The following is a 144,179-nucleotide window of genomic DNA, read 5'->3' as shown; positions in this document are numbered from 1 at the left end:
ACTGGGAGTCAGAGTGCAGGAGAATACAGAAGGCATCCTTGAGGATCAGAACAGTGAACCATTCTGCTGACTCTGGTATTTGAGAGAGCAGTGTATAGGGGTTGGCTACAGGTGGATATAGAGGAATTACTGCCTCATTGATGAGTCTAAGATCTTGCACTAGTCTCCACCGACCATTTTGTTTTTGTATTCCTAGAATTGGGGTGTTGCAGGGACTGCTGAATTTTCTTACTAAGACTTGAGCTTTTAAATGTCTAACAGTATCCTTTAATCCTTTACGAGCTTCAGGCCTTAAGGGATATTGCCTTTGATAAGGAAAAGTGATGGGGTCTTTTAGCTAGATTTGAACTGGGTGGGCATTTTTTGCCCTTCTGAATTGTCCTTCCAATGCCCAGACTTCAGGGTTGATTCCCTCCTCAAGTAGGGGACAACAAATGGGTAACTTGTCCCCCATATTCATGTAGATAATAGCAATGGCTAATATGTTCCTCCCTAATAAGGGTGTGGCACTTCCAGGCATAACAAGAAAGGCACGTGAAAAGGGCAAATTCTCCCAATTACAACTGAGAAGGTGGGAGAACTACCTGTTTACAGGCTGTCCCAGGATTCCTTGGATGGTAATGGACCTTGAAGAAAGCCGTCCAGGGCAGGAGATTAACACTGAGAAGGCCACGCTAGTGTCCAGGAGGAAGTGAATTTCCTGGCCTTCAGTGGTTAAACTTACCTGGGTCTCACTGAGGGTGATGACATGAGCTGGCACTTGCCCCAGGCACCCTCAGTCCTGTTGTTGGATCATCTGATTGGGGGCTTCTGGCCCAGAGAGCCTTTGTCCTCTGGGGCAGTGCACCTTCCAATGATTGCCTTGGCATAGTGGACATGGGCAAGGGGGTGGCTTGTTTCTCACTGGACAATCTTTTTTAAAGTGTCCTTGCAACCCACGCTGATAACAAGCCCTGCCAGGTGATTGGCCTGCTCCATTTCCTGTCCTCTCTGAACTACCAAGGTTTGTTTGTCTGAGGGCCATGACTAAGGCTGTGGCCTTTCTCTTATCTCACTTTTCCTTTTTGGCCTGCTCCTCTTGGTCCCTTTTATAGAACACTGAGATTTCTAGGTTTAATAATGCCTCTAAATTTTGTTCAGGACCCAGGGCTAGCTTTAGGAGCTTTCTCCTGATATCTGCAGCTGATTGGGTAATAAAGTTATCCTTTAGGATCAACTGACCCTTGAGGGAATCAAGTGACAGGAGGGTATATTGTCTTAAGGCCTCCTGTAGCCACTCAAGGAAGGTGGTAGGATTTTCTTCCTTTCCCTGAGTTATGGTGGACATCATTGAATAATTCATGGGCTTTTTCCTAAGTCTTCTTCATTGACACAGGTCAACAGATATTTGCAACCCTAGTCCCCATGACCTGAGTGGAGGTCCCAGTGGGGATCCATACTGGCTATGGCTTGCTGATCAGTAGAGAATTTGTCCCTTTCTTCAGCTGTCATTCTATCATTAACCTGACTAAGATACCATGTATCTCCAAACTCTTGGGCTGCAGCTAAAGCCACATTCTTTTCATTAAAAGCCAGGGTTTGTTCTAACAATAGCATGACAGCTCTCCAAGTGAGGTTGAAGGTTTGCCCTAGACCCCGTAGGACATATGTGTACCTATCAGGGTATCTGAAAACTTCCCCAGGTCTACCTTGATTTGCTTTAAATCAGAGAGGGAGGAGGGGTCATGTACCTGGGTTGGGCCAAATTCCCCTCCCCTTTCAGCTTGAAGGGGACATAACCAATAGCCTGGGGGTTTTATGGTCCCATGGATATTTCTTTGCTTGTTTCCATCTCAGTGGGGGAGATTAGAGGAGGCTCACCACTAATAGGAAGGGGAGCTGTAGGAAGGCTAGAATATGGGGATAAGCTGAGAGGTCTTCCTGTGGGATATAGATTGTAAGCTTTGCATAGTTGTGGATTATCCTTCAATAAAAAGAAAGCTTGGACATAAGGTATTTCACAACATTTGCCTTCCCTCTTACAGAAAAGGTCAAGATGCAGGATAGTATTATAATTTATACTTCCCTCAGGTGGCCATTTTTCCCCATCAGGGAGAGAATATTGGAGCCAGGCTATAGTGCAGAAAAAAATAAGCTGCTTCTTTTTCAGGGTTTGTGGGTCAAATTGGTCCCAATGGCTTAGGATGCATTTCAAGGGTGAGCTCGTTGATGCCTGAGTGTTTCCCATCTAAAACAGAACAAAAAACCGCCTGCAGTTTTGATCTGTTTTTTCCCACCCCAGAACCTGCAATGGTCCCTGGACCCTACTATTCAGAATAGTTGTGCTCACCAAAGCAGCAGTGGAAACACTTATTTTCCTCCTAGACAACAAAGAGGGCCAAGAAAGGTCAGATTTAGTGGCCCTTACTGATGCATTCTTGAAAACCTGTTAGAGTCCTAAGCATTTTCTCCTGTTGGTATTGGGAACTTAACCTTGTCCTATAAAGATGATATGCCTCAAAATGGAGTGGAGGGCCATACCTTGAGGGAGGAAAGGGATCTCCAGGATTGGAAAAGTGATGCCTTTTGTCCTCACTTCTCATCATATGAATAGGAAGGATATTCCCCCAATTTTGCAGTCTATAATTTCTGAGACTCCCCATATCCTAGCTTCAAGAATAGCCTTTGTTAGGCCTGCTAGCCTGAGGAGGGATCCTAAAATTCCAGATAGTTCCACCTGCAACAGGGCTCTGGGCAAAAATTATGTGCCCCAGGGCACCTATTTCCTGTTGAAGAATTCGGCTCTTTCTGATTTGTAAGCCTGGGTGCCTGAAGAAGGGAACAGAGTCCCAAAATCTATATTAGAAATCATCCTTATAGGAGAAACTAGAAAAGCACCAGGGATAGGGAGTGATTTTTAGAAGCAGGACTAGCCTTGGAGAAGAGAGGTGAGAGAAAGTTTGTCTGACAGGCATTAGGACCCAGGAGACAAGTGTCAGGATAGACAGGACAGATGGGTGAGTCTCGCTTGGGCAACATAAGTTTGAGAGCTCTGCTCATAGCTGCAGGGTCAACCAAGTTTTTGTTGGGACCCTGGAGCTGATTAGTTTTCCTCTCTGTTGACCCTCAGCTCAGCCCAGAAGTGCAGGGAAAGCAGAAGCTGGTTCCAGGCAAATGAACACTCCTGACTCCGAAGAGTTGGGGGTTGTTAGAGAGCCCTTTCCCAAAAAGTCTGACACCTGTGTCTGTAGTCCAGCAGCTGTGCCATTTGCTTTTGACTGGCTGACAGGTGCCTGGTGTTTAGCCCCCAAATTCTAAGGAAAAATAGGACAGAATAGCAAGTGAAAGGGGTCCAATGGTACTCACCACGTGGTGATATCCTGGATGAGCCCCCAAGATGTGTCTGGGGTTCGTTCCTGCAAGTGGGTTTGTGGTCTTGCTGATTTCAAGAATGAAGCTGCAGACCTTCATGGTGAGTGTTACAGCTCTTAAAGATGGCAAGGACCCAAAGAGTGAACAGTAGCAAGATTTATTGTGAAGAGCAAAAGAACGGTTTCCACAGTGTGGAAGGGGACACAAGTGGGTTGCTGCTGCTGGCTGGGGTGGCCAGTTTTTGTTCCCTTATTGTCCCCTTCCATGTTCTGTTTCTATCCTGTCAGAGTGCCCTTTTTTCAATCCTCCCTTTGACTGGCTGCTTTTAGAATCCTGCTGATTGGTATGTTTTACAGAGCACTGATTGGTGAGTTTACAAATCCTCTTGTAAGACAGGAAAGTTCCCCAAAGTCCCCGCTGGACCCAGGAAGTCCAGCCGGCCTCATCTCTCACTTGGAAAGCACTTACATTTTTAACAGAAAGGACCTATAATTAGGGCAGTATCTGATGCTCTGATCTGGGAGAAGGAGAAAAGGAAAACAGCCCTAGGATTCTTGCCCACAGTTCAGCACATAATGCCATGAGATTCTCAAAACCTGACATTCCCCAGGGAAGGGCTGACCCTCTTCAGTGAGGCTTACTTGAAAGATGCTTGAACTGCTGGGTAAGGTCTTGGTTTTTCCTCACTCTCAGAGAGACTCCAGGTGGACTCCCAGACCCCCAGACCAGCCCTCCACCCCTGACTTCAATCTCAGAACAGCTGAACTCTGGAAAGTCAAGATCACCTGATGACATGGAAGGCTCAGAGCAGATGGTTGGTGCAGGGCCTGCACGGTGCTAGTGATCCTGAGGTACAGGTATAGTATGATGGCCACAGTCCAGAAGAATGAGCTGGTGTTGGTGAGGGTGGACAGCACACCTTGCAGCATGCAGTTCCATGACAGCCTGCGAAGTCCTGCAGCATCCCATAGAAGTAGGAGGCAGCTGAGAGCAGGTTGGCCAGTGACAGGAAGAGCAGCAGGCACTGTGCCTGGCTTCACAGGTCGGGCCACAGGGTGCACATGGCCACCAGCAGGCCTGAGCTGAGCACAAAGAATGCACAGGACAGCAGCACCACAATGCACTCTGAAGGCACCAACTCGGTGGGCAGCACAGGCGGTGACATGGTGTGGGGGCTGGGAGCTGGAGGAACGTGAGGACAGAAGCTGGGCCGCATGTGTGGCCACCACTGCCACCATCTGGGCAGCAAGGCACCCAAGGCAGGTGTCCAGGTGCCCACCCTGCCTGCATCTGGCCACTTCTGGCCCATCTGGGCCCTGGGCCCTCAATTTCATATAAATTTTAAAATAGTTTTTTCTAGTTCTGTAAAGAATGTCATTTGTAGTTTAACATGAATAGCATTCAATCTGTAAATTGGTTTGGGCAGTATGGCCATTTCAACAATATTGATTTGTCCTATTCATGAACGTGGAATGTTTTTCCATTTCTTTTTGGCATTCTGACTTCTTTGAGCAGTGTTTTGTAATTCTCATTGTATAGGTTTTTCAGCTTCCTAGTTAGCTGTATTCTTAGGTATTTCATTCTTTTTGTGGCTATTGTGAATGGGATTGTGTTCTTGATTTGTCTCTCAGCTTGGATGCTGTTGGTGTATAGGAATGCTAGTAATTTTTGTACATTGATTTTGTATCCTGAAACTATACTGAAGTTGTGTATCAAATCAAGGAGCTTTTGGGCAGAGACTATTAGGTTTTCTAGGTATAGAATCATGTCATCTGCAAACAGAGATATTTTGACTTCCTCTCTTCCCATTTGGATGCCTTTTATTTCTTTCTCTTACCTGATTGCTCTGGTTAGGACTTCCAACACTATGTTTAATAGAAGTGGTGAGAGAGGGCATCCTTGTCTTGTTCTAGTTTTCAAGGAAAATGCTTACAGCTTTTGTTGATACAGTATGATGTTGGATGTGAGTTTTTCATAGATGCCTCTTTATTTTGAATTATGTTCCTTTAATGCCTAGTTTGTTTAGGGTTTGCAACATAAAGAGATGTTAAATTTTATTGAAAGCCTTTTCTACATTTGTTGTGTTAATTATGTGGTTTTTGTTTTTAGTACAGTTTATGTGGTGAATCACATTTCTTGATTTGCATATGTTGAATCAAACTTGCATCCCAGGGATAAAGCATACTTAATCATGGTGGATTAGATTTTTGATGTGCTGCTAGATTCACCTTGCAAATAATTTGTTGAGAATTTTTACACTGATGTTCATTAAGTATATTGACCTGAAGTTGACTTTTTTCATTGTGTCTCTGCCAGGTTTTGTTATCAGGATGATGCTCGCCTCATAGAATGAGTTAAGGAGGAGGTTCTCCTCCTCAATCTTTTGGAATCATTTTGGTAGAAATGGTACCAGCTCTTCCTTATCCATTTGGTAGATTTTGTCTATGGATTCATCTGTTCTTGATTGGTGGGCTTTTTATTACTGATTCAATTTCACAATTCATTGTTTGTCTGTTTAAGGATTCAATCTCTTCCTGGTTCAATCTTGGGAGGTTGTATGTTTACAGTAATCTATCCATTTCTTTTAGGCTTTCTAGCTTCTGTGTATAGAAGTGTCCATAATAGTCTCTGAGGGCATTTGTATTTATGTGGGGTAATGGTAACATTCCATTTATCATTTCTGATGGGTTTATTTGGATATTCTCTCTTTTTTTCTTTATTAGACTAGCTAGTGGTCTATCTATCTTATTTTTTTTCAAAGAACCAGTTCCTGGATTCTTTGTCTTTTGTGTGTGTGTGTGTGTTTGTGTGTGTGTGTGTGTGGTGTGTGTGTGTGTTTTACATCAATTTCCTTTAGCTCAGCTCTAATTTTCTAATTTCTTTTCTTCTGCTAGCTTCGGGGTGGATTTGCTCTTGCTTCCCTAGTTCTGATGTGTTGTGATATTAGGTTGGTAATTTGAGATCTTTCCAACTTTTTGATGTGGACATTTAGTGCTATAAAATTTCCTCTTAACACTGCATTGGCTGTATCCCACAGATTCTGGTATGTTGTATCTTTTTCCTCATTAGTTTCAAATAATTTCTTTATTTCTGCCTTAATTTTATTACTTACCCAGAAGTCATTTGGGATGAAGTCATTTAATTTCCATGCACTTCTATGGTTTTGAGTGACTTTCTTCTCATTTATTTCTATTTTTATTGTGCTGTGGTCTGAGTATGTGGTTGGTATAATTTCTGTTTTTTAAAATTTGGTGAAGATTTTTTATGGCTGATTGTGTTATTGATTTTAAAGTATGTGCCATGTGCAGATGAGAAGAATGTATATTCTGTTGTTTTTGGATGGAGAGTTCTGTAGATGTCTATAGGTCCCTTTGTTCAAGTGTTGAATTAAGGTCCCAAATACCTTTCTTAGTTTTCTGCTTTGATGATTTAAAACTGTCACTGGGGTCTTAAGTGTTTCCCACTATTATTATGTGGTTATTTAAATGTCTTCATTGGTTTTTAACAACTTGCTTTATAAATCCAGGTGCTCCTGTGTTAGGTGCATATATATTTAGGATAGTTAAGTTTTCTTGTTGAATTAAGTCCTTTACTATTATGTAATGCTCTTCCTTGTCTTTATTGATCTTTTTTAGTTTAAAATCTGTTTTGTCCAAAATTCAAATAGCAACCCCCTTTTTTTTTCTGGTTTCCATTTGCTTGGTAGATTTTTCTCCATCCCTTTGTTTTGGGCCTATGGGTTTCATTGCACATGAGTCCCTTGAAGACAGTTTTGCTTCTTTATCCAACTTGTCACTCTGTCTTTTGAGGGCATTTATCTTGTTTACATTCAAGGTTAGTACTTACATGTATGGATTTCATCCTGTCATCACGTTATTAGCTGTTTATTATTCAGACTTGGTTATGTGGTAGCTTTATAGCATTACAGGTCCATGTACTTAAGTATGTTTTTGTACTGGCTGGCAGCAGTCTTTCCTGCCTATATTTAGCACTCCCTTCAGGATCTTTTGTAACGCATTTGGTGTTAATGAATTCCCTTAGCACTTGCTTGTCTGAAAAGGCTCTTATTTGCTTATGAAGTTTACTTTGGCTAGATATAAAATTCTTGGCTGAAAATTCTTTTCTTTAAGAATACTGAATAGATGACACGTCGGGCAGCTGGGAGAAGGAGGCAGCAACATGCACAATTATGTATGAAGCATGCATCGCAGCTTTATGAAAATAAGGGTGAAGAGCCTGGCTCTAAGAGCCGGGGCTATACAAGAAACTTTTCCGGCTCTCCCTCTCCCTCTCCCTCTGTCTCCCTCTCCCCACGGTCTCCCTCTCATGCGGAGCCGAAGCTGGACTGTACTGCTGCCATCTCGGCTCACTGCAACCTCCCTGCCTGATTCTCCTGCCTCAGCCTGCCGAGTGCCTGCCATTGCAGGCACGCGCTGCCACGCCTGACTGGTTTTGGTGGAGACGGGGTTTCGCTGTGTTGGCCGGGCCGGTCTCCAGCCCCTAACCGCGAGTGATCCCGCCAACCTCAGCCTCCCGAGGTGCCGGGATTGCAGACGGGGTCTCGTTCACTCAGTGCTCAATGGTGCCCAGGCTGGAGTGCAGTGGCGTGATCTCGGCTCACTACAACCTACACCTCCCAGCCGCCTGCCTTGGCCTCCCAAAGTGCCGAGATTGCAGCCTCTGCCCGGCCGCCACCCCGTCTGGGAAGTGAGGAGCGTCTCTGCCTGGCCGCCCATCGTCTGGGATGTGAGGAGCCCCTCTGCCTGGCTGCCCAGTCTGGAAAGTGAGGAGCGTCTCCGCCCGGCCGCCATCCCATCTAGGAAGTGAGGAGCGCCTCTTCCCAGCCGCCATCACATCTAGGAAGTGAGGAGCGTCTCTGCCCGGCCGCCCATCGTCTGAGATGTGGGGAGCGCCTCTGCCCCGCCGCCCCATCTGGGATGTGAGGAGTGCCTCTGCCCGGCCGAGACCCCGTCTGGGAGGTGAGGAGCGTCTCTGCCCGGCCGCCCCGTCTGAGAAGTGAGGAGACCCTCTGCCTGGCAACCACCCCGTCTGAGAAGTGAGGAGCCCCTCCGCCCGGCAGCTGCCCCGTCTGAGAAGTGAGGAGCCTCTCCGCCCGGCAGCCACCCCATCTGGGAAGTGAGGAGCATCTCCGCCCGGCAGCCACCCCGTCCGGGAGGGAGGTGGGGGTGTCAGCCCCCCGCCCGGCCAGCCGCCCCGTCCGGGAGGGAGGTGGGGGGGGACAGCCCCCCCGCCCGGCCAGCCGCCCCGTCCGGGAGGTGAGGGGCGCCTCTGCCCGGCCGCCCCTACTGGGAAGTGAGGAGCCCCTCTGCCCGGCCACCACCCCGTCTGGGAGGTGTGCCCAACAGCTCATTGAGAACGGGCCAGGATGACAATGGCGGCTTTGTGGAATAGAAAGGCGGGAAAGGTGGGGAAAAGATTGAGAAATCGGATGGTTGCCGTGTCTGTGTAGAAAGAAGTAGACATGGGAGACTTTTCATTTTGTTCTGCACTAAGAAAAATTCCTCTGCCTTGGGATCCTGTTGATCTGTGACCTTACCCCCAACCCTGTGCTCTCTGAAACATGTGCTGTGTCCACTCAGGGTTAAATGGATTAAGGGCGGTGCAAGATGTGCTTTGTTAAACAGATGCTTGAAGGCAGCATGCTCGTGAAGAGTCATCACCAATCCCTAATCTCAAGTAATCAGGGACACAAACACTGCGGAGGGCCGCAGGGTCCTCTGCCTAGGAAAACCAGAGACCTTTGTTCACTTGTTTATCTGCTGACCTTCCCTCCACTATTGTCCCATGACCCTGCCAAATCCCCCTCTGTGAGAAACACCCAAGAATTATCAATAAAAAAATAAATTAAAAAAAAAAAAAAAAAGAATACTGAATATAGAACCCCCATCTCTTCTGGCTTGTAGGGTTTCTGCTAACGGGTCTGCTGTTAGCCTGGTAGGGTTCTATTTGTAGATGTATTAGTCCATTTTCATACTGTTATGAAGAAATGCCCAAGACTGGATAATTTATTAAAAAAATGGTTTAATGGACTCACAGTTCCACATGGCTGGGGAGACCTCACAATTATGGCAGAAGGTGAAGGAGGAGAAAAGACACATCTTACATGGCAGCAGGCAAGACAGCATGTGCCAGGGAACTGCCATTTATAAAACCATCAGATCTCGTGAGACTTATTCACTGTCTTGAGGACAGCATGGGAAAACCTGCCTTCGTGATTCAATTATCTCCCACCAGGTCCCTCCCACAACATATAGGGATTATAGGAGTACAATTCAAGATGAGATTTGGGTGGGAACACAGCCAAACCATATCAGTAGGCAGCCTGCACTTTCTCTCTAGCTTTCTTGTCAGGTTTTCTTTCATTTTGACCTTGGAGAATCTGATGACTATATGTCTTGGGGATGGTCTTCTTGTTTAGTATTTCACAGGGATTCTCTAAATTTTCTGAATTTGAATATTGGCTTCTCTAGTGTGGTTGGGGAAATTTTTATGGACAATATCCTGAAAAATGTTTTCCAAGCTGGTTAATTTCTCTTCCTTTCTTTCACAAACGCCAGTGAATCGTAGAATGTGTTTCTTTTCATAATGGCATATTTCTCAGAGCTTTTGTTCATTCTTTATTTTTTTTAAAATTTTTCTCTGACTGAGTTGTTTTAGAGAGAGTCTTCAAGCCCTGATATTCTTTCCTCAGTTTGGTCAATTCTGCTGTTAATACTTGTGATTGCATTATGAAATTCTTGTAGTGTGTTTTTCAGCTCTGTCAGATCAGTGTGGTTCTCTCTTTTAATGACCATTTTATCTATCACCTCCTATATTGTTTTATTGTAATCCTTAGATTCCTTGGATTGGGTTTTCACTTTCTCCTGTATGTCAATGATCTTTGTTTCTGTCCATATTCTGAATTCTATTTCTATCATTTCAGCCATCTCAGCCTGATTAAGAACCATTGTTAGGAAACTAGTGTTATCATTTGGAGGTAAGAAGACACTCTGGATTTTTGAGTTGCCAGAGTTCTTGTGCTGGTTCTTCCTCATCTTTGTGGGCTGATGTTCTTTGAAGCTTTGATGTAGCTATCCTTTGGATGGTTTTCTTCTCATTTTATTTTATTAGATGTCCTTGGGGGTTTGATTGTAGTGTGAGGTGGATTCAGTAAACTGGCTTCATTTCTGGAAGATTTTTGGGGGCCAAGACTCTGCTCAAGACTTCTGGACCATGTCCTCTAACTCTGGAGGACTGGTATTGGGTCCCTGGCTTTGTCCTCTGGCCCCTCAGGGTTAGGAACCTGCTGCACTGGAGGGGCAAGGTATTCCTGGACTGCTGGTCACAACACTCTGGTGGGTGTTGCCAGACAAAGAACAGTTTGTAGAGTGGTGACAGCAAAATCCATCCTCATTCACACATACCAGCATCAATGGCAGTACAGCAAAGCATGCGCTCACTGGCTGTGGTGGGGTGTTGGCAATTGCAAGGGTGCTGGCCTCTTTGCTAGCATTTGCAGTAAGGGGGTGTTAGGATGCAGGCAGTGCACAAAAGTGCAGTGGCACAATTATGGCTCACTGCAGCCTCCAACTCCTGAGTGCAAGCATTTTTCTAAACTCAGCTTCCTGAGTAGCTGGGGCTACAGGTACATTCCACTATGCCTGGCTAACTTTTAAAATTTTTTTGTAGAGATGGGGTGTCACTTTGTTGCTCCAGCAGATCTCAGACTTCTGACATCAAATGATCCTCCTCCCTCAGCCTCCTGCTAAAGTGCTGAGATTACAGGTGTGAGCCACAATGCCTGGCCCAGATTTTTTTTTTTTTTTTTTTTACTAGTATAGAAAATAGAGTAAAGTTTTGTATATTGTGTGTATTCTGCCACCTTCTGAACTTATTAGTTCTGGCAGTTTTTGTGTATTCCTCAGGAATTTTCACAAACAGGATTATGTCATCAGCAAATAAAGACAGGTTTACTTCTTTATTTTCATTATAGAAGGTTTAATTTTTTTCTTTTTCTTTTTTTCTTATTTTGCCTTATTGAATCGGCTGTAACTGCCAGTATATTATTGAATAGAGGAAGTAGTAGTGGAAATCATTTGTTTGTTCCCGCCATTAAGAAGAAAGCATTCAATGTTTTACTATTAAGTATAATATTAGCTGAAGGGCTTTTGTATATACCATTTATCATAATGAGTCTTTATATTCCTAGTTACTTTAATATATATAATATAGTCATTATTGACAAATAAAGATTGTGTATATTTAGCCTTGTATAATAATGTGACATTTTGATATATGTATACATTGTAATGTGATTACCACAATTAACATATTCATCACCTTATATAAATATTGTTTTTCATTGTGAGAACATGTAAGATCTATTTTTTAAGCAATTTCAAGTATACAATACATTAATATTAACTATAGTTACAATGATTTACTTTAGATCTCCAGAACTTATTCATCTTATAACCAAATTTTGTAACCTCTGTCCAAAATATCTTTATTTCTGCCATTGACCAGCTCCTTGCAATCAGTTTTTTACTCTATGTTTCTATGAGTTCAGCTTTGGATTTCAAATGTAAATGAGATTATGCAGTATTTTTCTTTTTGTGTCTGGCTTATTTCACTTCGCATAATGTCCTGTAGGCTCATCCATGTTGTTGCAAATGGCAAAATTTTTTTTGGGGGGTGCTGAATAATATTCTATTGTACATATAGTTGGCCCACTGAATCTGTGAGTTCCACATCCACGAATCAATTAACTGGATCAAGAATTTTTGGGAAAAAAGGACGTTTGTGTCTGTATTGAACATATACAGACATTTTTTGGTCACCATTCCCTAAACAATAGAGTTTAACAACTATTTACATAGCATTTAGATTGTATTAGGCATCCATGGATTTTTGTATCTATGGGGGATCTTGAAATTGATACCCGTAAGTACCGTGTGGCTGAAGATCTGTTTCTTCTTTTAGTTCTCCTCCCAAACTCTTTAAACTCAGATTAAATGATTTATATTGATCTACTTTTAATTTTACTTATTCCTTTTGCTATCATCTCAAATGTACTCTTGATTCATGCTAGTCAGTTTTTCATTTCAGTTATTGTACTTTTCAACTTCATAATTTGCATTTGTTTCTTTTTTATATTTTCAGTTTTCAACCTCAGATGCTATTTGATAATTTATTGTTATCACAATTTTATTCTTTGTTCTCCAGAAAAGATACCCCAGATGTGACTGTAATGATCTTTTTTTAAACAAATTTTATTTTTATTTTAAGTTCTGGGGGTACATGTGCAGAATATGCAGGTTTGTTACATAGGTAAATGTGTGCCATGGTGGCTTGCTGCATCTGTCAACCCATCACCTAGGTATTAAGCCCAGCATGCATTAACAATTTTTTCTAATGCTCTCCTTCCCCCCACCCCACCACATGACAGGCCCCCCAAGTGTGTGTTATTCCCCTCCCTGTGTCCATGTGTTCTCATCTTTCAGCTCCCACTTATGAGTGGGAATATGTGGCATTTGATTTTCTTTTCCTGTGTTACTTTGCTGAGGATAATGGCTTCCAGCTTCATCCATGCCCTTGCAGAGAACATGATCTCATTCCTTTTATGGCTGCATAATACTCCATGGTGTATATGTACCATATTTTTTAAATCCAGTCTAGCATTGTTGGGCATTTGGGTTATTCCATGTCCCTGCTATTGTGAATAGTGCTGCAATCAATATACGTGTGCATGTATCTTTGTAATAGAATGATTTATAATTTGGGGTTACATACCCAGTAATGGGATTGGTGGGTCAAATGGTATTTCTGGTTCTAGATCTTTGAGGAATCCCTGCACAGTCTTTCATAATGGTTGAACTAACTTACATTTCCACCAACAGTGTAAAAGCATTCCTATTATTTTCTAATTTTATTTCATTGTGGTTAGAGAAGATGTTTGATATTATTTCAAATGTTTTAAGATTTGTTTTGTGACTTAACCTATGGTCTATTCTGGAGATTGATTTATATGCTGAGGAAAAAATTATGTATTCTGTAGCTCTTAGATAAAATGTTTTGTAAATATCTATTGGATGCATTTGGTCTACAGTGCAGATTATGTCTGCACTATTTCTCTACAACCTTGCCAGTATCTGTGGTTTCTTGACTTTTTAATAATTGCCAATCTATTTGGTGTGAGATGGTATATTATTGTATTTTGACTTGCACTTCTCTAATGATCAGTGATGTTGAGCCTTTTTTCATATGTTTGTTGGCTGCAGGAATGTCTTATTTTGAGAAGCTTCTGTTCATGTCCTTTGCCCACTTTTTGATGGGGTTGTTTTTTTTGTTTTTTGTAAATTTGTTTAAGTTCCTTGTAGATTCTGGAATTAGACCTTTGCCAGATTGATAGATTTCAAAAATTTTCTCTCATTTTTTAGGTTGCTTGTTCACTCAGATGATAGTTTCATTTGCTGTGCAGAAGCTCTTTTAGTTTAATTAGATCCCATTTGTCAACTTTTGCTTTTGTCACAATTGCTTTTGGCGATTTTGTCATGAAATCTTTGCCTGTGCCTATGTCCTGAATGGTATTGCCTAGATTTTCTTGTAGTGCTTTTATAGCTTTGGGTTTTATATTTAAATATTTAACCCATCTTAAGTTAATTTTTGTATAAGGTGTAAGGAAGGGGTACAGTTTCAATTTTATTCATACGGCTAGCCAGTTCTCCCAGCACCATTTATTAAATAGGGAATCCTTTCCCCATTGCTTGTTTTTGTTGGGGTTGTTGAAGATCAGGTGGTTGTATATGTGTGGTCTTACTTCTGAGTTCTCTATTATTTCACATTGGTTTATATATCTGTTTTTGTACCAATATCATGCCGTTTTGGTTACTGTAGCCTTGTAGTATAGTTTGAAGTCTGGTAGCATGATGCCTCCAGCTTTGTTCCTTTTGCTTAGGATTTTCTTGGCTATATGAACTCTTTTCTGGTTCCATATGAATTTTAAAATAGCTTTTTCTAAGAATTTCTAAGAATTCTCTGAAGAATATCAATGGTAGTTTAATGGGAATAGCATTGAATCTATAAATTATTTTGGGTACTATGGCCATTTCCATGATATTGATTCTTCTATCCATGAGCATGGAATGCTTTTCCATCTGCTTGTGTCCTTTCTGATTTCCTTGAGCAGTCATTTGTAGTTCTTCTTGAGGAGGGCCTTCAATTCCCTTGTTAGCTTTATTCCTAGGTATTTTATTCTCTTTGTAGCAATTGTGAATGGAAGTTCATTCATGATTTGGCTCTCTGCTTGCCTGTTGTTGGTGTATAGAAATGCTTGTGCTTTTGCACATTGATTTTGTATCCTGAGACTTTGCTGGCATTGCTTATCAGCTTAAGAAGCTTTTGGCCTGAGATGATGGGGTTTTCTAGATATAGGATTATGTCATCTGCAAACAGAGACAGTTTGACTTCCTCTCTTCCTATTTGAATACTTTTATTTCTTTCTGTTGCCCGATTGCCCTGGTGAGAACTTCCAATATTGTGTTGAAAAGGAGTAGTGAGAGAGGGCATACTTGTCTTGTGCTGATTTCCAAGGGGAATGCTTCCAGGTTTTGCCCATTCAGTATGATATTGGCTGTGGGTTTGTAATAAATGACTCATTATTTTGAGGTATGTTCCTTTAATACCTAGTTTATTGAGAGTTTTTAACATGAAGGGATGTTGAATTTTACCAAAGGCTTTTTGTGCATCTATTGAGATAATCATGTGGTTTTTGTCTTTAGATCTGTTTATGTGATGAATTTTTTTTATTGATTTGCATATGCTGAACCAGTCTTGCATCCCAATGATGAAGCCAACTTGATGATGTTGGATAAGCTTTTTGATGTACTGCTTTATTTGCTTTACCAGTGTTTTATTGAGAATTTTTGCATCAGTGTTCATTAGGGATACTGGCCTGAAGTTTTCTATTTTTGTTTTGTCTCTGCCAGGTTTTGGTATCAGGATGATTCTGGCCTCATAGAACAGTTAGGGAGGAGTCTCTCCTTTTCAATTATTTGGAATAGTTTCAGAAGAAAGGGTGTCAGGTCCTCTTTGTACTTCTGGTAAAATTCGGCTGTAAATCCATCTGATCCTGGGCTTTTTTTGGTTCATAGGTTATTTATTACTGCCTCAATTTCAGAACATGTTATTGGTCTATTCAGGGATTCGACTTCTTCCTGGTTCAGTCTTGGGAGGTTGTATATGTCCAGGAATTTATAAATTTCTTCTAGATTTTCTAGCTTATTTGCATAGAGGTGTTTATAGTATTCTGTGAGGATTGTTTGTATTTCTGTGGATCAGTGGCAATGTTCCCTTTATCAGTTTTTATTGTGTTTATTTGATTCTTCTCTTTTCTTCTTTATTAGTCTAGCTAGCAGTCTATGTCTTTTTTTTTTTTTCAAAAAAACAGCTTCTGTATTCATTGATTTCTTTTGAAGGGTTTTTCATGTCTCTATCTGATTCAGTTATGCTCTGAGCTTGGTTATTTCTTGTCTTCTGCTAGCTTTGAGGTGTTTTTTTTTGCTCTTGGTTTTAGTTGTTATGTTAGAGTTTTGATTTGAGATCTTTCTAGCTTTTTGATATAGGCATTTAGTACTATAATATTTCCTCTTAACACTGCCTTAGTTGCATCCCAGAGATTCTGGTACATTGTCTCTTTGTTCTCATTGGTTTCAAAGAACTTCTTGATTTCTGCCTTAATTTCATTATTTACCCAGAAGTCATTCAAAAGCAGTTTGTTCAATTTCCATGTAGTTGTGTGGTTTTGAGTGAGTTTCTTAATCTTGAGTTCTAATTTGATTGCACTGTGGTCTGAGAGACTGTTATGATTTTAGTTCTTTTTCATTGGCTGAGGAATGATTTACTGTTAATTATGTAACCAATTTTAGAATAAGTGCCATGTGGCACCAAAAATAATGTATATTCTGTTGTTTTGGGGTGGAGAGTTCTGTAGATATCTATCAGGTCCACTGGTTCCAGAGCTGAGTTCAAGTCCTGAATATCATTGTTAATTTTCTGTATAATATTGTCAGTGGGGTGTTAAAGTCACCCACTATTATTGTGTGGGAGTCTAAATCTCTTTGTAGGTCTCTAAGAACTTGTTTTGTGAATCTGGGTGCTCCTGTATTGGAGGCATATATATTTATGATAGTTAGCTTTTCTTGTTAAATTGACACCTGTTTTATTATATAATTCTTTTCTTTGTCTTTTTTGATCTTTGTTGGTTTAATGTCTATTTTGTCATAAACTAGGATATCAACCCCTGCTTTTTTCTGTTTTCCATTTGCTTGGTAAATTTTCCTCCATTCTTTTATTTTGAGTCTATGTGTGTGTTTGCATTTGAGATGGGTCTCTTGAATACAGCACACCAATGGATCTTAACTCTTTATCCAGCTTGTCATTCTGTGTCTTTTAATTGGGGCATTTTGCCGATTTACATTTAAGGTAAATATTGTTATGTGTGAGTTGGAACCTGTCGTCATGATGCTAGCTGGTTATTTTGCAGACTTGTTTCTGTAGTTGCTTCATAGTATCATTAGTTTGTGTACCTCAGTGTGTTGTTGTAGTGGCTGGTAAAGATTTTTCTTTTCCATATTTAATGCTTCCTTCAGGAGCCAGGCAGTCCTGGTGTTAATAAATTTCCTCAGCATTTGCTTGTCTAAAAAAGATTTTATTTCTCCTTTGCTTATGAAACTTAGACCAGACATGAAATTCTAGGCTGGAAATTCTTTTCTTTAAGAATGTTGAATATTGGCCTCCAATCCCTTTTGGCTTGTGGGAATTTTGCTGTTAGTCTGATGGGGTTCCATTTATAAGTGACCTGGCCTTTCTCTCTGGCTGCACGTAACTGCTTTTTTTTTTTTTTTTTTCCCATTTTGACCTTAGAGAATCTGATGATTGTGTGTCTTGAGATTGATTTTCTCATGGTGTATCTTACTGAGGTTCTCTGGATTTCCTGAATTTGAATGTTGGCCTGTCTTGCTAGGTTGGGGAAGTTCTCCTGGATGACTCTAAAGTGTGTTTCCAACTTGGTTCTGTTTTCTCCATCTCTTTTAGGTACCCCTATTAGTTGTAGGTTCCATCCTGTAACATAATCTGATAGTTCTCAGCAGTTTTGTTTGCTCCTTTTCTTTCTTTTTCCTCTAATCTTCTCTGCCTGCCTTATCTCATCAAGGTAGTATTCAAGCTCTGATATCTTTTCTTCTGCTTGGTCTACCAAACTGTAGGTGGATCTACCATTCTGGGGTCTGAAGGATGTTGGACCTCTTCTCACAGCTCCACTAGGCAGTGCCCCAATGGGGACTCTGTGTGGGGGGCTTCATCCCCACATTTCCCTTCTGCTCTGCCCTAGCAGAGGTCCCCCATGAGCACCCCATCCCTGCAGCAAACTTTTGCCTGGGCATCCAGGCATTTCCATACATCTCCTGAAATATAGGTGGAGGTTTCCAAACCTTAATTCTCGACTCCTGTGCACCCACAGACTCAACACCATGTGCAAGCTGCCAATAGATGGGGCTTCAACCCTCTAAAGCCATGGCCTGAACTGTAGCTTGGCCCCTTTTAGTCACAGCTGGAGCAGCTGGGATGCAGGGCACCAAGTCCCTAGACTGCACCCAGCACTGGGACTCTTAGCCTGGTCCATGAAGTCATCTTTTCTTCCTTGGCTTCCAGGGCTGCTGTGAAGACCTCTGATATGCCCTGGAGACATTTTCCCCATTGTCTTGGGAATTAACGTTCAGATTCTCATTACTTATGCAAATATCTGCAGCTGGCTTGAATTTCGCCTCAGAAAATAGGACTTTTTTTTTCTATCACATTGTCAGGCTGTAAATTTTCTGAACTTATATGCTCTGCTTCCCTTACAAAGCTGAATGCCTTTAACAGCACCCAAGTCACCTCTTAAATGCTTTTCTGCTTAGACATTTCTTCTACCAGATACCCAAAATCATTTCTCTCAAGTTCAAAGTTTCTCAAATCTCTAGGGTAGGAGCAAAATGCCACCAGTCTCTTTGCTGTAACATGAGTCACTTTTGCTCCAGTTTCCAACAAATTCCTCTTGTTCATCTGGGACCACCTCAGCCTGGATTTTATTGTCCATATCACTATCAGCATTTTGGGCAAAGCCATTCAACAAGTCTGTAGGAAGTTCCAAACTTTCCCACATTTTCCAGTCTTCTTCTGAGCCATCCAAACTGTTCCAACCTCTTCCTGTTACCAAGTTCCAAATTTGCTTCTACATTTTTGGGTACCTTTTTAGCAATGCCCCACTCTACCAGCAGCAATTCACTGTATTAGTCCATTTTCATTCTGCTAATAAAAACATACTCAAGACTGGGCTATTTACAAAAGACAGAGTCTTAATATTGCTTTTGCTGTATCCCTGATCATAGGTTTAGGATGTTGTGTTTCCATTATCATCTGTTTCAAGACATTTTTTAGTTTCTTTCTTGATTTCTTTATTGATTCACTGGACATTCAGGAATGCATTGGTTTATATCCATGTATTTGTACAGTTTCCAAAATTCCTCTTGTTATCAATTTCTAATTTTATTTCATTGTGAGTTTTAAACCTTGTTTTGTGACCTAACATATGGCCTGTTTTTTGAGAATAATTCATGTGCTGAGAAAAAATGTGTATTCTGCAGCCACTGAATGAAATGTTCTGTAAATATCTATTAGACCCATTTGGTCTTTAGTGAAGACTGAGTATGACGTTTCTTTGTTGATTTTGTATCTGGAAGATCTGTTCAATGCTGAAAGTGGAGTGTTGAAATCTCCAGCTATTATTGTATTGGGGCCCATCTCTCTTTAGCTCTAATAATATTTTCTTTATACATATAGGTTCTCTAATGTTGGGTACATATATATTTAAAGTTGTTATATTCTCTTGTTGAATTTGCCACTTTATTATTGTATAGTGACATTTTTCTCTTATAGTTTTGTCTCAAAATCTATTTTATCTAAGATAATTATAGCTACTCATGTTCTTTTTTTTAGCTATGAAATATCTTTTTCCATCCCTTTATTTTTAGTCTATGTGTGTCTTGATGGGTGAAATGTATTTCTTGATGGCAACAGATCAATGGGTCTTGTTTTTTCATTCATTCAGTCTTTTTTTTCATTCAGTCTATGTCTTTTGATTAAAGGATTTAATCCACTTACATTCAATGTTATTATTGATAAGTAAGGACTTACTTCTGCCATTTTTTAAATGTGTTTTCTGGTTTTTTTGTGGTGTATTCTTCTTTCTTTCCTTCCTGTAGGTGTGCTTTATTGTTCATTCTTTTTTCCTTTTTTCTCCCCTGTGTGTTTTCAAATAAATTGTCTTCAGGCTCACTAATTCTTCTTTCTGCTTGATCAATTCTGCTACTAAAGGACTCTAGTACATTCTTCAGTGTGCCAATTGCATTTTTCAGCTCCAGAACTTCTGCTTGATTCTTTCAAATTATTTTAATCTCTGTTAAATTTTTCTGATAGAATTCTTAATTCCTTCTTTGTGTTATCTTGAATTTATTTGAGTGTCCTTAAAAAGGCCATTATGAATCCTGTGTCTAAAAGGTCACATATCTCTGTTTCTCCAGTATTCATTCCTGGTGACTTATTTAGTTCATTTGGTGATGTCATGCTTTCCTGGAATGCCTTGATACCTGCAGAGGTTTCTCTGTGTCTGAGTATTGAAGAGTTATGTATTCATTGTAGTCTTCTCAGTCTGGAATTGTTTGTACCCTTCCTTATTGGGCAGGTTTTCAAAATATTTGAAAGGACTTGGGTGTTATGATCTAAACTTTATCTGTTTTATGGGGGCATTCCAAGCCAGTAATGCTGTAGTTCTTGCAGACTCATAGAGATATTGCTTTAATGGTCTTATACAAGATTCAGCAGGATTCTCTGGATTACCAGGCAGAGACTCCTATTCTCTTCCCTTTCTTCCTAACAGAGTATGTCTCCCTGTTCTGAGCCGTCTAAAGCTGGAGATGGAATGACACAAGCCACCATCACTATGACTGCACTGAGTCAGACCTGAAGCCAGCACAACACTGGTTCTCCCCCAAGGCCACCTGTATCCATTTCCTGTGTACTGCCTTTGTTTGCTCAAGGTTCTGGGGTTATACAATCAGCAGGTGGCAGAGTCAGCCAGGCATCTGTTCTTCCATTAAAGGTGGTGACTTTCCCCAGGCCTAAGGTGGGTCCAGAGATGCCACCTTGGAGTTGGGGTCTAGAGGCAAAAAGCTTAGAAGTCTACCTGGTGTTCTATTGTACTGCACCTAAGGTGGCACTCAAACCACAAGACACAGTGCTTCCCACTCTTCCCTTTTTTTCCCAAAGGCAGAGAAGCCTCTCCCACCACAGTCCCATCAAGCATTCTGCCAGACACCACTGATATTTCCTTAAAGCTCAAGGGTTAAGTCAGCTTATTGTGAATTTTCCCTGGCCTGGGACTCAACCTTTAGGGCAGGAAGCTCCCCTCCAGCCCAGGGCAGGTCCAGAGATGCTGTCCGAGAATCCAGTGCTGAAATCGGGGACCCCCCCCCCCCCACACCCCCAGGAGCCTGCTTGGTGCTCTACCCTGCCGTGGTTGAGTTAGTACCTGAGGTGCAAGACAAAGTCTCCTTTACTTTTTCCTCTGCTTTTCTCAAGTAGAAGGAATTTCATCCCTTCACCACCACTGCTGGTAATATGTTGAATCTCACCTAAAGCCAGTAAGCCTCAGAGGCTCACCCAAGGCCCTTGACAGTATCTGGGTGTAGATCTGGTTGTTCAGGGCCCAACGGTTCTTCAGTTAGGTGATAAATGTTGTCAGGACTTGTTTCTTGACTTCAAGGCAGAGGATTTATTTTCTGGCTCAGGCCGTGTCTAGAAATGTGGTCTGGGAGCTAAGGCCTGTATCAAAGGACTTACAACTCTAACTAGTGCCCCATCCTGCTGTGGCTGAGCTAGCATCCAAAATGCAAGACAAAGTCACCCACACTCTTCCTCTCTTCTCTTCAAGTGGAAGGATGGGGACTATTTTCGAGCTGTGAGCTGTGCATCCTGGGGTTAGAGAAGGGGTGATGTCAACGCTCTCTTGGCTGTCCCAGCTGATGTCTCAGTACGTCATGTGCCCCCAAAGTCCATCGTCTTCTGGGCCCAGTTAAGCCCTAGAACTCACCTAAGACTTTCAGTCCTTATGGCCTAGGCTACCTTTCAAGTTTATTTGGAGACACAGAGCACTTTGGCCTTAAGTGCCAAGGTTTGCAGGAACTCAAATTGGGACCGCTGGGATTGGCAATTCCTCTCTGGCTAGTGCTGGTTAAATGTTCCCTTCCTGGGTGAGTGTCAGCTGAGTTTGGTCCAGTTTCCCTTTCTGCTCTAACAGGACAGCACTGAGGCCAATGCCTCACAATTGCTGTGCTTCCCCAGCACCCAGAGATGCTGTCTGCACCATGCCACTGCTCCCAGGGTTGTGGTGTGGGGGGCTGGCATTGGAGATTCAAGATTGTTTTTTCTGTCTCTTCAGTGTGTTTTTCATCATTACATAGTTAAAACCAAGTACTATGAGGGCTCACCTGATTTTTGGTTCTTATAAAGGTATTTTTTTCCTTCTGTGTCGATAGTTAAATTGGTGTCCTTATGGGGGAACAGTTGGTGGAACTTTCTATTCTGCCATCTTACTCTGCCTCTCTTCCTGACTGCCTTTTCACCCCATTTGTTTGGGGCACCTTTTCTTGTTTCTTTACATGTCTGTATTTTTTTTGTTCTTATAACTAGGCATATGTCTAGTTACACATAATGTATTGTTGCAACTCTGGATTCTGATTTTTTTTGTTGTTGTAGATTGTTGTTGCTGGTGTCTGTGTTTAGTAATTTTCCAGGACCAAACATGTGGAGTCTTTTTTCGTTTTCTTTCTTTCTTTCTTTCTTTTTTCTTTTTCTTTTTTTTGACAGAATGCATTCTCTGATGTTTCTACTCAGTTTTTCTTTTCTTTTTTTTTTTAAATAATCTTTTTAGCATTCTTAACGGTAGCCTCTTAGGGGTTCACCCTTGTGACAGCATAGCTTAGTGGTTAGCCAATGATTGTTCAGGAAACATGCTCAACTACCTTGACCCAGTAATATTTTCACCCTCTTTGCATTGACTTGACTGTATGTTTGGGAACATATTCAAAATTCAGGCAGTTCACAAGTCAGTTTCAGCTTTTGCTTTCTTTTAGGACCTCTCACATTTCTTCTGTGCATTCACAAGATTTCATATTCAGTCAGGGATGAATGGATGGCTAGGGCCCTTTCTGGTTTCTCCTACACATGTGCATCTGTGCAGCCTTCCAAATTTCCAGAGACAGAGAGGAACTTATCAAGTCCCAATAATATCATCTCATTCCCCACTCTTCTTGTTCATTTTCTAGCTAGTTTGCCACTTTGTTGCTTGCTCTGGCTAGGACCTCAAGCTTAGGATAGCTATGTGGTTGACCTTCCCTATTTGTTTGCCACAGAGATTGCGACTATTTTCAATAATGCCCCCGGACATAGAGTTGCTTGGTGCTCCACTTCAAACTAAGTGATCCCCCCTCCAACAGCAAAGCTGCTATTTTTCACAGCTTGTCCTACCTTCAAGTATCTACCATGCTAACAAAGCTGGAAGGTAGTGGGGGAAGGGAGCAGCTCCCGATATAAATGCCCCAGACTCCCACTGTCCTTCCTGGAGGCTTTTCCTGAATAAATTCATCTCAATTTGTTGCATGATTTTGGACAATTTATGGAGTCTTCAAATAGTTGTTTTTGACAATTTTCTTTAGATTTGTGGTCACTTTTTAAAAATTATACTTTAAGTTATAGGGTACATTTGCACAATGTGCAGGTTTGTTACATATGTATACATGTGCCATGCTGGTGTGCTGCATCCATTAACTCCTCATTTAACATTAGGTATATCTCCTAATGCTATCCCTTCCCCCTCCCCCCACCCCACAACAGGTCCTGCTGTGTGATGTTCCCCTTCCTGTGTCCACGTGTTCTCATTGTTCAATTCCCACCTATGAGTGAGAACATGTGGTGTTTGGTTTTTTGTCGTTGCGATAGTTTGCTGAGAATGATGGTTTCCAGCTTCACCCATGTCCCTACAAAGGACATGAACTCATCATTTTTTATGGCTGCATAGTATTCCATGGTGTGTATGTGCCACATTTTCTTAATCCAGTCTATCATCGTTGGACATTTGGGTTGGTTCCAAGTCTTTGCTATTGTGAATAGTGCCGCAATAAACCTACGTGTGCATGTGTCTCTATAGCAGCATGATTTATAATCCTTCGGGTATATACCCAGTAATGAGATGGCTGGGTCAAATGGTATTTCTAGTTCTAGATCCCTGAGGAATTGCCACACTGACTTCCACAATGGTTGAACTAGTTTACAGTCCCACCAACAGTGTAAAAGTGTTCCTATTTCTCCACATCCTCTCCAGCACCTGTTGTTTCCTGACTTTTTAAAGATCGCCATTCTAACTGGTGTGAGATGGTATCTCATTGTGATTTTGATTTGCATTTCTCTGATGGCCAGTGATGATGAATATTTTTTCAGGTGTCTTTTGGCTGCACAAATGTCTTCTTTTGAGGAATGTCTGTTCATATCCTTCACCCACTTTTTGATGGGATTGTTTATTTCTTGTAAATTTGTTTGAGTTCATTGTAGATTCTGGATATTAGCCCTTTGTCAGATGAGTAGGTTGCGAAAATTTTCTCCCATTCTGTAGGTTGCCTGTTCACTCTGATGGTAGTTTCTTTTGCTGTGCAGAAGCTCTTTAGTTTAATTAGATCCCATTTGTCAATTTTGGCTTTTGTTGCCATTGCTTTTGGTGTCTTAGACATGAAGTACTTGCCCATGCCTATGTCCTGAATGGTATTGCCTAGATTTTCTTCTAGGATTTTTATGATTTTAGGTGTAACATGTAAGTCTTTAATCCATCTTGAATTAATTTTTGTATAAGGCGTAAGGAAGGGATCCAGTTTCAGCTTTCTACATATGGCTAGCCAGTTTTCCCAGCACAATTTATTAAATAGGGAATACTTTCCCCATTTCTTCTTTTTGTCAGGTTTGTCAAAGATCAGATAGTTGTAGATATGTGGCATTATTTCTGAGGCCTCTGTTCTGTTCCATTAGTCTATATCTCTGTTTTGGTACCAGTACCATGCTGTTTTGTTTACTGTAGCCTTGTAGTATAGTTTGAAGTCAGGTAGCGTGATGCCTCCAGCTTTGTTCTTTTGGCTTAGGATTGACTTGGCAATGAGGGCTCTTTTTTGGTTCCATATGAACTTTTAAGTAGTTTTTTCCAATTCTGTGAAGAAAATCATTGGTAGCTTGATGGGGATGGCATTGAATCTGTAAATTACCTTGGTAAGTATGGTCATTTTCATGATATTTATTTTTCCTACCCATGAGCATGGAATGTTCTTCCATTTGTTTGTATCCTCTTTTATTTCATTGAGCAGTGGTTTGTAGTTCTCCTTGAAGGGGTCCTTCACATCCCTTGGAAGTTGGATTCCTAGGTATTTTATTCTCTTTGAAGCAATTGTGAATGGGAGTTTACTCATGATTTGGCTCTCTGTTTGTCTGTTATTTGTGTATAAGAATGCTTGTGATCTTTGCACATTGATTTTGTATCCTGAGACTTTGCTGATGTTGTCTATCAGCTTAAGGAGATTTTGGGCTGAGACAATGGGATTTTCTAGATATACAATTATGTCATCTGCAAACAGGGACAATTTGACTTCCCCTTTTCCTAATTGAATACTTTTTTTCCTTCTCCTGCCTGATTGCCCTGACCAGAACTTCCAACACTATGTTGAATAGGAGTGGTGAGAGAGGGCACCCCTGTCTTGTGCCAGTTTTCAAAGGGAATGTTTCCAGTTTTTGCCCATTCAGTATGATATTGGCTGTGGGTTTGTCATAGATAGCTCTTATTATTTTGTGATACATCCCATCAATACCTAATTTATTGAGAGTTTTTAGCATGAAGCATTGTTGAATTTTGTCAAAGGCCTTTTCTGCATCTATTGAGATAATCATGTGGTTTTTGTCATTGGTTCCGTTTATCTGCTGGATCACATTTATTGATTTGCATGTGTTGAACCAGCCTTCCATTCCAGGGATGAAGCCCACTTGATCATGGTGGATAAGCTTCTTGATGTGCTGCTGGATTCGGTTTGCCAGTATTTTATTGAGGATTTTTGCATCAATGTTCATCAGGGATATTGGTCTAAAATTCTATTTTTTTATTGTGTCTCTGCCAGGCTTTGGTATCAGGATGATGCTGGCCTCATAAAATGAGTTAGGGAGGATTTCCTCTTTTTCTATTGATTGCAATAGTTTCAGAAGGAATGGTACTAGCTCCTTCTTGTGCCTCTGGTAGAATTCGGCTGTGAATCCATCTGGTCCTGGACTTTTTTTGGTTGATAAGCTATTAATTATTACCTCAATTTCAGAGCCTGTTATTGGTCTATTCAGAGATTCAACTTCTTCCTGGTTTAGTCTTGAGAGGGTGTATGTTTCCAGGAATTTATCCATTTCTTCCAGATTTTCTAGTTTATTTGCATAGAGGTGTTTATAGTGTTCTCTGATGGTAGTTTGTATTTCTGTGGGATTGGTGGTAAGATCCACTTTATCATTTTTTATTGCGTCTATTTGATTCTTCTCTCTTTTCTTCTTTATTAGTCGTGCTAGCAGTCTAGCAATTTTGTTGATCTTTCCGAAAAACCAGCTCCTGGATTCTTCGATTTTTTGAAGGGTTTTTGTGTCTCTATTTCCTTCAGTTCTGCTCTGATCTTAGTTATTTCTTGCCTTCTGCTAGCTTTTGAATGTGTTTGCTCTTGCTTCTCTAGTTCTTTTAATTGTGATGTTAGGGTGTCAATTTTAGATCTTTCCTGCTTTCTCTTGTGGGCATTTAGTGCTATAAATTTCTCTCTACACACTGCTTTGAATGTGTCCCAGAGATTCTGGTATGTTGTGTCTTTGTTCTTGTTGGTTTTGAAGAACATCTTTATTTCTGCCTTCATTTCGTTGTGTACCCAGTAGTGATTAAGGAGCAGGTTTTTCAGTTTCCATGTAGTTGAGCAGTTTTGAGTGAGTTTCTTAATCCTGAGTTCTAGTTTGATTGCATTGTGGTCTGAGAGGCAGTTTGTTATAATTTCTGTTCTTTTACATTTGCCGAGGAGTTCTTTACTTCCAACTATGTGGTCAATTTTGGAGGATAAGTGCAGTGTGGTGCTGAGAAGAATGTATATTCTGTTGATTTGGGGTGGAGAGTTCTGTACATGTCTATTAGGTCCGCTTGGTGCAGAGCTGAGTTCAATTCCTGGATATCCTTGTTAACTTTCTCTCTTGTTGATCTGTCTAATGTTGACAGTGGGGTGTTAAAGTCTCCCATTATTATTGTGTGGGAGTCTAAGCCTCTTTGTCGGTCTCTAAGGACTTGCTTTATGAATCTGGGTACTCCTGTATTGGGTGCATATATATTTAGGATAGTTAGCTCTTCTTGTTGAATTGATCCCTTTACCGTTATTTAATGGCCTTCTTTGTCTCTTTTGATCTTTGTTGGTTTGATGTCTGTTTTATCAGACTAGGATATGCAACCCCTGCATTTTTTGTTTTCCATTTGCCTGGTAGATCTTCCTCCATCCTTTTATTTTGAGCCTATGTGTGTCTCTGCACATGAGATGGGTTTCCTGAATACAGCACACTGATGGGTCTTGACTCTTTATCCAATTTGCCAGTCTGTGTCTTTCAACTGGGGCATTTAGCCCATTTACATTTAAAGTTAATATTGTTATATGTGAATTTGATCCTGTCATTATGATGTTAGCTGGTTATTTTGCTCATTGGTTGATGCAGTTTCTTCCTAGTCTTGATGGTCTTTAAAATTTGGCATGTTTTTGCAGTGGCTGGTACCGGTTGTTCCTTTCCATGTTTAGTGCTTCCTTCAGGAACTTTTCTTTTAGGGCAGGCCTGGTGGTGACAAAATCTCTCAGCATTTGCTTGTCTGTAAAGGATTTTATTTCCCTTTCACTTATGAAGCTTAGTTTGGCTGGACATGAAATTCCAGTGCTTCCTTCTAAAACTTTTCTTTTAGAGCAGGCCTGGTGGTGACAAAATCTCTCAGCATTTGCTTGTCTGTAAAGGATTTTATTTCTCCTTCACTTATGAAGCTTAGTTTGGCTGGATATGAAATTCTGGGTTGAAAATTCTTTAAGAATGTTGAATATTGGCCCCCACTCTCTTCTGGCTTGTAGAGTTTCTGCTGAGAGATAAGCTGTTAGTCTGATGGGCTTCCCTTTGTGGGTAACCCGACCTTTCTCTCTGGCTGCCCTTAACATTTTTTTCTTCATTTCAAATATGTTGAATCTGACAATTATGTGTCTTGGAGTTGCTCTTCTCAAGAAGTATCTTTGTGGTGTTCACCATATTTCCTGAATTTGAATGTTGGCCACGATGCTAGATTGGGGAAGTTCTCCTGGATAATATCCTGAAGAGTGTTTCCCAACTTGGTTCCATGCTCCCTGTCACTTTCAGGTACACCAATCAGACGTAGATTTGGTCTTTTCACATAGTCCCATATTTCTTGGAGGCTTTGTTCATTTCTTTTTATTCTTTGTTCTCTAAACTTCTCTTCTTGCTTCATTTCATTGATTTGATCTTCCATCACTGATACTCTTTCTTCCAGTTGATTGAATCGGCTACTGAGGCTTGTGCTTGTGTCTTGGTTTTCAGCTCCATCAGGTCCTTTAAGGACTTCTGTGCATTGGTGATTCTAGTTAGCCATTCATCTAATTTTTTTTCAAGGTTTTTAACTTCTTTGCCATGGGTTCAAACTTCCTCCTTTAGCTCAGAGTAGTTTGATCGTCTGAAGCCTTCTTCTCTCAACTCGTCAATGTCATTCTCCGTACAGCTTTGTTCCATTGCTGGTGAGGTGCTGCATTCCTTTGGAGGAGGAGAGGCACTCTGATTTTTAGAGTTTCCAGTTTTTCTACTCTGTTTTTTCCCCATCTTTGTGGTTTTATCTACCTTTGGTCTTTGATAATGGTGATGTACAGATGGGGTTTTGGTGTGGATGTTCTTTCTGTTTGTTAGTTTTCCTTCTAACAGTCATGACCCTCAGTTGCAGGTCTGTTGGAGTTTGCTGGAGGTACACTCCAGACCCTGTTTGCCTGGGTATCAGCAGCAGAGGGTGCAGAACAGTGGATATTGCTGAGCAGCAAATGTTGCTGCCTGATCGTTCCTCTGGCAGTTTTGTCTCAGAGGAGTACCTGGCCGTGTGAGGTGTCAGTCTGCCCCTACTGGGGGATGCCTCCCAGTTAGGCTACTTGGGGGTCAGGGACCCACTTGAGGAGGCAGTCTGTCCATTCTCAGATCTCCAGCTGTGTGCTGGGAGAACCACTACTCTCTTCAAAGCTGTCAGACAGGGACATTAAGGTCTGCAGAGGTTTCTGCTGCCTTTTGTTTGGCTATGCCCTGCCCCCAGAGGTGGAGTCTACAGAGGCAGGCAGGCCTGCTTGAGCTGCGGTGGGCTCCACCCAGTTCGAGCTTTCCAGCCACTTTGTTTACTTACTCAAGCCTCAGCAATGGTGGGCTCCCCTCCCCCAGCCTCACTGCCACCTTGCAGTTTGATCTCAGCCTGCTGTGCTAGCAATGAGTGAGGCTCCATGGGCATAGGACCCTCCAAGCCATGCGTGGGATATAATCTCCTGGTGTGCCATTTGCTAAGACCATTGGAAAGGTGCGGTATTAGGGTGGGAGTGACCTGATTTTCCAGGTGCCATCTGTCACCCCTTTCTTTGACTAGGAAAGGGAATTCTCTGACCCCTTGTGCTTCCCGGGTGAGGTGATGCCTTGCCCTGCTTTGGCTCACACTCAGTGCACTGCTTCCATTGTCCTGCACCCACTGTCTGACACTCCCCAGTGAGATGAACCCAGTACCTCAGTTGGAAATGCAGAAATCACCCATCTTCTGTGTCGCTCACACTGGGAGCTATAGACTGGAGCTATTCCTATTCAGCCATCTTGGCTCCACCCCTGTTGTCACTTTTTAGGGAAAGTATTTGCTGAGCTTCTTATTCTACCATTTTGGAAGTCCCCTTTTCAGAAATATTTAATTGTTGATAGGCATGATTTAGTTTCTACCTAGTTTTTGATCAAGCATCAAGCAGTTGAGATTCTTAGATAATCAAGTGCATTTTACTAATGACTCCATAAATATTATATTCTGATTTTTAGAAACATATCCATATTAGAAAATGTACATGAACAGGGCTAATTTTCTTCATGTATTGGAATGAATGTTTTGTATTTATTTTTGAATTCTTTTCCTATCCAAACTCTACAATTGAAGATAATGGAACAGGAGATAAAATTGAAAGCTTTTGAAATTGTCTAGATAGTAGACTGAATATTTGCGATGTATTTTCTACTCTCTTTTTCTTGATTACATTTTAGTAATATGAAATAAAAACGGTCAGCCATTAACAGCAGAACATATGCAACCTATTTAAACCAAAAGTCTTTCAAGCATCTCAGGAGCAGACCTGAGAAGCTTTTCTAAGTTAAATGTACAATAATCATCTAACAAGAATAATCTGACACTTTATATGTGACCATGATGGCAAATAAAATTGGATTGCTCCCAATTTGATAGCCCATGGAGGGTTGTACAATAATTTTATGCTAATTCTAAAAAACCTATGATTTCTACTTTTAGAAATTCATGATCAAATTTATCTTCTTATCTGTGTGGAGTTTAGGAAAGAAACACATCATGCTAAAGACAACAAAAGCCTGAACAAAGTCCCTCTATTTAGTCAAAATAGAATTTCACAAACAATGGAGTTTAAAATTCAAATGTCTTCAAAGCAGTTGTAATAATAATTGTTTCCACTAAGGTGTGCTAGATCTCCAAATATTATTCATGCTCTCCTTGTCTTACCACACTGCACTGAATTTCACCGTGTTCATTGCCTTCCCCAGGGCTGCCAAGCATTTACCACACAGGAGGTTTTTAAGCTGGAGCAACAATGTGCTGCACACAAATTCAGCTAAAACACAAAAGAAGACAAGAAATCATTTAAAAATGTTAAATGAAAAGAAAAAAATAGTTGCATTGTGAATTGGTGATTTTTATAAACAGACTCAGGTATTGACTTTGATTTTGCAGAAATAATTTGGTTTGTTTGAGAAATTCTAGAAGGTTAACCTAATAGGAGGAAGTTTTTCAGGCAATTTTTCTTCTAATAAAACTCTCTAATGTCCTATTATTATTTATAACTAGTGTTACGAATGTAAGTTATCTTTTGCTTTAATAGCGTATCAGTCTGACGCTATCATTTGTTCATGATGATTTAAATCCCTAGAGGTTCCTGAGATCATCTAGTGAAGTTTGAAAAACAACTAACACAAAAGAGCAGCTCTAAATAGTGTGTCAGGCAGAAGATGGCACAGATTTGGGAGTATAACAAAACCTTTTAGTCTGTAGAAAGAAAAATTAATTCTTATTATTTGCAATACTGAAGTTATTTTTTTAAACAAATCTTAAAGTTATCAACTAGAAATTTAGCTATCTTGGTAAAAGCCTTCTCTATAGCTGGTAATTTAATGATAGACTCTGAAAGATTTGCCAGGAGAATGTGCTAACTTTTCCCAGAAACAAAATCTGGGTTCTTCATAGGGATTTCTATGCACACATCCACCTTAGTTTGAAAGCATTTTTATATATGCAAATAACTTTTTTTGGTCATGTAATTTTACTTAGAATGTGAATGGGAGTTTCTTTTTTTTCTTGATTTTACTGTGATTTCAGTTAAAAAGACAACTTGCACTTTCTCACCTCTAAATGAATATGATTGCTTCAGCAGCTTGTCCACTTAAATAATTTGGTTTCATGATTTTGATTATATTCACTAATCATTGTAATCAATGGCCATCTTAATAGTAATTTTTAAAATGTCAGCACTAAATTTACATTAACCTTAAAGAAAAACCTCAAATATTTTAGTACTTAAATTGTTACCATAATTTATTTTTGTAAACAAAAAGCAGTTTATAGTCAGTTGAACAACTGGAAATCAGTTGATAAGTAACTAGATATAGATTGTTTTAAAAATAAAAAATTTTTTGGATCAAGCTGGAAAGTTTTTACCAAAATCAATATTTTTTCATATATATAGTTGTAGTTTCGTAGTTCATGTTATTATAAAATATTATCTTACTTAGACCAAATTTTATATTTAAAAAGTCTTTTTGGCTACGATACAACTCCTTTTGTTTTGATAAATTTTCAAAGTAATAGTAATGAAAATGCATAATCAAGTAAGTGAATTTTCATATACATGAAAAATTTCATTAGAGTATTGGAAAAATGACATGTTTTATAATTCTATTGCCTTTTCATGTGGTTATTAAATTAGTGAGTTGACAAATGTGAAATGACGTCTGTACTTTTACTGAGATATGTTGTTTAAGTAACAGTAGTGTGACTGGGAGACAATTTAGGACAGTAGAGTTTTTACACTCTTAACCGGGAAAATTTTTTCATTTGTGAGATCATTTGAGTTAATTTATTGTAACTACTGTATCCATAATTTTTGCCTGCTAAAGAATGGCGATTATTATTTCCTAAAACCTTAAATAAGGGCATAAGATTAATTAAACCCATTTTGTTGATCCAGAGGAAGAAGGAAGTATTTTGTATTTCAAAATATAAGTTTAGAGAGATTATTATTTGATGTTATGGAAATATAAAACAAATAGAAATTTTATACCCTGTGTTTAAACTTCAGATTTTTAAAAAGTACTTTCTAAAAACAAAGAGGAATGGATGTTGAATATCACACACAGCTAAAAGCTAATAAGAGAAAATTGTAATCATGCAGGAAGGTATTTAAACCCATTAATTACTTGTTAAAAGGATATAAATGAGAAAATAAAAATCTTCAGCATTTAGAACAGCAGCCATTCCTGCTGAATGGAAAGCACTGTGCAACTTGAAGGTAGATTGACTGGAAACTTTGGGAGGCAAGTAAATGGTGCCTGACTTGCGTTAAGACACAGCATTTCATCTGGTTTAGTTTTAGTTTAGGTTTAGGGCATTAATATGTATCTTTTCTAAAAACAAAGCATGTTTTGAATTTATTTAGAAATTCTACCCGGAATATTTATACCAATTAATACTCTATATTTAACACACACAAAAAATAAAAGGCCCCACTCCATTTCCTCTTTGACAATAAATGGAACTAAGAAGTCTTCCCTAGGAATGCTTTCCCAGAAATATTTAAAATAAATACAATTAAGATAAATTCCGTAGATAATTTTTTTGAGAAACGTGTGCATGTAATGTAGAAAATTTAAGTGTTATTATTTATTTGAGTAAATGGGGTAAGGTACAAGCCCTGTGTAAATTAGAAAACATTGCCCATCTACATCTGAAGAGGAATTTGGCTTGGTTCGATGCCAAGGGTCAAGTAGAGGCACAAATCTCACATGTTGGAGGTCCTGGGAGCCTGACCAGGAGGACTCAACGGAGGACAGATGGAAAAACTACAGACTGATCTTATTTCACAACTTTAGGAGGATCACTCTGAATTTATTTTTCTTTAAGTAGGAGAGAGCTACATTGTACATACGGAAGCTTAAGTTTGGAAAGAGGAAAGCTGAAAAGAGGAAACTTCCAAACTGTTTGTGGACAGGTGGGACAGGGTGGTGGTGAGGTGATGGTGGAGACCAAATCTTGGAAGACCCAGGTGATGCTGTATTATGTGCACAGTGTCATTCCCCTGAAAGCAAGTCAGCTTACAGAGATTCAGGACCAGAGAAAAGATAAATTATAGTAAGAGGTCAGGAAGGTAAAAAATACAGATCCAGGATTTTTTTAAAAAATTAAAAGTGGTCTACAAATTTGATTATATATTTCTTGGTAGTCAAAGAAAGTTATTTTCATCATCTATGGAGAGAAAGTATATCAGTTTCTCATAAAAAGCAAATAATTTCCTTTCATTGTGTTCTAAAAGAATATAGGAGAGAATTTTATGATTAGTAGTTTATTACTTTGTATTAAGATTTTTGTCTTTAATTTTTCTTTTAAAATGCAAAAGCTGATAGCAAATATATGCTGTATTAAGCCACTAATACCTGCAAATTATAAATAATTTTTATATAGTCTGTGTTTGGAGGTTGGGCTTAATTTTTTCAAAGGTTAATCATGGAATCTGTAAAAGAATGGTTTATAATTTAGATTTCCATTCCCTAGGTTTTATTAGTTCCAGCTCTCTGAGTTTAAAATTGCCTATATTGGAAAAGAAATCAAATACGTGATTACCTGTATAGAAAATAATTTAATGGAACTACTAAATGATAACTAAATTATAATTTTAGACATTAGGCACACTGGAAAATCTTTATGGTTTGCTGACTTAATCTGTATTATCCATGTTGTCACAATGTCAATAAACCTTCACTTTTTAATTAAAAACTTTTTTTTTTTTTAAGAGATGGGGTCTTGTTATATTGCCCAGGCTGGAGTGCAGTGGCTATTCACAGGTGGGGGATCATAGTGCACTGTATCCTCCAGCTCCTAGGCTCAAATGATCTTCTAGCCTCAGCCACCCAAGCAATAAATCTTCACTTTTAACAGGTGAAGACTGAGGGTTATTTCTGTGAACATACTTTCTAACTAGGTCAAGTTCAGTATTATTGATTCAGGGAAACCAGTTTTTAAAGAGAAGCAGCATCCACAGAGCAGCTTCTAATTTGTCCTGTGGCTAATCTTGAGGAAAGGGGGGGTTGTAATTGATGTTAAAGACATGGACTACAATATACCTACGTGAATAGTTTTTAGATTTGGTGATGGGTATGCAATATTTGACATGGGTGAGTCACATCATTTTATTTTTTTACCTTCTTCTTCCCTTATGTTTATTGCTTCATATTATTAAAGAACTGCTTGTCCACTTCATTAACATTTTAATCATGAAAGCCAAAGAAAGCATTCTACTACAGGATATATCTCCATGTATGTTGGTTTTATTTAATATTCTTCTTGTTTTTTTCAATAATTAATGTACAAATAAAGAAAAAATAAATTGCACTTAAAAACCAAATAAACTCCACAACTCAACAGCAAATAAAGGATTATGCTGAAATATGAGCTTTGACAACACCAAAACCATGAGTAAAAATATAACTTATATTCATTTTTAGCTGTATAATTATAAAAGTAACTACTTGTAACTACTTTTATAATTAATTTTTGACATTGGTGTCATGTGATATATACAAAAGAATAGAAATGACAGCTATAATCAGCTATGCATTTTGTATACTTTTTTCTTTTCTAAAGTGAGTTTGAAATGGCTGAATATATAGTTTTTTACTGTGATCTCATAGGACAAAATTGTTAGTGTCTCTCTAAGATACCCAAATATTCCAAAAGAACATGAAGCATACCAGTGTGTTTCTTCTCTCTAGTCTTTGTTAGGGGGATGTTTAATGTCCCTGAGAAGCCTTGAAGATGCTCATCAGTTTCTCTCTATTTTATCGCCTACTAAAAAAAATCCTTTGTTATGACTATCCTCTAGTTAAAGAAGAGAAGATGGGGCTTCTTATTTTAATTGGTCAGTGGGGAAATCCCTGCCACGTGACAAATCATGTTCTTTTCATTGCTGAACACGGTTTTTGCTTTTCTGTGTTTTCAGACCTCACAGTCTGGAGTATGAGGTGTTTTATGTAGGACACAGCGGTAGGAAAGAGCTTCTAATAGTCTACTGGGTAGGGCATAGATTTAATTTCTATTAATTTTTCTAGATATCATCTTGGGAGCCAGAAAGCCAGACACTTAGTCTCTTAAATGTGTATAGGATATAATGTGTGCGTATGAAATATTTCTACCTCCCCAAATGTTCATCCAAAATAATTATAAAAAAAAGAAAAGAGGAGAGACAGAACTAACTATATGGAATGGAAAGATCTAGAAGACTTCTAAGTAAAGTGAAATGATATTATGGGATGCCAATGTGATAATTTACCTCAGCTAATGAAGTCGAAACTAAAATTGAATTGTATATTCAACAGAGGGCCCAGTCCTTTTTAAATAAATGTATTTCAGAGTATAAGTCAGTCAGCTTAAGGAGCTACTACCAATATAACCTGAGACTAGATAAGAGTTGCAATATTAGCTATTTGCTCTCCTTAGCTTTATTTAAGAAGAAAATCTTCCACTGATATTTTGTTGTCAACTATGTAATGGCAACAAAGGGTTTTCTTCCTCTTAATAAGTCTGAGCATGATTATCTACTGTTTTTAATACTTCAATATTAAGTTAAATGTAATATTTTTATAGCTATGTAAATGAATTCCTATATTTTGGTAACAGTTACTAATTTTGGTAATTGAAAAACATATTTTAACATAAAAACATATATAAATCAAGATTTAACCTTCTAGGTTTGCTAAACTCTTGTTCGTGACTATAACATTCAGAGTCAATTTAAAATAGATATAATTTATTGTTATTTGTTTTTTTTCCAGCAGAAGATTAGTTGTTTCCAGCATATTTTTGGTAATTACACATATATTTCAAAAGTTTATTTTCATGTTTTCTTTCTATGTGGTAAAATTCTCTTTTAAGTTTTCCTAGTATTATTTTTGGAGAAAATATACTCTCTAAACTTGTCCTATGCAGATATAAATTTTAATGTCCTTGATACATAATACATTCTCAACAGAAAGTCACACAGACAATGTACAAGAAAAAAGGCAGTCTTTCCCCCCCTCAAGACTGTAAAGTATTTCTGTCAGATAGTAAAAACGTAAAGTTAGAATTTATTGGACAGAGGATGGAGGGCAACCTGTTGTTATGTTGGTATTCTCACAATTTTTCCATTTAAAAATATACAGATTTAATGTGGCATTTATAAAGGAAAACATCATCCTCGCTGTATGAAGTCATGAATACCATTTTATAGAGTGTGTTATGGGGAATTGTGGTTTGAATTTTGAATTAATACAGAAAAACTAAGGATACCAACATAAAGCAGTCTTATGTTTATGCAGACTTATTTACCCAAAATGTGGCCCTTATCTGAGGTAATATTTACACAGCATAAGCAATCTGAAGAAAATTTCTTTTCTGAAAGATCTTCATAAAACAGTGCCCTAAGAGACAACTGTTAAACTACAAGCACTGTTTACTTTTAACTCTCTTTCTTATTAACTCCCTCCCCAACACTGCTTAGCATTCCAGAGAAGGCTAGAAAAATATTTATTCTGGTCTCATTTTTATTTAGATTACTATAAAATTATCCATTTATAGAAGTAGGTAATGTATTCTTTGACTCTTTTTAGTATGTAATTCTGGTCGTAACTTACTTTCAGGAATTTAGAAAGGAGATGTTACATAAGGCCACTCAAAAGTAATACTATATACTCTGTATTAGCTATGTGACAAATGGAAGAAAATGACCACAGATGTTTGTTACTAATAATATTAACGCTCTTGATTTCAAGAAATATTTAAAATACATGAAATAAATATAAAAGTCCAAGGACTTACATGCAATAAAAGCATATGCTGCATGTGCCCCTAAAGTTGTGTGTCATACTGTTGGAAAACTTTTAAGTTTAGAGACTGTCTAAAAAGTCAGGCAAAATTATATTTGCTAGTGTGATTATAGATTTTAAATGTGATAAAATGACACAGGCCAATAGAAATTGGCAAAATATAGTTTTCATGGGGCTATAACAGTCGTAACAATAAAATTACTCATTTTCTAAATTGAAAATCTCTATTCATACCCAAAATAAATTGGAATTATTTTGAATGATAATTTTTTTTAAGGAAGATAGGGAAAATACCGTAGTAGCTGTTGAAATTTCAGGCATGTGTAAAAAAGCATTTTCATTGTAATGCTAAAAAGAGATATGTATTACACTATAAACACTGGTTTCAATTTGGGTACATTTTAATTTTAGGCAAAGTTTTCAAAATATGCACAAAAGCTTCTTATTGCAGATAGGAAATAGCAACTAAAAATGGGGTTATTCTTGGAAGGATGATGATCAGAGGACACCTACCAGGCAATGTGGACTTAAAAGTAATAAAATTGATGTTTAAAGCCATAAAGATTTTTACTCTACAAAACAAAATGTTGCACATATAGGTTAAGACACTGGTGTTATATGCAAGATATTGATTTAGATTTGACAGAAATGTCATACTCTCTATTTAGTTTAGAGTTTTAAAAGTCAATAAACTAGAAATAATATAGTCCTTAAGTACTTTAAAAGGACCTTAGGGGAAGAAAAGATACAGATATTAAATGAGTAATCAGTTAAAATTTAGCAAAGCAGCCTAATTTAGACTTCTCTAAATTCATGGATAGTCTTCTGGCTTTAAAGACGGTTTGATTATTTTTATGTGCACAGCCAGGCAAACCAAGTAAACCAAATGTTGTCTTTTTAAAGTTACTTTAATTACTAGCTAAGAATCATTTGCAATTAGTAGAGTGTACAAACAACAATACTTGCTCTTGCTTACATAGCAATTACTTGTGTGTAAATAGAGACCTGAAAATTTGTAAAATAATGCTTTTCTCTAAGAATGAAAATTTTTTATTTGGAATTAATATAGAGTTATCTTTGTTTATAAATAGTGAAAGGTAATTTCACCCAACATCTTACTGAATTAAAATAAATTCTGTATAAATCATCTTTGAACTAATGCATTTCTAAATAAAAGCAATTTATGTATTGCTTGTTCAATGTATTCTTTTGAAGGCATTTTATTTCTTCACACTCTTGCTTCCATGATTCCTATATTGACCTCATCTTATACAATAGGAAGTCCATGTACAAACAAATCCCTATTAATATCCAAAATAGATTGGAGATAATTTGTTTTTAAAAGAGATTCTTCACTTTGAAAAGATTCACACTGGAATTACTTTGAATAATAATATACCCCTGATTTCATTAAAACACACACATTTTAGCTCATGCATTTTTAAGATTATAAGTTATTTTCAAGATCATTTAAAACAGTACTTTTCAAAGTTTAATAATGCATATACAAATCACCTGGAGGATATTGTTAAAATGCAGAAATAATTGAGGAACTCTGGATGGGGCCTAAGATTCTGCATTTCTAATAAGTTCCCAGGTGCTGATAATCTCAGGGCCATACTTTGAGCTACAGGGACCTAAAACATCTATCTAAATGCTGTTGATTCTTGGATGACCTGACCTTTGTAAAGTTTTTTTTTTTTTAATTTATATAAGGGTATGGGGCACAGGTAAAATTTTGTTGCATGCCTAGATTGCATGGGGGCCAAGTCAAGGCTTTAGGGTAGCCACCACCCAAATAATGTGCATTGTACCCATTAAGTAATTCTCATGCGGCAAGATACACCTTGCATGTCTGTAACAGCAGATTTTTTTCTACATTAATATTTCCTGAAAGGCTCAGAAGAAGGAAACCAACTGTGTTACTACCTGGATTTAAACAGACTTAGTTTTCATAGGCTCAAACTATTTCTGTATTCTAAGAAAAATTTGTCCTGATTTGTGAACTCAGTTAAGAGATTTCAAATCTCTGAGTTTTAGATTTCGCATGTGGGAAATGAAGAATGGAATGAATACAAGGCTGAACCTGTAATAGATACACAAATATATTTGTTGCATGAATGAAATAATCACTCTCAGCTTTATATTTTCTGGTTTTAGAAATCAAGGGGAGAGTGCTTTTCTTGAACAATGAAACATATGTCTAGGTCACATTAATAAAAAGTGATCACATTTGCATTTTAAAAACACTAGACAGTATCCTGGGCAAGGTGGCTCATAGCTGTAACCCCAGTAGTTTTGGAGGCTGAGGCAGGCGGATCATTGAGGTCAGGAGTTCGAGAGCAGCCTGGCCAACATGGTGAAACCCGCCCCCCTCCACTAAAAATACAAAAATTAGCTGGGCGTGGTGATGCATGCCTGTAGGCGCAGCTACTCTGGAGGCTGAGAGAGAAAAATCGCTTGAACCCGGGACGTGGAGGTTGCAGTGAGCCGAGATCGCGTCACTGCACTCCAGCGTGGGTGAAAGGGCGACTCTGTCTCAAAACAGCAACAACAACCACAACAACAAAACATTAGGCAGAACATGCAGACAGCAGGTGAAGAGAAACAACTTCGATGAGAATGCATTAAAATTGTATTTTCAATTTACAGCACTCTCTGGGCTCTTCGGTATCTAACTGTTCTGAAGATGGCCACAAAGAGGACATAGGTTGACCTTTTCCTAACCAACTTATCTCAGGAAAAATATACATTCTCTCTCCTGGTCTACTTGAAAGACTTTTTTTTTTTTTTTTTTTTAGCTGAAAGAAGGTTTCCAAGCCCTTTATTTCAATAAATCTTTCCTGATTAATTTAGGAAGCACAAAGGAAGTATCTGACTCCTGTAGATACCACACTTCCCTATCCCTCACCATGTATTTATTCTTATATTTGACTCTTTTATTTTTTTAGTAAGTACTTTTAAATTTTATATAAAACTTGTTATAGGCTCTCTAATTACAGACTACAATGACTCAACCAAAAAGTGGTGAACATGATTTTAAAAAATGGCACAAGCTATTTGAAATGGTAAGATCCAAGACATAGGTTCGTGCTAACCATGACTAAAAATAGGTTGTTCTTTCTTTCCAGACCAACACTATGACTCTGTATCTTTATACCTTCAACTTATGTTCACAAGAAACTTCTGAGTTATCTAACTTGAGAGCTTCTGAGGACATTTTTAGGCTGACTTCTTTTGTGTGGCTACATTAGTAGGGTAAACAGTGTGGGAAGGAAAGGTGTCAGCAGAGCAAAGTCATCAGTCATGGAAAGTAATACCATATGCTTGTCTTTTTTCTAACTGGCCAGAGCCAAGTCACGAAATATGGATACACCATCTTTTGCAGGTTTAACCTGGCAAGCAGTGAAATCATGTGGAAGGCTTCTCTTGGGTTTTCACAAATCAGAGTTTAGATTTAAGGGAATCATATAAAGAAAAAGTTTGCTCAGGGTGGTAATCCAAAGAGTAGGAACCCATAAGAACATACTATTTGTTAAAAGACGACTGAACTCTCTCTGTTATTAAATGGCCATCTTTTGAGCCTCCCCAAGAGCCTTCCCACCTTTCTAACTGCCTTCTTTCCCATGCCCCAGTTACTTACCTAGTTGTGAAATATTTTTTAATGTCACCTTTGACTTTTCCCAACTTAAATTGCATCTATTTTCATATTCTAGAAAAAAGAAAATAGCATTTGAAAAAGGAAAAGATGATCAAGCACTTTCAAAGACAAAAAATACAATGCATCTATAAAGGCAAATGTAAGTTAACCAGCTGTGTGCAGGACACTAAGATTTCTCTTTGGCTGCTTCTATCAGTGAAAGTAGACTACTAGAAAATATTGGCATCAGGAATCTCCTCATCAATCTAGAACAGGAGAATCTTTGAAATGCAGAGAAAAGACTACATGAGGCTACTCCCCTACCTGCCAAATCTTTGAGGTCCTCTTTAGAAAGATGATTCTAGCATTGGAATAATAGCATTGTGGTATGGCTTTAAAAAATTCACAGAATAATCTTAGTCAAACTTGTTCAAGTACAATGTCACTCTTGGGATATGTTAAATTAGAACTTGTTTACGTGGTGTTATTTTAAGGGTCGATTCTCTAAATATCTCCTCAACCAAGTGCCATGATCTTTAGAAACTAATTTCTGTGAATTTTTATTTTCTTTTTCAGTTAGTGGGTTTTAATTTTCAGTGCAATGCTTTTCAGAACCTTAGCAGCTGTGGCCCACAAGTCTGGCTAAGTCTGGCTAAGTCTGGCTCTCAATGTTTTCTCCAACTGTTAGGCGGCATTGAGTGACTAAATCTGATGAACAGGGAAGACTTCTGACAGACACTGAATTGGGAGAAGGAGCCTTCCTGCTCCGAGACCAGTGACATGTACTTGGAAATGATGGTAAGAAAAGGGTGTGTAATTACAATGATGAAGGGAGTCATCACCTCTGGGGACACCTGCAAATCCCTGCCTACTAAAGGAGAAGCTCAACTCAGACAAATCCAGATACATTTTTATGTGTATGTTTCTTTCTTAAACTTGAAGAGAGAATTAAAATATAATTATTAATTTGAAAAGTAATTAATATTGGTAGCTCTCATTAAGAGTAACATACGCTATATTCCCAAGATTGACAATACTGAGTGATTTAGGAAATGATTTATTTCCAAAATCTCTGTGGCATTTGACAGAGTTGATCACACTGTTCTTAATGAAAATTTTTTCTCTTCTGATTTTTTTTTTATATTATCTTGGCTCTTTGGGTATCTCTGACAACTAGTTTCATATTTATGTCCCTTACTGTCTCCTTTTGTTGCGTTTTTTTCTTCTTCCCCAAATGCTCCAGATTTCTATCCTCATACCACCACCCCACCCCATGCACAATTTGTTTTTATCCAATTCTCACCATTAAGATTGTAGCAGCTTTTATTGCTTCATGCAAATAACTCCGAGATCTACAGCTCCGCTCCAAAGCTCTGGCTACCCATTTCCAACTGCCTGCTAGACATCATTATTTGCATGTTCCACAGTTTCTTTAAACTAAAAATTTCTCAAAACAGATTTATCACCTTCCTCCACAAAACAACTCATTATTCCTAAATATCCAATTTCTGCCAGATATAACACTTTTCTTCCATTGACTCAGCCTGAGAAATATGGGGTTTTGTTGGAGTCCTTCATCTCTGCCTAATTAGATATCTCTTCTTCCTTTCCATCTTTTAAGTTCTGCCTGTCTCGGCTTTAGTTCACAGTCTCAAGACTCCTTCCACACTTAATTCAAGTGCTATTGTAAGGTATACTTGTGTACTTGTGTATCCACATCAAAGGATTTAGAACTTACAAAGCAAAAATTGTGACTTTCTACTTTTTAAGCTTGGGGCACATAACACAGTATTTCAAGCATAGCAGATATAAAATAGATAGTTGTTACATTATAAATCCATATTATGGGAGTAGTAAAAATAATAAAACATAAAAACAATGCCCAAACATGATCATTAAAACAAAATGCTAAAACATAGCAAATACTATTTTACTGATTTGATTTGGAAAAGAGCCTTGACTAGTCAACGTAAGTTCAAATTTAAAGTGGAATTTCTTTAAATTATTTGTCCTATATTGTGACAAATCCTGTCTCACAAGATTGACTTTAATAATTTAAATGTTTCTTTGGATTTTAGATTTGAAAGCTAAGTGTATGTAGGTGGAAAAAGATGACTCTGACTTGAGTTGATAGGATTAGGAAACACCCCAGCTGAGTAAGCTTTTGTGGCTGTGATTCACCTAAAATGCAAAGGGTAGAGAGTTGTATAACTAATGTTAGAGACAGAGACCAATTTTAAATACAGGAGAGAGATTTAGACTACTAAATACCACCTTGCTTATGCAGCCAGAGATAATTTCACTTGTCTTAGAAACAAGAATTGAAAGTGGCATTAGTTTTAAAGCATCCAGTGAAACTAGCATAATGACCACATATCTTTATTCTCCGTCTAAATGAAAATCACATGACAAAACTGAAATGGGCAAAAGTGGATAGAAAGGCCTTTGGGTATTATAATTGCCAAGATATGGACTTATTAATATTCTAGTCAGCTTATGCTTCTGGCAGTTTCTTATTGTCAGCCCCTGTTTTCCCTAGTATGGATTATTTGGAGTTTGGGAGTCCAGCACCTTCAGATCCAGCATTATCCAGTTATGGAGCCAATTCTGAACCAGGCTGGCAGAACATTCATAGACCCATAATCATCCATAGGTGAGAATTAGGCTTAGTCTCTCTTGTGTCATCTCCCTTGTTGTTATCCCTTTACTGTCTTCACTTTGCTTCCTATCTGGCTTAGATTCCATGCATTAGTAATTTTTTTTGAATAAAAATTTTCCACCTCAGGGATAAATGGTGATTGAAAGTAAAATCAAGTTCAGTTAGAGAAAAATAGAATGTTATATTGCTTTTCATAAATTACGTATCTACGCCAGTTTCAATACCTCTCTAAAAATAGGCAAAATTGCCTTGCCCTTCTGTCTTTCATCACTTCTCTCTGGCAAAGTACCAGCCCTTCATCACCTGAAATACCTGGTTTCTCTAAGAATGTGCATAAGCAAACGAGCACTCATAGAGAAAATAATGAACTCAGCATAGTGCTTTCAACTTCCATTCATTAGTTCCTTACTTGGACCTTAATATTGACCAGTGAGCCTGCTACACTTTACTGGTCAACCCTCTCCCATTCTGTGCAAAAAATATTTCACAACTTTTCTACTCTCCTCAAACTTCTGCATGTAACTTTGTTACATTCTTCACAGAGTATATAAAAACCACTGGGTGAGTCTTCTCAACTTTTTGTCACCAAATCTATTCATGTACTCATAGACGGATGTATCTACCTTCATTTTGTCTTCAGTTCTCTTGTACAAGATAGTACTATTCTTCTTTCTAGCTAAGGTCCAGTCTTCCATCTCTTGCTTCTGATTATATTCCTGCTATCCTTCTCAGGAAACTTATTAGCTTACCTTCTCTTTCCCCAGTCACTAAACCAGGATTCCTCTACTCAATCATTTCCATGTACATTTAAATGTGTTTAAGTATCTCTTATCTTAAAATAAAAATGTCAAAGACTGCAAGTAGTATGTACTCCACTTTCAAACTATAGCCCTATTTCTATTCTCCTCCTTGAAGCCAAATATCTTGAGAGAGTTAGTATTTGTTGTCTTGTATTTCTCACTGCTTACTCATTCTCAGCCTACTTCACCTACACCAATTATTCCAGTAAAATTTTCTTTTATTTTCTTGTTTTTGAGACAAAGTCTCACTCTATCGTCCAGGCTGGAGTGCAGTGGTGCTATCTCGGCTCACTGCAACCTCAACCACCCGGTGGATCAAGTGATCCTCCCACCTCAGCTCCCCGAGTAGATGAGACTATGCGTGCATGCCACAATACCTGGCTGATTTTTTGTTTGTTTGTTTGTTTTATAGAGATGGGGTTTTGTCATGTTGCCCAGGTTGGTCTCGAACTCCTGAGCTCAAGGGATCCACCTGCCCAGGTCTCCCAAAGTGCTGAGATTATAGGTGTGAGCCACTGCGCCTGGCCACTCCAGTAAAATTTTCTTAGTTAATGTGAACAATGACCTTCATGTTGCTAAATCCCATGATTATTTTCAATTCTTATTTTACTTTGACTCCTCAAAGAAATTTGATGATCTGACAATCTTAACTACTCCCTTCTTCTAACATTGTGCTTTATTATTTCTTTCATCACTTGTTTATTCATATGAATGTCATATATGTTCAGCATAACTATGGTCATAGGCTACAAGGTATTATTAAATGGAAGGAAAAAATCACCTGTTCACAGTCCCACTCTATAGGGTAACTACTTATTTCTGTTTTTAGGTGTTGTAGTGGTTACTATCATAATTTTCAGCAGTGTACTTATACCTCTATTTCTTGATATGTTAACTTTATAAGAGTAGTAATAGATTTCATGGTATAAAAGATGGTAAATTTATCTAATTTATACTTCCCCATTCCTCCCCCAAGTTTTGTTGATTACATTTGTAACAGGATGTTGAATGAAAGCTTCTCCTTTGACCCAAGGCTCAGAGCTTGCTAAAGAAGGGGCTTGAGATAAAGGGAGATGTTTGAATTGGATACAAATTTGAAATTCTGATTTAGACAAAAGTATACCTTTTCAACATAAGTCTTTTATTACAAAATTACGTTTGTTTCTGTAAGTGAAAGTGACCAGAGAGCCAAAGGATGTGCTCAGATATTAGTAATGGAAGGAAAGAGAAACCTCAGAGTATGACTGAAGGCAACTTTCAGAGGAAAATCATTCCTGTTTGATTCTGGATCAAACAGGAATCAGAATCTTTAATTTACCTATTATATATTATGTTTGTTTTTCTATTGGTAGCATTTATAACTCGAGATACAAAATATAAATTTTTAGTTCTTTTTTTCATTTAGAAAGAGAAAATTGATACTTTTTGGCATGCTTCTCACAAGTCTCCACTTCTAAACTCCTGTCAACTACATCTTCACTCTCAAAGTATAAAGTTTACATTTTATTGTGCAAATATAATCATTTTAGGCACTTTGTACACTGATTCTGAATACTGAAAGCAAAGAGTTTTGCAATACTTTGAAAATGTAAGTGTTATTTACTATAAAATCAGGTAGTGTAATTGGATTTACAGCTAATAAATATAATTCTAAGTCATTGAAATAATCCTCCTTTATATAGATTGTTTCAAATATCAAGATTAAATGGATTGTCTTTCTATCATTTTCTCAAAATGATGCTTAATTTTAGTTTATTTTATATTTGAACCATGAATTACTTGTATAGCATTCTACAAAGCTGGAGGCATCATGCTACCTGGCTACAAACTATACTACAATTCTATAATAACCAAAACAGCATGGTACTGGAACCAAAACAGCATGGTACTGGTACCAAAACAGATATATAGACCAATGGAACAGGACAGAGCCCTCAGAAATAACACCACACATCTACAACCACCTGATCTTTGACAAACCTGACAAAAACAAGCAATGGGGAAAGGATTCCCTATTTAATAAATGGTGTTGGGAAAACTGGCTAGCCATATGCAGAAAACTAAAACTGGAGTTTCTAATTGACTTCTACGTTGTTTTACTTATCACTTAATTAAGATCTTTTAGATTCTTGACATATAATCTGTTATGATTTCTGTTTCATTCTTTGTCCTAAAGACATTTTTTTTCTGGAGTTCTCCTATTTGCTTTTCTAATTGGTATCCGTTGGTTTCAAGTCTATTTCATAGCCATAATATTGGGTCTCCTTTTTACTGAGCTCCCGTGTTGTTCTAGAATTTTTTGGACCACTTGTCTTTTACTTTTTGATATTTTCTTATTTATTTTGCTAGAGTGGATCCTCAAGTAATTTTTAGGAAGAGTGTGTAGGTATGTTTACAATCTCCTATTTATCTGAGCCTTCATGAAAATACATGTACTTTTTTTTTTTCTTAGCTTAATTCTGCCTGCTTAGGACTTAATAGGCACTTTTCATTTTGGAGACTTGTTTTTCCTTAGCTTTCAAAGAATTTTTCTGTGTGTGTTTTTTTTTTTTTTTTTTTGATGTTTTTCTTTCATTTTGTCTTCTCTGTTCCTTCTTCTATTATTCCATTAGATGAATGTTGGATGCCCAGAATGAACCCTATATAACATTTAAATTTTGTTTTATATTAGGTGTTTTTCTTTTTTTTTTAATTTCACACTTTTCAATGTGAATTCAAATTTTCTTCTAGGTCATCTGATATTCATCCCACACCGATTTTATTCCCAGTTCTTCAGGCATCACAACTAGTAGGCACTTAATGCATGAGTTAAGGAAGCTGGAAATTTACTCTTTGTGCATACTTGGAACCATAGTGCATGGAAAAATGCCCACAGGTTACATTATTAGAATTAAAAATTCAGTGATTAAGTGCCAATTATGAGTCAGGCATTGTTATTGGATCTGGGGATACACTCGTGAATGGAACAGGACTTCTTATTTTATTTATTTATTTTTGAGATGGTGTCTTGCTGCCACTGCCCAGGCTGGAGTGCAGTGGCACAATCTCGGCTCACTGCAACCTCTGCCTCCCAGGTTCCAGCGATTCTCATGCCTCAGCCTCCTGAGTTGCTAGGATTACAGGCATGCGCCACCATGCCCGGATTCCCTGTTCTTATAAACTTAAATTCTCTGGAGTGCATAGAGGGAAGGAAAAAATAAACAAATAAATAGAAAATATGTATGAACATGCATACATATATTCAAAAATAGATGCATGAAAAATTAATTGTATAAATAAATAAATAAGGAAAGTATCACATTGTGGATAATGCCGTGCAGAGAATTAAAACAGTGATATGCTGCAGATTGGTTAGGTAGTCACCTTTAGATTGGGTTGTCAGGTACAGCCCGTTTGAAGAGGTGACATTTAAGTTGAAATTTGAAGGGATAAGCACAGAAGGGTATTTGAGGCAGATGGGACAGCTTGTGCAAAGCCCAAATGTAGAAACAGAAAGAAGGCCAGGGTAGTCAATGTGTGGTGCATGCAAGAGAGTAGAATGATTGAGATTAGAAACAAAGACAGACTTCTGGGGGTTTTGTAAGTCAGAGAAGAAATTTGAATTTTCTTTCAAGTGTTATCGTAAATCATGAGGAGATTTTTAAGTAGGGAAGTAGTACCATCTGATTTGCCTTTTAGGATGATTTCTCCCATCACTGTAGAAAGAAGATACTGTAGTGGCACTGAAGTGGAAGCAGGAGGACCAGTGTAAGAAGGCTACCATTATAGTCCAGATAAGACATGATTGTGACTTTGACCAGCCCTAATAGTAGAGGTGGAAATAAGTGGATCCAGTGAAATTGCAGAGTCAATGTGTACATGTTTTTTTGATTTTGCAAGTTGTTCTCCAAAAAGATTTTACTAATTGATACTCCTCCAATGGTGTATGAGAGTATAGGATAATAATAATGTGAAGCTAGAAATTGTCTTAGAAATCTACACATTAGTTTTACAAAGGATGAAGACAAGATCCACTGATCTTATATGCATTAGTCTAAGATGACAAGTTCTTTCGCTGGGAAGGGACCCCAGGCATCTGCCAAGTTCTGGTGATCTATTATATACCACAATATTTTCTCAGGATTTCTCTTCTCTATGTGGCTTATTCTTTTTTGACACTCTGCTACAGCACCTCTCCATGTTCTGGATGCACAGATATGTACTGTATTTCTTCCTTTAGATTAGGAGCTCTGAGGGGAGGCAGTACCTGTCAGCCTGTGTTATAGTGCACAGGAAGACTGGCACTTAAGAATCATCAATGACTGCAAAAGCAAATCACTGAAAAAAAGAAACCAATCATTCATTATGTTATTTTTTTCTGCCACAATTTGGTCACTGAGACTGGTGAGTCCCAATAGCCCTATCATAGTTATTCAATATGTATACTCACATTTCAGGTACTATTAGGTAAAGAATCCAGATACTCTTTTCCAGTTATATATAATAGAAAGGATTTGAAATTCAGATTCAGAAACCTTGAATTCAAGTTCTGGCTTTGATCCTTTCTGACAGCATGTCCTTGGGCCTTTGTTTTCTCAGCTCTAAACCAGACTAATAATATGTATGTGTCCTTCCTAAGTCACAAGATTTTACAAGATTCTGAATGTTACATGTGAAAAGAACTTGTAAACTACGAAGTACAAACAAGTGCTACTATTTTGCAAGTATAGTTGATTGAGCTCTAACTATGTTATGGGTCAACATCATAATACAGACTAGCACACATTTTATTACATAATTATTCTATCAGAAAATATTTTTTATTAGCTGGGCTCTATTTTTTTCAGAAAAAACTTTTAACATGCCAAAGAGATTCATTTTTTATCAAATTGATAAACAGTTATTTTCCTTAGCATATGTGGATATGCAAATATATCTAGGATTTCGATTATGCTTGAAGACCTTAGCTAATGCAGAGAAAACATTGTTACATGTAATAGATCACCAGAACTTGGCAGATGCCTAAGGTCCCTTCGCAGGGAAAGGACTTCTCATCTTGGACTAATGCATGTAAGATCAGTATGCCTTATTTCAATCCTTTATAAAACTAGGGTATATTTCTGAATTGAAAAACTACAAGCACATTGACCAAGCAATTTCACTGGATCACTTTTATTTTTGATTTAATGGACAGAGTGACTTTCACTTGAACAATACTAAAATAAACAGTATGCATAGATGGGTTTACTAACTATACATTTTATTAATTATAGTACCATGGAAACTGGATTTTTACAGCTTGATAGAATATTCCATCTTACCTGCTAAATGGATGTATGATTTTTGGAATATTAAAATAATTTTCTTCAGTTCTACATTATACAAATTCAACCTTTTCTTGCACGATTATTTTTCTGTGACACAATGGATGATTATGCAAAGCCATTTATGTAAGTGAATTGCTCAGTGATATTACCAGCCAAAATTGTAGGTTGAGGTCAAGTGATGTCAAGTCATTATTTAAAGAAACAAAGACAAAGGGAATAAGACAAATCGTAGAGGAGAAATTTAATACATTTTGGCAACATGAGTAGGAAGGTCAGCAAAGGACAAGAAGCTCGAGTGATGTCATAATTGGCTTCAGTTCAGAAGTGGCAGAGTGGCAGTTAGCCAAAAAGGCACTTTGATATTGTTTGTTTATATATTGCTATTTAGCAATCCATATCCAGAAATGGAGATTACTGCACATAATTTTATGGTGGATGACTGAATATTGTGGTCACTGCTTTATTTTAAACTTTGTTTCTAAAATGTAATGATCATATCTTACTGTGAGCTCTCACTTTTAGGATGCATTTTCTCCATGCATGCAGCTCTGCAGGACCCTCTACAATCTGAACAGATTCAACTGCTGCAGATATAGTTGTGTGATGTGGTGATATGGATATAGGTTTTGAGTTCAGATAAAGCATCTAAGACAGAGTCTCATGATCTTTTAAAATTATAAATAATCATATTCCTGCAGCTTTCTGTCCTGTTTCACGGGTAGTACTTATGCTATTCCTCTAAAGAGGGAGAAAGGAATTGGCTGAAAGGATGTTTTCCTTTTTCAGATTCTCATTAGCTTGCATTGTGTACTTTATTCTTCTGCAGAGTGTGGCCACCTGAATAGATCTTACTCTGTCAGCTACAAAACATGTATTTAGTAACTGATGGATTTTTATTAGAGGTTTTAGATGACATTTTGGTTATATGTAGATATTATAGGGCACACTTGTCCAATAAGAATGTAATGGAAGCCACAACCATGATACATATATTATTTTAAAGTTTCAAATCACCACATCAAAAAAGTTAAAATTAATAATATATTTTCTTTAACACACTATATCCAAGCCATTACATTTAAATATGTAGTTGAAAATAGCCCTGATGCTGCAATAGCTTGTCTGGAGGCTGCAACTGATACTTATTCTCTTATTTCTCTTCTACCCATTCAAGATTCTCTTCACTCTTGGTTAGCACCTTTGCTAGCCTAGGTGGCTAATCCAGTGGGTGATCTTGACCCTCACCCCTGTGGGCTATGAGCTGCTGGTTATCATTTTCTTCTTAGGCTATCCAGCAGCCTAACTACTTATTGTCATATCTGGACAGAAGTATCCACTTTGTCTTTCCCGTGATATCTCTTGCCTCCAAATGCCAAGCAAAAATCCTGGGGTTGGGAAGATGTCAGACAACTACTAAATATGTCTCTTCCAATAGAATGTGAAAGATAGAGGAAGGACTTACTGGGTTGTTCCATGCCCTGTTGCATCCATTGTAAACTAGACCAAATGAATATATTTATTACCATCTACCTCCACTCTGACATGGAGTTCTGAATAATTTTGAGTTTCTGTATAATCAATGTGACCTTAAAATTTTTGTGTATTCTCTATCTCCAGTTTATGATTACCTGAGTAAATGGTCATAGGTTTCTGTGAAGAAGGACTGGTTGAATCATCACCATATAATGTTGCCCACTCATTGTATAATGATTATTCATGGATTTGGCCTCTTCTTCAGTCACCAGATGCTCCAAGCAAAGGTTGAGATGAATCTTCAGAGGGAGATGTGCTATCTTGAAAGGCAGAAGTCTCTGCATCATCTTCAAGTAAAGGGGTGTATTCATGCTGCTGATAAAGACAAACCCAAGACTAGGCTATTTACAAAAGAAAGAGGTTTAATGGACTACCAGTTCCATGTGGCTGGGGAGGCCTCACAATCATGGTGGATGGCAAGGAGGATTAAGTCACATCTTACATGGATGGCAGCAGGCAAAAAGAGAGAGCTTGTATGGGGAAACTCCTGTTTTTAAAACCATCAGCTTGCATGAGACTTATTCAGCACCATAAGAACAGCACAGGAAAGACCTGCCCCCATGATTCAATTACCTTCCACAACACATGGGAATTGTGAGAGGTACAATTCAAGATGAGATTTGGGTGGGGGCAATGTCAAACCATATCATTCCATTCCTGACCCTTCTCAAATCTCATGTCCTCACATTTCAGAACTGATCATGCCCTCCCAACAGTTCCCCAAAGTCTCAACTCATTTCAGCATTAACTCAGAAGTCCACAGTCCAAAGTCTCATCTGAGACAAGGCAAGTCCCTTTTGTCTATGAGCCTGTAAAATCAAAAGCAAGTTAGCTACTTCTTAGATACAATGGGAGTAGAGGCATTGAGTAAATACAACCATTCCAAATGGGAGACACTGGCCAAAACAAAGGGGTTATGGGCCCCATGCAAGTCCAAAATCCAGCAGGGCAGTCAAATCTTAAAGCTCCAAAATGATCTCCTTTGACTCCATGTCTCACATCCAGGTCATGCTGATGCAAGTGGTGGGTTCCCACGGCCTTGAGCAGCTCCATTCCTGTGGCTTTGCAGGTACAGCCTCCTTCCAGGCTGATTTCATGGGTTGGCATTGAGTCTCTGTGGCTTTTCCAGGTGCACGGTGCAAGCTGTTGGTGGATCTACCATTCTAGGGTCTGGAAGATGGTGGCCTTCTTCTCGCAGCTCCACTAGGCAGTGCCCAAGTAGGAGCTCTGTTTGGGGGTTCCGACCCCACATTTACCTTGTGCACTGCCCTAGCAGAGGTTCTCCATGAAAGTGCCACCCCTGCAGCAAACTTCTGCCTGAACATCCAGGCACTTCCATACAACCTCCGAAATTTAGGTGGAGGGTCCCAAAGCCCAATTCTTGACTTCTGTGCACTGGCAGGCTCAACATCATGTATAAGCTGCCAAGTCTTGAGGCTTGCACCCTCTGAAGCTGCAGCTTGAGCTCTACATTGGCCCCTGTCAGCCACGGCTGGAGCAGCTGGGACATAGGGCACCAAGTCCCTATGCTGCACACAGCATGGGGACCCTGGGGCCGGAAACAAAACCACCTTTTCCTCCTAGGCCTCTGGGACTGTGATGGGAAGAGCTGCCATGACAGCCTCTGATACTCCCTGGAGATATTTTCCCCATTGTCTTGGAGATTAACATTCGGCTCCGTGTCACTTATGCAAATTTCTGCATCCAGCTTGGATTTCTTCTCAGAAAATGAGATTTTCTTTTCTATCAATTGTCAGGCTGCAAATTTTCCAAACTTTTATGCTCTGTTTCCCTTTTAAAACTGAATGACTTTAACAGCACCCAAGTCACATCTTGAATGCTTTGCTGCTTAGAAATTTCTTCCATCAAATACCCTACATCATCTCTCTCAAGTTCAAATTCCACAAATCTCTAGGGCAGGGGCAAAATGTCACTGGTCTCTTTGATAAAAAATAGCAAGAGTTACCTTTACTCCAGTACCCAACAAGTTTCTCATCTCCATCTGAAATCACCTCAGCCTGAATTTCATTGTCCATATTACTATCAGCATTTTGTTCAAAGCCATTTAACATGTCTCTAGGAAGTTCCAAAGTTTTCCTTATTTTCCTGGATTCTTCTGAGCCCTCCAAACTGTTCCAACCTCTGCCTGTTACCCACTTCCAAATTTGCTTCTACATTTTCGGGTATCTTTTCAGCAGGGCCCCACTCTACTGATACCAATTTACTGTATTAGTCCGTATTCATGCTGCTGATGAAGACATACCCAAGACTGGGCAATTTACAAAAAAAAGAGATTTATTGGATTTACAGTTCCTCATGGGTGGGGAGGCCTCACAATCATGGTGGAAGGCAAGGAGGAGTAAATCATGTCTTACGTGGATGGCAGTAGACAAAAAGAGAGAGCTTTTGCATGGAAACTCCCATATTTAAAATCATCAGCTTGCATGAGACTTATTCAGCACCATGAGAACAGCATAGGAAAGACCCGCCCCCATGATTCAATTACCTCCCACCAGGTTCCTCCTATTACAAGTGGGAATTGTGGGAGTTACAATTCAAGATGAGATTTGGGTGGGGACAAAGCCAAACGAAGGGAGCAGTGTTCATTTTTTACAAGGAAAAACGGATCCTTTCTGGTGGACCCAGAAGGTTTAAGAGAATCCAGGTATTCAAGATTTTATTGTATTTATTTATTTTTCTTGAGACAGAATCTCTCTCTGTCACCCAGGCTAAAGTGCGGTGTTGAAATTATAGTTCACTGCAACCTTCACCTCCTGAGCTCAAATGATTCTTACTCTGTCTTTTGAGTAGTTAGGACTACAGGTGTGCACCATGTTGACCCTGCTATTTCTCTCTCTCTCTCTCTTCTTTTTTTTTTGTAGAGACAAGGTCTCCCTATGTTGCTCAGGGTGGTCTGGAACTCCTGGCCTCAAGTAATCATCCCACATTGGCCTCCTGAAGTGCTAGGATTACAGGTATGAGCCACTAACCCAGCCATATTTAAGATTTTTGAGTCATACACCTGGATATTTTAATTTCATGTGTACTAATCAAAGTTTTGGTCTAGGCATTGCAGACTTGACTATTTTAAAATTTTACTTTCTCTGAAATTCTGCTGACTTTATAATTCAGTTCCTGGAAAGATTGTCAGTTTTATTTTTTTTTTCTTCACCTATAGTATTGCAGAAATTCTGTTTTTTTTTTTTTAATTATTATACTTTAAATTCTGAGGTACCTGTGCGGAATGTGCAAGTTTGTTACACAGGTATACATGTGCCATGGTGGTTTGCTGCACCCATCAAGCCATAATCTATGTTAGGTATTTCTCCTAGTGCTATCCGTCCCCTAGCGCCCCACCCCCTGACAGGCCCCGGTGTGTGATGTTCCCCTCCCTGTGTCCATGTGTTCTCATTGTTCAGCTCCCACTTATGAGTGAGAACATGTGGTGTTTGGTTTTCTGTTCCTGTGTTAGTTTGCTGAGAATGATGGTATCAAGCTTCATCCATGTCCCTGCAAAGGACATGAACTCATCCTGGTTTTATGGCTGCATAGTATTCCATAGTTTATATGTGCCACATTTCCTTTATCCAGTCTATCATTGATGGGCATTTGTGTTGGTTCCAAATATTTGCTATTGTGAACAGTGCTGCAGTAAACATGTGTGTGCATGTGTCTTTATGGTAGAATGATTTATAATCTTTTGGGTATATACCCAGTAATGGGATTGCTGGGTCAGATGGTATTTCTGGTTCTAGATCCTTGAGGAATCGCCACACTGTATTGCACAATGGTTGAACTAATTTACACTCCCACCAACAGTGGTGGGAAAACAGTGTAAAAGCATTCCTATTTCTCCACATCCTCTCCAGCATCTGTTGTTTCCTGACTTTTTAATGATCGCCATTCTAACTGGTGTGAGATGGTATCTCATTGTGGTTTTGATTTGCATTTCTCTAATGACCAGTGATGATAAGCTTTTTTTAAATATGTTTGTTGGTCACATAAATGTCTTCTTTTGAGAAGTGTTTGTTCATATCTTTCACTCACTTTTTGAGGGGGTTGTTTTTTTCTTGTAAATTTGTTTAAGCTCCTTGTAAATTCTGGATATTAACCCTTTGTCAGATGGATAGATTGCAAACATTTTCTTCTATTCTGTAGGTTGTCTGTTCACTCTGATGATAGTTTCTTTTGCTGTGTAGAAGCTGTTTAGTTTAATTAGATCCCATTTGTCAATTTTGGCTTTTGTTGCTATTGTTTTTGGTGTTTTAGTCATGAAGTTTTGCCCATGCCTATGTCCTGAATGGCATTGCCTAGATTTTCTTCTAGAGTTTTTATGGTTTTTGGTCTTACATTTAAGTCTTTAATCCAACTTGAGTTAATTTTTGTATAAGGTGTAAGGAAGAGGTCCAGTTTCAGTTTCCTGTATATGGCTAGCCAGTTTTCCCAATGCCATTTATTAAATAGGGGATCCTTTCCCCATTGCTTATTTTTGTCAGGGTTATCAAAGATCTGATGGTTGTAGATGTGTGGCATTATTCCTGAGGGCTCTGTTCTGTTCCATCAGTCTATATATCTGTTTTGGTAACAGTACCATGCTGTTTTGGTTACTGTAGCCTTGTAGTATAGTTTGAAGTCAGGTACCATGATGGCTCCACCTTTGTTTTCTTTTGCTTAGGATTGTCTTGGCTATACAGGCTCTTTTTTGGTTCTATATGAAATTTAAAGTAGTTTTTTTTCTAATTCTGTAAAGAAAGTCAGTGGTAGCTTGATGGGGACAGTATTGAATCTATAAATTGTTTTGGGCAGTACAGCCATTTTCAAGATATTAAGTCTTCCTATCCATGAGTATAAAATATTTTTTCATTTGTTTGTGTCCTCTCTTATTTCCTTGAGTAGAGGTTTGCAGTTCTCCTTGAACAGATACTTCACATCCCTTGTAAGTTGTATTCTTAGGTATTTTATTCTCTTAGTAGCAATTGTGAGTGGGAATTCACTCATGATTTGGCTCTCTGTTTTTCTACTATTGGTGTATAGGGATGCTTGTGATTTTTGGACATTGATTTTGTATCCTGAGACTTTGCTGAAGTTGCTTATCAGCTTAAGGAGATTTTGGGCTGAGACGATGGGGTTTTCTAAATATACGATCATGTCATCTGCAAACAGAGACAATTTGACTTCCTCTTTTCCTAATTGAATAAGCTTTATTTCTTTCTCTTCCTTGATTGCCCTGGCCAGCACTTCCAATACTATGTTGAGTAGGAATGGTGAGAGAGGGCATACTTGCCTTGTGCTGGTTTTGAAAGGGAATGCTTCCAAATTTTGCCCATTTAGTATGTTATTGGCTGTGGGTTTGTCATAAATAGCTCTTATTATTTTGAGATACATTCCATTGATACCTAGTTTATTGAGAGTTTTTAGCTTGAAGGGGTGTTGAATTTTGTTGAAGGCCTTTTCTGCATCTGTTGAGATAATCATGTGGTTTTCATTATTGGTTCTGTTTATATGATGGATTATGTTTATTGATTTGTGTATGGTGGACCAGCCTTGCATCTCAGGGATGGAGCTGACTTGATCGTGGTGGATAAACTTTTTGACGTGCTGCTGGATTCGGTTTGTCAGTATTTTATTGAGGATATTTGCATTGATGTTCATCAGGGATATTGGCCTGAAACTTCCTTTTTTTGGTGTGTCTATGGCAGGTTTCGATATCAGGATGATCCTGGCCTCGTAAAAAGAGTTAAAGAGGAATCCTTTTTCTTTGGTTTGGAATAGTTTCAGAAGGAATGGTACCAGCTCCTCTTTGTACCTCTCGTGGAATCTGGCTGTGAATTCATCTGGTCCCGGGCTTTTTTTTTTGGTTGGTAGGCTATTAATTACTGCCTCAATCTCAGAACTTGTTATTGGTCTATTCAGGGATTTGACTTCTTCTTGGTTTAGTCTAGGGAGGGTGTATATGTCCAGGAATTTATCAATTTCTTCTATGCAAATAAAGTGTACAGGTGTTTATAGTATTCTCTGATGGTAGTTTGTATTTCTGTGGGATCAGTGGCAATAATCCCTTTATCATTTTTTATTGCATCTATTTGATTCTTTCTCTCTTTTCTTCTTTGTTAGTCTGGCTAACAGTATATCTATTTTGTTAATCTTTTCAAAAAATCAGCTCCTGGATTCATTGATTTTTTGAAGTGTTTTTCATGTCTCTATCTCCTTCAGTTCTGCTCTGATCTTAGTTATTTCTTGTCTTCTGCTAGGTTTGAATTTGTTTTCTCTTGCTTCACTAGTTCTTTTAATTGTGATGTTAGGGTGTTGATTTTAGATCTTTCCCACTTTCTCCTGTGGGTATCTAGTGTTATGAATTTCCCTCTAAACACTCCTTTAGCTGTGTCCCAGAGATTCTGGTATGTTTTGCCTATGTTCTCATTGGTTTCAAAGTACTTATTTATTTCTGCCTTAATTTTGTTATTAACCCAGTAGTCATTCAGGGGCAGGTTGCTCAGTTTCCATGTTGTTTTGAGGTTTTGAGTGAGTTTCTTAATCCTGAGTTCTAATTTGATTGAACTGTGGTCTGAGAGACTGTTATGTTTTCCATTATTTTGCATTGGCTGAGGAATGTTTTACTTCCATTTATGTGGTCAATTTTAGAATAAGTGTGATGTGATGCTGAGAGGATTGTATATTCTGTTGATTTCGGGTGGAGAGTTCTGTAGATGTCTATCGGGCCCACTTGGTCCAGAGCTGAGTTCAAGTCTTGAATATCCTTGTTAATTCTCTATCTCATTGATCTGTCTAATACTGACAGTGGGGTGTTGAAGTCTCCAACTATTATTGTGTGGCAGTCTAAGTCTCTTTGTAGGTCTCTAAGAACTTGCTTTATGAATCTGGGTGCTCCTGTATTGGGTGCGTATATATTTAGGATAGTTAGCTCTTCTTGTTGCATTGATTCCTTTTATCTTTTTTGATCTTTGTTGGTTTAAAGTCTTTTATAAGAGACTAGGATTGCAACCCGTGCTTTTTTTGCTTTCCATTTGCTTGGTAAATCTTCCTTTATCTCTTATATTGAACCTATGTGTGTCTTTGCACATGAGATGAGTCTCCTAAATACAGCACACCAATGGGTCTTGACTCTTTATCCAATTTGCCAGTCTGTGTCTTTTAACTGTGGCATTTAGCCCATTTACATTTAAGGTTAATATTGTTATGTGTGAATTTGATCCTGTCATTATGTTAGCTGGCTATTTTGCCTGTTGTTTGATGCAGTTTTTTTCATAGTGTCAATGGTCTTTACAATTTGGTATGTTTTTGCAGGGGCAGGTACTGGCTTTTCCTTTCCATATTTAGTGCTTCCTTCAGGAGCTCCTGTAAGGCAGACCTGGTGGTGACAAAATCATTCAGCATTTGCTTGTCTGTAAAGGATTTTATTTCTTCTTCGCCTATGAAGCTTAGTTTGGCTGCATATGAAATTCTGGGTTGAAAAATCTTTTCTTAAAGAATGTTGAATATTGGCCCTCACTCTCTTCTGGCTTGTAAGGTTTCTGCAGAGAGATCTGCTGTTAGTCTGATGGGCTTCACTTTGTGGGTAACCTGACCTTTCTCTCTGGCTGCCCTTAATATTTTTTCCTTCATTTCAATCTTGGTGAATCTGACAATTTTGTGTCTTGGGTTGCTTTTCTCAAGGAGTATCTTTGTGGTGTTCTCTGTATTTCCTGAATTTGAATGTTGGCCTGTCTTGCTAGTCTGGGGAAGTTCTCCTGGATAATATCCTGAAGAGTGTTTTCCAACTTGGTTCCATTCTCCCTATCGCTTTCAGGTACACCAATCAAATGCAGGTTTGGTCTCTTCACATAGTCCCATATTTCTTGGAGGCTTTATTTGTTCCTTTTAATTCTTTTTTCTCTAATTTTGTCTTCACACTTTATATATGATCTTTAATTTCTCTGATATCCTTTCTTCCACTTGATTGATTCAGCTATTGATAGTTGTGTATGATTCATGAAGTTCTTGTGCTGTGTTTTTCTGCTCCATCAGGTCATTTATGTTCTTTTCTAAACTTGTTATTCTAGTTAGTTATTTCTCTAACCTCTTTTTTTAAGGTTCTTAGCTTCCTTGCATTGGGTTAGAGCATGTTTTTTTTTTTTTTTTTTTTTTTTTAGCTTGGAGGTGTTTGTTATTACCTACCTTCTGAAGGCTACTTCTGTCAATTCATCAAACTTATTCTTTGTCCAGTTTTGTTCCCTTGCTGGTGAGGAGTTGTGATGCTTTGGAGGAAAAGAGGCCTGGTTTTTGGAATTTTCAGCCTTTTTCACTGGTTTTTCCTCATCTTCGTGGATTTATCTACCTTTGGTCTTTGATGTTGGTGACCTTCGGATGGGATTTATGTTTGGACATCCTTTTTGTTGATATTGATGTTTATTAGTTTTCCTTCTAACAGGTGCCTCTGCTGCAGGTCTGCTGGAGTTTGCTGGAGGTCCACTCCAGACCCTGTTTCCTGGAGGTCCACTCCAGACGCTGTTTGCCTGGGTATCACCAGTGGAGGCTGCAGAGCAGCTAAGATTGCTGCCTTTTGCTGCCTCTGGAAGCTTCTTCCCAGAGGGGCACCCACCAGATGCCAGCCGGAGCTCTCCTCTATGACATGTCTGTCGACCCCTGCTAGGAGGTGTCTCCCAGTCAGGAGACATGGGGGTCAGAGACCCACTTGAGGAGGCAGTCTGTCCCTTAGCAGAGCTCGAGCGCTATGCTAGGAGATCTGCCACTCTCTTCAGAGCTGGCAGGCAGGAATGTTTAAGTCTGCTAAACCTGTGTCCACAGCCCTCTTTTCCCCCAGGTGCTCTGTCCCAAGGAGATGGGAGTTTTATCTATAAGCCCCTAACAGGGGCTGGTGCCTTTCTTTCAGAGATGCCTTGCCCAGAGAGGAGAAATCTAGAGAGGAAGGCTGGCTATAGCAGCTTTGCCAAGCTGTGATGGGCTCTGCCCAGTCTGAACTTCCTGGCAGCTTTGTTTACACTGTAAGGGGAAAACAGCTTTCTCGAGTCTCAGTAATGCTGGACACCCCTACCCCACCAAGCTCGAGCATCCCAGGTTGACTTCAAACTGTTGTGCTGGCAGCAAGCATTTCAAGCCAGTGGATCTTAGCTTGCTGGGCTCCATGGGGGTGGGATCCACTGAGCTAGACCACTTGGCTTCCTGGCTTCAGCCCTCTTTCCAGGGGAATGAATGGTTCTGTCTCACTGGCATTCCAGGTGCCACTGGGGTATGAAAAAAACTCCTGCAGCTAGCTCAGTGCCTGCCTAAATGGCCACCCAGTTTTGTGCTTGAAACCTAGGGCCCTGATGGTGTAGCCACTTGAGGGAATCTCTTGGTCTGCAGGTTGTGAAGACTGTGGGGAAAGCATAGTTTCTGGGCCAGAATTCGTTGTTCCTTATGGCACAGTCTCTCATTGCTTCCCTTGGCTAGGGAAAGGAGCTCTTTGACCCCTTGTGCTTCCCAGGTGAGGCGACACCCCACCCTGCTTTGTCTTGCCCTCTGTGGGCTGCACCTACTGTCTAATCACTCCCGGTGAGATGAGCCGAGTACCTCAGTTGGAAATGCAGAAGTCACCTGCCTTCTGCGTTGATCTCACTGGGAGCTGCAGACCGGAGCTGTTTCTATTTGGCCATCTTGCCAACCACCCTGGGGCAGAGATTCTTCATATGCTGCCAAACAATCCCTGTGGTTTTCACACTTACTTTAAATTGGTAATTAATTATCTCCAGTTTTCCATTGTCTTTCTCCAGTGAAATGACAGCCCTCAGCAACAGTCATTTCTTCCATAGTTTTTATAATTATTATTTTCCCCAAATTTCTCAAATGCTTGAGATTCTGTCCCCAGACAATGCTTTCTTTTCCGATCCCATTCATCTCAGGTGAAAGTCTTAACAATTTCATTGTTCTAATATGCCTGGAGCTAATAATGCTCTACCTATCACCAGTGATGGGGTCCTCACTGCTAGCCATCAGCAGATGACTCAGCTCTAAAATACCATTTTATATACTGCTTCTTAGGACCACTCCTGGCTTCAACTGCTTTAGGTCACCATTCCTGGAAACAGAATTTGAGGTGGAGATTTGCTTGCAGAAATTTTATGGGTGAATGCTCTCAGAAATTAGATTAGAAAGGATTGAAAGAAGCAGGATGAGGCAGAGGGAGAGGTTGAAAATGCCTTGTGATTGCAACAAAGAAGCTCTGGAGTTTATGGATCTTCAGATTTGTCCCAAATTAAAACATAAAGGATTGGTTTTCTTACTCTCATCTTTCCACCTTGCCAGTTAACCAGCCACTGGATGTAAACTGCCCCTAGGGCGGAGCATAACTTTGGGTTAGATGGTTTCCACATGCCAGGAGAAACACTTAGCTGTGAGCTATTAGCAGCCAATACTCCCAAAAGCTGATGCATTGGTCAAGAAAGGTACTTGTGGGTGGCATACCTCAGACCCACTCCATTAGATCCCAGGCTTGGAGTGATCTGCTTCAATGTAACACATTTTTGTGCAAAACGTTAGAGTGCACAGGATAACACTCTCAGGCTTTGTTCTCAAGGTAGGGGACAGACTTTGTGTCTGGAATCCCTTTCCCCAACCTAAATGTTAAGGATGAAATTCCCAAAGACTACTAAAATTATCTTCTAATCCCGGGGCAGTTATGTTTCTGTAAACTTGTGCTTTAATGACATGAAGGCTCTATCCCATTAGACTATTTGAAAATTGGCATAGTATATAGTACTGAGCAATCACTGGTATATTTCTGTCAATCGATGATAAAAATATCTCAGTGAGGAATAAATATCTAAACATGTGAGCAACGTTTATGATGGAGGCGTTATGCACAATGGAGAAGCCTTAAAAACCAGGTATCTCATTCAGTGTAACATTTGCATATAAATGACTTAATCAGGATGCAACATAGTGTGTTTAGAAAAATAGATACTCAGCATGCCCACTAGACTGCACCTATAAACACAACATGTCTCTGGACAAATCTTTTTGGACTCCTTAAGTTCAAAGATAAAATAGATCATGGGCTAGTAGATAAAAACATCTGTGACAGGCTTTAGTTATTTATGTAACTTAAGCACAGTTACTTTTGGGCACCAAGTCACATCAACCATCATGATCTGAAATTTCTGCTGAAGTTTTGCTGACAGTGAGAAATTTGAATGTTACCAACAGAAAATTATTTAATATAAATATTTGGTACACTTTGGTACCAAAGTGTACTTTTTCTCATCAGTTTCTTCCATTCTCTCTTCTTGACTCATTTAATTGCAAATAACTAGTACAGAGAATGGACCAACAGGCATACAAAGAATTGTAACACAAATGGACAGTGTCTTATTTGTAGCTTTTTGATGAAAGTGAATAAATGAAACCCAGTTGGATATCCTCCTGCTCATAAAATACTAGTGTAAATTTACTATATAGCTGTCTTATACTTTTTAATAGCTATATGAATATATTTAATATTATTCAAATATGCATAAGAAGAAGTAACCTCTGTATTAACTTCCTAGGATGTTCAGTTAGACACAATATCTCTGTTAGCCAGTATTAAGGCAATATCTCAAGTCATTGATGGCACAATAGACCTGTAGTCTTAGTTTTTTTTCTCTTCTCTCTCTGGATTTATGATACAGACTCTATTGGCCACTTTTCTGTCCTTATCCTTATTTTTCCCCTTCTGCAGAATTTGGCAGTATTGATTATTCCCGCTTTAGAATTATTTTCTCTCCTCTTAGGTTTTCTGCATGCACCACGGTGTCTAGATTACCTTCCAACCTCTCTGTTTATTCCTTCTAGTAATTTCTCTGTCTACATCCCATAACTATTGGTGTTACTCAGGAGTTCTACCTTTTTTCCTCTCTCTTCTTTCTGCCCTTGATAATTCATTCACTTACATGACTCCAACATGACCTATATGCCAATAACTTCCAAATCTATGTCTTTAGACATACTGGGCCATCTTTCCATGGATGTCCTATTGGCTTCTCACATTTTAGCCCAAATTGCATGACTATATATATACAGTGAAGTTCAGTTTGAATCATCATTAATTGAGAAACAGAAATGTAAGGTAAATTATAAACGAGATGTTTGTGTTCTATAACATCTCATTTTGTTCTCAGGCACACAGTCTTATCGAGGGCAGATAGCATGAGATCTTGCCAATTAAGCATGTATCAGTCTGTTCTGCATATTAGTCTTATTTTTTTTTTTTCTGGTAACTACTCAGTCTCCCAAAATTTCCTTCCACTCTCAAAGGTTCTTTTCTCCTCTTCCTTCTAATACAGTATTTGAGTGCAAAAAGAAGCTTTAATTGTCCTGATGACACTAGGGGAGGGGCATGTGGGCCAGAGCTCTTTTTCCATCACTGTTACTAACCTCCAGACACCTCGGCTAGTCTTTGGAACTAGCCTCTGCCTTTTGCAGGGTAGCTCAATCCACATGGTCTATCAGTATCCTGAGTTGATCTCCACTGGGGTGTGAGTTGTCCCACCAGATTTTTGTTGTGTTGTGCTGCATTGACTTTGTTAAAATTCTTATTTTGTTTACTTTTATTGATATATAATAGCTGGACATATTTTTGGGGTACATATGGTATTTTGATACATGTATACAATGTGTAATGATCAAATCAGGGTAATTGGGATATCCACCACCTTAGACATTTATCTTTCCTTTGTGTTAGGAACATTGCAATTTTTCTTTCCTAGCTACTTTAAAATCTACAATAAGTCATTGTTAACTATAATTTTTATATTCTACTTATGAATACTAGAACTTCTCTATTCTTTTTATCTAACTGTGTTTTTATACTCCTTCACAAACTTTGCATGTATCTTGATGATTTCTTTCCCCACCAGTGCCTTTAATTATGTGACTGGACCTGCAGAATTCCTGGTCTTTTCTACAGTCCATCCTTCCTACACCTGCCCAGCAGAATTATACTCCTCTCGCATGGCTGCCCTCAGGACCTCCTGTCTGGTAAGCTTCCTCAGTAATTGCTACTTTATAACCTCCATGCTATGATTGATATTCTAACCCCCCTTTTATTGGATTTTTAAAATTGCCTCGAATCTCCTTAGAGTAGGTCACCATAGAGTAGGAAATAATCAGTTCTGATGTATTGAGATATACTTGTCACTCCCAATCCCTCCAGGAGACTTGATTCCAGGATATGCCAGTTTCCATGTATCAGTAAGGGTCTTTGCAGAACCAGAGATGGCACAATCCAATTGGACAATTTCAGTAGAGTTTAATGGAGGGATTGTTTTTTAAGGCACTAAGAAGCCACAGGCAGTGTAAGACTCAGGCTAGAAGCAGCAGGATTTCTTGGCAGAAGCTGGGTTTCTTACTTCATAGATGCAGAAAATTGATCTGAAGGGAAAATGGAAGATATCCAGCAGGTTCAGCTTCCTGGTCTAGGTTAAGGAGAATACTAGGATTGAAAAAAGAGGCAGATAATAATTCTAAAAGAGAAAGAGAGAGAGAGAGACCTACCTTTTTGCAAAACCTATTTTTCTTCCAACATTACCTAGTACTTCATTATTCAAGCAGGAAATCGGAGAATCATTCTGGATTTCTCTTTCTCTACTTTTATCTCCTCACCATAGCTAGTAATGATACTTAACAGTGAATTCTTACTGTGTACCACAAATGGCGCTGAGTACTTTTACATGCATTATGTCAAGCATAATCTTATCCAGGAAGTACTATTTAACTGACACATAACTGAAGTTTAGAGGAGTTAGTTTCTTCGTGGTTTTATAATAGCAGAAGTAGCTGTAGACCCTAGAAGTCTAGTTTAAAGCCTGAATTGTTAATCTCCACAGTGTATTGCAAAGAACCAATTGCTAAGTTCAAATGTTGACTTTATTATCATCTCTTCATTCCCTTCTCGGCTTAAGCAAAGTTTTCCTAATGGATATACACATATCTACTCTTTTTCTGTCTCTAATCCATAACTCCTTACTGCTATTAAAGTTATGTTACTGAAAGAAAAAAAGCAAAACATAACCATATTACTCTTTGATTAACTCCTCATGTTAGTTACCTTTTGATGATAATATAAAGTCTATATCTATATGCCTTCTCAGAGCATGTGAAACTTACCACAGTCTAGGAATAGTTTATTTTATTGGTTCCATTTGTACTTTATTAGTTCCATTGTTTTTGACAAATCTCTCCAGATATACTCACCAACATACTTTTCTTTTCTTTCTTTTTTTTTTTTTATTTTTTGAGACACAATCTTGCTCTGTGGCCCAGGCTGGAGTACAGTGGCCTGGTCTTGGCTCATTGCAACATCTGCCTCCCATGTTCAAGCAACTTTCCCTGCCTCAGACTCCTGAGTAGCTGGGATTACAGGTGACCGCCAGCATGCTTGGCTAATTTTATTTTTTTTTAGTAGAGACAGGGTTTCATCGTGTTTGCCAGGCTGATCTTGAACTCCTGACCTCAAGTGATCTGCCCACCTTAGCCTCCCAAAGTGCTTGGATTACAGGCATGAGCCACAGAGCCTGGACCAACATACTTTCCTTTAATGATTCAAACTTATCACCATTTCCTAAACGTACTATATTCTTTTATGCCTCTTATATTTATTTATGTTTTTGCTAGAGTATCTGACCTACCTCCATTGACATCTTTTTTTTTTTTTTTTTTTTTTTTGAGAAGAGTTTTGCTCTAGTTGCACAGGCTGGAGTGCAATGGTGTGATCTCGGCTCACTGCAATCTCTGCCTCCAGGGCTCAAGCCATCCTCCTGCCTCAGCATCCCAAGTAGCTCGGATTATAGGTGCATACCACCATACCCAGATAATTTTTGTAATTTTTTAGTAGAGATGGGGTTTCACCATGTTGGTCAGGCTGGTCTCGAACTCCTGACCTCAGGTGATCCACCTGCCTCAGCCTCCCAAAGTGCTGGGATTACAGGGATAGCATTGATCTATAAATTACTTTGGGCAGTATGACCATTTTCATGATATTGCTTCTTCCTATCTGTGAGCATAGAATGTTTTTCCATTTGTTTGTGTCCTCTCTTATTTTCTTGAGCAGTGGTTTGTAGTTCTCCTTGAAGAGGTCCTTCACATCCCTTGTAAATTTTATCCCTAGGTATTTTATTCTCTTAGTAGCAATTGTGAATGGGAGTTCACTCATGATTTGGTTCTCTGTTTGTCTATTATTGGTGTATAGGAATGCTTGTGATTTTTGGACATTGATTTTGTATCCTGAGACTTTGCTGAAGTTGCTTATCAGCTTAAGGAGATTTTAGGCTGGGATGATGGGGTTTTCTAAACATACAATCATGTCACCTGCAAACAGAGACAATTTGACTTCCTCTCTTCCTATTTGGACCAGGTTTTCTTTTTTAACCTTGAATCATCTTGGTGGCCATCCTGGGAACCCTTTCCCCATTTTCCATGTCAGCCTCTGCTTGTTGCCTAAATGCTCATTAAAGATGTGGAGTGAGTATATGCTCTAATGGCTACCATGTCACTATCATGTTATAGAACTTACTTTACAAATTGATCACACTGTATTATTTCTTATCTATTTTTCTCACTTCTTTTCCCACTTAAGTGTACATATCTATTTTCATTTTTATTAAAATATATCTTTTCTCTATGTACAACCCATTTTATACCTGTAAACGTAATGGATATTTTTTCTCATGTAATATCTAGACCAGAAGTAGAAAACTCAGTTGCTGTGAGAGTCTAGGTAAGAGTAGAGTTTGAAACTGCCAGATAGAAGAAAATAGAGTGATGTCAGGACTGTAGAAAGAGGAATGCATGCTTCAACTGAAGGTATTACAATTTAACTTAAAACACTTCTCTGGCAAAAATCAATTTAAACATTTTCTACAGACCTGATTCTCTTCCTGATTTAAATTATTGACAAAAACATTGATAACATGGAGGCTCTGGAGACACTTTTGCTCATTTATTTATTTAACACACATTTATTGAATGCTTGGAGAGTTCCAGGTTCCCGTGTAGGTACCATGCCTGTAAATACTGATACTAATGCTAGCACTAACACTAATACTGATACTAATAATTTGTCTCTGATCCTTAGGTTCTTTGGGCCTAGTAAAACCGGCAGAAAAATACATGCCAAATTATAGTACTATGTGATAAAAGAAAATAAGTGGTAGGTTTCTAGAGGGCCTGGGAACACAGAAGAGGGGATGGGTGACACATGAGGGCTCAGTGCTTAACAAAAGAGTTAACCTCTTGCTTAAATCTCAAAAAGGAAATTTATGGTTTTGCTGAATGGGAAATAGTAGGTTGGGAAAGGTAGACAGAAAGCAGATATTTTGAAAATTAGGTCACACAGTGATTTTTTTAAAAAGAGAATTTTAACAAGAGACTTATATGTATAGAAACATTTCTACTTGTTACATCCATTAAGGTTGATAACGTTTAAAAAACAATGTTCCTCATAATGCTGAAGATAATTCATTCTAAGTTGCATTATTCTAAGGATTTTAAAAAGGAGAATCATTGTTTCATAGCTATTCATGATTAAGTTTGCATGCTGGTCTTTCTGGTGATTTCTAGAATACCAGAGAATGCTGACTAGTAGGACAAAGGGAAAAAAAGTGAAAAGATTCATCCTGTACATTGTTTCGAAGTTTCTTAATGAACATTTATACATTAAATGTTCCCTTTCCCACCCTTTTGTTCTTATAACTATTAACAATCATGGAGCATCGTTCTGTGGGACAGCATTTTATAAGGTGCTGATCTGTCCTATAACAAATCAATATAAAAAAGTGAAAAGTTATGGTCATTTAGGGGATATTTGGGCTATTCTGGCTCAAATAATAGTTCATTTAAAAATTCTTTTTATTGTACTATTAGCAAAAAGTTGTTAAGCATTTTACCAGCTCATTCCATTACTAAATTCACTTTTTATTGAAGAAGTTGAATTGAATAGTTGTTTTTGAAATGAAAACAGTCCTCATCAGGCCGGGTGTGGTGGCTCATGGCTGTAATCCCAGCACTTCAGGATGCTGAGGTGAGTGGATCACAAGGTCAGGAGTTCGAGATCAGCCTGGCCAACATAGTGAAACCCTCTCTCTACCAAAAATACAAAAAAATTAGCCAGGTGTAGTGGCAGGTGCCTGTAATCCCAGCTACTCAGGAGGCTGAGGCAGGAGAATTGCTTGAACCCGGGAGGCAGAGGTTGCAGTGAGCCGAGATCACTGCCATTGCACTCCAGCCTGGGAGACAGTGTGAGACTCTGTAAAAAAAAAAAAAAAAAAAAAAAGGAGCAGTCCTCATCTGCTACAAATAAAGACAAATGAAAAGTATTTGCAGAGATGACACAATAGAGTTATAATAATGATTAATCATGCCTCAGTGTCATCAGAAGTTGTTATTTGATGTTTGGTATTCTAAAAATATAAATAAAAACGATAGGTATTGCTGAGTATTCATTTTCATTTAATAAAATGAAAACTAGGTTTCTGCCTGTCAAGTGAAAAAGTGCATAAGGGCAAGGAAATAATGTATGACTCTTCAGACTGGTAGGGGTTTCCAAATAGAGCTAAATGAATTTTTAGGAAGTATAATAAAAATGTGATTGGTTTCTTTTAACTTTGGCAAGCATTTTTAAATTTCCTTGCCATGTTTCTTATTACAACGTTGTATAATATTTAAGGTTAGAAGTTAACCTATGAAGATCTGTTTTCAATAACATCTAAATTGTGACACTTGCTTACCCGTATTGCTCTTAAAGCTCTGTAGAGAACAAATGCAAGAATCTCCCTAGAGATTTTTCTTTTGCAAGGGAGTTTCGGCACTGCACAAGAACAGTAGATAGCAAACACCAAGGGCCATGTGACTCTCAGAGATGAACAGCTGGGCTGAATAAGAAGGAGAGCAAAAGAAAACAACACCCACATGTGTGAAAAAGTTGAGTTCAGCTTTGTTGGAACATCAAAAAGCAAGAAAACCCTAAAAGCACACTGACAGAGAACTGGTTAAATGTATTATTGTATAGACATAAAATAAACTACCCATTAAAATAAATGGTGTAATCCTCTATGTGCTGAGGAGAAAATACCTAATTTACAAGAAAAAAGAAAGAAAAAAGGAAACAAAAGCAAGGTACAGAACAAAGTGTCAAATATATTACTCCTTTTTGTCTTTAAAAAGATGTAGAAGAATAGATGGGCCTGGGAATTTTTTAAAAAGATATGTAAGAAATATTGATGAAGCTTACCTGTGAAGAATGAGATTAGGTATCTGGGTTGGCAATAAAACTTACTTTTTATTGTATAAACTTTTTGAATGGTGTGTATGTTTTTGTCTGTGTGTTCTATGGGGTTATTATTTTGTAAAAAAAAAAGTTAGCTAGACTATGACAAAGTCAATTTGGTGTTGTGGTTGAGCTGGGTGCAAGGAAGAGATTTCCTTTTGCGTGCACTATCTGTCCATTCTCATAAACATTATGAGCATTTCTAAAAGAGGCCACTGGGAGCAGTGGAGAATGCATGGACTTTGATATAGGGTAGATTTCAAGTAGCACATATTTAAATGTTGACTTTTATTAGTAGCGATTGACTTCATACAGCTGAACCATGACTTCCCCATTTATAAAATGGAAATAATTCTTATCTTGTGTATTAGTATTAAGGAAGTGTCTAGCTCAGTGCCTGTTGTTATGGTTTCTATCTATTAAATTGCCATCTTTCTTTGGACCGTTTTAAATTTTATTAGTCTCATGCAATATGCCATTTATTTCTTTTCTGGAGATCTGGAACTTTGGGGAGCATCTATTATATAACAAACTATTTTCATATGGCCCATCTTTATGTGGACATTAAAAAAAACTTACTTATTTGCCCATTTGACTCAAAAAATTGTACATACTTATGGTGCACAATATGATGTTTTGAAATGTGTATACATTGTAGAATGGCTAAATCAAGATAATTAACATATACATTGCTTCATGAACATATCATTTACTTGTGATGAGCACACTTAAAATATACTCTTTTAACAATTTTTAAGTATACAATGCATTATTATTAGCTATAGTCACCAGGTTGTACAGTACAATAGATCTCTTGAACTTATTCCTCCTAACTAAAATATTGTATCCTTGACCAACATCACCCCAATTTCTCTTTCACCTCAGCCTGTGGTAACCACTATTCTACTCTCTGCTTCTATGAGGCAATAAACTCTGTGTTTTGTTTGTTTGTTCGTTTAGAGGATCTCACACTAAACAGGATATCAGTGTGTTGCCCAGGCTGGAGTGCAGTGGTGCAATCATAGCTCACTGCAGCCTTGAACTCTTGAGCTCAAGCCATCTTTTCACCTCAGCCTCCCAAGTAGCTGGGACTACAGGGGCATACTACCACACTCAACTAATCAATTCTTTTTTTTTTTTTTTTGAGAAGGGGCTCACTATGTTGCCCAGGCTGGTCTCTAACTCCTAGCCTCAAGAAATCCTCTTGCCTCAGCCTCCCAAAGTGCTGGGGTTACAGGCATGAGCAACACTGCCTGGCAGAAGACAACTGACTTTACATAAAGAAGATTACCCTTCATAATGGGGATGTGTCACATACCGTGAACATCCCACTGGTTCTGTTTTTCTGATGGAATCCTGACTGATACAGATTTGGTACTGAGAGTGGGATCTGCTGTAAGAAATACCTAAAAATGTGCAAGTGGCTGAAAGAATTTTTAGGTGTATAATAGAAAAAGCCTAAATTGCCTTGAAGACATGGTTGATAGAAATGTGAATATTAAAGGTATTTCTAGTGAGATCTCAGGAAGAAATGAGGAGCATTTTATTGGAAACTGGAAGAAAGGTGATTCTTATTACAAAATGGCAGAAAACTTGTTTGAATTGTGGTCTACTGTTGGGAGAGAGGGGAACTTGTAAGCAATAAACTTGGATATTTAGCTGAGGAAATTTCCAAGCAAAGTGTTGAAGTTGCAGCTTATAGTACAATTCCAGAGGAAAAAGATAAATGGAAGAAGGAACTCATGCAAAAAAGCAATGAGCACTTGATAATTTGGACAGTTCTTGGTCTATTCACATTGTAAAGGATGCCAAAGTTAGAAAATTTGCTGCTAGAAAAGCATTCTCTGGGGACAGGGCCAAATGTGTGGCTGGACAACCTTTTCCTGAAGAGATTGGGTGTGACTTATGGAGCCAATAAAATGTCTCAGGAGAATCCAGCAATAGAGATGAAGTGTTCAAGGAAGGATCTGTTGAGTATCCTCTTGTCTAATCATGTGGAACCCTATGAATTACAAAGGAGACTCACAACATTTTTGAGAATGTTATACCAAGAGAAATTCTAACAGTTTTGGCTGAAAGGAATTGGATAAAATAAAAGAATGTTTCTGAACTCCCAAAATTCTACAAGCAGAAAAAGGATAATAGAGTAATTTGCCTGCAAATATGTGCCCCTTTACAATAAAAAAGAGTAATAATTCTGAGGGCAGTATTTTGAATGCAGAGGCAGTGGCCAACGAGCCTTCCTGGGAGCAGAGGATGGGTTCTGTTTAAGTCCGGAGAGGAGAGCCTTCATGGGCCCAGTGGACAGAGCTTTGAGCTATGGAGAATTTTCTCAGGTTTTGAAACCTAACAGAATTTTTCCTGTAGGGCTTCAAACTTACTGGAGACCAGCGACCCCTTTATTTCTTCCAGTTTTCTCCTTTGGAATGAGAATGTTTTTTCTATGCTTATCCCACCTTTGTATTTTGGAAGCAGACAACTCGTTTTATAGTTTTATAGGTCCACAGATGGTGAGGAATTTTCCCCCAAGATGGATCATATGGAGAGTCTTGCCAATACCTGATTTAGATAATTAAAATATTAGATTTGGGACTTTTTGAGCAGATGACTTTTAGATAAGATTTTGGATTTAGAGTTGATGCTGTAATTGGAAAACTTTGAGTGATGCTGGAATGGTGTGATTCCCCATTTTCCATTTAGGACAGATGTAAATTTTAGGGGGCTGAGGGCAGGCTACAGTGGTTGAATGGTGTTCCTCAAAAAGATATGCATGATACCTAATCTCTAGTATTTGTGAATGTGAACTTATTTGGAAATAGGGTTTTTGCAGACATAACTAAGGACCTTAGGATGAGATCATTCTGGATTAGGCCTTAAATTCAGTTACTGGTGCCCTTATAAGAGGGAAAAGGAAGGCAGGTTTGAGACACACAGATACAAAAGAGAACCCACAGAGGGAAAGGCCATGTAAAGATACAGGCAGCAATTGAAATAATGTGTCTACAGGTCAAGAAATGGCCAATTACTTTGATAGTCACCAGAAGCTAGGAGAGAGACATGAAACAGATTTTCCTTCAGAGCCTCCAGAAGTAACTAACTTTGCCAAAACTATCATTTCTGATTTATAGAACTGTGAGATGATTAATTTCTGGTGCTTTAAGCAGCTAATTTTAAAATTTTCTATTATTTTAAAATATTTTTTGTGGGTACATAGTAGGTACATATATTTATGGGGTACATGAGATATTTTGATACAGGCATGTTGTACATAATAATCACATGAGGGTAAATGGGGTATAAATCACTGGAAGCATTTATCCTTTCCTTATGTAACAAACAATCCAATTATACTCTTTTAGTTATTTTGAAATGTACAATAAGTTATTGATGACTGTAGTCACCCTGTTGTGCTATCAAATACTAGATATTATTCAGTGTATCTAACTATATTTTCATACCTATTAACCATCCCCACTTTTGCCCCACTCCCCTCCTGCCCTTCCTAACCTCTGGTAACCATATTTCTACTCTCTATCTTCATGAGTTCCATCGTCTTAATTTTTAACTCACATTAATAAGTGAGAACATGCAAAGTTTGTCTTTATGTGCCTGGCTTATTTCACTTAACATAATGACCTCTAGTTCCATCCATGTTAGTGAAAATGACAGGAGTTCATTATTTTTTATGGCTGAATAGTACTTCATCATGTATATGTATCACATTTTCTTTATCTATTCATCTGTTGATGGACACTTAGGTTGCTTCAAACCTTGGCTATTGTGAATAGTGCTACAATAAACATGGGAGTGGAGATATCTTTTCAATATACTAATTTTCTTTCTTTTGGGTAGATACCTAGAAATGGGATTGTTGGATCAGATAGTAGTTGTATTTTTAGTTTTTTGAGGAAACTTTAAACCATCCTTTATAGTGGGTTGTATTATTAATTTACATTCCCATCAACAGTGTATGAGGGTTCCCTTTCCTTCACATCCTTGCCAGCATTTGTCGTTGCCTGTATTTTGATAAAAGTAATTTTATTTATTTGTATATTTATTTACCTTTTTTTTTAGGTTTGGGGGTACACGTGAAGGTTTTTTATATAGGTAAACACATGTCACAGAGGTTTGCTGTACATATTATTTCATTACCCAAGTATTAAGCCAAGTACCTAATAGTTATCTTTTTTGCTCCTCTCTTTCCTTTCCCTCTCCCCCTCAAGTAGGCCCCAGTGTCTGTTGTTTTTCCTTTGTATTCATAAGTTCTTATCATTTAGCTTCCACTTATAAGTGAGAACATGTGGCATTCAGTTTTCTGTTCCTGTGTTAGTTTTCTAATAATAATAACGTCCAGCTTTTTCCATGTTCACACAAATGACATCATCTCATTTTTTTATGGCTGCATAGTATTCCATGGTGTATATGTACCACATTTTCCTTATCCAATCTGTCATTGATGGGCATTCATGTTGATTCCATGTCTTTGCTATTGTGAATAGTGCTGCAATGGACATTTGTGTGCATATGTCTTTATGGTAGAAAGATTTATTTTCCTCTATATATCCAGCAATGAGATTGCTGGATTGAGTGGTGGTTCTGGATGAGAGCCATTTTAACTGGAGTGAGAAGATATCTCATTATAGCTTTGATTTCCTTTTATCTGATGATCAATGATGCTGAACACCTTTTCATATACCTGTTTGCCATTTGTGTGTTATCTTTTGAAACATGTCTATTCAGATCTTTTGCCAATTTAAAAATCAGCGTATTAGGTTTTTTACTATTGAGTCGTTTGAGCTCCTTATATATTCTGGTTATGAATCCCTTGTCAGATGGGTAGTTTACAAATATTTTCTCCCATTCTGTGGAGTGTCTTCTCACTTTGTTGATTGTTTCTGTAGCTGTTCAGAAGCTTTTCCAACTTGATGTAATCCCATTCGTTCATTTTTGCTTTGGTTTCCTGTGCTTGTATGGTATTACTCAAGAAAACTTTGCTCAGACCAATGTCCTGAAGAGTTTTCCTCATGCTTCTTATAGCAGTTTGCAAGTATAAGATTGAAGTCTTTTACTAGTTTCTTTAGATTTAAATTTTTAACCCATTTTTATTTGATTTTTGTGTATGATGAGAGATAGGGGTCGAGATTCATTGTGCTGTATATGGATATCCAGTTTTCCCAGCAGCATTGATTGAAGAGACTGTCATTCCCCAAAGTATGTTCTTGACACCTTTGTTGAAAATGAGTCCACTGTAGATATATAAATTCATTTCTGGGTTCTCTATTCTTTTCCATTGGTCTATGTGTCTGCTTTAATGCCAGTACCATACTGTTTTGGTTACTATAGCTCTGTGGTGTAATTTGAAGTCAGGTGATGTGATTCCTCCAGTTTTGTTCTTTTTGCTTAGGATAGCTTTGGCTGTTCTTGATTTTCGTGGTTCCATATAAATTTTGGAATTTTTTTCTTCTCTATTGCTGTGAAGGATGTTACTGGTATTTTGAGGGATTGCATTGAATCTGTAGATTGCTTTGGATAGTATGAACATTTTAACAATATTGAGTCTTCTAATTCATGAACGTGCAATATCTTTCTATTATTTTGTGTCCTCTTCAATTTCTTTAATCAATGTTTTATAGTTTTCATTGTAGAGAACTTTTACTTTTTTCGCTTAAGTTTATTAGTAGGTATTTAATTTTACTTATAGCTATTATAATTGGATTACTTTCTTGATATCCTTTTCAGATTGTTCACTGCTAGCATATGGAAATGCTACTGATTTTTTGTATGTTAATTTTGTAACCTGAAATATTACTGAATTTATTGATTCTAATATATTTTTTCTGGAGTCCTTAGGTTTTTCCAAATATAAGGTCATAACATCTGCAAACAAAGATAATCTGACTTCTTCTTTCCCAGTTGGGTGCCCTTTATTTTTTTCTCTTGTCTGATTGCTCTAGCTAGGACTTCCAATATTATGTTGAATAATAGTGGTGAACGTAGGCATTCTTGTCTTGTTCCAGATCTTAGATGAAAAGCCATCAGTTTTTCCTCATTCAGTATGATACTAGCTGTGGGTCTGTTGTATATGGCTTTTATTTTTTTTGAGTTATGTTTCTTCTGTATCCAGTTTTTTAATTGTTTTAATCACGAAGAGATGTTGAGTTTTGTCAAATGTTTTTATGCATCAATTGAAAGGATTACATGGTTTTTGTCCTTTAGTCCGTTGATATTATGTATTATACTAATTGACTTGGGTGTGTTGAATCATCCTTGCATCCTTGGAATAAATCCCCCTTGGTCATAATAAATAATCTTTTAAACATGTTGCAGAACTTGGTTTGCTAGTATGCTGTTGAGGATTTTTGCGCCTATGTTCATCAGTGATATTGATGTATAGTTTTCTTTTCTTGATGAGTCTTTGGTTTTGGTATCAGGGTAATGCTGGCATTGCAGAATGAGTTTGGAGGTATCCATGCTCCTCTATTTTTTGGAACAGTTTGTGTAGGATCGGCATTTGCTTTTCCTTAAATGTTTGGTAAAATTCAGCAGTGAAGTCATCAATTCCTGGGCTTTTCTTTACTGGAAGTCTTATTGTGGCTTTGATCTCATTACTTGTTATTGTTCTTTTCAGGTTTTAGATTTCTTAATGGTTCAGTCTTGGTAGGTTAAATGTGGCTAGAAATTTATCTGCTTTTTCTAGGCTTTTCAATGTATTGATATATATATATATATTTTCACTTGTTTGATTCATTGTGATATTCATCTTTTTGATTCACTGTTCATTGTGATAATTTGTTTTGCAACCCTAGGGAACTGATACAGTGTATATTCCCAAAAGACAAAATACTCATATATATATATATATATATATATATATATATATATATATATATATATATATATATATATAGTTGCTCATTATAGCCTCTAGTGATCCTTTGAATTTCCATGGTATCCATTGTAATGTGTCCCTTTTAATCTCTGATTTTATTTATTTTGGTCTTTTTTTCCTTAATAAGTCTGGCTAAAGGTATATCAATTTTGTTTATCTCTTAAAAAAATCAACTTTTTGTTTTGTTAACATTTTATATTGTTTTCTCCATTTCAATATTATTTCTGCTCTGATCTTTATTTTTTTTTCTTCTACTCATTTTAGGTTTGGTTTGCTTTTCCTTTCCTAGTTCTTTAAGATGCATCATTTGGTTGTTTATTTCAAGTTTTTCTACTTTTTAGGTGTAGATGTGTATGCAATATACTTTCCAAATCATACTGCTTTTGCTGTACCTCATAGGTGTTTGTATATCATATTTCCATTTTCATTTCTTTGATTCATTGTGATATTCATTGTTTTGATTCATTGTTCATTGTCATAATTTGTTTTGCAAACCTAGGCAGCTGATACAGTGTATATTCCCAAAAGATAAAATAGTCATATTTTGCCTTCCAAGATATGTGCTATAATATTTTTGAGTTGATATTTTAAATAGGTTGAGCATGGAATTTAAATATTGCCTAATTTTACCAGGTGCACTATATTTTCCATATTGGAATAAATATAAGATATTAAAGGGTTGTGAATCGGCAGATAATCAGAGGTACTGTACAATCTAGTCAAATGCTTTGATAATCCTTTTCTTTGTTTAAGATCCAATAATTCTTTTTCTGAGTTACATCATGTTTTAGACATGTTCTTTCTAAAGTGGGTTTTGCCATTTTAACTAAAGAATCCTTTTTTTTCTATTGCTCCTATAATACACCAAAATTATGGCATAATACTTTGAAATGTTTACAGTTATTACAAAGTTTTCCCAAGAATTTCTTAAAGGGTTTCTTTTATCAAAGAGCATTTACTTGCAAACATGTTTGCATGTCTAGACTTGTTGGGGGATAACATAGATGGTTTGCAGATAAAAAGATCCTGAGACTAACTTAGAAGCACAAGATCAAATATCACATGTTCTCACTTACAAGTGGGAGCTAAACAGTGAGTACACATAAATGTAAAGGTGGAGATAATAGACACTGAAAACTCTGAAAGCGGGGAAGGTAGGGAGGAGTGAGGGTTGAAAATTACCTATTAGGTATAATGATGTTCAATATTTGGATTATAGGTAGACTAGAAACCCAATCCCCACCATTACACATGTAATACATGTAACAAACAAGACTGTGCACTCCCTATATCTAAAATAAAAAATAAAAATAAATAGAAAGACATCAAACGATACCAACACTAAAAGAAAAAATCCTTAGTGATGAAATTCAGTGGTTTCCAACATTGTCTTCACTGAGACAAGCGCTAAGGATGATCATGGTTTGCTTCAGACACTCTCATCAGCACACTCTGATTTGAGAAATGACAAAGGGTTTTGCAGGGAAGTAAAGTGTATAGAACTACAGACTTAAAAAAAATTGGTGTTATCTTTTTCCTTTTAGAAACATATACATAAATAAAATAAGTAAGAAATATTCAGTTAAGAAAAGTATAATATATGAGAGCTGTAACTTATAATCATCCAACTATTAAGGGTACATCAATGCTATTATGTGAGACAAAGTAGCCTATGCATTAGAGCAATTCCATCTTTATCATCCGAAACTACTTCATATGCTCCATCTCAAAAGCAAGTGGAAGTACTAATGACTTATTTTGATGTTATAATTGTACATTTTAAAAGAAACTTATTTGTAAATTTTGGTAATTTAATTATTATTAATATTAGGTTGGACTACTTGTGACACATTGCCCACTTACTCATGACCTAACAATGTGTCATAACATTGGGACTATAAATTGTCAAAATAGCTTGGCCTTGCTTGTTTATAGAGGTAAAACTGAGACCCCAAAAGTGATTGGTTAAAAACTTCATAGTGTACTAGTAACAGAATGGGAAGTAGGGAGGGAAGGAAGTAAATATAAAGAGTGCATTCTATGTGCCTGGTAGTGCCTCTAGTCATTTGTATACATTCTTCCAAATTTTCACAACTCTTCAAGGTAGAGGTAATTTTTTTTTATTGTACAGAGGAAAATAATAATGGATTTTCAGAGAGTTTAACAGCTTGTTTAATAATACGGAACAAATAAGTCACCAGTATGGATTCAATACAGGCCTAAATTTCCTATTACTGTTCTGTGCTTAAGGATAAAACTCATATTTTTACTTCAGTTGTGTGCTATAAGTCATATTAATTTTTCCCTTTTTATTTATTTATTTTTTATTCCAACAGGGTTTTGGGGAATAGGTAGTGTTTGGTTACATGGATAAGTTCTTTAGTGGTGATTTCTGAGATTTGGGTGCACCCATCACCCGAGCAGTGTACACTGTACCCAATATGCAGTCTTTTATCTTTTGCCATTCCCACCCTTACCCCTGAGTCTCCAAAGTCCAGTCTATTATTCTCATGTCTTTGTGCACTCATAGCTTAGCTTCCACATATGAGTGAGAAAATACAATGTTAGGTTTTCCATTCCTGAGTTTGTTCACTTAGAATAAGTCTCCAATTCCATCCAAGTTGCTGCTAATACCACTATTTTGTTCCTTTTTGTGGCTTAGTAGTAGTCCATGGTGTATATATATATATATACATACACACACAATTTCTTTATATATATATGTATATATATACACACACACACACAATTTTTTTTATCTACTCATTGATTGATGGGCATTTGGGCTATTTTCATATTTTTTGCCATTTCAAAATGTGCTGCTATAAATATGTGTGTGCAAGTATCTTTTTTTGTATAATGACTTCTTTTCCTCTGGCTAGATACCTAGTAGTGGAATTGCTGGATCAAACAGTAGATCTACTTTTAGTTCTTTAAAGAATTTCCACACTGTTTCCCATAGTGGTTGTACTAGTTTACATTCCCACCAACAATGTAAAAGTGTTCCGTTTTAGCTATATCTGTGCCAGCATCTATTTTGATTATGGCCATTCTTGTAGGAGTGAGGTGGTATTACACTGCAGTTTTGATTTGCATCTCCCTGATCATTAGTGATGTTGAGCATTTTTCCATGTGTTTGTTGGCCATTTGTATATCTTGTTTTGACAATTGTCTATTCATGTCCTTAGCCCACTTTTTGATGGGATTGCTTCTTTTTATCTTGCTGATTTGTTTCAGTTCTTTGTAGATTCCGGATATTAGTCCTTTGTTGGATGTATAGATTGCGAAGGTTTTCTCTCACTCTGTGGGTTTTCTGTTAACTCTGCTGATTATTTCTTTTGCTGTGCAGAAGCTTTTTAGTTTAAGTCCTATTTATTTATCTTTATTTTTGTTGCATCTGCTTTTGGATTCTAAGTCATGAAGTCTTTGCCTAAGACAATGTATAGAGGGGTTCTTCCAATGTTATCTTCTAGAATCTTTATGGTTTCAGGTCTTAGATTTAAGTGTTTGATCCATTTTGAATTGATTTTTGTATAAGGTGAGAGATGAGGATCCAGTTTCAATCTTCTACATGTGGCTTGCCGATTATCCCAACACCATTTGTTGAATAGGTTGTCCTTTCCCCACTTTAAGTTTTTGTTTGCTTTGTTGAAGATCAGTTGGCGCTAAGTATTTGGGTTTATTTCTGGGTTTTCTATTCTTTTCCGTTGGTCTGTGTGCCTATTTTTATACCAGTACCATGCTATTTTGGTGACTATGGTCTTATAGTATTGCCTGAAGTCAGGTAATGTGATGCCTACAGATTTGTTCTTTTTGCTTAGTCTTGCTTTGGATATATGGGCTCTTTTTTGGTTCCATATGACTTCTAGAATTGTTTTTCCTAGTTCTGTGAAGAATGATGGTGGTATTTTGATGGGAATTGCGCTGAATTTCTAGATTGATTTTGGCAGTATGGTCATTTTCACAATATTGATTCTACCCATCCATGAGCATGGGATATGTTTCCATTTGTTTATGTCATCTATGATTTCTTTCAGCAGTATTTTGTAGTTTTCCTTGTAGTGGTCTTTCACCTCCTTGGTTAGGTATATTCCTAAATATATATATATTTTTTGCAGCTGTTGTGAAAGGGGTTGAGTTCTTGATTTGATTCTCATCTTGTCGCTGTTGGTGTAGCAGACCTACTGATTTGTGTACCTTGATTTTGTATCCTGAAACTTTGCTGAATTCATTATTCAGTACTAGGAGCTTTTTGCATGAGTCTTTAGGGTTTTCTAGGTATATGATCATATCATCTGCAAACAGCAACAGTTTGACTTCATCTTTACTGATTTGGATGCCCTTTATTTCTTTCTCTTTGTCTGATTGTTCTGGCTAGGACTTCCAATAGTATGTTAATAGAAGTGGTGAAAGTGGGCACCCTTGTCTTGTTCCAGTTCTCACAGAAAATGCTTTCAACTTTTCCCCATTCAATATAACATTGGCTGTGAGTTTGTCATAGATATTACTAGCTTTTATTACCTTAAGGTGTGTCCCATGTATGCCAATTTTGCTGAGGGCTTTAATCAAAAGTGGTGTTGGATTTTGTCAAATGCTTTCCTGCATCTATTGAGATGATTATGTAATTTTTGTTTTTAATTCTGTTTATGTAGTGTATCACATTTATTGCCTTGCAGATGTTAAACTATCCTTGCATCCCTGTTGAAACCCACTTGATCATGGTGAATTATCTTTTTGATATGCTGTTGGATTTGTTTCACTAGTATTTTGTTGAGGATTTTTACCTCTATATTCATCAGGGATATTGGTCTGTAGTCTTCTTTTTTTGTTATGTTCTTTTCTGGTTTTGGTATTAAGGTGATACTGGCTTCATAGAATGATTTAGGGAGGATTCCCTCTTTCTTTATCTTTTGAAATGGTTTCCATAGGATTGGTACCAATTCTTCTTTGAATGTTGATAGAATTCAGCTGTGAATCCATCTGGTACTATTTTTTTTGTTGTTGGCATTTTTTTGGTTACCATTTCAATCTCACTGCTTTTTACTGGTCTGTTCAGAGATTCTGTATCTTTCTGGTTTAATTTAGGAGGGTTGTATGTTTCCAGGAATTTATCCATCTCCTCTAGGTTTTCTAGTTTGTGCACATAAAGGTGTTCATAGTAGCCTTGAATAATCTTTTGTATTACTTTGTTACCATTTGTAATATCTCCTTTTTTGTTTCTAATTGAGCTTATTTGGATCTTCTCTCTTCTTTTCTTGGTTAATCTTGCTAATGGTCTATCAATAGTGCTTTTCTTTTCAAAGAACCAGCTTTTTGTTTCATATATCTTTTGTATTTTTTTGGTTTCAATTTCATTTAGCTCTGCACTGGTCTTTGTTATTTCTTTTCTTCTGCTGGGTTTAGGTTTGGATTGTTCTTGTTTCTCTAGTTCCATGAGGTTTGACCTTTGATAGTCTATGTGTGCTCTTTTAGATGTTTCGATGTAGGCATTTAATGCTATGAACTTTTCTCTTAGCACCATTTTTGCTGTATCCCAGAGGTTTTGATAGGTTGTGTCACTATTATTATTCAGTTCAAAGAATTTTTAAATTTATGTCTTGATTTCATTGTTGACCCAAGTATCACTCAGGAGCAGGTTATTTAATTTCCATGTATTTGTATGGTTTTGAAGGTTCCCTTTGGAGTTGGTTTCCAATTATATTCCACTGTGGTCTGAGAGAATACTTGATATAATTTCAATTTTCTTAAATTTACTGAGACTTGTTTTGTGGCCTATCACATGGTCTATCTTGGAAAGTGTTTCATGTGCTGATGAGTAGAACGTATATTCTGCAGCTGTTGAGTAGAATGTTCTGTAAATATCTGTTAAATCCACTTGTTGAAGGGTGTAGTTTAAGTCCATTTTTCATTGTATTGTTTTTATATAGGTCCTCTGAGATTTATGCTTTAAGGAAGTTCTATTTTGGTGTATTTTGAGGATTTGTTTCAAGATTTTGAGCTCCTTTTAGCAGTTTTTGTAGTGCTAGCTTGGTAGTGGTGAATTCTCTAAGCACTTGTTTGTCTGGAAAAGACCATTTTTCCTTCATTTATGCAGCTTAGTTTCTCTGGATACAAATTTCTTGGCTGATAATTATTTTGTTTAAGGTGCCTAAAAATAGGACCCCAATCCTTTCTAGTTTATAGGGTTTCTGCTGAGAAATCTGCTGTTTGTCTGGTAGGTTTTCCTTTATAGGTTACTGGATCCTTTTGCCTCACTGCTTTTAAGATTGTTTCCTTTATTTTGACTTTAGATAACCTGATGACTATGTGCCTAGGTGTCAATCTTTTTGTGATAAATTTCCAAGGTGTTCTTTGAGCTACTTTTATTGGATGTCTAGATCACTAGCAAGGGCAGGGAATATTTCCTAGATTATTCCCTCAAATATGTTTTGCAAACTTTTAGATTCTCTTCTTCCCTAGGAACACCAATTATTCTTAGGGTTGGATGTTTCACATAGTTCCGAACTTCTTGGAGTTCTTCTTCATTTTTTTTAAAAACTCTTTTTTCTTTGTCTCTGTTGGATTAGGTTAATTTGAAAGACTTTTCTTTGAGCTCTGAAGATCTTTCTTCTGCTTGTTTGATTCTATTGCTGAGACTTTCCAGTGCATTTTGTATTTCTCTGTGTCCTTGATTTCCAGAAGTTGTAATTGTTTTTTATTTATGCTATCTATTTCACTGAAGAAATTTGCTTTCTAATCCTGCATCATGTTTTTGATTTCTTTAAGTTGGATTTCACCTTTTTCTGGTGCCTCCTTGATTAGCTTAATAATTGACCTTCTGAATTCTTTTTCTGGCAATTCAGAGATTTCATCTTGGTTTGGGTTCATTGCTGGTGAGCTGATATGATCTTTTGCAGGTGTTAACAAATCTTGTTTTGTCATATTACTAAAATTGTTTTTCTGGTTCCTTGTCACTTGGGTAGACTATGTCAGAGGGAATATCTGGAATTCAAGGGCTGCTGCTCAGGTTCTTTTCTATCACAGGGTGCTCTCTTGATGTAGTGTTATCCCCCTTCCCCTAGACATGGGGCTTCCTGAGAGCCTAACTTTAGTGACTGTTTTTGATATTCTGTGTCTAGCCACCCAGCAGAGCTCCCAGGCTCCGGGCTGGTACTGGGGAGTGTCTGTGAAGAGTCCTGTGATGTGATCCATCTTCAGGTCTTGCAGCCATGATATCCACACCTTCCCCAGTGGAGGTAGCAAGGGAGTGAAGTGAATTCTGTGAGGGCCCTTGGTTGTATTTTTGTTTAGTGCACTGGTGTTGTGTTGGTTGGCCTCCAGCCAGGAGGTGGCACTTTCAAAACTGCCTCCCTATAGGGAGGACGCAAAGTTGCTCTAGGGACCCCTGGTTAAGTATTCAGGTCTCTCAGGCAGTGGACAGGGCTATAGAGCTTCCGAAAGATTATGACCTTTGTCTTTGGCTACCAGGGTAGGTAGAGAAAGACCACCAGGTGGGGGCAGGGTTAGGGGTGTCTGAACTCAGCCTCTCCTTGGGTGAGGCTTGCTGTGGCTGCTGTGGGGGATGGGAGTGTGATTCCCAGTCCAGTGGAGTTATATTCCTGGAGGGATTATGGCTGCCTCTGCTGAGTTATACAGGTTGCCAGGAAAGTGGGGAAAAGCCGGCAGTCACAGGCCTCACCCTGCTCTCACACAGCCTGCAGTCCTAAAGACTGGTCTCACTTTCACTGTGTTCCCCAAACAGCACCGAATCGATTTTCAGGCAGCCGGAGACCAGGACTAAGAACTTGCCCCAGACCACGAGCCTCCCCATTGAGAAAGCAAGTGGACTCACAGTTTTTCAGCATCTCAGGGAGCCTGCATTGGTGATTCAGTTCCTTCAAAGGGTCTGTGGATTCTCTTGGCTTTCCTGGTTATGCTCCTGCCGTAGTTTTTGGAGAAGTTCATGATGTGAATCTCCACATGCTGCTCTGTCTGTCCAAGCGGAAGCTGCAAGCTAGTCCTGCCTCCTATCTGCCATCTTAATCCCCAACTTTCCTTTTTTTAAAAAAAGTTATAAAAAGGCAAATATGTGCCCTGTTTTGGTATATTCAGGATGTATTCCTGCACACATATACTTACATTTATCTCCATAATTTGTTCTGTATTTTGCTGATTATCTTCAGAGTAAAATGTCACTTTTCTTAAGTGTTTAGATCAACTACTGACAACTATTGACAAAAAAATACTTGGCCTGACCAAAAAGGGTCAGAAATGTTCTTCCCATGCAGCCATATTGGTCAAATCACTTAACGTAATTGATCATATCTCCAGACATGCCTAGTTGACAGTTTATTTCTTTCCTATTAAAACTAAATTGTCATTTTTTGGACTATGTTATAATGATCTTAATTTAGTAATTGAAAACTGATTATCGAGGTAATTTAAATTGCCAATAATGAATCGCATAAGGTTTAAGCGAAATCTTTAAAAACCTAATACCTTACCTACATTGATATAATCCATGAAACAATTACCCAAAAATACATATTTTTCCAATGCAGACAGTTTTAATAATAAACCTGAATTGTAACTACAGTGATAATAGATTTCTTTCTTCTGTCGTATCACCATATGTTCAGGCATTAATCAATTTATTTTGGAGAAGATGAATGGCAAGCTATAAAATTTCCAGGTCAGTATTGGCTTAATTATATTGTGTTTCAACAAAAACAAGAGTTGTGGTCAGAGGTGTTAGACTAATTTTGACCATGCTTATTTCATTTATAAAACTTCCTTTGCGCTATTAGCATCCAAATTTTATTGCCACAAATAGCGATATCTTATTATTTCATAAAGAATTCATATTTCATCTGGAAGTCTGAATTTATCTACTTAGTTACTTTTACTATTTGAATCCAACAATTTTGGTTTCTTATGAATGTGTTATATCTATCAGTCGAATCTAGTCTAATCTGATCTATGAATCTACTTGTAAATAATTATTGATTTGCTAAAATAATCCAGTTTTTCCTTTTTAAAATTCACTTTAGAAAGTTTAGTGTATTTGAAAGCTTAAGAGGCTGCAGTTTATCTCACTGTAGAATGGAGGAGAAATTACAGTGTAATAGAAAATTTAAATTTTCCTTAGTAATTATGTTGATACTGCAGAGTTAGCAGAAATAATGTTTTAAGCTAATTTAAATTCTAAGTCTAGATTCCAGAGACCATACCAGTTATAGATTTAAATGTTTTGAATGATCAAAAATAAATAAAATTTGCATTCTTTTTTTTTCTTTAGAATAAAACTGTAGCTAACATTAACATTGTTTTGTTGTAAGTAAGGAAGAAAGATTTTTCTAACTGCTGGTATTTAATTTCCTATATGGTGTTCCATAGCTACTTCGAATCCTTTGTAGGTTTGTCTAATTAGAAAGAAGAAAGGAAGAAAAGGGAAAATACATAAATGTGCTATAACAGAACTTCTCACACACTGACTTGATAGTCTACAGGAGTGTTTTCAGAAACAGCTCTGTAGGCTGGTGAAGGAAGCAGAATTGGGAGAGGGAGATACCGTTCTGTGATGCAGTTGCTGCAGAGTTCTCACATACACAACATTATTCACTAGAGTCCAGTAGGAAGACTTTCTTGCCATAAGTCAGCCTTGGCTCTTTTTCAGAATCTCTAACATAAACATCCTATTGGGGACAATTCAGCAATTCCCTTGTCCTCCTTTTCAGCAAAGGCCCTAAGTGGCTGTTGATTTCTTGGCTGGGAATCTTCTTAGATCTTTCTGATCTCTGCATCAGGGCCTATTCTTTCCTCCTCTCCTTACAGAATGCTGGCCGATCCCGCTTATACTGGAAAGGTATCTGAATATGACTGCTGCTCACCTGATGAAATGTTGGCACTCTCTATCTCTATGTTCTACTAGATTTTCTGCTGCTGGGGCTCACACATGAATGGAAACATTAGTAGGGTATGAAATGAACAAGGAACATGACACTCTTATGCTTTCAAGCCTGCTTCACTGTCACCTGGCCTTTTGCGAGTCCTGGCCTTCCTACAGTGAGCCAGATTCTTTGTGGTGTTAGCTTACACCCCCAGCTTGAAGCAGTATTCAGATTTATTCTGATAGCTCCAGATGTAGCCCACAACATTAAAACAATGGGAATATTATGTGGACTGATGAAGCTATTTGTCTACATATAGCTTAAGTTGTAAGAAACAGCTCCAACCCTCACATTTTTAAGACAAAATTTGACCAGTGCAAAGTTTGGGTGTCATATATAAAACTGGGTTAAGTTTTGTGAATTTTTTAATAGTTTAAATCTAGTGCAACTCTAGCCAATTTTAACTTAGTGGAGCTTTGGCCTTTATTTCTGAATTATACCATACACAATTTTTCATACATGGAGCGTTCACAACTGTATTGAATATTAATCACTCATTGGATTCAACATGCTATAATTCTAAGCCAACATAAGAGAACTACTTGGATTCATTAAGTCATTTTGCTTGTTATTGTCCTGATTTCTGTTCACTATATCATTCATAGAAAAAAAAGGAAGGACATGTTTGTTGATTTCTTTCTCTGTTTTATTCCCTGATGATTGATTCTATCTCTCTTAACTTTTATTTTATGTTTAGGCTGAATCCACCACGTAAAGAAAAGGAAGTAAGTTCAAAACAAAAGAAAATGCCCATATTTCCCAACCAGAAAATCAGTAAAGGAAAAAAATCACTTCCATAATAATAAAGATACATTTTAGAAGACCAAAATATCTCTTATGTGTAAAATTAAAATTATTTGGTTGAATTTACATGAAAAAAATGGAGATTCCATCACAAAGCATTTCCTTTTAACTCTAGATGGTGAGACTTTAAGCTTCTGAAGGATATAAAAAACTCAGTCAAACCAGCTTAAGTTTAAAAAGCCATATTGTTGAAGTCTTAAAAACATTAATATACTTTGCCAGAATTATAGCCTGATTTTATTCACTCAACATTTAATGAGATATACATGGAGATATATATACATATATATATATATACATAGATATATATACATATATATATACATATATATATGTATATGCCATGAAATTATAAATGGTGTGTTCTCTTAAAAAATTTACAGTCATTGAGGAAGATGCACAGCTTTAAAAGAAGAGTTAAAACATGGTATAATATGGAATATAATAGATATTTTTCACATGGTGCCGTGGAAGTACAGACAAGAGTCTTCTAAATCAGTGTGATGAATCAGAAAAGAGCTTACATATGAGATGACAGTTGGTGAATTTTCAAGACTATACAATGTTGCCTGGGTAAAAGCAAGTGGCAAAGAGCATGCACAGTCACTAAATGAATGAAGAGATAAAAGGATGGGCTCTGAGTAATGACTGTGACTCTGCACTCAACAGCTCTCACTGCAGAGCTCTTCTGTAGCTATATGGTCACTCTGTGTGAGTCCCTCCAGCTAAACTCTACCTAAGTTTTGGATTCTGTTTTTGGCCATGTAGAAACCAAGGACTTATAAGGCAATGGTTTGGCTGCAAAATTCTGGTTACTTGTTAGGAGTTAAGTATCATCTCAGCTTTTATATTGGCATTTCTTCTACAGCATCATAAATCTACTTTCTCAGACACTACCACAGAGGTTCCCAAACCCTGGGCCTGTTAGGAACTGGGCTGCACAGCAAGAGGTGAGTGGCAGGCCAGTGAGCACTGCTGCCTGAACTCTGCCTCCTGTCAGATCAGTGGTGGCATTAGATTCTTATAGGAGCATGAACCCTATTGTGAACTGTGTATGTGAGGGATCTAGGTTGCCTGCTCCTTATGAGAATCTAACTAATGTCTGATGATGTGAGTGTCTACCCCCTCCATTCATGGAAAAATTGACTTCCATGAAACCGGTCTCTGTGCCAAAAAGGTTGGGGACTGCTGCTCTACCACTCTCCACACTGCTTCCTGCAAATTGAGGTTTTAGGCCATGCAAAGTGAGGATCCTGTTCTTAGAAAAGAGAAAAAATTAATATAAAAATATATTCTAATGTGTAACAGTGTTTCAATGGAATAGACTGTTTTAAACACTTTAAACAGTTGTTTACATACTATTCCTTATTTTCTTCAAGATATAGATGCAAAATCATTGTCTTTCTTAGTTTATCTGTACTGTTATAACAAATACCTGAGACTGTGTAATTTATAAAGAAATTTATTTCCTCATGGTTCTGGAAACAGTGAAGTCCAAGATCAAAGTGGCTGCAGGTTAGTGTCTGGTGAGGGCTCCAGCCTCTGCTTCCAAGATGAAACTTGGAACTGCCTTGAAAGCAGTGTCCTCACATCGCAGAAGAGGGGAAGAGAAAGAACCTACTCCTTCAAGCCCTTTTTTAATGGCTCTAATCTCATCCATGATGACTCTGCTTTCATGACTTAATAACTCCCTAAAGTCTCCACATCTTGGTAAAATCACATTGGTGATTAAGTTCTATCATATGAATTTTGGGAGACACATTCATACCATAAAACTGTCTTTATTTTTAAAAAAATATACCCACTCACTTTTGTACATTCGGATAAGAGTCTACCTTATGCCCATTATCTGATTTGTTTCTCTTTTCTTCATTCACGTTTCAAGCACACATTCTACAGTCTCTCTGAGTTCTGTCAAAATTTCAGTAAATCTTGAGAGTTGAGAATTCCTTGCCATGTTACTGTTGTGTTATAGAAAAAAATTATCTTTCGTCTTTTTTCTTGTCTTTCATGATCTTCCCCTCCCTCTTTATGTTTTTCTTCTTTTACTTTTCCCTTTTCTTCTCTCTTTTATTGATTCATGAGTTTATCTTTGTTTTTATGATTCTTTTTCACCATTTCTTCTTCCCTTTCTTATATTTTTCCTTCCTTTATTCTTTATTGAGAATGTATTATTATGGGCACAGTGTCTTGTAAACTGCACAAAGATGATAACACATGGTTTTTACTGTCTTTATCAACTCATATTTTTGAGTGGTAAGACTTTTTCTTTAAACCAATAGCCTTCCTAGGAATTAAACAGAAACTAAAATTAAGTCAAAAGAAAACTAACATTTCGATCAAGACAATAAATACTGTGAACAATATTATTTTGAATAACATAATACTAGATGCTTTCTAGAAAAACCAAATTATTTGCATTCATTTTTATATTTTATCTATATATGCTAATGGTTTACATTTATTTTAAAAATCTGTATTTGGTGACCAACTCTTTCTTTGATATTCTATGGACTACTTAAAATCAAGTGTCTGAGGGCAGTGCCCCACCCTGGATCACTATAGCAACTGTGACATGGTTAGTACCCTCACTGGCACACCTTACTACATGAGTCCTCAATTATTCTCAAACAAACACTAGAGCTATAAGTCTGATGTTTGGACTCTGGGATGCTGTGTTTGTGAAATGGTCACCCAAAGCATACTTTCAATGTAAAAATACCAATTCTTTAGTTTATGAAATTATTGAAGAAAAGCTGCCAGAGATACCAATAGATTATAGCCCAGAGCTGGCAGAACTGATAATAACAGTGCAGAACGGAAGTCCTGAAGAAAGACCCTCTGTGAGGAGCATCCCAAAACAGTCTAATGTAAAGCACCAAATCTTGTTTTTGAAGGCTACAAAGACAAAGTTTTCCAAAAATAACATTAAAAGTGATTACTCTAAATCCAAATCTGTTGTTATAGTGGTTTCTAGAAAGACAGAATGAAATCATGAGTGACCCACCCCCAATCACACTGTTCAAGGGCTGTGGGATGTATGTAATGAATGAAGAAAAATGTTTGTTCGAAGCAAAAGCCATAGTCATGGGTCCCTTGAAGTTACCTGCCAGTCTGAAAGGCCATGCCTAGAAACCATGCATGAGTAATACTGTGTGGTCACTAGCCACAATCAGGAGGGTAAATATTGACATCTTACCTGCAGAAAGGAGAGACTCAATGAACTAAGTGGCTTAGTTCAGAAGAATCAACCAAGACACTTAGATGCCTTTAGTGACCTAGGAGATAAAAACAGTATTTCTTCTTATGGGCTGCAGAATAATACTGAGTCCAGCAATCTACCTAAAAACCTGACTACCACCTGGTCTTTGGACAATGTCACCAAGGAAAGAAATGAACCAGTGAAGCCTCTGCAGCCCCTAAACAAAGACCAAAAGCCAAGGACCAAATGAATGATAAGCTCAAGATAAATGGAATCATAGGATAAAAAAAATTAAAAGATCTAACGCTACTAAAAGTTAAGCTTAATGGATTTGTGTCAAATCCATTTTCTATTTTGTCTTTTCATATAAAATAGACACCTAAGAGTAGAATCACTCATATGAAATTACCTAGAAATTTTTAATTCCTGTTTTCTAATATAATAGATTATCAAGAACTGTGAAGGGTCTAAGATTTTACCTTACCTGCAAGCTTAAATAGTCTTACAGTTTCATCAGTAGGTACTAGACTCCTGGGTCAGAGAGAAAGGACAGTTTCCTGATCACAGAAATAGCAGTAGTCTGAGTATCAGCAATATTCCATATCAGAATCTTTTCTAGAAAGCTAGGTCAAGGGGAGAAGGGCTACCCTTTTGGAGTTTTACAGAAAGAAAAGTTTCAGTGGCTATTATTGATGGCCAGCTCCTTGAAAAGACCACTGAAATAATAAATTGATTTAGCAAAGTTTATTATTCTGCAGTAAGAAAGACCATCTTCTTGAAAGAATTTTATCGTATCTTGGAAAGAGGGAGATTAAAGACATGTAATTATAAGCCTTTGGCATATGGCTTTAGGTGTGTCTTTTAATAATGGCGGTTGTTGGAATTGGACAATGTGCAAGATGTAATAGTTTAGGATTAGTTGACACATCAAGGTGAGGGTTTTAAAGTAAGTCTTGATAATTAGTCATTTGATAAACAAGTAATTTGGCCTTTTGAGTTGTATATTGTCCACAGGAAGACTCATTTACACTGATAAACAATCTATTATTTTGAGAGGAAGCTAGTTGAACTGTGTATTAGTTGCAACTTTATCTTATTGGGAAAGAATTTCCTGCATGAGTAAAGTCATATGCTTGATCTTATTGATTAGATAATAGACAATAGGCAATGGTGGGAACAGGTTGTGTTTCACACAGTTAATCAAAGGCACCAAGAACATGTAGTATTATAAAGAATTTGGTCTCTGTCCTGAGTTCTTGGCATGGAGCTCCTAAAATCCTTACAATTTCATGAAGTATAAGAATGTCTTTGTTATGCTGATATGGTGCAACACATGATGGGCCCCTAGATAGCTTCGAAATGGGGGCTGGCCATCAGAAAGGCCAGCCTGACCTCAAGAGAGGAAAGGGGGATTGAAAATTATGTTTAATCACATGGCCAATGATTTAATCAGTCTCGCTTAAAAACATGAAACTCTAATAAAAACTCTGAATGCCGAAGTTCAGGGGAGCTGCTTGGTTGGCAAATAGATGTGCTGTGAGGGTGATGTGCCCTGACTCCATGGGAGATGTCATAGAGGCTCTGTATCCCCTGCCAGACCTTGCCATTTCAATATCTTTGTCTAGTCCTCTTATGTATGTCATGGGGACTTCCTGAATTAATAACCAATTGGTCAGAAGTGCAGGTGACTTGAGGATCCCCAAAGTCTAGCAGCTGGCATCTACAGTGAGAGCAATCCTGTGCAAAATTCAGCCCTTAATCCTGTGGAGTCTGATGATAACTTAGTGTTGTAACTGAAATGCAATATGCCCAATTGATGTGAGACCATTTGGTGTGGAAACAGAGTGGTGTACATTGAACAAGTACACAATCTCCTTAGATTAAATTGGCAGGAAATTTCCAATTATCTTTGTTGGGCAGACATAGGAAGCAGTAACTGAGAAATATATTCTTAGTAAAAATTGGAAAAATAAAGAAAAACAATCTAAATCCTTCTCTCTTCTTAATTGATTCCTTTTAAAAATAAAAAATAAAAATAATTAAAATCTACTTTGTTTTCTTAAGAGTTATACTATTTTTCTGTGTTTTGGATTTTTGTTTTTGGTGGACTTGCCTCTTCATTTATTTCAGGCTCTTAATAATAACTAATAAACTTTCCAGCGGCATCAAGCTTTAATTTTTTTAAAACTTAGGATGTATTTTAAGTATAACAGAAAAATTCATAATTGACATAATTTCCCCACGTACTTTGCTGCTGAAAGGAGAGAGGAAGAGATGTATGTTCAAAATTCCTAGCAGAATTCTGTCAGTAGCTTCAATCACTGGAGGAATTTTACTCCTTTTTATACCTAGAGCTAAATAAAGAAGTAATTCCCTAGATAATTGATATAAAATAATACTGAAATTGCCAGAGGTGAAATGTTTAAATTTCATACTTAGCTGCTGAAAACATGTCAATGACATTTGAGGGTTTTTTCTACTTTATTTTTGTTTCTGTAGAAAGAAATGCCAGCTATCAAAGATAGCAAGAAGAATAGAAGATAAACAACCAATTTCTTTGCTTCAATCTCAGCAAACATATAGAAATTGAAGAAGATTTTATACTTATTGTTGTCATTAGCACAAAAATCTCAGAAAACATAGTATAAAAGCATTTTTCTTTATTGACTCTTGTGAATGTGTATCTCAATATGTAAAAGTGTTTGAAACAGAGATCTAAGTTATTTTCTAGATTAGAACAGGAGTTATAAATAACCTGCTTACTGTTGCCAGAATTATTTGTATCAAAGAAAGTCTTCTCTAGAAAATTCTGTCATGTGTTTGTAGCTTAATATACCTTTATCAGAACTGCTTTGTATTACAAGAGAAATGTGCAAGTTTAAGTTTGTTCAAACAAAGAAGACCTACACATGGGTAAGAAATATCAACAAATATAAACTTATTAGATTTACAAAGGTTAGTCATTTTTCAAGTGTGAAAATATAAAATATGTAGAAGTATAAATCATTTTTTACATTCATCGATGACTTTTCCTGATTCAGTCATTATATTGCAGTTTGCAAAATGTTATTTTTCTGATTGTCTCATTTATTTTTAATTTGCTACCTGACATTCTTTTCCAAAGTAGAGGCTTTCTTTCTCCTTTTCTTAATTTTTTGGTCACTTTTTCTTTTTTAAATAGTCATGCATTTAAAAAGGTATTATAATACATTACTATCATTAATTATTGTGGTGCTCAAATTTTCCTCATTTTGTGTCCCAATCATTTTAACACCACACCTAGGCAACTACTGTTCTTTTTGTTGCTATTTGCTTTGCACTGCCTAGAATTTATGTGACTAGAATTATGTAGCATGTACTTTACAAAAATCTGGCTGATTTTACTCAGCATATTTTGAGATTCGTTCATGTAATATGTATCAATAGAACATTCCTTTTTATTGTTTTGTATTTTTAAAGTTAGATATCCCAGAGTTTGTTTATCCACTTAACTGATAGTAGATATTTTGGTTGCTTCTCAATTTTGGCTATTACAAGTAAAGCTGCTGTAAACATTCATATGTATCTTTGTATGAAAATATTTTAAAATTTCTCTTGGGTAACTATCTAGACGTAGAATAGCTGGATCATATGGTGGGTGTATTTTTAACTATTTAAGAAACTGCCAAAATGCTCTACAGAGTCATCCCACCATTTTGCAGTCTCACCAGCTGCAAACAAGAGTTTCAATTCCTTCACATCCTTTCCAACACTTGGTATGTTCAGGGGTTCAAATTTTGGCCATTTTAATAGGTTTGTATTTGTAATCTCATTGTGATTTTAAATTGCATTATCTTAGTGACTAATGTTATTGAGGATTTTTAAAAATTCTCTTGTCATGTATATTTTCTTTAGTTAAATGTTTACTAAAATATTTTGCCCATATTTTTAGTGGATTATGTTTTTTAATTATTGAGATTTAGAGTTATTTATATATTCTGAGTAAAATTCCCCTATCAGATACATGATTTGTAAATATTTTATTTCATTAGTTAAGCTGCTTTTTAAAATTATTTTAATAGTATTTTTAATCTTTAATAGTCTTTTGGCCAGGCACAGTGGCACATGCTTGTAATCCCAGCACTTTGCAAGGCTGAGGTGGAGGACTGCTTGAGTCCAGGAGTTGGGGATCAGCCTGGGCAATATAGTGAGACCTCATCTTTACCAAAAAAAAGAAAAAGTTGGCTGGATGTAGTGGTACACACCTGTAGTCCCAGCTACTTGGGAAGCTAAGGTGGGAGGATTGTAGAAGATGGAGGCTGCAGTGAGCTGAGATTGTGCCACTGCACTCCAGTCCCGTCTCAAAAAATTTTTAAAAAGCCTTTTGAAGTGCAGAAGTTTTAAGTTTTGATGAAGTAAAAATTATAAATGTGTTATGATATAGTTTGGCTGTGTCCCCACCCAGATCTCATCTTGAATTGTAACTTCCACAATTCTCACATGCCATGGGAGGAAACTGGCGGGAGGTGGTTGAATCATGGGGGCGGCTCTTTCCTGTGTTGTTCCTGTGATGGTGAGTGAGTCTCTGAGATCTGATGTTTTTTAAAAATGGGAGTTCCCCTGAACAAGCTCGCTCTCTATGCCTGCCGCCATCCACATAAGACATAATTTGCTCCTCCTTGCCTTCCACCATGATTTTGAAGCCTCCCCAGCCATGTGGAACTGTGAGTCCAATTAAACCTCTTTCTTTTGTAAATTGCCCAGTCTTGGGTATGTCTTTATCAGCAGCATGAAAATGGACTAACACATGTTCTTTTATAAATTGTTCTTTTTGTATAGTAAGTAATAAAACCTTGTTTAACTCAGTCACCTAAATTTTCTCCTATGCTGTATTCTAGAAGTTTTTATACTTCTTATAGATTTTACATTTAAATGCATAATCTATTTTGAATTAATTTTTTATACAGTGTGAGATATGGATCAAAGTTTGTTTATTCCATATGGAAATTAAATTTTTCCAGTACTCTTTTTGAAAAGACTGTCCTTTTCCAATTAATTGTGCCTTTGCATCTTTGTTGAAAGTCATTGTCCATACACGTGTGAACTTATTTCTGAGCACTTTTTGTTTCATTGATCTACATGTTTATCTTGTGTGATGCCAATAGCATCATCTTGATTACTATGGCTTTATCATGAATCTTCATATCATGTGTAGTGTCAATTCTCCTATTTTGGCTTTTTATTCAAGGTTGTTTTGAGTATTTTAGATTATTTGCATTTCCATATAAATTTTAGAATCAGCTTGTAAGTTTCTACAGCCTTGCTAGGATTTTGATTGGGATTGTGTTGAATCTATAAACTGGGGAGAATACACATCTCAATAATATTGAATCTTTCATTTCATCTAAATTGGTCAATTTGTTGCCACAAATATGTTCACAATGTTTTCTTATTATTCTTTAAATATTCATAGAATTTATAGTGGTGCTACCTCTCTCATTTTTTATGTTGGTAACTTGTGTCTTCTCTTTCATTGTTTTTTTTTCTGATCAGTCTGGCTAGAATGTAAATTTTCTTTCCTCTTCTTTTTTAAATTATACTTTAAATTCTGAGGTACATATGCATAACATGCAGGTTTGTTACATAGGTATACATGTGCCGTGCTGGTTTCTTGCACCCATCAACTCGTCATTTACATTAGCTATTTCTCCTAATGCTATCCCTCCCCCAGCCCCCCACCCTCTGACAGGCCCCAGCGTGTGATGCTCCCCTCCCTGTGTCCATGTGTTCTCATTGTTCAGCTGTCACTTATGAGTGAGAACATGCGGTGTTTGGTTTTCTGTTCCTGTGTTACTTTGCTGAGAATGATGGTTTCCAGTTTCATCCATGTCCCTGCAAAGGACATGAACTCATCCTTTTTTATGACTGCATAGTATTCCATGATGTATATGTGCCACATTTTCTTAATCCAGTCTATCATTGATGGGCATTTGGGTTGGTTCCAAGACTTTGCTATTGTGAACAGTGCTGCAATAATCATACGTGTGCATCTGTCCTTGCAGTAGAATGATTTATAATCCTTTGGGTATATACCCAGTAATGGGATTGCTGGGTCAAATGGTATTTCTTATTCTAGGTCCTTGAGGAATCACCACACTGTCTTCCACAATGGTTGAACTAATTTACACTCCTACCAACAGTGTAAAAGCATTCCTATTTCTCCACATCCTCTCCAGTATCTGTTGTTTCCTGACTTTTTAATGATTGCCATTCTAACTGGTGTGAGACGGTATCTCATTGTGGTTTTGATTTGCATTTCTCTAATGACCAGTGATGATGAGCATTTTTTCGTAAGTTTGTTGGCTGCATAAATGTCTTCAATTGAGAGGTGTCTGCTCATATCCTTCACCCATTTTTTGATGAAGTTGTTTGTTTTTTTCTTGTAAATTTGTTTAAGTTCTTTGTAGATTCTGGATATTAGCCTTTGTTAGGTGGATAGATTGCAAAAGTTTTCTCCCAATCTCTAGGTTGCCTGTTCACTCTGATGATAGTTTCTTTTGCTGTGCAGAAGCTCTTCAGTTTAATTAGATCCCATTTGTCTATTTTGGTTTTTGTTGCCATTGCTTTTGGTGTTTTAGACATGAAGTCCTTGCCCATGCCTATGTCTTGAATGGTATTGCCTAGGTTTTGTTCTAAGGTTTTTATGGTTTTACGTCTTACATTTAAGTCTTTAATCCATCTTGAGTTAATTTTTGTGTAAGGTTTAAGGAAGGGATCCAGTTTCAGTTTTCTGCATATGGCTAGCCAGTTTTCCCATCACCATTTATTAAATAGGGAATCCTTTCCCCATTGCTTGTATTTATCAGGTTTGTCAAACATCAGATGGTTGTAGATGTGTGGTGTTATTTCTGGGGCCTCTGTTCTGTTCCATTGGTCTATATATCTGTTTTGGTACCAGTACCATGCTGTTTTGAGTTTTGGGTTTTGGGTTTCATTGACTTGTTTCGTGATTTCTAGATAATTGATTTCTGCACAGATACTTATTTTTTTCCTTCTCCTCTTCCTGCTTTGGAAGCTAATGTCATTGACAAGATCACTTTTATTTTCAAGTATAAATATTAAGTAGGTTAAATTAAATGTTAAGTACTATTTTAAGGGCATCCCATACATTTTGATATGTTATATTAGTTTCTAGGGTTTCTGTAACAAAGTACCACATGCTGCATCACTTAACACAACAGTAATTTATTCTCTCACAGTTCTGGAGGCTAGAAGTCCAGAGTCGAAATGTCACCAAAATGTTCTCCTGCAGTCACTGGGCAGAATCTTTCCTTGTCCTTTCTTAGTTTCTGGTGGTGGTAACAATCCTTGGTATTCCTTAGCTTGGTGGTTTATCATTCTAATTTCTGTCTCTGTCATCAGTTGGTATTCTCTCTGTGTGTGTCTTTTCTCCTTTTCTTGCAAAGGCACCAACCAAACTGGGTTAAGAGCCTTCCCTATCCAGTATGACCTTATCTTAACTTAAGTGATTATACCTGTAATGATCCTATTTTCAAATAAAGTCACATTTTGGTGTACTAAGGGTAAGAACATAATTTGGGGTGAGGGCACAATTTAACCCATAACAATTGCACTTCTATTTTTATTCTTTTTAAAACACACTTTCATTTTTATTCTGTTTAAAATACACTCGAATTTGTTCTTTTAATTTTTTTAGGCCTATGAATTATTTAGAAAGTGATTTTTTTTGTTTTCAAATATTAGGAATTTGTTCAACTTAATTATTTGTTGGTATGTTTGAGATAAATTCCTGTGGCTTTTGTATGTCTGAAAATAATCTTTATTTTGACTTCGAAAATAATCTTTTATTTTCATTGATATTTTCAAAGATATTATCTCTCAGGTATAGATTTTTAAGTTGACAGTTTTCTCTTCCTTTAGTACTTTAAATATATTACTCTCCTGTCTTTTCACTTGCATTGTTTCCAACAAAAAATATGCTCTTATCTTGATGTCTCTTCATCTGAACATAGTGTTTGCTTTTACTTTGGCTGCTTTTAAGACTTTCTGTTTATCACCGGCTTTTAGCAATTTTATTATGATGTATTCTTATGCAGTTTTCCTCACATTTTTTGTGTTCAGGGTTCATTGAACTTTTTAGACTGTGGATTTATAGTTTTCATCAAATTTGGATAGTTTTTGAGGTTATTTATTAAAATATTTGTTCTTTTTCCTCCTCTTTCTCTTTTCCATGGAAGACTCTAAATACACATATGTTCGGCTGCTTGAAGTTGTCTCACAGCTACCAATGGTTTTTTAAAAATTCATTTTCTTTTTTTCTCTATGTTTCATATTTGGATAGTTTCTATTATTATATCTTCAAGTTCATTTTTTCTCCAGTATCTTCATCTTTAGATGTTTGATTTGAGTTAAAAAAGATATCTTCCATGTGTCTACTCAATTTTCTGGACATATGGAATATAGTAACAATAACATTTTAAATGTATGTGTCTGCTAATTCTAACATCTTTTTCAGTTCTGGGTCAGTTTAATATTGATTGCTCTATTGCTTTACAATGAATCACATTTTCCTGCTTTTTGTCTGACTGGCAATTTTTGATTGGTTGATGGATATTATGCATTTTCCTTTTTTGGGTCCGGTGCACTTTTGTTTCCTATAAATATTCTTGAGTTTTTTTGAGCATGCAGTCAAGTTACTTGAAAGCAGATTGATCCTTTGAGTTTTTGCTTCTTGGATGTGTTAAGAGGGCTGGAAAAGTACTCCAGAGATGAGATCCTTCTGTGTATCCTATCCAATGCCTGTAAACAAAGAGGTTTCCCAGATTGCTGGGTGAGATGAGGTCCTCTTACCATCCCTGTGTGAGAAGCAGATGCTGTTAACACTGCCCTTTTGGGTGTTTTCCCCCCTACTTTGGGTAGTCTTCTCACTTATAGCACTGATCGCTACTTGTGGGGCACATTCTGCAGTTCTCTGGGTTTCGTCCTGTGAGCTCTCTCCTCTCTGGTACTCTTTCCTAGAAACTCTAACTTCGTTCTTCATCTCTCTGGAGTCTCATCTCTGTGTCCTCAACTCAGGGAGCCTCTGGGCTCCATCTGAGTTTTTCATCACTCATTTTGGATCTGTAAACTCTCAAGGTGGTAAACTGGGGTAATATTAGGATTTACCTTTGTTGCCTGATGTTGTGTCTTTCAAATGGCTTTCTCATTATTTTTGTCTTTTTTTGTTTGTATCAAGGAAGAGATTAAATCTAGTTTCTATTACTCCATTTTGGTTCAGAGTAAACATCCTCAATAACTTTTTGAGGAAGGTTACGAGAAAATCAAAAATTTGGTATTTTGCAAATCTGAAAATGGCTTATTTTCTCTATTTATATGTTGATGGACTGAATGGGTAGATAATTTTAGTTTAAGTCTTTCAATTCTTAAATTTTTTTATTGTTCTTTCAGGTCTCTAAATGTTTCCATCTGTTTTTATTGTTCAGAGGCTATCACTACTATAAAAAGTAAGCTTCTTTCCTTGAATAGCCTGCTACCCCCAAAGAGGTATTTGCTTTTTGTTTGTTTATTTTAGAGTCTATCTTCCATGTTTGAAGCTTCTCTCAGATATCTGGCAATCTCTGTATGCCTGTGATTAAGAGTGGAAGAATAAAAGACTGAATGGAGACTGTGATCATGTGGATCTGATTTGTTGACTTTGAGCTTCACTGCAGAATAATCTGGTGGTGGGGGCATTTTGGGGGCACTAACTTTAGAACTTTCTTTTTGGACTAATCAAGTTCCTTACAGTAGAGCTTTTAGATCTATTTAAGGGAAGGTAAGAGTCCACTTTTTTTGGCATTATGGAAGCTAAGTGAGGAAGAAGTTGGTGTGTTTCTTTTCATATAGTCATTTATGGTACCTATGCCCTCAACGGTGCCTGGCATTCGCAAATTACATATTCTTTGTATTAGAGCAAGGGCACTATTTTTAATGGCCACCAAAACACATCAAGTCCTAATCCCTGGAACCTGAAAATATTACCTTATAAGAAATAAGGGTCTTTGCAGATCTAACTAAGAATCTTGACATGGTAGGACTGTATTGCATTATTTGGGTGAGATCTCTTGTACCCTTGTGAAAGAGAGGCAGAGGGAGATTTGACATGCACAGGAAAGGAGACGGTGTGACTATACAGGCAGAGTTTGGAGAGCCACAGCCATTTGAGAAAGCTAGAAGAAGTCAGGGAGGGACTCTCTCATGGAGGAAATGAGGTCCTGCCAACACCTTGCATTTGATTCAGTGAAACTGATTTTAGAGTTCTGACCTCTAGAACTGAGAGAGAATACATTTTTGAAGTTTGAAACCCCCATTTGTGGTGACTTCTTTTACTACAACCACAGGAAATGAAAGTATCCTCTTTTATTTATTTATTTATTTATTTTTTTAATCATTTCTAGAAAATAAGCTTCCAGCATTCTACACGTGTGCTGGTAGGGCACTTGCTCAGCAACATGGAATCAAGTAGAGGATCCTGAGATCTGCTTGTTTCTCAAAAAGCTTTTCTCTGGGCCTCTTTATTTTATCTCCTGTCTCCCATAAACCCTCATTATAAAGTCACCTGTTGCTGTTAGTTCCTATGCCTTTTGAGTATTCTCTGACATAAATTAGATTTTACCCTAAGTTTCCCATAACTACTAGTGGGAGGAAATAGCCGTTAGTCAATCTCTCTCTTTCTCTCTCTGTGTGTGTGTGTGTGTCTGTGTGTGTCATTCAACTCTCACAATGCAGTGTTATCTTTATTCTTATTCTTTGTGTCTTTGTGGGTTTAAATCTTTTAAAAAATACTTTACTATAGTTTAAGTAGACTGTCAGATAATATTGCAATTAGATGCATGTGCTCATTCTGCTATATAGAAACAGAGACAGTATTGTTCACTCTTAACTACTAGCATTATTCTAAATATTCTAAGGATAATAAGATTTCCTCAAAATGTAGACTTTGTCAAACTTAAATAGCAACTAGATCTTTGCCTCTTTCTCCAGTTGGAAATAAAAAAAGTCATCATCACTGAAATTAGGTTTGTCACTTTTTGGAAAAACTCAATTCTCACATTCTTTTTGAATAGAAGCACATTCAAAGAAGATTGATTATTTTGAAGATTTTCAATTTATTATCATTTTGAAGGTGATTTGGTTTATAGAGTTCTATAATGTAAGAATTAAAAACTCATAAGGCTATTGAGAATCAGCAGCTTGTAGTTCTTTAAAGCATTAGTCTGTTATATCTGATATTCACTTTGTAGCTCATATCCCTGCTTAATCAATTTAGCTCCATTGTGTTCCAGAACAGCTACACTAAATACTGTATTGTTGGTCCTACCAATGACTTTTCATAATGTGAACTTGAAATGCTCCCTCTTTATGTGAATCAGTATCTTTGGAATTTTTCATTTAAAAATAAAGCTTATTCATTGCGTGCTAGCTTTGGATAAAACGTGCTCTACACTAATCTGCAGTGCTGAGTCCGGCTCCAGTGCAATCCTAATCAAGTCTACAAAGTTTTGGCATTCTTTGGAGGGATAGCCACTTAAGAAAGGATCCAGTAATATATTGCAAACTCCTCCATTTTAAATATTTCATTTCTTGCTTTGGGACCAGCTGCAAGCAACCAAAATAAGATTGCTTTTAAGAGTGGAAATTTGTAACTCTTTAAGCCATGCAATTTTAGTTTAGTTTTGACTGATCTTGAAGAAAAGTGTTTAAACTTTTCTTTGATGCAAGGTTTCATTTGGAAAGTTCCAGACATGCACCAGTGAGCCTAAATGGATTTGCTACTTTGTTTTCTGGGAGCAGTTTGGTTATTTTCATTGAAATGATGGTGGCATTTTTTTACCCTGTTGGTTATTTTTGCTTAGTTATTGCCAGGTACCCAAAAGATGAGGCCTTTAAAAATTCCATGATAATGTATGCTCATCATGCAGGTGATTTATTTCTCTAATTTTCACTCCAATTCAGAGTATGTAAGACTGTTTTGTTGTGACATTAATGGAAGAAAATGACTCCTACCTTCTTTGTGAGTCTACTTATGGAAAGGACATTGTATTCCTCTTTTTAATTAAAAAAAGTAAACTGGTCTTTCAAAACAAATCTGAATCAAGTATAATTTTATAATAAAACAGAGAAGCTGTAAGGGAGACTTTATGTTTGGTTCTTAAAACTATAATAAGATACAATAAGCAAATACTATCTTTCCCTGAACACTTGTTTCATTAAACTTTTTGAGGGTAAGAGAGAGTAAAGAATCAGAACAAAGAAAAAAAGAAATGTGGGAGTGGAGTTATTTTTTGAAGATCTGCCATGAGTTTCCTGGCTTAGCTAGTGGGAGATGTCAAACAATAAACTGAAATAAATGAACACTGAAACCAAATAAGAACCACAGCTTACACAGGGATATGTTGTTCAGTTTTTCTTGTTAAGCCAGAGCAAATATATTGACATGCACACAGACATGCATATACAACTTTTCAAAGTGACTCTCCCTAATACTGGAAATTTTTGGCTTCTGACCAATTTAAGGAGAGGTTAGCCAAAGACTAAAGCTTTACTAAGACCACCCAAAATTTCGGACTCCACCCCTTCTTTGAATCAGTGCCACTGTCATACAAATGGAGAAAAGGAAAGAGGGAACAGTGGGCAGATGGGGGAGAGGAAGGAAAAAAGGAGACAGAAAAGAAAATGCAACTTTTAATCGGAGGAAATAAAATCTTCCTTCCTTTCCTTCCTTTCCTTCTTTTCCTTCGCTTCCTTCCTTCCTTCCTTCTTTCCTTCCTTCCTTCCTTCCTTCCTTCCTTCCTCCCTTCCTTCCTCTCTCTCTCTCTTTCTTCTTTCTTTCTTCTTTTTGAGTGGATGAAAAGATACAAAACAGTTACATCATTCACTTAGCGTTGATTTTTGTTTGTTTGCTCCTTTTAGCTAGAAGTACACATTGTAATTTTCTGTAAGACTCATGTTGCAAACTGCAACGGGTGTTTTTGGATCTTTTTTAGATTTTAGTTTAAAGTATGTACAATATTTTGAGAATATCTATCTGTTCTAGATTATTCTAGTTCCAATATTAGCTCTAAACTTATACTGTAATATTTTGCATGGCAGGGAACTACAGAAATTAGTTCTTTGATGTCTTAAAGTTTTATGGAAAATTTTCACCACTTTAATGAATCTTTTTGTTTGGAGGCCTTTGGGTCAAGATGTTGGGTCCTGCTGAGACCGAACTGGACTAAGATACTTTAACAGATTCCCACAAATGTTTGTGAAAATCAGTCAAGTGATTATATGCCTATCAGCAAAACATTCTTAACTGTCCTTCTCAAGGTAATGCTTTGCCGTAAGTCTTCTTAGACTTTTTTTTTTTTAAGTAAATGTGAGCACACTGGCAGAGATGGTGAGCAGTTCCAAGTGTGTGTAGGAACTCAAAGTTATCTTTTTAACTAGCTATGAAATGGAGAATGACCAGTTTTACTTCAGTGCATCAGAAAATATTCCAGATCAAGGCAGATCAAATTTAAGAAAAAGAGATTAAAGGAAGCAATTAAATGAGACACAATGTGAAGAAAGTATAATGGAATGTCAGAAAGAAAGGCATGGTCAGGGGGAAGACAGACTTAAATGTGAAGATTTGGAAAAGAGAACTGGTTGACTATTTGCTCTGGAAGCCATGTGCTATCAACTGCTGGGTTAAAGGGGAATGGGTGGAAGTTGCCAGACTACTGACAATAAGAAAACAATTGAACAGAATGATCATGTCCTGCATTGGTTCTCTTACAGATCCCTGTATGCCTGCTTCCAGGCTTTTTACACTGCTGTGTGCATAGAATTGGTTTATTCACTTCTTGTGACTATTGCTCACTTCATGTAAACATTCTCCTAGTGGGTTAAACATTTCTGGAAGCAATTATGTTTCTCAGAAGTAACTCTGTGCTTTCCAGTTAAAATGCCATGAAAAATGTTGCCAATCGTAAAAGTCAGACATTATTTTCTATTACTGTGAAGCCTCCTTAAAATTTTCATGAAGAAATCACTGTCAGTGACCGAGGGTCTTGGAAACTTCAACATGTATACGTCTAAATAGCTATCTGCTTATCTCTTGAAATATATGCATGCAAGTATTTTTAGATGCTAATATTCTGATTTAAGTACTCAAAAATTTGGCCTATAATACTGTTCATAAATTCATGTTTTGATATCCTGAACTTGGGATAAAAATTGAGAAAATTTTTATTCTTTTTAAGCAAATAAAGTTCAAATTAGAATGTTCTACAAACAAGTAACATTTCAAGTCTCCATTTCTCAAAATTAAAAGAGAAAAATTCACTACTTTGAAGATCTATCACTTTAAATTTTGCATCTTGCAGCTACTCAGTTAAGTTCAAAATTTTAATCCTCAATTCATTGACAATGCAAATTATTTGCCAGCATTTGGAAGTCAAACAGGGTGAGAGAGGAGAGCCTTTACATATTCCAGGTTTAATATCTAAGCACCAGATGGAAACAATTCTACAATGAAAGAAAGAAATCTGTTAGGATATTTTGGAGATCTGTTCAGTTCAGCAGCACGTCACTGGTTATGGAGGCCAATTTCTCAGAGGACTTATTTGAATTGCAGATATTGAAGTAGTGTTCTAATTTAACCCAGAAAATGCTGAATTTTAAAGTAAGTTAAGTTTTAACCTTCCTTAGATAAAAAGTACCCATTTTGCTTTCACTAATGACTCATTTGTATACTTGAAACAAAGAATTTTGAGGTAGATAGACAAAGAGAAAAAGAGTAATTTTTATGTGCAATTGAAAGAGTAACAAAAAGTTTCATTGTACAACCATGACCATTCAAGGAAATTGTAAAATTGTCTGCATTTATTTTAGCTATGAATATCCAAGACAGTTTATACCATTTAATGTTGAAGAATTAGGAACAATTAGCAATAAAAATAAAAAAAATTAGCCTATGGATTTTTTGAAGGGTAATTTTTAAGGAAATCTAAACAGAAACAAAGGGCAACAAAATCTGCTTGGTAAAATACTGGCTGGTTGAGCTTCGACAAAGAAAGACTGAGGAACTACTGGGATACTAAGCAATAAATCTCTGAGGGGGCCTCTTTCATATTCATACCTGTATTTTCTGGCAAAATAAGTGTCAAAATTTGCAACCATATGACAGCAAAATTATGTATTACATGGTGTGTTATAGATTTTGGGTGAAATCCAACTGAAATACTTTCATAAGAACTTGACATGATAAACAAAACAGATTGCTATTCCAAACTGCAGTTTGTTTAAAACAAAAAACAAAATACTGCTATTATAATAGATGATTAGACTGTCAATCCTCCCCACCCCCATTGCTAGATTTTTATTTCACAAGGAATTGTGAGAGGACTTATTACTTTTTATGTTATTATCCATATGCAATATTCCGAGGCCTTAAAACAAATGAGAATGGAACTAATAGAAAGTAGGCAGTGAGTTGCAGCTTGTTCATATATTTTGGTTAGGATGAATAGGTGGAGTCCCTGTGGTGAGCAAAGGGAAAAGAATATTCAGTCTTCAAACCTCTGACTTGGTCCCAATGTTTCTGGTATGTATTTGAGCAGAGAGATATAAAGAAGCAAAGGGGAAATGGAAAGGAGTTTAAAAGCAGCAAAGAAGAACAGAATGAAAAGTGGGAGGGAATGATCATGAGGAGATTCTATTCTCTTGAGTTATCTATAAGATTGAATTCTTTGTTTCTGTAGGAGGAACATTGGCCGGTGACCCTTGGTGTCTTCTTAAGTCATGTTTTTGAGATATTCAACCTATCTCCATAGTATTAAATCAAGAGGATACTATGAGACTAAGTAGAAAACATATTTCATGGTGCCGAGATTGTCTCTGAACAACTTAAGAGGCCGAGAGGAGTAATTTAAACTTCCTTAAATGGACTTTACCTGTAGATTGCATACTTTGTATTGATAAAGAAGACAGGACAACTCTCTCAAATAATTTGTGGTTGCTCTGAAGAGGTAGAACTAAAACTGCCAAAGAATGACTGGTCCATGAATCAAGAAACCTGCATTCAAATCCCATATCTCCAACTAACTGTATAAGCTAATCATATCTGGTTTTGTTTTTCTTAGCACTGCAGTTTTCTAGTTCATAAAATAAGGAGTTTGGTTTGGTGATCTCTAAGGTCTATTCAAGCTCTGAAAACTAATGTTTTTGGATTTGCTTTATTCTAAGAACTCAAACACTGGCTCTTGTTCAGTGTCCTGAGAACATGTCATAAATATCTGACAAAGACCTACAGACCTATGAACATTTGAATCTTTGATGTTCTCCCTACTTCCCACTATCTTTCATATCCCTGTTCCATAGAATTGTAGAACTCTTTGTCTTACAAATTTAACATTCAGAAAACATCAACTGGATGTTTATATTATTTGACCTGTTTATTGACTTTATTATTGAACATAGTCAGTTTAAGAGTTAAAGAAAGAGGAAAGAAACATGAAATGTGGCTGGCAGTTAAAGACAGGTTTTCTTTTTCCTTTTTTTAAATTATACTTTAAGTTCTAGGGTACGTATGCACAACATGCAGGTTTGTTACATATGTATACATGTGCCATGTTGGTGTGATGCACCCATTAACTCATCATTTACATTAGGTATATCTCCTAATGCTATCCCTCCCGCCTCCCCCGACCCTACGACAGTCCCGGTGTGTGATGTTCCCCATCCTATGTCCTTTATTTTGGCACTATTCACAATAGCAAAGACTTGGAACCAACCCAAGTGTCCATCAATGATAGACTGGATTAAGAAAATGTGGCACATATACACCATGGAATACTATGCAGCCATAAAAAAGGATGAGTTCATTTACTTTGTAAGGATGTGGAAGAAGCTGGAAACCATCATTCTGAGCAAACTATCACAAGGACAGAAAACCAACCACCGCATGTTCTCACTCATAGGTGGGAATTGAGCAATGAGAACACTAAGACAGGTTTTCTTTAGTTAAAACCTGAGAGGCACTCCTGGCTGATATCAGTCAGGAGAGTTTTCTCTTACAGACTAAGAGTATATATTGGTCTTAGGGAGGGGGGGCTTATTACAACTTGGAATATTTATGTGTTGGGGAAGTTTATGACAGGGTTGGAATCTCTTTGCGAGGAGGGGAGGTTATCTTGGGGCAGACATCCTTCTGGCCTGGAGTGGTGTTTATCTCGGGGCTAGCATGTCCCTGGTTGTGGAGGAGTTTGGAATGTTTCTGGTTGGAGATGTTATTTGTGGTTTATGGTCATGCTGACCTTAGCCATTAGGCTGATACCCTTTGGATTTAGGTGGTTTTTATTAAGGTGAACTTTAGAATGAGGGACTTGTCCAAGATGATGATGCTCCTGCTCTGTCAGTCAGTTCTTCTGGATTCACAAGTGATACTTTTACGAAGCAGTTTCTAGAAGTGTTTGATGGAGTGGAGGACTTGGTTCCCTAAGACTGGTGATATTCAGAATGTTGAAAAGTGGGGTCCTGGTTATTAAGGTAGGGAGAGAGGAGCAGGGTTTGTAATGACCAATCTTACATACTGCCAGAAATTGTATTTTAAAAACTGAATGGTTCCTGAGAACCACTTGCGTGTCTGCTCTGCAGATGTAATCTTCACACTGTAAGTTCAGAGAATTAGTTCTTAATTCTGATTTCACATCAAAGTCATGATGATAGTTCTTCCCAGTGAAGTGGGAAGGCCTAATTAGCAAGGATAGTCATGCTCACTCGGGCTGTGCCCTAGCCTTCCACTCTGACTGCCTCTGGGTCCCTCAGATCTAATTTTCCCTCTTTAGGCCTTCAACCTGAAGCTTGGAATTGAATTTGGGACAAAAAGGTGCCTCAGGAGTGTACACAGACCCATTAAACTAGTCCCAGGTGGTCCTCAGCAAATTGCAGCCAACAACCAGTAGGGCAGCTCCTCGGTTGCTTCTCTATCATAAGCACAATGCTAAGGTGAAGCTGTTGACTCCTGACAAGGTGCGGGGGGCAGTGGGAGGAACCCTTAAATGCAGGGAAGGGGAAGGTGGCTGGGGGGAAATAGGCTCTTGCCCTATGCAAATTGATTCCTTTAACAGGGGACAGAAAACTCTCAATTGTTACATCCTCTTAGTTTCTAAGAATGGACACATACCACATTGTTCTGAATTATACTCCTGATGACTGAGCCAAATGCTCATTCTACCCAGTCATATTATCTCTGTGGTTTGCAACAACACCCTTAGCATTGTATATAAAGAAGAGATAGGAGCTATGACCTCTGCAAAGGAAAAAAAAATCCATAAGAAAGATTGAAGGTCTTGGCTGACACCCGAATGGGCTGTCAGGGATTGAGGGCTGGCCCAGGAAGCTTCAGGTAATGCAGAGATGTACCCTTGGCCAGATACTTTCAGTTGCCCCAGGACCTTATTTTGATCCCACATGATAACTAGACTTCTGTGAAGGGAGACTGGATTGGAACAAAGCCAATATTCTCGATACCTGGGGGTGATGGGGACAAGAGGGTGCGTTGTGAAAGTCCTCCCCAACAAATCTATCCTCTGCAGCCATGCCATTTGTTCTTAACTGGCTGCTACAGGCCTAGCGCTTTATCTGTTTTCAGAAAAAAAAACTGAGGACAAGAAGCCTCGAAATGAAAGTGAAAGAGGTCCACTTTTACTTACCCTTTTGCAGATCTCAGATGACCCCCAGAAATGACACAGGATTCTTTTGGTGCTCCTTTGCCAGCAGGAAAGCTCTGTGGCTAGTGGTGCCTTTGCTCAGGCTTTGCTTGGCACTGGGTTTTCTGCTAGGCTTACTCCTCTCACTCAGCCCAGTGATTGCACTCAGCTTGTGCTATGGGCCTGGATCCAGTGCCTGCCAACTCTGTGCTCAGTCCATGACTGGTCCGGGTGTGCTGTCTTGAATCATTTCTGCTTGGGTGCCAGTGTCTGGACAAGGAGGCTGCAGTGGCTTCTGAAAACTCAGAGATGCCAGCAACTGTGGAGCCCAAGGGGTGTTACAGTTGCTTGGGGAGTCCTGAGGTCTGAGCCCTCAAGGAGTGATACATCTCTCTCTTCTTTCCACTGCCTGCAGCACAGTGAATGGGGGTGGGAGGGCAGCAAGTTTCAGCTCATTTGTTTTACAGCTTGTTCAGTCCTGCTGCCCACATTCCAGCTCATAGCTTCTTGGCTGGCCTGGCCCCATTGCCACTGCTTCCTGTTACATGAAGCAACAGCCTGGTGCCAGCAGAGGGTTGGAGGGCTACAGTGTTACAGCATTTTTTGCACCTGCCATTTGGTGGGTACTGGGTTCTTGTCCCATGTCCAAGAAGAATGAGGTTACATGGACAACTGGAGAATAAGCAAGGCAGAGAAGAGACAACAGAACAGCTCTTGACACAAGAGGGGACCTGAAGTGGGTAGCCCCTACCTGAAAGCATGTAGTCCCAATATGTGGCTGAGTCCAGGGTTTTTATGGGATCAGAATGGGGGAGTGTGTGCTGATTGGTCCATAAGTGGGCCTGGACAAAGCACCATTAAATTGGCTAAAAGGCACTGAGGAAGTTCTCACTCTGGTTGTGGACGCTGGTAACTCAGTTTTCAGGCTTTAAGCTGTGCTTGGTTTGAAGGTCTAGTTTTACTGGGGACTCACCCCTGTCTGCCTAGAAATGTGTCTGCCTTCTGCTGCTATCACCAGTACTCACTTTGTTCTGTATTACTAAAGTATAAACTTGCACAATCTTTCTGCGCTGAATCATAGAATCGAGAAATTTTTGGAATGGAACACATCTTTTTGTTGATCTTTGTCAACTTCTTACTTAGAGATATCTACAACATGGTAAAATGATTATCAGCTTTAGAATAGGAATAGTGTATTTTCTAGCTTCTTTGCCTTCTAGCCATTGATCTGGGTTTTTTTTTGGGGGGGGGTAAACAGATGTATTTTATTTATTAATTAAAATATTGTTTTATATTTTATTGAGATATAATTCACACATAAAATTCACCCTTTTGCAGTGTATATTCACAGGGTTGTGCAAGCATCATCAGTATCTAATTTTAGAATATTTTTATCATCCCTTCGCTAATTAGCAAGAAATCAAATTATAGCTACAACAAGATATCATCTTATTCTAGTCAGAATGGTTACTATTAAAAAGTCAAAAAATAATAGATGTTGGTGAGTATGTGGAGATAAGGGAACTCTTATATGTTGTTGGTGGGAATATAAATTAGTTCAACCTCTATAGAAAACAGTATGAAGATTTCTCAAAGAACTAAATACAAAGCTACCATTGGATTCAGCAATTGCAATACTGGGTATATACTCAAGAGAAAATAAGTAATGATATCAAAAAGATACTTGCACTTGTATGTTTATTGTGGCACTATTCACAATAGCAAAGATATGGAATCAATCTATGTGTCTATCAACAGATGATTGGATAAAAAATGTGGTATATATACACAATGGAATACTACTCATCCATTAAAAAAATTACGTCATTTGCAGCAACATGGATAGGACTGGAGGTCATTTCCTTAAGTGAAACAAGTCAGATATAGAAAGACAAATATTGCATGTTCTCACTTATAAGTGGGAGTTAAATAATGTGTATACATGGACGTAGAGTGGGGGATGATAGACAATGGTGCCTTGGAAGGGTGAAAGGGTAAGAGAAGGGTGGATGATGAGAAATTACCTAATGGATACAATGTACATTATTTGGGTGATGAATACCCTGAAAGCCTTGACTTCACCACAACATAATTTATGCATGTAATAAAATTGAACTTGTACCTCATACAGTTTTTTTAAAAGAATATTTTTATCATCCCAAAGGAAAGCTCATGCCCTTTAGCAATTCTCTCCATTCTCCCATACCTCCTAGGTCCTGGCAACCACTGAATGACTTTTTGTCTTTATGGATTTACCTACTCTACCTTGTATATAAAAGGATTCATACAATATGTGGCCTTTTTGTTTCTGGCCTCTTTTACTTAGCATAATGTTTTAAAGGTCATCCATGTTATAACATGTATTACATTTCATTTCTTTTCATTGCTGAATAATATTTCATTGTATGGATCTGACACATTTTATTTATCCATTCATCAGTTGATGGACATTTGGATTGTTTCCACTTGTGGTCTATTATGAATAATGCTGCTATGACATTTCTCTGCAAGATTTTGTGTAGACATGTGCTTTTAATTCTCTTGATTATATACTTAGGAGTGAAACTGCTTGATCAAATGGTAACTTTGTGTTTAACTTTTTTTAAGGAGCTGACACATTGTTTTCAAAAGTGGCTGCATAATTTAAAATTTCCACCAGCATTGTATGAAGGTTTCAATTATCCTCACTAATTCTTGTCACTGTCTGTCCTTTTGATTATAACCATCTTAGTATGTGCAAATTTGTATCTCATTGTTGTTTTAATTTGCATTTCCCTAATGATTAATGATGTTAAGTATCTTTTCATGTGCTTATTGACCACTTGTATATTGCAGAAATAGCTATTGAAATTCTTTGTCTATTTTTAAATTGGGTTATTTGTCTTTTTGTTGTTGAGTTACAAGAATTCTTTAAATATTCTGGATACAAATCTCCTATCAGATATACAATTTGCAAATAATGCTCCCATTCTGTGGGTTTTTTCACTTTCTTCATGTTTTCCTTTGAAATGCAAAAATACTTTGATAAAGTGTAATTTTATCTGTTTATTATTGCTTTTGGTTTCATAACTAGAAAATCATTGCCTAATTCAAGGTCACAAAGATTTACTACTATGTTGACTTCTAAGAGTTTTATAGTTTTAACTCTCATACTTCATACTCTGCTCTTCTTAAAAAAATTAATGCTTATATATTGTGTGAGATAGGAGCCCAATTTCATTCTTGTGCATTATATCCAGTTGTCTTAGTGTCTTTTTTTAAAGATGTATTTTTGCTCATTGAACTTCTTTGGTACCCTTGTGAAAATCAATTCACCATAAATAGAAGGGTGCATTTTTGGATTCAAAATTTCATTCCATTGACCTGTATGTCTGTCCTTATGCAAGTACCATACTATATTGATTATGGGCACTTTGTATTAAGTTTGGAAATTGGAAATGGGAGTCCTCCAACTTTGTCCTTCCTTTTAGAGATTGTTTTAGCTATTCTGGGTCCCTTGCATCCATGTGAATCTTAAGATCTTTTTGCCAATTTCTAAAAAAGGCAGCTGACACTTTCATAAGAATTGCATTGAATCTATAGATCAATTTGGGGAGTATTGCTATTGCAACAGTACTAAGTCTTCCAATCCATACATTAATGCCCTTCCATTTATTCCTTTTTAAGTTTATTTCAAGTATTATTTTTATTTCAAATAGGTTTTTGGGGAACAGGTGGTGTCTGGTTATGTAAACAAGTTCTTTAGTGGTGATTTCTGAGATTTTGGTGCACTCATCATCCAAGCAGTGTACACTGCACCCAATGTGTAGTCTTTTATCCCTCACCCCCTCTCCCTTCCTGAGTCCCCAAAGTCCATTGTATCTTTCATATGCCTTTGCATCCTCATAGCTTAGCTCCCACATACAAGTGAGAACATATGATGTTTAGTTTTCCATTCCTGAGTTAATTCACTTAGAATAATGGTCTCCAACTATATCCAGGTTGCTGCAAATGCCATTATTTTATTCCATTATATGACTGAGTAGTATTCCATGATATATACATACCACATTTTCTTTACCACTTGTTGATCGATGGGCATTTGGGCTGGTTCCATATTTTTGCAATTGTGAATGTGCTGTCACAAACAGGTGTGTGCAAGTGTCTTGTTGATATCATGACTTCTTTTCCTCTGAGTAGATACCCAGTAGTAGAATTGCTGTATCAAGTGGTAGATCTATTTTTAGTTCTTCAGGGGCTTTCCATACTGTATTCCATAGTGGTTGTGCTAGTTTACATTCCCAACAGCAGTGTAAAAGTGTTTGCTTTTCACCACATCTATACCAAAATTTACAATTTTTGAATTTTAAATTATGGCCATTCTTGTAGGAGTAAGGTGGTATGGTATGGCAATGTGGTTTTGATTTGCATTTTCCTGAAAATTAGTGATGTTGAGCATTTTTTATATGTATATGACCATTGTATATGGCCAAAATTGAGAATTATCTATTCATGTCAATTGCCCACTTTTTGATGGGATTGTTTGTTTTTTTTCTTTCTGATTCGTTTGAGTTCTTTGTAGATTCTGGAATTAGTTCTTTGTCAGATGCACAGTTTGCAAAGAATTTTTCCCACTCTGTGGGTTGTCTGTTTACTCTGAGGATTATTTCTTTTGCTGTGAAGAAGATTTTTAGTTTAAGCTCCTTCTATTTATCTTTGTTTTTGTTGCATTTGCTTTTGTGTTCTAAGTCAGGAAGTCTTTGCCTAAGCCAATGTATAGAAGGGTTCTTCCAATGTTATCTTCTAGAATCTTTATGGTTTGAGGTCTTAGATTTAAGTGTTTGATCCATCTTGAGTTGATTTTGCATAAGGTGAGAGATGAGGATCCAGTTTCATTCTCTACATGTGGCTTGCCAATTATCCCAGCACCATTTGTTGAATAGGGTGTCCTTTCCCCACTTTATGTTTTTGTTTGCTTTGTCAAAGATTGGTTGGCTATATGTATTTTGCTTTATTTCTGTCCTCTCTATCCTGTTCCATTGGTCTTTGTGCCTACTTTTATACCAGTACCTTGCTGTTTTGGTGACTATGGCATTACATTATAGTTTGAAGTCATGTAATGTGATGCCTCCGGACTTGTTCTTTTTGCTTACTCTTTGAGTATGTGAACTCTTTTTTGGTTCCATGTGAATTTTAGGATTGCTTTTTCTAGTTGTGTGAAGAATGATGATGGTATTTTTATGAGAATTGCATTGAATTTCTAGATTGCTTTTGACAGTATGATCATTTTCACAATATTGATTCTACCCATCCATGAACATGGGATATGTTTCCATTTGTTTGTGTCATCTATGAATTCTTTCAGCAGTGTTTTGTAGTTTTCCTTGTAGTGGTCTTTCACCTCTTTGGTTAGATGTATTCTTAAGTTTTTTTTTCTTTTTTCTTTTTTTTTTGCAACTACTGTAAAAGATGTTGAGTTATTAATTTTGAAGCAGGATATTTCTCTGACCCCTTCATGGGCCTCATGACAGGAGTGCCTCACTTACTCATCCCACAGTTCTCAACCCCTCACAAGAGGGAGTATGCAGGTGAGTGGGTGCAGAAACCAGGGTGAGTGCTTTTGGGCACCAATAGGAGAAAAACTCATGGCACCATCTTGAAGGGTGCTCACAACCCCTGAAGCCCCAGAATGACTGTTACAGTGGACTTTTAGCTTTGCCATCTGTGGATGGCTTTAGTGTTAACAGCTCAATGGAGGGTCAGTGTGACAGCCTTTTGCACCACATTTGTGGCTCTGAGCTCTTTTCTGGCATCCAGGAAACATGAGGTTGCATGAATGAATTGAAGATGGTAAATGCAGGGGATTATATTGCTGATGAAAGTCACTCTTAGTGGGATGGGAGTTGAAAAGGGGACAGGGTGGGGAGGCAATCCTCCCTTGAAGTCTGACCATCCCTGGCCAGACTCCTCTCTGAAGTGACACCATCAAGCTCTCTCTTTAAAGTTAAGCTGCTTCTCTCCGACATGCAACCATAGTCTCTGACGTCCAGCTGCTTCTCCTCTTTTGTTGGCTGAGCCTGGGATTTTTATCTGTACAGGATGGGGGTGGGACAGAACATGAGTGGTTTTGGAAAAGGCAACATTAGAGCAGGAAAACAATGATATAAGTTCTCACTTTGGGTCATGGTGTCAGGCTTTTTGGTGACAGGGGGTGTTGTTTTAGGCAGAACAGCAGTCAGATTCCTCCCAGAGGTCCCCAGCAAAAGGGAACCATTGTCTGAGGCTCCGGTTGTTTGATAGCTTGGAGTTTGATGGCCTCTAGGCAAGAAAAAACAAGTTTTACAAAGTTAAGTATGTGTGGATCAAATATGTGTATTACACAAAGAGGAGTTAAAAGGAAAGAATTTTGTGCCAAAGATTACAGAAATAAGTGAAATATACTAATCATTCTGAAATCACCATTTTTAACCTGTGGTATACAATAGAACGAAGGTAACAACAGCAAGCATAGGCAAGACTATAAAGAGAATATACCTGAAAGGCTAATTATTAACACTTTTTAAAAAATTATTAACTTGAGATCTCTGATCTCTTCACATTGTTACTTTCGGTGGTCTTCTGGGTTGATGGAGGTAACTCTGTGAGCTTTCCAGGCCTTTACTTGGGTATAATAAATCCAAGAACATATTCCAGTGACTTTCAGTGCTGTAGGAGTGGAAACAAGTACAGCGTAAAGTCCCTTCCAATCTGGGTTTATAGAGGGAGGAAGGGAAGGAAGTACCTTCATCAGTACTAGGTCCCCTGGGTTGAATAGAAGTGGCCCAAATTCATGGGATTGGGCCTCTGACAGTTGCTCCAGTTCCTGTTGGAAATGGGCCAAAGATCAGAGATTTATTTGTCTAGCAAATCAGAGATTTATTTGTCTAGCAAGAAATCATTGGTGAGAAAAGGCTGTCCATACATCATTTCAAAAGGACTCAAACCTAGCTTTAAAGGGCTGTTTTAAATATGTAGTAGAGCTATGGTGAGAAGGTTAGTCTAGGGAAGATTAGTCTGAGGGAGATAGTTTTCTGAGGTGCCTTTTTTATAATATCATTTGTCTTTTCTATCTTTCCTGAGCATCGTGGTCTCCAAGCACAATGAAGATGGTAGTGTATTCCTAGTGCCTTTGTGACCCCCCCTGGGTCACAGCTGCCTTGAATGAGAGGCCATTATCTCTCTGAAGTTGCTTAGGCAGGCCAGGGCAAGGAATTATCTCATTAATCAGTACTTTTACCACCTTGGAGGCTTTCTTTGTCCCACATGGAAATGGCTCTACCCAGTTAGTGAAGGTATCTGTTCATTCTAGAAGGTACTGGATGCCCCTTACCTTTGACATATGGGTGAAATCCATTTGCTAGTTTTCCCTCAGCCTGCTGTCCTTTGAGTTCCTGGGTGCAGAAGTGGTCAGCTGAAGGGATGATTTTTAAGGCAAATCTTGCAAGCATTAACAACCTGTTTAACTATTTGTGTCAGGTTTTTACCTGAGAACAATCTCTGAACCATTTGAAAGGTTTTATCTTTACCCAGGTGAAAGGCCTGGTGAAGGCTTTTAAGAACTTTCCATTGTTTGGCAGCCAGTAGATGAAGCTTGGCATCCTCCAATTGTGGCCATCCTGAGGACTGAAAGATGTAACCCCAAGAGGTGCCCCATTCTATTTCCATAGGAGAATACTGAAGTTTTATTTCTCCTATGAGGCCCTCCCAGACCAGTGGGGCTTCAAGTGGATCAGAAATCTGAGGCCCTCTCTCTGCTGACTTAGCTGCTTAGTCTTCCAACCTATTTCCCTCAGTTACTTTATCCATTCCTTTTGGGGGCCTTCACATTGTGTTACTGCTACTTCCTATGGGATGAAAACTGAGGATGATAGTCAATTAATTTCCTGTTGGTATTTAATGGGAGACCCATTAGCTGTGAGAAAGTTTCTCTCTTTCCAGATAGCAGCATGGGCATGGAGGTCTAGGAAAGGATACTTAGAATCAGCGTAAATGTTAACTGCTTTCCCTTTGCTTAATTTGAGTGCCCTCGTGAGGGCAATGAGCTCAGCTAGTTGAGCTCTTGTTCCCGAGGAGAGAGACGAGCTCTCAAAAATATCAGTCAGAATAACTATAGCATACCATGCTTTATGGATCTCTTGTTTTACAAAAGAATTTCCACTCATAAAGAGAATTTTGTCTGGGTTCTCTAAGGGGGTTTCCTAGAGGCCCTCTCTGGCTGGATACTACTATCTGTTCACAGTCATGTTCAAGCTCTCAGCTTCCCCTGGGAGGAAGGTGGCTGAATTTAGGGATGGACAGGTCCTTGTTTGGACTGCAGATCCCTCTAATAGCAGAGCTTGATACCTGAGGAGGCAGTTATTCATTAGCCAGAGACTCCCCTTAGAAAACCAAAGTCCTGCCACATTATGCAGAGTATAGATGGTTAAGTTATTCCCTATGGTTAACTCAGTAACCTCTGGTAACCAGAAAGGCTACTGCTGCAACTGCCTGGAGGCAAGCCAGCTCTCCTTTGGCTACAAAATCAAGCTCCTTACCTAGGTAGCCTACAGGTTTCTGGGCTGGACCCCAGATGTGGGTTAGAACTCCCAAGGCCATTCCCTTTCCTTCTGAGGTATAAAGATTAAACATCTTCCCTATGGGAAGACTAAGGAGTATTGCCTTAAGCAAGGCTTGTTTCAGTTGGTCAAAGGCTTTTCTAGCCTCTGGTTCCCAAATTAGTGAGTTTTAGCTATCCAAATCTCCTTTATTAGGTGATATAAGGGATGAGCTATTCACTGTACCCAGGTATCCATAGTCTGCAGAATCCTGTAATGCCTAAGAATCCCCTCAGTTGCTTGAGTGTTTTGGGGAAAGGAAAGGAGGAAATGGGATTAATCCTTTCTTTGCTCAATGCCCTGGTCCACTCTGCCAAGACCAGACCTAGGTACTTCACTTAAGTCTGACAGAGCTGAGCTTTAGATTTTGAAACCTTGTATTCTCTGTTAGCCAGGAAATTAAGAAGAGCCTTACTGCCCTCCTGAGAGATTTCCTCAGTTGAAGTTCAGAGAAGTATGTCATCTACATACTGTAAAACTTTCACCTGAGGATAAAGTAACTCAGAGGGTTCTCTTGACAATGCCTGTCCAAACACGTGGGGGCCATCTCAGAGTCCCTGAGGTAACATCATTCAGGTTAACTGGGTGGTTTATTTGGAGGGATCCTCAAATGCAAACAAATATTGGGAGTTGGGGTGCAATGGTAGGCAGAAGAAGGCATCCTTTAGGTCTGGGACTGTGAACTATTTAGTTTCCTTAGGTATTTGAGCTAGTAGGGAATGTGGATTGGGAACCACCAGGTGAATTGGAACCACAGCCTCATTAACGAGGTGGAGGTACTGAACTAGTCTCCATTCCCAACTGGGTTTTTGTGCCCTGAATATTGGGGTATTAAAGGGCTGTTCCAGGGTTTGAGGAGGCCTTGCAACCTTAAGTTATCAATAATGGCTTCTAGTCCTTTCTTAACTTCTGGTTTCAGGGGCTATTGTTTCTGGTTAGGAAAGGAGGTGAGAGCCTTAAGGTGGACCCAGCCGGTATGGTGGTTGTGGCTCAGCCAATTTTCCCTTGAATTGCCCAAACTTCTGGGTTAATATTAGTCTCCACTAGGGAGAGAGAAAGAGTTTGTCCTGTGGCCATCAGGATGGTGGTCCCCATATGGGTCAGAATATTCCTACCCAACAGAGGAGTTGGTGCTTTCAGGGATAATTAGAAAGGCATGGGTGAACAAGAGGTCTCCTGAACTACAATTAACGGGTTGGGAAGAATATTGGATTAAAGGACTTCCTGAGACACCCCTCACTAGTTATGCTAAGAGAGTAGAGGGAGCTCAGATTGGAGAGGAGAACTGAGAGACCAGCCATGGTGTGCAGAGGGAGATCCACTTTTCTCTATTCAGTTTCCAAAATTATCTGGAGCTCCTGGATGGTAGTGGTGGTCTGGACCACTGGAGCTGGAAAGAGGAACCCTGGGAGCCATCAGTCCTGCTGGACCATTTGGGCGATTGGCTCTGAACCCAGTTACCAGTGTCCCTGGTGACAGTCCACCTTCCAGTGGTCCCCTTTGCAGATTGGACAGGGTCAAGGTGGGTTCCTCATGCTGCCTGGGGAATTCTTCCTAAAATTTCCTGGCTTACCACATCTGTAGCAGTTAAGAGGTGCACCTCAGGGATTCTGGGTTTGTGGGCTTGCATGGTGGCCATTGAAGCCTCTGCCTCTTTCCTGTGTCTCCTCTCTCTCTCTTGGGTTTCCCTATCTCTATTATAAAAGATGGAAGTGGTCAATTTCAGGAGGTTCTCTAAAGTACTATCTGGTCTCAGGGCCCATTTCTGCAGCTTCCTCCTGATATCAGGGGATACCTGAGTAATCCACTTATTTTTTAGTAATACATGGATTTTTAAATACATTTAGGGATTAAGTGTCCCTCAACTGAATCAGGAGATAGAGAGGTGTGCTTTATCAAAGCCCTTCTTAGCCTTTCCAGAAAGGATTGAGCTTTGTATCACATATAGTGTCAGGGAAGGGGTCAAACTTTATCCAACTGGAAGAGAAACAGTACCATTGGATGACCCTAAATGGGATCCCAATGATGAGATGGGAGAATGGAAGAGGAGACACTTTCAGGTGTGCATAATGGAGGACTAGAATTAAGCCTCTCAATTATACCAAGCTATCCATGATAGACCAGGGATTTGATGAGAATCAGCAGGGCCCTCACTGGGCACCTGCCCTCTTCTACCCAGAATTTCCCTGCCTCCTGTCCCTATCAGTTGATTCTCAGCTTGGTTGCCCTTGGTGTATAGCAGTGCTACTGATTTATGTACATTGATTTTGTATCCTGAAACTTTCATTTATCAGACCTAGGAGCTCTTTGGATGAGTCTTTGGGGTTTTCTAGTTATATGATAATATCATTGGTGAACAGCAACAGTTTGACTTCATCTTTACCGATTTGGATACCCTTTATTTTTCTCTTCTCTGATTGCCTTGGGTAGGACTTCCAATACTATGTTGAATAGAAGTGGTGAAAGTGGGCATTCTTGGCTTGTCGAAGTTCTCAGGGGAATGCTTTTAACACTATCACATTCAGTATAATGTTGGCTGTGAGTCTGTCATAGATATCTGTTATTACTTTAAGGTATGTCCCTTCTACACCAGTTTTACTGAGAGTTTTAATCATAAAGCAATGTTGGATTTTATCAAATGCTTTTCTGAATCTATTGAGATGATCATGTGATTTTTCTTTTTGATTCTGTTTATGTGGTGTATCATGTTTATTGATTTAGGTATATTAAACCATCTTTGAATCGCTGGTATGAAACCAACTTGATCATGGTGGATTATCTTTTTGATATGCTGTTGGATTTGGTTAGCTAATATTTTGTTGAGAATTTTTGCATTAACATTCATCAGAGACGTTTGTCTCTAGTTTTCTTTTTTTGTTATGTTATTTCCTGGTTTTGGTAGTAGGGTGACACTGGCTCCATAACATAATTAGGGAGAGTCCCTCTTTCTCTATCGTTTGAAATAGTTTCAATAGGATTGGTATCAAATCTTTGAATGTCTGATAGAATTCAGCTGTGAATCCATCTGGTCCTAGATTTTTTTTTTGTTGGCAATTTTTAAATTACCATTTCAATCTTGCTATTTGTTTTTGGTCTGTTCAGAGTTTCTATTCCTGTTTTAATCTAGGAGGGTTTTATATTTCTAGGAATTTATCCATTTCCTCTAGGTTTTTCAGTTCATGCACATAAAAGTGTTTATAGTAGCCTTGAATGATCTTTTGTATTTCTGTGGTATTTTCTGTTTTGTTTCTAATTGAGCTTATTTGGATCTTCTCTCTTCTTGTCTTGGTTAATCTCACTAATGTTCTATTAGTTTTGTTTATCTTTTCAATGAACCAGGTTTTTCTTTCATTTATCTTTTGTATTTATTTTTGTTTCAGTTTCATTTAGTTCTGCTCTGATCTTTGTTATTTCTTTTCTTCTGTAGGGTTTGGGTTTGGGTTTGGCTTGTTCTTGTTTCTATAGTTCCTCAAGGCATGACCTTAGATGGCATATGTGTGTTCTTTCAGACTTTTTGATGTAGACATTTAATGCTATGAACTTTCCTTTTAGCACCTCTTTTGCTCTATCCCTGAGGTTTTGTTAGGTTGTGTCATTATTATCATTCAGTTCAAACAAATTTTTAATTTCTGTCTTGATTGTATTGTTGACCCAAGGATCATTTAGGAGCAGACTATTTAATTTCCTTGTATTTGCATGTTTTTGAGGGTTCCCTTTGGAGTTGATTTCCAATTTTATTCCACTGTGGTCTGAAAGAGTTCTTGGTATAATTTTGATTTTCTTAAATTTATTGAGACTTGTTTTGTGGTGTATCGTATGGTCTATCTTGGAGAATGTTCTGTGTGCTAATGAATAGAATGTATATTCTGCAATCATTGGGTATACAATGTTCTATAAATATCTGTTAAGTCCATTTGTTGAAGGATATAGTTTAAGTCCATTGTTTCTTTGTTGACTTTCTGTCTTGATGAGAGTTCAGTCAGTGGGGTACTAAAGTCCCCACTATTATTATATGCTATCTATCTCATTTCTTGGGTCTAGTAGTAATTGTTTTTCACATTTGGAATCTCCACTGTAAGGTGCATATATATTTAGAATTATGATATTTTTCTGTTGGACTAGTCCTGTTATCATTACATAATATACATCTTTGTCTTTTTAACTACTCTTTCTTTAAAGTCTGTTTTGTCTAATATAAGAATAGATACTTCTGTTGGCTCTTGGTGTTCATTTGCATGGAATATATTTTTCTACCCTTTAACCTTAAGTTTATGTAAATCCTTTTATGTTAGGTGAGTTTCTTGAAGACAGCAGAATCTTGCTTGGTGAATTTTTATCCATTCTGCCATTCTGTATCTCTTAAGTTGAGCGATTAGACCATTTATATTCAATGTTGGTATTGAGATGTGAGGTACTTTTCTATTCATCATGCCATTTGTTGCCTGAATACCTTGTTTTTTTTTTTTTTTTTTTATTGTGTTATTGTTTTACAGGCCCTGTGAGATTTGTGCTTTAAGAACCTTAAGAAGTTTCTATTTTGGTGTATTTTGAGAATTTGTTTCAAAATTTGGAACCCCTTTTAGTAATTCTTTTAGTATTCATTTGGCAGTGACAAATGCTGTCAGCATTTGTTTGTTTGAAAAAGACTTTATCTTTTACTCATTAATGAAGCTTAATTTTGCTGGATACAATATTCTTGGCTGATAATTTTTTTTTTTAAAGGAGGATAAAGATAGGACCCCAATCACTTCTAGCTTGTAGGGTTTCTGCTAAAAAATCTGTTGTTTGTCTGATAGGTTTTCCTTTACAGGCTACCTGATGCTTTTGCCTCACAGCTCTCAAGATTGTTTCTTTTGTTTTGACTTTAGATTACCTGATGACTATGTACCTAGGTAAAGATCTCTTTGTGATGAATTCCCCAGGTGTTCTTTGAGCTTCTTGTACTTGTATGTCTAGATCTCTAGAAAGGCCAGGGAAGTATTCCTTGATTATTCTCTCAAATATGTTTTCCAAATTTTTAGATTTATCATCTTTCTCATGAGCACCAATTATTTAGGTTTGGTTGTTTAACATAATCCCAAACTTCTTGGAGGCTTTGTTCATGTTTTTCAAACTTTTTTTCTTTGTCTTTGTTGGATTAGGTTAATTTGAATGCTTTGTCTTTGAGCTCTTAAGTTCTTTCTTCAGAGAGGTAATATGGGGAGATTATGGCTTCCTCTGCTGCATCATACAGGTCACCAGAGAAGTGGGGGAATGCCAGCAGTGATCTGCCTCTCCCAGCTCTTATGTAGCCAGAAAAGCTCACTTTCACCATGCCCCAACAACAGCACCGAGTTTACATCCAGACGGCCAGTGAGCAGGGCTGAGTTATTGTCCCAGACTACAAACCTCCCCACTGAGAAAGCAAGCTGGGCTTTCAGGCCTTTTCCATCCCTGCCTGCCATGTCTTTTGTGCTTGTACCTGCTCTTCACATTCACCGCCCCCACCCCCCACCAATTCTGCCCTGGAAATTTCGTGCTAGTTCAAAATTATTAAAGAGTTCACCGGGAAGTTTTCTGCTTCCTGTGGTCCTTCCCCAGGTCTACTGGCAGTCCTCCCAAAGGAACCCTGTGAGATGAAGTCAGAAATAGCTTCCCTGGGGACCAAGAGTCCTGTTGGACCAGCTCTTCTCACTGCTTCTTCTGCTTTTATATTTCACTTGGCTCTCTAAATTTGTTTCAGCTTTAGGTAAGGTTAAGTCTTTCTCCTGTGATCTTGATTTTCAGGTTCCCCAGGGAGAATCTGTGTTCAGATGTGGGCTTTCTCCCTCTCACACTTTGGGCGCTGAGTTTTTCAACTGTCTCACATCACAGAATTTGCAGCAGGAAGCTGCTTCTTTCAAAAGGTCTGTAATCTTTTGTTTGTTTGTTTGTTTTCCCAGTATGTTCCTGCAGTATGTCTTGGAGCAAAAGTTCATAATGTGAGTCTCCACATGTGGTTCTGTTAATCTGAGTGGGAGCTACAAGTGAGTCCTGCCTCCTGTCTTCCATATGTTTTCTCAGTTATGTTGTATAGTTTCTGGTGTACAAATGATCCATGTTTTTTGTTAAATTTATTCCTATTTTATTCTGATACTTTTGTAAATATAATTGTTTTCTTAATTTCTTATTCAGATTATATATTAGTGATGTACAAAAGTACAATTAATCTTTGTATATTGAGCTTGTATTCTGCAACTTTGCTATACTTACTAGTTTTAATAATTTTTTGCGTCAATTTCTTAGCATTTTCTAAATGCAAGATCCTGAATAGGGATGATTTTATTTCTATTTCTTGATTTTAGAAGGAAAGCATTCAATCTTTCACAATTAGATATAATTTTAGCTGTTGTTATTTTGTAGATGGCCTTTATGCAGTTGAAAAAGTTTCCTTCTGTTTCTAGTTTAATGAGTGTTTTTATCACAAAGCAATGTTACATTATGTCAGAGGATTTTACTTTATCTATAGAAATGATCATGTGCTTTTAGTTTTCATCGTGTTAATACGGTGTATCACATTAGTTGATTTTCATATATTAGGGCAAATTTGTACCGTTGAGCTAAATCCCAGTTAGTCATGGTATATAACTTTTTTTAAGTGTCACTTTGGTTTGCTGGCATTTGAAGATTTTGCATTAATGTTCATAAGAAACATTGGTCTGTGGGTTTCTTTGTTGTTGTGATTTCTTTGGTTTAGTATTATGGTAATACTGGTCAAATAAAATAAAATGGGAAGTGTTTTCTCATCTTTTTTTTTTGGAAGAGTTTGTGGAGATCTACTCAGATTTCTGTTTCTTTTAGAATCAATTTTGCATCTTTTCAGAAATTTGTCCATTTCGTCTAGGTTATCAAATTTTTTTTAGCTTACAATTGTTCAAATCATTCTCTTATAATCTTTAAAAATAAAAGTTCTATAAGTTTGGCAGTGAAGTCCCTTTTTCACTCCTGATTTTAATAACTTGAATCTTCTATTTTTCTCATGGTCACTCTAGCTAAAGGTTTGCCAGTGTTGACTTTTTCTTTTTTTTTTTTTTTTTCCAAGACAGAGTTTCATTGTATCACCCAGGCTGGAGTGCAGTGGTGCAATCTTGGCTCACTGCAACCTCCGCCTCCCTGGTTCAAGCGATTCTCCTGCTTTAGCCTTCCCAATAGCTGGGATTACAGGCATGTGCCACCACGCCCAGCTAATTTTTGTATTTTAGTAGAGATGGGGTTTCACCATGTTGGCCAGGTTGATCTTGAACTCCTGGCCTCAAGTGATCCACCCACTTTTGCCTGCCAAAGTGTTGGGATTACAGGCATGAGCCACCACACCCAGCCAACGTTGGCTTTTTCAAAAAAGCAAATATGATTTTGTTTATTTTTAAAGTTGTTTTTTGTATTATCTATTTTACTTGTTTCTGCTTGCATCTTTATTATTTCCTTCCTTCTGCTTGCTTTGGTTTTAGTTTACTCTTTTTTATATATATTTTTTTTGGTTTCCTATGGTAGAAGACTGTTATTGATTTAAGAACTTTTCTTTATAACACAGGCATTTACAACTGTAAATTTTCCTCTAAGGACTACTTTAGCAGCATTTGTAAATTTTGGTGATGTTTTGTTTTTGTTTTCATTCATCTCAGAATATTTGTAATTTGCCTGAGATTTCTTCTTTGACCCTTCTTTTACAAGGATGTTGTTTAATTTCTACATATTTGTGAATTTCCCAAATTTATTTTGGTAGGTGGTTTCTAATTTCATTCCATCATGGTTGAGAAACACACTTTGTGTGATTTTAATCATTTTATATTTATTGAGGCTTGATTATGACCTAACATGTGGTTTATAACAGAGAATGTTCCATGCACATTTAAGTAGAATGTGTATTCTGCCGTTGTTGGGCAATATTCTATATATTTCTGTTAGATATAGTTGGTTTACAGTATTGTTCAAGCATCTGTTTCCTGGCTGATATTTTGCCTAGTTTTTCTACCCATTACTGAAAGTGAGGTATTAAAGTCATAAATTGTTTTGTTGAATTGTTCATTTCTCCATTCAATACTGGTTTTTTTTTTTGCTTCATGTATTTGAGGTGCTTTCATTAGTGCATACATGTTTTTAATTGCTTTGTCTTCCAGATGGCTTGCCTGTTTATCATTACAATATGCCCATTTTTGTCTCTGGTTTCACTTTTTCTTTTACAGTCTATTTTATTTATTTTTTTGGGTTATGATTTCTTTGGACTGGTATTATGGTAATACTGGTCAAATAAACTGGGAAGTGTTTCTCATCTTTTTTTTGGAAGAGTGTGTGAATGATTTATGTTGATATAGCTACTTGAGTTCTCTTTTGTGTACTATTTGCATGATATACACTGTTTCATCCTTTAATTTCAATTTATATGTCTTTGAATCTAATGTGTGTCTCTTGTAGATAGTATATAATTAGATCATTTTTGCTTTTATTTGTTTTGTCAGTCTCTGTCCTTTGAATGAAGTGTTTCATCCATTTGCATTTAATGCTTTTACTGGAAAGGTTGGATTTATGTTCACCATGTTGGTATTGGTTTGTGTTTCATGTCTTTTTTGTTCCTCGATTCCTCCATTGCTGCCTTATTTTTTAAAAATAGACATTTTCTAGTATATCACTTCAATTTCCTTATTGCCTCTTTTACTATATTTTAAAAGATATTTTGTTATTAGTTGCCCTAGAGCTTATATTTAATAATTATAACTTTCAAATACCCAGTTTGGATTAATACAAACTTCATTTCAAAATTGTACAAAAATTTTGTTTCACTAGGCCAGGCGACATGGCTCACACCTATAATCCCAGCACTTTGGGAGGATGAGGCGGGCAGATCACAAGGTCGGGAGATCGAGACCATCCTGGGTAACACAGTGAAACTCCCTCTCTACTAAAAATACAAAAAATTGGCCAGGTGTGGTGGCACGCGCCTGTACTCCCAGCTACTTGGGAGGCTGAGGCAGGAAAATCGCTTGGACCTGGTAGGCAGAGGTTGCAGTGAGCTGAGATCTCACCACTGCACTCCAGCCTGGGTGACAGAGTGAGACTCCAACTCAAAAAAAAAAAAAAAAAAAATTTGTTTCACTATAGCTCCATTTCCTGACACTTTTTTTGTGCTATTATTGTCATAAAATTATAAAAATACATTATCAAGCTTGAGTATTTAGAAATATCTTAAAGCTTTAGTTTCCTCACCGGGAAAAATGGAGAGATAATGACAGTTACGATCTGCAAGTGCTATTGTTAATACTAAATGACACAATCAATGTGATCCTATCATAGCATAAGTGCTGGTCCTAGTAAGGACTCAAAAAATGTTTTATAAAGTTGATGAAGAGGGCAGATAATTAACTGGCCACTCTAATACCCTAAGGAAAGGAAAATTTTTACCTAACAGGGAGTTCTTTTTTTTTTTTTTTCTCCATTCTTAAATAGCCTCGTGTTAACAATCTTCTTCATATCCTTGTCTGGGATTTTCTACATGTTGATTCCAGACTAATATCCTGGCACCCTATAAATGAAGTTTTTCCGCCCCTTCTACTTGGAAATTATTTATTTGGCTTCTCTAAACCTCTTATTTTAAACACTAGTTATGCAGTTAGTGTTTATGAGCTCTTTTGCATGGATGTTATACAGTCTTCTTCTCAAAAATGCCTTTGCAATGGATGTTATCTTTGGCCTTCTTCTGATCATTTTTTCCCTATATTAATCACAATTTTTATTGTTTTCTATAAATATGAAGCCTAAAATCAGTCCTATTAAAATATGAATTAAATTATGAATTAATTATAGATTAAATTTAATTAAAAGTTGCTTATAGGATTTTATGGCCCTCCAACTCCATTTGAAATTATATATAATAGGCAGTTAATAGAGCATGCTTCAAAGCAACCTTTGCAATTCCATGTGCTTATTCGTTCTCTGTACCTACTTTATCCCATCAATTAAAAACACACCTCGGTGGTCTTTACAATTTGGCATGATTTTGCAGTGGCTGGTACCGGTTGTTCCTTTCCATGTTTAGTGCTTCCTTCAGGCGCTCTTTTAGGGCAGGCCTGGTGCTGACAAAATCTCTCAGCATTTGCTTGTCTGTATTTACAAGAAAAAAAACAAACAACCAATCAAAAAGTGGGTGAAGGACATGAACAGACACTTCTCAAAAGAAGATATTTATGCAGCCAAAAAACACATGAAAAAATGCTCACCATCAACTGGCCATCAGAGAAATGCAAATCAAAACCACAATGAGATACCATCTCACACCAGTTAGAATGGCAATCATTAAAAAGTCAGGAAACAACAGGTGCTGGAGAGGATGTGGAGAAATAGGAATACTTTTACACTGTTGGTGAGACTGTAAACTAGTTCAACCCTTGTGGAAGTCAGTGTGGCGATTCCTCAGGGATCTAGAACTAGAAATACCATTTGACCCAGCCATCCCATTACTGGGTATATACCCAAAGGACTATAAATCATGCTGCTATAAAGACACATGCACACGTATGTTTATTGTGGCACTATTCACAATAGCAAAGACTTGGAACCAACCCAAATGTCCAACAATGATAGACTGGATTAAGAAAATGTGGCACATATACACCATGGAATCCTATGCAGCCATAAAAAATGATGAGTTCATGTCCTTTGTAGGGACATGGATGAAATTGGAAATCATCATTCTCAGTAAACTATCGCAAGAACAAAAAACCAAACACCACATATTCTCACTCATAGGTAGGAATTGAACAATGAGAACACATGGACACAGGAAGGGGAACATCACACTCTGGGGACTGTTGTGGGGAGGGGGGAGGGATGGCATTGGGAGATATACCTAATGCTAAATGACGAGTTAATGGGTGCAGCACACCAGCATGGCACATGTATACATATGTAACTAACTGGCACATTGTGCACATGTACCGTAAAACTTAAAGTATAATAATAATAATAAAAACAAGCAAGAAGTCCTCAGTGAACATTGAAGATGTGTTGTGAGAATCCTGTGAGAAAGCCATATATACTACACATTCATATTAAAATAAGAGAGTACATTGAGGTGTAAAATTTATTAGTCACCTCTCTTCTTCTGTAGACATAACTCATATTAATCCTGTTTGAAAGTTATTACTTTTATTTTTTGTGGTGTTTTGGACCAAAAAATACTTCCCCCATTTTCTTTTTTAGACATGCAAGTCTTTACTGAAAAGCTCCTAATGCCTTCCCCTTTACAAATAGAAAAGCTGTTTATATCCAATTATGTATCAGGAGTCAAAAGCTCAGAGTTTCACATACAAGTGGAACTCTACATCCTGCCCTCCACTTATACCCTCTCTACGACATCTCGTCCATGGTTTATAGGAATCCTGGAATCGTAGAAATTCAACCACTATTGATGGTTTTCCTCACCTCATCCTCAAGTCTCAGAGACAACAATGGTGCCATGTGTTCATTATCTGAAAGTTGATATATCTGACAATCATGCATACTCAGAGAACAGTGAAGAAATCCTGCACTTTAGCTTCACCAGGTAGTGAATTTGTTCACCACATCTTAAAATCATTGAGAGAAGGGACCATAGTTGAGTCCCCAGAGGCTAGATAACTGTCTGACCTCCTCCAAATTTAAGAAATTATTGATAATGAAACCAAGAACAAAGAGGTGTAAATAAAAAACATAAAACCCACCAGACAAAAACAAATCTACCACAATTAGAATTGGCTAAGAATAAGGGAAGGAATCTGACAGACCATCTTTTGTAAGATTGTAAGACAACCTTTTAGTTACCCTTGCTTAATAAAATAGAGGCAGTGTGCTATAAAGAAAAGAGCACAGTCTTCCTTTGAAAAATGTCTTTAGATTTCAACCTCACCATTGTCTAGCTGAACATGAACATAGTAATACAGTCCATAAGGGCTAGAAGTTATTATTAATAAAAAGGAATAATGATAATCTCTAGGAAAAGCCCCAGTAGTTTTTGATTTTTAAAATCTTACATGACAGAATTCTAAATTTATTTCTTCAGTGGAGTTTCCTAAAATCATTGTATGTCATAATATACCACTGCTTTTATAAGATGGGCATTTCAAGTGAATACAGAACTTGAAAGCTAGCAGACAGTACATAGTAGCCAACATGATAGTAAGCACTAGATCAAACTAAAGCAATTATAAATATATACATATCTGTGAGATAAGACTCCTGATATATTCAGCTTCTGGAATACCTCATTAGTGAAATCTAGATCCATCATGTTCTAAAACTGACAAGTGCTCTAGAGGCCATCTATTTCATGAGGTGCACCACACCAACAGAAACAAATTTGGGCAGAGCAACACCATATACCTGATGCTGTTTTTCTGGTTTGCTTACTCTGGGCAGTATAACTTTGAACAGCCATTGGAAAGTGGATAAATATTTGTAACTTTTCTTTTTTATTTCTTTTCTGACTTTTTTTTTTTTTAGTGTCAGGGTCTTGCTCTGGAGTGGACTTTAACGGTAGCAAGAGAAATCCTACATTGTGTGATGTGATGGATGATAGACAATGGATACTTGGAAAGGCGAAGGGATGAAAGGAGGGTGGATGATGAGAGATTACTTAATGGATACAATGTACACTATTTGGGTGATGGATACAGTAAAAGCTCTAACTTCACCACTACATAATCTACCCATGTAAGAAAATTGCACTTGTACCCTATAAATTTCTACAAATAATTTTTAAAAAGGAAATCCTACATTATGTGATGAAGCCTAATTGTAAACAAGTATAATTAATAATCTTGGAGCTCTAATAAAATTTGTATTTCATCTTATAAAGAGACACAATTTTCTCAAACTTTGAATCTGGTTTTGTTTGAATACCTGTTCCCTTTGTTCTCCTGATTCACTTTTTCATTCTATAGTGTTCTTGTCCCACTGCCTTCTGTAGTTCGATGTCATATTTGTGTACCTGTCTTCTAATTCTCACCCTCTATTAATAGGCTTGCATCAAGTACAGCTTTTATCACTCAATAGTTAGAGATCATTGACTTTTCCTCTCGGGTTGCTAGAATTCTTGCTATTTTTATGCATTATCAAAGTGAATTCATTCTCTTATGCAAACTGCATACTGACACTTAAAATTTCTGCCCCAAAGTATTTCATGCCACTTCTATTTGTATTTCTTGGTGAATGCCAGTCACATGGTCACACCTCATCTAAAGGAGCAAGAAAGTAGAAAGCACGCCCTAGAGTCTTTCCATATTTGGTACTCATATAACAATGATTTCATGATGGTCAACGATATTGGCTTTTTGTAGTGCGTGGTTGTGTCTTGACTTCTCTGTTTAGTTGCTGTGGATAGTTGAAAGCTTTGCTTAGAAAACTTTCAACTCATCCGGCCTGGTGCGGTGGCTCACGCCTGTAATCCCAGTACTTTGGGAGGCCGAGGCGGGCAGATCATGAGGTTAGGAGATCGAGACCATCCTGGCTAACATGATGAAACCCTGTCTCTACTAAAAATACAAAAAATTAGCCGGGCGTGGTGGCGGGCGCCTGTAGTCCCAGCTACTCGGGAGGCTGAGGCGGGAGAATGGCGTGAACCCGGGAGGCAGAGCTTGCAGTGAGCAGAAATTGTGCCACTGCACTCCAGCCTGGGCGACAGAGCGAGACTCCATCTCAAAAAAACAAAAACAAAAACAGAAAGATCCACTCATCCTTGAATGTAGTGTGCAAGCCAGCCTATCATTCGCTTGTTTCCCTGCCAGACACAGCCACAGCATGTTATTTGAAGATGTACATCACTGCTTCCTTAAGCCATTGTTTCAGCAAAGTACTGCTCTCCTTTAACTCACTGCTCAAACAACAGGTGGCTATTTAGCTCTAATCCTTTATAAGGCCACTTCAGTTAAGAGGTGTGTGAGTTATGTCATGATAAATTTTCTTTCAAGTTCCCGTCTTGTCATTGTTGCTGACTTAATTACTAATATTGGGTGATCTTGAATATGTTGTTTACTGTCACTAGGCTTTAGATGTCTTATCTGCTATGAAAGTTGTAATTTTTTTTCTGTATACGGTTCTAACTCTTCGTTGTGCCACTTCACTCCATGGCCCCCACTAGTCTCGCCATAGAAATCATGAGCACTTTCCCTCAGGAAGAAAGATCAATATTCAGAGAGATTCTCTTCACCATATTGCCAGGAGCACATATGCCTCATAACAATAACAGATTAGAAAATATAATATGAAATGAGTGTAACCTTAATTAAAATGCCTTCCTGTTGCTAATTCTATAGTCAAAATGCAAAATATTTTTTTCCTTTGTGTCTTTTTCACCTTTATTTTTTAAATTTATTTTTTATTATTATACTTTAAGTTTTAGGGTACATGTGCACAATGTACAGGTTAGTTACATATGTATACATGTGCCTTGCTGGTGCGCTGCACCCACTAACTCATCATCTAGCATTAGGTATATCTCCCAATGCCATCCCTCCAGCCTCCCCCCACCCCAAACAGTCCCCAGAGTGTGATTTTCCCCTTCCTGTGTCCATGTGTTCTCATTGTTCAATTCCCACCTATGAGTGAGAATATGCGGTGTTTGGTTTTTTGTTCTTGCGATAGTTTATTGAGAATGATGATTTCCAATTTCATCCATGTCCCTACAAAGGACGTGAACTCATCATTTTTTATGGCTGCATAGTATCCCGTGGTGTATATGTGCCACATTTTCTTAATCCAGTCTATCATTGTTGGACATTTGGGTTGGTTCCAAGTCTTTGCTATTGTGAATAGTGCTGCAATAAACATACATGTGCATGTGTCTTTAAAGCAGCATGATTTATAGTCCTTTGGGTATATACCCAGTAATGGGATGGCTGGGTCAAATGGTATTTCTAGTTCTAGATCCCTGAGGAATCACCACACTGACTTCCACAAGGGTTGAACTAGTTTACAGTCTCACCAACAGTGTAAAAGTATTCCTATTTCTCCACATCCTCTCCAGCACCTGTTGTTTCCTGACTTTTTAATGATTGCCATTCTAACTGGTGTGAGATGGTATCTCATTGTGGTTTTGATTTGCATTTCTCTGATGGCCAGTGATGGTGAGCATTTTTTCATGTGTTTTTCGGCTGCATAAATGTCTTCTTTTGAGAATTGTCTGTTCATGTCCTTTGGCCACTTTTTGATGGGGTTGTTTTTTTTTTTCTTGTAAATTTGTTTGAGTTCATTCTAGATTCTGGATATTAGCCCTTTGTCAGATGAGTAAGTTGCGAAAATTTTCTCCCATTTTGTAGGTTGCCTGTTCACTCTGATGGTAGTTTATTTTGCTGTGTAGAAGCTCTTTAGTTTAATTAGATCCCATTTGTCAATTTTGTCTTTTGTTGCCATTGCTTTTGGTGTTTCAGACATGAAGTCCTTGCCCATACCTATGTCCTGAATGGTAATGCCTAGGTTTTCTTCTTGGGTTTTTATGGTTTTAGGTCTAACGTTTAAGTCTTTAATCCATCTTGAATTGATTTTTGTATAAGGTGTAAGGAAGGGATCTAGTTTCAGCTTTCTCCATATGGCTAGCCAGTTTTCCCAGCACCATTTATTAAATAGGGAATCCTTTCCCCATTGCTTGTTTTTCTCAGGTTTGTCAAAGATCAGATAGTTGTAGATATGCTGCGTTATTTCTGAGGGCTCTGTTCTGTTCCATTGATCTATATCTCTATTTTGGTACCAGTACCATGCTGTTTTGGTTACTGTAGCCTTGTAGTATAGTTTGAAGTCAGGTAGTGTGATGCCTCCAGCTTTGTTCTTTTGGCTTAGGATTGACTTGGTGATGCAGGCTCTTTTTTGGTTCCATATGAACTTTAAAGTAGTTTTTTCCAATTCTGTGATGAAAGTCATTGGTAGCTTGATGGGGATGGCATTGAATCTGTAAATTACCTTGGGCAGTATGGCCATTTTCACGATATTGATTCTTCCTACCCATGAGCATGGAATGTTCTTCCATTTGTTTGTATCCTCTTTTATTTCATTGAGCAGTGGTTTGTAGTTCTCCTTGAAGAGGTCCTTCATGTCCCTTGTAAGTTGGATTCCTAAGTATTTTATTCTCTTTGAAGCAATTGTGAATGGGAGTTCACTCATGATTTGGCTCTCTGTTTGTCTGTTGTTTGTGTATAAGAATGCTTGTGATTTTCGTACATTGATTTTGTATCCTGAGACTGCTGAAGTTGCTTATCAGCTTAAGGAGATTTTGGCCTGAGACAATGGGGTTTTCTAGATATACAATCATGTCGTCTGCAAACAGGGACAATTTGACTTCCTCTTTTCCTTATTGAATACCCTTTATTTCTTTCTCCTGCCTAATTGCCCTGGCCAGAACTTCCAACACTATGTTGAATAGGAGTGGTGAGAGAGGGCATCCCTGTCTTGTGCCAGTTTTCAAAGGGAATGCTTCCAGTTTTTGCCCATTCGGTATGATATTGGCTGTGGGTTTGTCATAGATAGCTCTTATTATTTTGAAGTACGTCCCATTAATACCTAATTTATTGAGAGTTTTTAGCATGAAGGGTTGTTGAATTTTGTCAAAGGCCTTTTCTGCATCTATTGAGATAATCATGTGGTTTTTGTCTTTGGTTCTGTTTATATGCTGGATTACATTTATTGATTTGCATATAGTGAACCAGCCTTGCATCCCAGGGATGAAGCCCACTTGATCATGGTGGATAAGCTTTTTGATGTGCTGCTGGATTCATTTTGCCAGTATTTTATTGAGGATTTTTGCATCAATGTTCATCAAGGATATTTGTCTTTTTTGGTTGTGTCTCTGCCCGGCTTTGGTATCAGGATGATGCTGGTCTCATAAAATGAGTTAGGGAGGATTCCCTCTTTTTCTATTGATTGGAATAGTTTCAGAAGGAATGATTCCAGTTCCTCCTTGTACCTATGGTAGAATTCGGCTGTGAATCCATCTGGTCCTGGACTCTTTTTGGTTGGTAAGCTATTGATTATTGCCACAATTTCAGATCCTATTATTGGGCTATTCAGAGATTCAACTTCTTCCTGGTTTAGTCTTGGGAGGGTGTATGTGTCAAGGAATTTATCCATTTATTCTTGATTTTCTAGTTTATTTGCATAGAGGTGTTTATAGTATTCTCTGATGGTAGTTTGTATTTCTGTGGGATCGGTGGTGATATCCCCTTTATCATTTTTTATTGCATCTATTTGATTCTTCTTTTTTTCTTTATTAGTCTTGCTAGCGGTCTATCAATTTTGTTGATCCTTTCAAAAAACCAGCTCCTGGATTCATTAATTTTTGAAGGGTTTTTTGTGTCTCTATTTCCTTCAGTTCTGCTCTGATTTTAGTTATTTCTTGCCTTCTGCTAGCTTTTGAATGTGTTTTGCTCTTGCTTTTCTAGTTCTTTGAATTGTGATGTTAGGGTGTCAATTTTGGATCTTTCCTGCTTTCTCTTGTGGGCATTTAGTGCTATAAATTTCCCTCTACACACTGCTTTGAATGTGTCCCAGAGTTTCTGGTATGTTGTGTCTTTGTTCTCATTGGTTTCAAAGAACATCTTTATTTCTGCCTTCATTTCGTTATGTACCCAGTAGTCATTCAGGAGCAGGTTGTTCAGTTTCTATGTAGTTGATCAGTTTTGAGTGAGATTCTTAATCCTGAGTTCTAGTTTGATTGCACTGTGGTCTGAGAGATAGTTTGTTATAATTTCTGTTCTTTTACATTTGCTGAGGAGAGCTTTACTTCCAAGTATGTGGTTAATTTTGGAATAGGTGTGGTGTGGTGCTGAAAAAAATGTATATTCTGTTGATTTGGGGTGGAGAGTTCTGTAGATGTCTATTAGGTCCACTTGGTGCAGGGCTGAGTTCAATTCCTGGGTATTCTTGTTGACTTTCTGTCTCGTTGATCTGTGTAATGTTGACAGTGGGGTGTTAAAGTCTCCCATTATGATTGTGTGGGAGTCTAAGTCTCTTTGTAGGTCTCTAAGGACTTGCTTTATGAATCTGGGTGCTCCTGTATTGGGTGCATATATATTTAGGATAGTTAGCTCTTCTTGTTGAATTGATCCCTTTACCATTATGTAATGGCCTTCTTTGTCTCTTTTGATCTTTGTTGGTTTAAAGTCTATTTTATCCGAGACTAGGATTGCAACCCCTGCCTTTTTTTGTTTTCCATTTGCTTGATAGATCTTCCTCCATCCTTTTATTTTAGCCTATGTGTGTCTCTGCACGTGAGATGTGTCTCCTGAATACAGCACACTGATGGGTCTTGACTCTTTATCCAATTTGCCAGTCTGTGTCTTTTAATTGGAGCATTTAGTCCATTTACATTTAAAGTTAATATTGTTATGTGTGAATTTAATCCTGTCACTATGATGTTAGCTGGTGATTTTGCTCGTTAGTTGATGCAGTTTCTTCCTAGTCTTGATGGTCTTTACATTTTGGCATGATTTTGCAGTGGCTGGTACCGGTGGTTCCTTTCCATGTTTAGCTCTTCCTTCAGGAGCTCTTTTAGGGCAGGCCTGGTGGTGACAAAATCTCTCAGCATTTGCTTATCTGTAAAGTATTTTATTTCTCCTTCACTTATGAAGCTTAGTTTGGCTGGATATGAAATTCTGGGTTGAAAATTCTTTCCTTTAAGAATGTTGAATATTGGCCCCCACTCTCTTCTGGCTTGTAGGGTTTCTGCCGAGAGATCCGCTGTTAGTCTGATGGGCTTCCCTTTGAGGGTAACCCGACCTTTCTCTCTGGCTGTCCTTAACATTTTTTCCTTCATTTCAACTTTGGTGAATCTGACAATTATGTGTCTTGGAGTTGCTCTTCTTGAGTAATATCTTTGTGGCGTTCTCTGTATTTCCTGAATCTGAACGTTGGCCTGTCTTGATAGGTTGGGGAAGTTCTCCTGGATAATATCCTGCAGAGTGTTTTCCAACTTGGTTCCATTCTCCCCGTCACTTTCAGGTACACCAATCAGACGTAGATTTGGTCTTTTCACATAGTCCCATATTTCTTGGAGGCTTTGCTCATTTCTTTTTATTCTTTTTTCTCTAAACTTCCTTCTCGCTTCATTTCATTCATTTCATCTTCCACCACTGATACCCTTTCTTCCAGTTGGTTGCATCAGCTCCTGAGGCTTCTGCATTCTTCACGTAGTTCTCGAGCCTTGGTTTTCAGCTCCATCAGCTCCTTTAAGCACTTCTCTGTATTGGTTATTCTAGTTATACATTCTTCTAAATTTTTTTCAAAGTTTTCAACTTCTTTGCCTTTGGTTTGAATGTCCTCCCATAGCTCGGAGTAATTTGATCGTCTGAAGTCTTCTTCTCTCAGCTCGTCAAAGTCATTCTCCATCCAGCTTTGTTCCGTTGCTGGTGAGGAGCTGTGTTCCTTTGGAGGAGGAGAGGCGCTCTGCTTTTTAAAGTTTCCAGTTTTTCTGCTTTGTTTTTTCCCCATCTTGGTGGTTTTATCTACTTTTGGTCTTTGATGATGGTGATGTACAGATGGGTTTTTGGTGTGGATGTCCTTTCTGTTTGTTAGTTTTCCTTCTAACAGACAGGACCTTCAGCTGCAGGTCTGTTGGAGTACCCGGCCGTGTGAGGTGTCAGTCTGCCCCTACTGGGGGGTGCCTCCCAGTTAGGCTGCTCGGGGGTCAGGGGTCAGGGACCCACTTGAGGAGGCAGTCTGCCCGTTCTCAGATCTCCAGCTGCGTGCTGGGAGAACCACTGCTCTCTTCAAAGCTCGGATGGAAATGCAGAAATCACCCGTCTTCTGCGTCGCTCACACTGAGAACTGTAGACCGGAGCTGTTCCTATTCGGCCATCTTGGCTCTTCCCTCCTTTTTGCAAAATGCAAAATTAATAGGATTTTTTTTGGTTCACTTTGAATGATCTTTGGACTCTTTCCAAACTATTTCTTCTTCTTCTTCTTTTTTGGTTGGGGTGGAGGGGACACACTGATGATGATGAATGAGATTAGACTTGCTAAAGTAGAAATATTTACATTTCCTAAGAAGCTTCGTGTTTCCCTCAATATTGGATGTGACATATTCTCCCTGTAATATATTCAGGTGGAATTGAATTCAGTCTTAGAGTGTATTTATTTTTACATTCATTACACAAGCTTTAAATGATTTTGGCATCTAAATGAGCGCATTTTTATCTCACTAAATTGGAAAAAAAAGAATTCCTAAAAACTGTTACCTCTTCTGCTTGATTTGAAATTGTACCTTTCAGAAGATCAGTTGATCTTAAGTTCATATTATCAGTGGACTGTCCCAGAAATAGCTAGTTGAATTTTGCTGGGAATCCATCTCCTAGTTGACTTACTTACTAATAACTATTTTTATATGAGTTTAAATGTTTATAGAAATTGAAGGTTTTTTTTAATGGAACAAAGATTATACAAAAGTGAAAACACTTTAAATTATAATATACTTAAATATATTATTTATATCATATTTATTAATGTTTAAAATGCTTTGACATTTTGATGATTTTTCTAAAAAAGTCTAAGTGAACAATATTTATATCCATATATTCATGTTTAGACAAGAAATACTTGGAGGTTGGCTATCTTTTAGTCTGAAATTTTCTGTGCTTATTTTTTTAGGAATCAATTCAAAATGTTCATTATTTCAGATGTGGCAATTCTGTAACAGTTATTTTTAAAATGATTCCAGCTGGTTTATGTCAGAGTTCTCAGTATCAATTTTCTCTGTTCTTTTAGGAGTAGTTTTGAGCTCTTTTAGTTACCTATTGCTGTATTATAAACCACTCCAAAACTTAGAAACTTAAAATAACTGTTTTATTACTCATGATTCTGTGGGTGAGGAATTCAGGCAGTGCTCAGAGGGGACGGCTTGTCTCTGTTTCACCTGGTATTGGCTGAAAAAGTTCAACTGGGGCCAAGGGATCCAAGATGGTCTACTGGTGGTGAATGCTGGTAGGGTCTTTTGGTCCTCCTCCATGTGTCTTGGCTCTCTTCACATGGTTGCTCATTATTCAGTTGTCTTGCCTGTGTTTCTTTATGTAAAAGATAAAATTCTGCAGAAACTAAGAAAAATATTGCAAGACCTCTTAGAAAAATATTGCAAGACCTCTTAAGACGTAGACCCATAACTGCATAGGGTCACTTCCACCACATTCTACTGGTCAAGCAAGTCGCAAGGATATCCTAGATTGAAGGAAGGTAGAAACAGACTGTACCCCTTGCTGGGATGGGTGGCATGGTCCTATTGCAAAGGCACACATGGGAAAGGAGGTATCGTTGTAGGCATTTTGGAAAACAATATACCACAAACGGAAATGAATAAATTCCATGTCTAAGGCTACAACTTTATGTTCTTCTGCCCAAATTATAACCTAACAGTTTACTGTATGAAAATCTCTATCTTTGTATTTCTGTTTGGAAGCTGTTGAATGTCTCGATAAATATAATTGGGGAGTTCAACATCCTGTGTTTCAAATCTTTGGTAGTTTGATGTGGTTTGGAGTATGCCTCACAGAACGAATGAGTGTGGGAACACTATCAGCAGTGTCAGAGCATTCATTCTTCATACATGTCTTGAGGACTCACAATGGTCAAGTATAGTCCCAGGCACTGGATATACACATAAAGATAAATGAGAACTGGTTGTTATTCTATAGTATTTGACCTATTGGTCACAACTCTTCACTTCCTTGTCATGATAATATGCACTCACAGCCTCCTCTGGGGCTGCACCCTGATGTTGTGTTTGTTCATATGATTTGCTTTGCCAAAACAATGTTAGCAGATGTGATGAAAGCAGTTGTACAAAATGTGCTTGTGCAGTGCAGGTTGATTTATTGATTGTTCCTCCGTCACCATAAGTAGAACTGTGCCCCAGAAGTAATACACATAGAGATCTAAGCAAGGACTCATGCCCACTCTGACCCACAGCTTGATGAAGAATAGGCCAAAAAGGCAGCCTAGATCAGGCAACTATTGGGTTATTCTTCTACACTCAAAAGCTACCTGAAACCAGTCATGGTGATCCATGTCTGCAGTTCTAGCTACTCCAGAGGCCAAGGCAGGAGCATCAGTTTGCTCAGGATGTGAAGAATATAATGTCCCATAATTGTCCCCATGAGTAACCACTGCAGTCCAGCCTAGGTGCATAGAGAGGCTGTCACTTAAAAAACAAAAAACCTTCCTGAAACAATATTCTGTCTTGTAAGGAAGAATGACATATAAACTGTTAATTGTACCGTAATACCATATGTGCAGCAATAAAGATCTTTATAAAGGGGCATCATTTTGCCTGGGAGTAGGTATATGTGGTTTTTAGTAGGGCAATAAAGAAGATGTCTTAGAAGGTGACACAAAGATGAGTCTTAAAGAATAAATGAAAGGATATCTAAGACTTTACAAAGGAGGAGGAAATATTTTAAGCCCAACTCAGTGTGAGCAAAGGCATAAGGATAAGTTCCAACATGGTGTGAAGAAAATTATATAAGCAGTTTATTGTTCTTTGAAATGTAATAAGTGAGAGAGTCCTGCTTTACCAAGAGACAGAAACCTTTAATTTGACTTTACAATGGATTCTAGTTCCAAGAGATTTCTAGGCTGATAATAACTAGGATTGACATAAACTTTGTTGCTCTGGCTAAATATTTTAGAGTGCACGCTCTACTAAAATTAATATGAGCACAGACAGTTCCATTGTTTCTGCCTTTACAAATAATGAAATTACACTTCAGTCAAAGATTTCAGTTGCACAGCCGAAAAAGGGCACAGACAATAATTGGAGACATGATTTAAAAAAGGAAAATTGTTAATTGAAAATTAACAAGAAGTAATATTATACTGCATGGTATTTCATATAAAAATTAGAGGTCGTTCTCCTTTCAAATGGTAGCTGTACATCTAAAATAAGTTTATAAATTAAACTATGTTGTATATAATTATAAAGATGTTCCAACAGGAAATTATTTTTAGAAATATGGATGTTTCATAAGTATAATTTTCATATTTTACGTAAAGTTAAAATTCAGTCAGTGACTCCTATTTTACTCTGAATTTTAGGACTTAAAGCGTCTTTCAATGTCTTTTATTCTTAATTCAGACCTTATTTAGTTTTCTGGTTATGACCTTTGCTAGCTGTGAGAGCTTACATAAATTTCCAAACCTCTCTGAACCTCAATATCTTCATCAGTAAAATGAAGAAATCATTGACTGTATATAAAGCTCTCACGGTAATGAAATGAGATCTTACAGAGACAAGTGCCCAGCTCACAATGTGACACATGGCAAATACCCAGTAAATATTAGCTACTTACTATTATTTTCAGAATGACAGTAACAACATCACTAATAATTACTATTGGTACTTAGTCTCATAGTTGAAGAAACAAGAGCCTTGGAGAACTTAAGAATTTGGGCAATGATGTCTGCTTAGTAGCTTCAGAACCTGAAAAACATTTTGGTCAGTGAGTTTCACACTGGTGCCTTTCTCTGCGTAAGGCTGCTCCTCTTACTGAGTTTTTAAGAAGTTCATAATGGAAGTGAGAAGTGATTCTGGAAACCACTGTACCAGTGAAGCTGCCTTGAAACAGAAAGGACATGAATTACTAAATGTAAACATAAAAAAGGTGGGCGATTGTCCTCAAATATGTGTGTCATCAAATGCAAACATTTTAATTTGAATAATTGCATTAAGATAAGCTTTTGTTTCTGGGAATTCTCCATTTGTGATAAGCAACTTTGCTTGTAGTTTCAAAGCTTGTAGTCAAATTCCAACAGAGGAGGTAGAAAGTTTTTATGTGAAACTATAAGACCATTAACTAAAGTTAAACAAAAAGGCTGCTATTTCGTTTAGAGTGTATAACTGATGGCACTTTCAATTTTATCCAAATGACTGCACACAGCCCTACTACAATTTCATTATGAAGGTAAAATTAGAAAAGCTAAACATTAAATCTTCTAAGAAAATATAATTTGATTTAATGTCATTAAAAGCCAGTGCAAAATAGAGGAGAATATGAAGCTGACTTAACTGCTTCTGTGCTGAATAGAACAACAGCCCTTATACCATTCCCCTGCATGCTCCCAGCTATACCTGTAGAAGCTCAGTTTTACTCATTAGCTCAGTCATTTCATGGTCTACCATTTGAGGAACACACATGTATTCTATTAGCAGTAATGAATTAATGGGGGATGTGTGGTAATATGATAGCAAAATTCAGTAAAAATTCTATTTGAACTTCATTCTGTGGGATACGAACATAACCCACAAAGGAATACTCTGATCTGCAGTGAAGAATAATTTGCCTACTGCTCTGGTTTGCAATTAATGAAAAGTCCTCAGGAAATCCCAATTTCTGATTAAAGAGAGTTGATTATGATTAATGTATCCAAATTAACTGCTAAAAAAGAAGCCACCTCACAATGATCTACATTGTTCCTCCAATTTTGAATTCCTAAGGCTATTCCTATCTGTTTCCTTTTCTCTAACCCTTAAAGATGTATATTTTGTTTTTAACTTTTGGGTTTTGGTTAGCCAGACAATATGTGTCATTTGTTTCCATATGTAGAAAATATTCAAGGGCCTATGAATTCTCTTTTCTCCCCTCTCTAACCTTCTGTAAAAATAGTATCATTGGTGTTTGCACCAAGTTGCCATAAAACCAGGATGTCAACCTCGAATGCACCTGATTCATGCTTACAAGCACAGCCTCACTCCAGAGTCTTTACTCTTAGCTGTTGTCCTGTGCTGTTTCCCATGGCACTTGGGTGAAGTTTGAGGAGAACCAAAGACATATTTTCAGGCAAATAGGGCATGGAAGGCTACTTATTTCATTTTTCAATTTGGTTTCCTTAGGTAAGTAAGTAAATACATTCTTGCAGACCAAATTTTTGTAGCATTGTACATTTTTGCATTTTTCAGAGTATTTACAAATGCTTTTGTGGGGAATTTGGATATCACCAGATGCCATTTTAAAGTGGAAGTCTCTCATGCATAGTACAGTCGACCTTCAGTATACGCAGGGCAGTGGTACCAGGACGTCCACAAATACCCAAACCTATGCATGGTGAAGCCTCACACTTGGCCCTGTGGAATCTGTATATATAAAAATTTGGCTTTCTGTATGCGCAGGTTTTACATCCCACGAAGGCTGTATTTTCCATCTGTGTTTGGTTGAAAAAAAATTCCATGTCTAATTGGACGCACCCAGTTAAAACCCATGTTGCTTAAGGGTAACCTGTATTTATGTCAGAAAGTTTCTCCTTCTATCAGAATCATATATGTAGTTTAAAAGCAGCCAGAAATTATTGTAATATGTGAGCTACAATAGTTAGAGTAACAGTTAGTCAAAAAATTAATGTTTAATTCAGCTAGGTTGCACAATATAATTCAGTTAGTTTACACAATACCTTTTCTCCTACAGGAATTTATTTCCATACTTCTCTTATACATATTTTGGTTTTTATTTTTTTAAGGATTTATTTTATTTTCTTTTTTCTTACTATACTTTAAGTTCTAGGGTACATGTGCACAACGTGCAGTTTGTTACACATGTATACATGTGCCATGTTGGTGTGCTGCACCCATTAACTCATCATTTACATTAGGTATTTCTCCTAATGCTATCCCTCCCCCAGCCCCCTACCCCATGACAGGCCCCGGTGTGTGTTGTTCCCCACCCTGTGTCCAAGTGTTCTCATTGTTCAATTCCCACCTGTGAGTGAGAACACATAGTGTTTGGTTTTCTGTCCTTGTGATAGTTTGCTCAGAATGATGGTTTCCAGCTTCATCCATGTCCCTGCAAAGGACATGAACTCATCCTTTTTTTATGGCTGCATAGTATTCCATGGTGTATATGTGCCACATTTTCTTAATCCAGTCTATCATTGATGGATATTTGGGTTGGTTCCAAGTCTTTGCTATTGTGAATAATGCCACGATAAACATACATGTGCATGTGTCTTTATAGCAGCATGATTTGTAATCCTTTGGGTATATATCCAGTAATGTGATGGCTGGGTCAAATGGTATTTCTGGTTCTAGGTCCTTGAGGAATCACCACACTGACTTCCACAATGGTTGAACTAGTTTACACTCCTGCCAACAGTGTAAAAGTGTTCCTATTTCTCCAAATCCTCTCCAGCACCTGTTGTTTCCTGACTTTTTAATGATCGCCATTCTAATTGGTGTGAGATGGTATCTCATGTGGTATTGATTTACATTTCTCTGATGGCCAGTGATGATGAACATTTTTTCATGTGTCTGTTGGCTGCATAAAGGTCTTCTTTTTGAGAAGTGTCTGTTCATTTCCTTTGCCCACTTTTTGATGGGGCTGTTTGATTTTTTCTTGTAAATTTGTTTCAGTTCTTTGTAGATTCTGGATATTAGCCCCTTGTCAGATGGGTAGATTGCAAAAATTTTCTCCCATTCTTTAGGTTGCCTGTTCACTCTGATGGTTAGTTTATTTTGCTGTGCAGAAGCTCTTCAGTTTAATTAGATCCCATTTGTCTATTTTGGCTTTCGTTGCCATTGCTTTTAGTGTTTTAGTCATGAAGTCCTAGCCCATGCCTATGTCCTGAATGGTAATGCCTAGGTTTTCTTCTAGGGATTTTATGTTTTTAGGTCTAATATTTGAATCTTTAATCCATCTTGAATTAATTTTTGTATAAGGTTTAAGGAAGGGATCCAGTTTCAGCTTTCTACATATGGCTATCCAGTTTTCCCAGCACCATTTATTAAATAGGGAATCCTTTCCCCATTTCTTGTTTTTGTCAGGTTTGTCAAAGATCAGATGATTGTAGACATGTGGTTTTATTTCTGAGGGCTCTGTGCTGTTCTG

The 144,179-nt window shown here is 37.6% G+C and overlaps 1 long non-coding RNA gene and 1 pseudogene across 2 annotated transcripts, besides 1 other annotated feature; one reads left to right on the top strand and one right to left on the bottom strand.

Annotated features, from left to right (window-relative positions):
- Positions 20,528 to 21,029: an enhancer, noted in NCBI's record as "NANOG-H3K4me1 hESC enhancer chr21:18652025-18652526 (GRCh37/hg19 assembly coordinates)". NCBI's record gives its function as "activates a minimal SCP1, AML or CMV promoter by ChIP-STARR-seq in primed H9 embryonic stem cells {active_cell/tissue: H9 hESC(primed)}" and the evidence as "EXISTENCE:reporter gene assay evidence [ECO:0000049][PMID:30033119]".
- On the bottom strand, positions 29,574 to 109,161 carry LOC107985511 (uncharacterized). Of its 2 annotated transcripts, XR_001754975.1 has the most exons (4): positions 108,740 to 109,161; positions 50,994 to 51,213; positions 40,604 to 40,672; positions 29,574 to 30,443 (listed from the first exon to the last, which is right to left on the bottom strand). It is a non-coding gene; the product is annotated as an uncharacterized LOC107985511 (long non-coding RNA). The 2 variants fall into 2 exon arrangements; XR_001754973.1 differs by lacking the exon at positions 50,994 to 51,213.
- On the top strand, positions 89,386 to 90,310 carry NEK4P1 (NIMA-related kinase 4 pseudogene 1; annotated as a pseudogene).
- Positions 109,162 to 144,179: the final 35,018 nt, after the last annotated feature.

Source organism: Homo sapiens, chromosome 21, assembly GCF_000001405.40.
Source record: "Homo sapiens chromosome 21, GRCh38.p14 Primary Assembly".
Classification (NCBI taxonomy): Eukaryota; Metazoa; Chordata; class Mammalia; order Primates; family Hominidae; genus Homo; species Homo sapiens.
Note: the sequence above shows the minus strand (reverse complement) of the source record. Positions and strands in the feature narration are given on the sequence as shown.